The sequence below is a fragment of the Lagenorhynchus albirostris genome, chromosome 20 (assembly GCF_949774975.1).
Source record: "Lagenorhynchus albirostris chromosome 20, mLagAlb1.1, whole genome shotgun sequence".
Lineage (NCBI taxonomy): Eukaryota > Metazoa > Chordata > Mammalia > Artiodactyla > Delphinidae > Lagenorhynchus > Lagenorhynchus albirostris.
In genome coordinates this window covers 39,601,004-39,712,165 of record NC_083114.1, presented here as the reverse complement: position 1 = coordinate 39,712,165, position 111,162 = coordinate 39,601,004, and the positions used below count along the sequence as shown (strand labels likewise).

At 46.3% G+C, this 111,162-nt stretch overlaps 4 protein-coding genes and 1 non-coding gene across 15 annotated transcripts; all 5 read right to left on the bottom strand.

The window, feature by feature from the left end:
- Positions 1-4,918: 4,918 nt before the first annotated feature.
- On the bottom strand, positions 4,919-24,399 carry CDC6 (cell division cycle 6). 2 transcript variants are annotated; one of them, XM_060133511.1, is made up of 12 exons: positions 24,152-24,399; positions 15,797-15,987; positions 14,668-14,949; positions 14,344-14,543; positions 13,917-14,092; positions 13,173-13,279; positions 12,266-12,405; positions 11,318-11,418; positions 10,084-10,148; positions 6,942-7,144; positions 6,132-6,272; positions 4,919-5,827 (listed from the first exon to the last, which is right to left on the bottom strand). In XM_060133511.1, exons 1-12 carry the CDS (start codon positions 24,397-24,399, stop codon positions 5,738-5,740), a joined length of 1,944 nt encoding a protein of 647 aa, XP_059989494.1. In that variant the 3' UTR covers positions 4,919-5,737. The 2 variants fall into 2 exon arrangements, with proteins under 2 accessions (XP_059989494.1, XP_059989495.1); XM_060133512.1 differs by lacking the exon at positions 24,152-24,399 and adding an exon at positions 16,761-16,957.
- Positions 24,356-63,471, bottom strand: WIPF2 (WAS/WASL interacting protein family member 2). 4 transcript variants are annotated; one of them, XM_060133517.1, is made up of 9 exons: positions 63,334-63,471; positions 60,325-60,461; positions 39,941-40,072; positions 35,693-35,825; positions 34,863-34,979; positions 33,854-34,510; positions 26,193-26,402; positions 24,733-24,834; positions 24,356-24,494 (listed from the first exon to the last, which is right to left on the bottom strand). In XM_060133517.1, the coding sequence occupies exons 3-9, from the start codon at positions 40,001-40,003 to the stop codon at positions 24,454-24,456; spliced, it is 1,323 nt and encodes a 440-aa protein (XP_059989500.1). In that variant the 5' UTR covers positions 40,004-40,072; positions 60,325-60,461; positions 63,334-63,471; the 3' UTR covers positions 24,356-24,453. The 4 variants fall into 4 exon arrangements, with proteins under 4 accessions (XP_059989500.1, XP_059989498.1, XP_059989497.1 ...); XM_060133515.1 differs by lacking the exon at positions 60,325-60,461 and adding an exon at positions 45,459-45,572; XM_060133514.1 differs by lacking the exon at positions 60,325-60,461.
- On the bottom strand, positions 53,619-53,691 carry TRNAW-CCA (transfer RNA tryptophan (anticodon CCA)). The gene has a single exon. It is a non-coding gene; the product is annotated as a tRNA-Trp (tRNA).
- Positions 63,472-73,119: 9,648 nt separating the features above from the next.
- RAPGEFL1 (Rap guanine nucleotide exchange factor like 1) lies at positions 73,120-87,082 on the bottom strand. 6 transcript variants are annotated; one of them, XM_060135386.1, is made up of 17 exons: positions 87,062-87,082; positions 85,862-86,762; positions 83,004-83,082; positions 81,940-82,075; positions 81,641-81,738; positions 79,478-79,593; positions 79,072-79,239; positions 78,209-78,306; positions 77,992-78,114; positions 77,269-77,447; positions 77,105-77,195; positions 76,488-76,538; positions 76,057-76,144; positions 75,784-75,848; positions 75,349-75,427; positions 74,975-75,095; positions 73,120-73,377 (listed from the first exon to the last, which is right to left on the bottom strand). In XM_060135386.1, the coding sequence occupies exons 2-17, from the start codon at positions 86,379-86,381 to the stop codon at positions 73,143-73,145; spliced, it is 2,247 nt and encodes a 748-aa protein (XP_059991369.1). In that variant the 5' UTR covers positions 86,382-86,762; positions 87,062-87,082; the 3' UTR covers positions 73,120-73,142. The 6 variants fall into 6 exon arrangements, with proteins under 6 accessions (XP_059991369.1, XP_059991372.1, XP_059991370.1 ...); XM_060135389.1 differs by having other exon boundaries at positions 74,979-75,095; positions 87,062-87,081; XM_060135387.1 differs by having other exon boundaries at positions 79,478-79,590; positions 87,062-87,080.
- On the bottom strand, positions 86,849-110,952 carry CASC3 (CASC3 exon junction complex subunit). Of its 2 annotated transcripts, XR_009537728.1 has the most exons (15): positions 110,658-110,952; positions 110,240-110,267; positions 109,855-109,892; positions 98,340-98,498; positions 98,099-98,250; positions 97,147-97,323; positions 95,744-96,429; positions 94,340-94,404; positions 93,924-94,038; positions 93,584-93,682; positions 93,116-93,330; positions 92,377-92,499; positions 92,129-92,192; positions 91,531-91,656; positions 86,849-87,339 (listed from the first exon to the last, which is right to left on the bottom strand). XR_009537728.1 is itself a non-coding variant. In XM_060135393.1 (14 exons), the coding sequence occupies exons 1-13, from the start codon at positions 110,886-110,888 to the stop codon at positions 92,169-92,171; spliced, it is 2,112 nt and encodes a 703-aa protein (XP_059991376.1). In that variant the 5' UTR covers positions 110,889-110,952; the 3' UTR covers positions 89,939-91,656; positions 92,129-92,168. The 2 variants fall into 2 exon arrangements, 1 of the variants encoding a protein (XP_059991376.1); XM_060135393.1 differs by lacking the exon at positions 86,849-87,339 and having other exon boundaries at positions 89,939-91,656.
- Positions 110,953-111,162: the final 210 nt, after the last annotated feature.

Genomic DNA, 111,162 nt, shown 5'->3' with positions numbered 1-111,162 from the left:
ATTTTAGCTGAGGATATTATGGGACAGGAGAAGAAGACATTTCTTCTGCCTGCCCTGACCAGATGAATTTGGGCTTTGGGACTGAAGCTGGGGTTAAGATCGCTTTCCTAATCACTCCCAAGTAGCTTGGCTATTGAGAATTTGGGGAAGGGGGAGTTCACTTTGGATGGGAGCTCACTTCTACCCTCCCCCTCCTAGACAGAGCACAGTCTCCCCTTCTCTCCCCCACTATTCCTAACTGCCTAGAAGACCACGTCAAGTGGGAAATAAAAGTCCTGATTTCCAGCAAGTAAAAAGAGCAGTATGACTTGGATAGCAGTTGGAAACTGGCAGTTCTATATCCTTAGATCTGGGAGTGTGTGCCGATATACAGAGCCAGGTGAGAGTATAAGCAGGTGGGGCTGGGGGAATTTGGGTTACATCCATTAGCAGAAATGGCAATTGTCAGTGAACGAAGGGGATGCAGAACCTAGGGGTCAACTCGGGCCCCTACCCAGCCCTTAATAGGATCCTGAGACTTTACTAGAATGAATACGTAAAAGAAAGAATATTTTCCCAGGTACGACTTAGGATAAATATAGAGGGGCAGAGGGCCTCTTATGCACAATTAGATCAACTTCAAGGTTACAGACCCCGTTTAGGATAGCCCACCTTCTCCAGAGGGAGAACTCAGGGTTGGTGGGCCAGGTGGGCCAGGGAAAGCTGCAGAGGGCTGGGGGGAGAACATTTTGCAAGGAGAGTTGCACATATCTCCAGCACCAGGGCAGGGAAAATGTCATGGGGTGAAGGGCCAGGGGAAGTCAGGGACAGAGTCGAGGGAAGGGAGAGGGCATGGCTTCTTCCTAGAAGAGGCAGGAACTGGGGAAAGGAGCTGGACGGGAAGTTTGGAGGGCCCCGGGGTGGAGTCCATGGGGTGAGCTCAGGTCAAGCCTTTCACCCTAATCTGCCTCAGTTCTCTCCCAGCTGTTAAACAGGGCTCTCGGTTCTTCCCAGGCAGTTAATGAGTGTTTACAGAAGAGCCCGGAGATATTCAAATCTCAGCTGGGCCACCACTACAGTTATAAAGCTCAATAAGGGCTGAGTGTCATTTGGGGAGGGGAGGAGTAGAGGAAGAGGGAAACAGACTACTCCCTTACAACCTAAGGATAAAGCCACGCTCACAGAGCAGCACAAGCCTCAGCTGCCACAGGATATCCTTGTGCCCACGGATGGAGGTCACACACCTCCATCCCTCCAACCACCACCAAAGGATGGCCTGCAGCTAACTGTGGGCAGAACCCAGGCTACAGCTGGTCTTCATTAACTCCAGCCTTTTTCACCCCCCCCGACCCCATACTGTGAACCCACAGCTTCAACAGGCCCAGGCTGGAGGGGCTGCCCTAGCCCGACCTTGCAGCTGACTCTGGGGTGGGGGGCACTGCACCAAAGGCCAAGCTACCAGCTGAAAATAAGGTTGAAGCAAGACTCCCTTTTTGCCACTGGGAGCGAGCAGGGAGGAAAGAAAGGAGTGTGGGGCTGAGAGGGTGGAGGTGGGGGAATTTAGGGCAAGCAGCAGGCAGTGAAGTCAGCGGGATCGGGGGCCGGAAACCCCTACACCCTGGGGCCAAGTCCTACTCTGGCTTCGCCTTCAGCTTGAGTCTTGGCGGGGCCCCAAACTAGGGAAGGCCCCGGCTGTCCCTTCCCGCCTCCCTCCCCCCACCCTTATTAAATACACATTTTATCTCTCAGCATCTTCATTATCTTAACTGAAGGAGACAAGCAGTGGATGGCGGCAGCAGAGAGCACGAGGGTGGGGGTGGGGGTGTGTGGGGGTGTGTGGAGCAGACGCACCCTTGTTATAAAGTGCTGATCTAGCTCTTTCAGGCAGTGTGGGAAACAGAGGAGGGATCAAAGGGAGCCAGGCTGATTCAGAACTCAATTAGAGCTTTTTTAAAAAAGAGCTGGCTCTCTCCTTTCGCCAGTCTTCAGACAGCCTTCACCCAGGCCCCTTGCACCCACTTAGCTTCTCCTGCCAGCGCCTTGGGCTGGGGTTGAAATCAAGCGGAGGCCAGAGGGCAAGGCTTCTTCCGCTACAGAACCACCTCTTCTGGGAGACGGAGACCTGCTGCTGTTCGTAGCTTAAGACAGAAATGTCTTCGAGGGCACCTGATCTTTTCGGGAGGAACCGGAGATCACATCTTTCCCCAGAAGTTAAAAAGTGGGACATCAGAGGGTTTCCCTGGTGGCGCAGTGGTTGAGAGTCCGCCTGCCGATGCAGAGGACGCGGGTTCGTGCCCCGGTCCGGGAAGATCCCACATGCCACGGAGCGGCTGGGCCCGTGAGCCATGGCCGCTGAGCCTGCGCGTCCGGAGCCTGGGCTCCGCAACGGGAGAGGCCACAACAGTGAGAGGCCCGCGTAGGGCAAAAAAATAAAAGTGGGACATCAGAGGTGGGTTTCTCCCTGATACCTTGCCAACTAGAGGCACAGCTTCTGGCCCATCTCTAGGGACATTAGGGAACATCCAGACAGGCACCCCCTCTTCCCAGCCTGTAGGTGGACTCTCTCCCCAAAGCCAAGGCTTCCTGGGAGCAACATGGAAGTTGCCTCAAGCAAAATACCACATCAGAGGGAGCCACTGGAACGCATCTGTGAGGCTGATAAATGCTGTGCTGACACATGTTGTAGGATGGAGCACCCCTCTTTCACAATGGCCTTCTCCACCTCGGTGCAAAAGCACGAGCAATGTCTGCCTCCAGATTAGAACTGTCCCCAAGATGGAGGGAGAGGCAGCATCTTACTTGGTCATGTATCTGTTCACTCAACAAGTTTATTGAATACCTCCCAGGTCTCAGGCACTGTACTAAGTGCTGGGGACAGATACAAATGTAAATAAAATCTCCATCTCGGCTCTCTCTTTTGGTCTCCCTCAGTAGTCCAGGTAACCTCTCCACAGATATTTTTTAAAAGCCCCAAGTCGTATCTCTTTCCTCCTTCCCAGTTCTTATTGCTGCATCTTAAAAGGACACTGAATAAAGGCAGGGAGCAATGAAGGGGAAGAAAGAGCTCTGCCGACTTTCTGGATCTCTGGATAGCTTGGACCTCACACTGTCTTGCCAGTCATCCAGCCACAGGCAGGTCTTCACTGAGCCAGAAATGTCAGTTGCAGCTCTGGGGTTGAAACTCATGCCAGTTTTATTGTGTCTGTGTGCGTTCCATGGCAATACCCACCAACACTCTATGGAAGCTTCATCTGCTACTGTGAAGAAAAATAAATAAACCAGGATACAGACACACAGCCCACCACCTTCAAGAGGAAGAATGTAGGTCAGCATCTCTGCCACTACTCCCTGTGAAACAGCCTATGCTCCTGGCAAAAAACAAGTAACCACAGGCTCAGCCCAGCCCCTTAAAAATCCCACCACCTTCCCAGAGCTGTCAGCTTCAGTGAGAAAAGGACTTTCTTCCCCCTCAGTCTGCTCCAGCTGTCTGAATCACACTGAAGACCTCGCTGACAAACATGCATCAGGTGTTGCTCCCACAAGGGCAGCGGAAGCCAAGCAGGGACTCTAAGTCAGCTTCACGCATCACTGATAGAACCAACCCTGCTCCAATTGCTGAAGTCTTAAGAGCATCAATGACCTAGAAATTGACAGTGTGGGGAGAATGCAAGGAAAGGAAACTAACAAACTAGTACACAGAAAACCTGATTTCCAAATACCAGGGGAAAGGGAGAGAAAGGAGGTAGAGGGGAAAGAAATTTGGCCCCTTTGAATCTGCAAACGCGATCTTGGCTCAGAGCCATGGAGGATGCATAGCAGCCCCACTGCGAGGCAAGCCATGTTCCTGACTCCAGCCCTGCAGTTAAGAGGAAGGCGCCAAGCCTCCAACACAACGAGGTGGGGAGGCTGCTCCTTTTTGGGCAGGATCCTACTGTGGACACAGAACAGACAGCAGCTGCCCACAGTGTGGAAACAAACTGTAAAGCAGTCACGTCTCTTAAGGCTGCAGCATCCAATAAAATGTAATTTAAATCAAGCCCCGCATCTGTTCTCAATCCCATTCAGTCTCTGCTTTCCATCAGCCTTCGGACAATCTCTGCAATTATGCTGGTTAACCCTTATAGCCCCAGACACTTTCCAAGCTTCTAGGTATAGAACTGTGTCCTCCCCTCACAAATTGCTCTCAGAGGGAATGAATGCTCTAGTAAAGGAGTGTGACGGTGAGACAGTCAGACTCCTGTCTATAGACTATGCGCTGCTACACACACCGGTGGGTAGTGTTCATTTCAGAGGGCTCTCTCTGTGTGCCCTTCTATCCCATACCACCTGCTGTAGACCAGATCACATTGCAAGGATACAGTGGGCAGCATGAACGAAACAGTGGCCAACAGATCATTTGTACACATATCAAGTTCTCAAACCCAAGCCATGTTGGGAAGGCGGGAGGAAGCACAAGAGCTCAGGGAGCAGCAGACTTGGTCACTGGCTCTCAGACCATTCATAGCGCACATGGTTTGCATTCCAAGCATTTGCTCGAGTTATAAAAGTACAGCAACCTCCCAAATGAAGCAAACTTAAGTTTCTCTTTTCCCCTTCTCTCAAAACTACCCCAGCCCTATGCCTGCACTTTCGAGGCAGTCAGTGTTATAATGGTGCCCTCTGGCGTCCCCGTCACAAATTGCCATTTAATGCCACTGGAAACCAAACCCAGAAGAGAGGGGAGACGTGAGTAACCGTATGGATGCATTTACCTAGAAGACTGGGAAAATGAGGTGTCATTGAAAATCCAACCCCAGACGAAGGCATCTTGAAACAAGTGGCTTCATCTGAGGGCAGCCAGGACAGTGGGACAGTTTGGGGAGGATTTTCACAATTTTCACATTGCCTTCTGAAAGTCTGAGCTCTCCTGAAATGTGACTGCTTAAGAAAACAAAGAATGCAACTTGAAAATAAATATATTCACAGCCTGTAGTCACATCCTCCTTACCACCTCCACAAGCTTGGGAGTGCCCAAGACACTCAATGAGTCTTTAACATGTCACAATGTGGGGGCTTCCTGGTGGCGCAGTGGTTGAGAGTCCGCCTGCCGATGCAGGGGACACGGGTTCGTGCCCCGGTCCGGGAGGGTCCCACATGCCGCGGAGCGGCTGGGCCCGTGAGCCATGGCCGCTGACCCTGTGCATCCGGAGCCTGTGCTCCGCAACAGGAGAGGCCACAACAGTGAGAGGCCCGCGTACCGCAAAAAAAAAAAAGTCACAACGTGTAAGTATGTGCAACATGAACACAGTATACTCCAAACAGAAAGACATTCTTTGATCAAAGTGTCCTCCAGATCTCCACGTGGACTTGCTGATTTTCCTGGATCAACCCCTTTTTCATTCTTCTTCCTCTAGTCCAAAAATTCTTTAAAATACACCAATGTTTGAGGAAACAGAGATAAATATATAAACTTTCCACAGCCTAAGTCTGTATACTTGCAAGCATGTTGTTAGAGGCACACTAGAGGTAGAGGCAGTGAATGTAATTAAAAAGGGTCTACTTGGTAGTTTTTAATGCATAAACATAATAAGACCCAAAGATAAATAATTCTGTGCTAATATTCACGAATTTATAGCTTAAATTTTATCAGTTTTAAGTAAAAAAGGTCATGTTTGCTTTCAGACCTAAGTGTATATAAAGTAATAAAATGAAGATTCCATCCCTCTCCAAATGCCAGCCAGATACTTTTAGGCAGAGTATTAGTATAAAAGAAAAGAATTTAAGGCAATCCAGTAGCTAAGATATTTCCAACTAAAGCTTTGTCCTTCAGAGCATGCTCTATTTCCTTCTCTTCAATCTTCAGAGACACCTGCAAAGAGAAAAGCACTTTTCATGGTGGAGAACTCACAAAAGCAGTTTTTATTACACAAACTTCTACCGTATTAAACTTGTCTCACAAGAGGCAAGCAAGTTAAACACTGCTTTTGCAATAGCCCGAAAAAATAAAAAATCTCATTCATACTACAGCCCTATCTTCACACACCTTAAACCCTACCTAACAAAAAAATTGTTTATCTAATTGTGGTCATTTTTGAATCTTTACTTTAGCAAAAGATAAGCTCGCCAAAGCAGGACAGTTAAAAGCAATGTCACAAAGAAGCAGTTCGTTGTACCTTTGCGAAACGCGTTTCCTTGTTTTTCTTTAATCCGAAAATGCCTCTGGCCTCCAAAAGCCCTGAAAGTGACAAACACTCTGACTGGTCCACAGCTGCCACCTGCTGTTTGCGACAGACGTTACTATAGGCTTCATATAACTGAGAGGAAACAAGGGAGAACAAATGTTGCTTAAAGGTCATATCTTTTTTTTTTTTTTTTTTTTTTTTTTGCGGTACGCGGGCCTGTCACTGCTGTGGCCTCTCCGGCCGTGGAGCACAGGCTCCGGACGCGCAGTCCCAGCGGCCATGGCTCACGGGCCCAGCCGCTCCGCGGCGTGTGGGATCTTCCCAGACCAGGGCACAAACCCGTGTCCCCTGCATCGGCAGGCGGACTCTCAACCACTGTGCCACCAGGGAAGCCCAAAAGTCATATCTCTTGTAACCCTGTAATCTTTTAAAAGAATGTGAATCTGGGTTTGCAAAATAGTTATCTGAATACCCTAATTCTCTCCCTTTTCAATGAAATCCTTGAAAAGGCATTTTGGAGATACTGCCAAAAACCTATACTGTAATGCAAGAAAGGGGCTTTATATATTTCATAGGGAGAGGCAGAAATAAAGGGGAGAAGATTAATGGTAAAGTCTCAACCACAACCCAAGGGAAATAAAGTCAGCTGCCTTTTACATGATACCAGTACTTATTCTTACTGTTAAAATCCATTTTTAATTCACATCAGCTGGAGCGTGATAGGCCTTTTGGAAAATATCTGCTCTGCAAAGCAGATTCTCATCTCCACCCCAGCTCCATCTGCTGAGATTCCCAACTAACCTTCCCCAGAGTGACCTCTTTGGTTTTCAGCTGCCTGGTCAAGAGCAGCAAAGAGCAGACCAAGATCTTCTGCTGAAGAGGGAAGGAATCTTGTGCTCCTTCTTGGCTCAAAGTCATTCTGTTTCCATCAACTTCCGAAATGACTTGTGATATGTGAATAACACCAACCTGCTTGGGAACCAGTGACTCAGAGGGTGATTTACCTATAAAGTAAATAAATCAAGCTTAATTAGATTTTTTAAATATTGTGGGTATTGAGACAGATGATATTAAGTTTTAACAGAAGGAAATTCAAGAGCAAAGCAGAAGTTCCAATTCTGTAACTAGAAGCCAAAGGATGAGACAAAATGTGATCCTTAGAAAGATGCCAAAGTGTGACATGACTTGGAAAGTACAGTTATCCTTCTTCTGGGCAGAACAGTGAGCTATTTTATCCTGTAGAGTGCAATTTAATGTCAGAGAGACAAAATCCACCTCATGAAAGAATAAGGACCAGACAGAGAACCAATGTACTCAGCCTTGCTTGGAAGGTTCCTAATATCTCAAAGGCAAAGGATAGAACCTTGAAACAAAGATGGCTGGGCCTGGTCTTTTTTTTTTTTTAATTCATTTATTTAGTTTTGGCTGCGTTGGGTCTTTGTTGCTGCGAGCAGGATTTTTCTCGTTGCGGCGAGCACGGGCTACTCTTTGTTGTGGGGCGGGCGTTTCTCATTGCGGTGGCTTCTCTTGTTGCAGAGCACGGGCTCTAGGCACACCGGTTTCCAGAGTTGTGGCTCGTGGGCTCTAGAGTACAGGCTCAGTAGTTGTGGTGCACAGGCTTAGTTGCTCCGCGGCATGTGGGATCCTTCCCGGGCCAGGACTCGAACCTGTGTCCCCTGCATTGGCAGGCAGATGCTTAACCACTGTGCCACCAGGGAAGTCCCTGGTCATTTTTAAAGGCTCAAAAAATTACCTAATATTTCAAATCAAATGAGTGGCTAGGGGACTTCCCTGGCGGTCCAGTGGTTAAGACTTCACCTTCCAATGCAGGGGGTGCGTGTTCGATCCCTGGTTGGGGAACTAAGATCCCACAGGCCTCACGGCCAAAAAACCAAAACGTAAAACAGAAGCAATATTGTAACAAATTCAATAAAGACTTTAAAAATGGTCCACATCAAAAAAAGAGTGGCTAAACGTGGACAATCCTACCTAAGTCCTCTAGATAGCCTCCCCAAATGACCTCTGAGGTTGGGTTCATTTGCCCAAGCTGATCTCCAGGAGAGCAACACTTGAGAAAATGTCACTGGATATCTTAGCAGATAGCACCATCTCAGAGTCTGGAGGTTGGGAAACTGCCAACAAGCTTCGGAGGATTGTGGCCTCATTGTTTGGACGCAGGAATCGCAAGACAGGGGAGCGATTTGCTCTGTAACAACCTTTGCCTAAAGTTACTTCCTGAGACCAGGTCAGTTGTCTCACAAGAGTTTGCTTCTATTTCATGATCACAAATGGGATGCCACCGAGGACTAATCATCATGGAGAAACTGGAGATCAGCGATCAAACAAGCAGAATCTTAAAGTTGAGAGGAATTTAGAGGTCTAGTCTCGCTCCCTAACAACAGCTGAGTCTCTTCAAAACAATCCCAAAAAGTGGTCACTGGGCTTCCCTGGTGGCGCAGTGGTTGAGAGGCCGCCTGCTCATGCAGGGGACGCGGGTTCATGCCCCGGTCCGGGAAGATCCCACATGCCGCGGAGCAGCTGGGCCCGTGAGCCATGGCCGCTGAGCCTGTGCATCCGGAGCCTGTGCTCCGCAACGGGAGAGGCCACAGCAGTGAGAGGCCCGCGTACAGCAAAAAAAAAAAAAAAAAAAAAAAAAAAAGTGGTCACCTATCCAGCTTGTGTCTGAGTATCTTCAACACTGGTGTACCCACACTGTGTCAAAGCCCAGTTAGTGCTATTTATTGGAGAGTGTTCTCTTATATTTATTTCAAGTCAGTCTCCCTATAGCTTTCTAGAGCCATTAAAAGCTAACCACACCGGGACTTCCCTGGTGGCTCAGTAGTTGAGTCCGCCTGCCGATGCAGGGGACACGGGTTCGTGCCCCGGTCTGGGAGGATCCCGCGTGCCGCGGAGCGGCTGGGCCCATGAGCCATGGCCACTGGGCCTGCGCGTCCGGAGCCTGTAAAAAGCTAACCACACCTACCAGAGGTCAAAAGACAGGAATTAGATTAATAATTTATGACAGGAGTTCACAACCCCTTTTAGTTGTATGTGTGTAGGCGGTGCTCACAGGGTCCACTGATAAGCCTAAATGTTATTGGTAAGGGAAAAAAGGGAATAATGTGAAAAGTTGAAGAGAAACCAGTATCTAGTCTATACATTGGCAAATATTACCTATCAGTCTAAGCACTAGGTTTGGCTAATTCTGAAATACTTTTATTAATTTTCTTTCAACAAGTTAATAAAAAAAAGAGTTTTCTGTGGAACTACGGTGCTAGAAACAATTTTAGTAACACTCAACCAGTGCAGGAGTGAAGGAAGAAACAATCAAATCAGACTGTCCTGTTTCTAAAGATTAAGAGTGGATATTAAACACAAGATATGTAGTTCATGGACATTTTACATCTGCCATAGCTAAGAGAACAAGGTTGAAGGAAAGGAAAATTAATTTTGTCATTTTTGTAAACGGCTGCAGTTTACCATAGCAATACTATCTTTGTACCTCCACCCTCCTAGACTTGTTTAAAGGCTTGTGATATCTCAAGTTGAACACAATTCTTTCCTGTCTGACTCTCTTACTTCCCAGGCTTTGCTTTCACCTATGTTGAGACGTAAAGTGCACTCAACGTAAGTACCCAGAGAGAAGCTGATCCAACCTTACTGTCTAGTTTTCATTCCTAGAGCTTGGAAAGAAAACTGACTCTGTCCCAACCATTCATGTAACACCCTGGAGAACTCATTTCCAGTAACACATGGATTATAGCACTGGCAGGCAAGATGGAAATAAAGTGGATGAAATTGATGAAAAACACGACACCCGTACACAAATGGGTGAGTGTGGATTTAACTGTGGATTTAACTATGCTCATTTCAGCTCTCTCTTTCCTCAGAGAAGTTAAGCTTCCAATTATAAAGGAAGACAAAAAGGAGATAAACTACTCACATTCAGACAGTGGTTTGAGGATAGTCTGGCTTTTGACATCTGACTCTACAATTTCAATAGCTCTCCTGTAAAAAAAAAATTTCTAAAATTAATTTAGGCTGAGCCAAACCAAACACCACACCAAACCACCAAAGCTCAAAAACAGGCACATTAACAAAAAGCAACATGTCTTATAACTTTAAAGCCCCCAGACAAAACTGGGTTATGTCTCAGCTCCAGGGGACTTAATTGCCTTGAAATAATTCATGGACCAGGGAATCTGAGAAACTTCAACACTACATGGTTTCCTATTACAGAGGCCAAGTAAGTCATCGTACACTGAGCCAATGATAACATTTTGAACAAGGAAAACCTGTCATGGATGGGAGAGAGGACACGTAGTGTGGGTGCTTGACTAAGAGAGCCAGTACCGCCCATACACACCAGACCTAAGAGGAGGGTCCTCAGTTATCTCCGCACAGGATATGTGTAGGCTAGAACCACACTGGCCTACTTGACTCTTGCTCATAGTTGCAGTCTTTACCCAAGTAGTTCGCTGACTAGGGGAAACTTTCAAATCCAGGATGACACCATCTAGCAATAGGAAGAGCTTACTCTCCCACTGCTCTCTCCAAAGTACTTTGCCCACAGGAAGCCATAAGCCAGACCTGGATCTTCTGCATCGCAGTAGGGGGAAGTTGGACCAGCGGGCCAACACAGCAAGTATCATTTTAATGGACCAAGCGTCCCTACTGGGAAGGAAGAAATTTCATCAGTCAGCACAGAGGCTTTCCCCAGCAGGAGGGGCCGGGGGATGGGAAGGGAGAGAGAGGTCTGGAGTACAACTGTGGGGGACCACCAACTGGAGGAAGGGGTGCTCACAAAAGCAAAGGAAGGGAAAAAAATGTCTAAAGGCAAAGATGGTTCAGGTCCATAAATAAACCTGCTTGAGACTAGCTAATGGAAAAGTAAACTGGAGTCTTTTTTAATACAAATGTAATTAACCAATCTATAATCACCACAGGGAGTGCCAGCAACACCTCATTTGTTTCTCCCTCTGTAGGTAATGGACTGATAATGTTTCAGACATTAACACGGTGGAAATGCAGAGCTCCCCACTGAGAAACAAGTCCTCCTTTCTGAGCGTAAAAAGTGGCAGAATGGAGCCTCTTAAGCCACACTCACTTGAGTTACATGAGACAATTAACAGCATTTCTTTTTTTTAATAAAAGCAGCCAACAGTGCCATAACTCACCTGCAAACATCTAGCGCTTTGCGAACATCTCCCGAAACAGCAGAGACTTTGCGGGCACAGAACTGAATGGCAGCATTGTCCAGGACCTGATCTTTAGATGCCTTTGAACAAGACATAGAAGATGACAGTTTGAACTATAAGACTTCCCCTCTGCAATTTAGGTCCCAGACTTGATTGACCAACCTTTAGGGTCTAAGACGCCTTTTCTGCTTAGAAGTAAATGGGGATTTCATACATTTAAGCATTTTGTAGGAATGTGGTAGAGATTCACAAAGGGAAAAAAAAGCACTTGAAACTCAAATTAGCAAAACTAAACTAAACTAAAACCTATTTGGTCATTTCCAATAGAGAAAGTGTTTTCATAGGTCCTATTTTATAAATTTATTTATTTATTTAGGGCTGTGTTGGGTCTTCGTTGCTGCGCACGGGCTTTCTCTAGCTGCGGTGAGCGGGGGCTACTCTTCGTCGTGGTGGGCGGGCTTCTCACTGAGGTGGATTCTCTTGTTGTGGAGCACAGGCTCTAGGCACTCAGGCTTCAGTAGTTGTGGCACGCGGGTTCAGTAGTTGTAGCTCGCGGGCTCTAGAGCGCAGGCTCAGTAGTTGTGGCGCTTGGGCTTAGTTGCTCCACAGCATGTGGGATCTTCCCAGACCAGGGCTCGAACCCGTGTTCCCTGCATTGGCAGGCGGATTCTTAACCACTGCGCCACCAGGGAAGTCCCCATGGGTCCTATTTTAAAAGGCCATTAGAGAAGCATTTGGGTGACTCCTCTAACTCTTTTTATTCCAACACTAAGGCATCTAAAATGGAGCCAAGAGTAGAAATTCATATAAAAATGAATGGGCTATAGGAACTCCCTGTTTAGTAATGCAATCAAAGCAAAATATTTTTGAACCACCTTCACAGGTGATACAAGGAACACTCAGCTTGGTACAATGCTTGGCACTCACCTGATTAAGTCGATCCTGCAGGATAGTGGCTATCTGATTTTTGGTATAAGGTGGGAAGTTCAACAGCCGTGGCTTACATTTTTCTCTAGCTTGAAGCCTTGGCAGGATTCTGTCTGTGAGATCCAGGGTATTAGCAATACCTGAGGAGGAGATAAATGACACTAAGCATCATTGGTCAAATCATCGTAAAAGGAAAACCAAACCCTCTGAAAGCTGAATAAGGGACTTCCCTGGTGGTCCAGTGGTTAAGACTCCACGCTCCCAATGCAGGGGCCCGGGTTTGATCCCTGGTCAGGGAACTAGATCCCGCACGCTGCAACTAAGACCCAGTGCAGCCAAATAAATAAATATTAAAAAAACAAAAAAACACCCACCAAAAAACTGAATAAAATTTCCAGTTATAATCCAGCATTCCAACAGTTGCTTCGCACTTTCCCCCACCCCCACCCTCAATACCCATTAGATAAGATGTGTATAATCATCGAAGAATGCTCTTTTTGAGTTACGTTTAGAATTGTTCAATTATAAGCAGGATCAGATACTCCCAAAATCAATTGTCTCTGAAATGCAGCATTATGTCATTTCTATCCAGAGTTAACAAAGTTGACTTGACTTAGATTAAGGTTCCTATTATCTTATAGTAACTTTCTTATTTTGGTAAGAAAGCAGAAAGCTGGTGTAAGATCAAATAATAGTTGATAAGGGAATTCCCTGGTAGTCCAGTGGTTAGGACTCGGCATTTTCACTGCTGGGGCCCAGGTTAAATCCCTCGTCGGGGAACTAAGATCCCGCAAGCTGCATGGCACAGCCAAAAAACAAAACAAAACAAAATATGTGATGAATAAACTGAAGAGATTAGAAAAAGGTCTTTAGAACCACCATGTAACATAAACAACAGAGCACTAACCAATCAGCACCAACCGAGAATTGCTTAGCCATGGCCATTCAAACAGTGTGTACAGTACATCCTGCCCTCTGCTGTCCAGCTGATCCATCTCGTCCAACACCAACACACTACAAAAAAAAGAGAAACAATTAGTATCCATGTTCACCTCAACTCTCCAATCTGTTTGATCTGGGCTGACACTAGGTCACATTCCTACAGCTAAGACCAGTTTGAAGGGCTTCCCTGGTGGCGCAGTGGTTGAGAGTCCGCCTGCCGATGCAGGGGACACAGGTTCGTGCCCCGGTCCGGGAAGATCCCACATGCCGTGGAGCGGCTGGGCCTGTGAGCCATGGCCGCTGAGCCTGCGCGTCGGGAGCCTGTGCTCCGCAACGGGAGAGGCCACAACAGTGAGAGGCCCGCGTACCGCAAAAAAAAAAAAAAAAAAAAAAAAGACCAGTTTGAAGATCATAATCTGTCCACCTCCAGTCACTGTTATGATGATACCCCCCATCATCACCAGAAAGTAACATACAGGTTTTTCAAGTAATTAGTTTAAAAACATTTTCCCCCAATTTAAAATTAGGAGGCTTTTGTTTTTTCTTTTCTTCTTTCCCTTTAAGCTTATGTAACTACCCCTCAGAGAGAAAATATAGGAAATGTTCTTTTTATGAGCAAACTGATACATTCAAGAGACGAGAATGTGAGTTTGTGGGCAATGGATCCTGCAGATTTTCACAGAGCAACATGCAGCAGAGCAATGCTTACATCATGGGGCCCTTCTCCGCAGTCATATGGTTTTCCAGTTTCCTCATTATGTCCTTCCCAGCTGGCCTGGATACTTCTTCCTGACAAATCTCCTGAGCAATGGCTGGGAATACAGCCTGGGCACTCCTCAAGGACATGCAATTCAGCATGATAGTTTTAAAGCTTTTCAGTTCCTTCTAGAAAAATGCAAACATGCGAGTTATTTTGGCCTCAGATAAAGGTTTGATGGAACCTGAAGTGTCTTTGAAGAGTTAACAGCATACAAGAGAATAAGGTCCACTTTCATTTGGAAAGATTTAGACAGAGATATTAAAAATGTCTTATTTTGGGGAGAACTGCAGTGCCCTAAGCACTTCTACTTTTTCTTAACCCTTGATAACCAAGTGTCATTTTGGCAAGAGCATCATAATTCAGACTCTCAATGTACCTTGAGGTCTTGCAGAATTCGGCTTAAGCAGGCAGTTTTTCCAGTTCCAGGAGCACCAGAAAGATAAAGACTTCCAGCTTTCTTCCCACAGATGTGCTCCCTCAGGAAATTCCTGATGACATCCATCTCCTTTTCCCTGGCAGGCAGCTGATCTGGGACAGCTGTAGTCAGGACCTGCTTTGCTTGCTGGTAGCAAGTACCTGTGCCAGACATGAAAGGACAATTAGACACAACAGAGGTGACTGAGAAGACCCACCAGGTTTCACTTGGAATCACCAGCCATGTTTATGAGGCTGCACTAACAGTTGCCATGTAAGAACCAACCTTCTTGCTTGAGAAGTCTCAGGCATGCAGATTCTTTCTCCAGTGGACATCTCTGCTCAGAATTTGTTGCGATGTCTTGACCTTTTGGAACTGAGGAACATATTTTGTTTTGGTGAAGTCTGGCTTGTTCTCTTTTGCTAGGAGACTCCATTGTCAGCTGATTGTCAAATACCAATCTGCGCCCCTTAGATGTACGTGAGCGAGGGGGACCATTTTCTTTCTTGCTTTGCTTTGGTGGAGAACAGGGAGGTAAACGGGGAGTGTTACACAGGTTGTCGTCACCTGAAACATTAAAATCAAAATGTGGTCATTCATAGCAGTAGATAGTAAAAGGACTTGGAAAGATCTCTGCATCCCCCCCAAAAAGGGGGATGAATTTCTATCATGGTCAGAACCACCAAAATAAAATGCCTCTCATCCAGAAGCAAATAGTGGCCACCAGATGGCACCACTGAGTCTTACTATTTGGTAGAGGTTTTAATGGGATGAAATTCTAGGATTGCTCTAAAACAGGGTTTCCCAACCTTGGCACCATTGATATCTTGGACCAAGTAATTTTTCATTGTGGGGGACTGTCCTGTGCACTGTAGAATATTGAGCAGCATTCCCAGCCTTTATTCACTATATCAGTATCACCCCCTCAGTTATGACAACTAAAAATGTCTCCAGATCCTACCAAATCACCCCTCATTAAAAACAGATGATCTAAAACAAGAAAGGAAAAAACAAACAAAAAATAATTTTAAAAAAAAAAGGAAAGAAAAAGAAAGGATTACCAACCACTGCTCTAAAACAAGAATTGTCACCTGTTTTTCTTAATTTCACAACTAACGAGGCAAGTTTCAAAATACTATATAACTAACTGCAAGGTCGTTTAAAACACTGACAGAACCAAGTTCAGTATTACGGAACTGAAGATCAGACCTATTAAGTAGTTCGGAAAGTGATCTCAGTAAGTAGCTTACCTCTGAAGTTCAGTAAGCACTTAGCAACCATTCTGAAAATAACCAAAGGGAACAGAGTGGTCTTAACTGAACTCAGAAAGCTGTTTCAAAGGCATCTTATTATTGAGAAAGACAGGTCGAGAGCTACCAGTCAAAAAGTTGTACTCAGATAATGGATAGCTTACCCAGACGTTTTCTGGGGCTAAGAGGCAGAATATTTGCACAAGGAGAACGGGGTATGACCTGGACATTTGTCAGTTCTAGTTTGGTGTCACTGGAGTTTTTAGCTTTGTCCAATGTCCGAGGCTGTTTCTTTTTTGGAAAACTGATTGTAGCCTGTGACTGGGAGCGGGTTTGAGGCATGACGGCAACACAGCTGCGTACAAAAAAGAGAACAGGACAGCCAGTCAATATGTAAAAGTGAAGAAAAACAACTAACATGTAACTTATACTGAAGATCGAAATTCATTTCATAAGTAGATTATGTTGTAACAATATTTTAGCATTTAATTTTGCTTCATATCCGAATCTATGCAACAATAGCGAACACCACCTACTACGAGTAAAAGGCTGTCATAAACATTTTAGGTATTAACTCCTTTAAGTTTTACAACCACCTTAGAGGTAGGTACTATTATCCTTATCTTAATGATAAAAAAACAGAGGCAGAGAGGCCCAACGTCACGGCAAAGCAGGATATAAGACCAGGCATTCTGGCTCCAGAGCCCCAATTTTTAACCACTCGAGACGTACAATAACAAGTTGATCTTAATTGGCGTCCATAGTACTTCTACCCCCCTGGCTCCAGGCACGGGGTACATCGTTAACACCAGCTTAGCCCAGCAGCCTCCCACATTTACAGGCTTCCTCAAGCCCTCACTCCGCACTCAATCCCCGCTCTACCCAACTCTCGGCCCCACATAGCCCCAGATGCTCGGGGAACGTCTCCCTCCTGCCGCACTCAACACAACTGCCAGAGCACTCCGAGGGCGCACGTCTCCCTTCCCTACCCCGACCTTCTCACCCTCCCGCGATCTGAGCTCTCCTCCTCTTACGGAACCCGCGGTCCTCGCCCTAGCCCCTCACCCAACTCCGCCGCCCCCCAGGACTCGGGCCTCCTCTCCTTTCCACCTCACAGTGCTGCGTCACCTCAGTGCCGGCGCCTTCTCACGTCTCCCACAGAAAACTAAAGGGACTGTCCACGACAGGATCCTGGACAAACACCACACCGTCAGCCGGAAAGCCCAGACGCGCTCGCGCCAAATCTGGACAGCCGCAGCTTTCCCGCCTCCCGCCAAAGCCCGGCCACGTTTCTGATTGGGTGTCGCCAGAGCGCCGCACGCCTTGGCCCCAGCCCCCTCCTTCACAACCAATCAAGCGGGAAGGCGCACAACCAATAAGAGAGCCTCAGGTCTCAGCGCCACCACGAGGCCACGCCCACCGAGCCGTAGGGGCAGTCTACATCCGGGGCCTCGGCGGAAAGATGCGCGCTTGCGCCGGGGCCGACTGAGTGAGGCCCGGCGGGAGCTGTAGTCTTTGCCGCTCGCGACTGTATTCCCACGCCCTTCCTTCAATACCTTCTCACTGCTGCACATACCCATTTTTTCCTTACCCTAATGGACTATATTTTCAGAGAGCTACTACATAATACCTGCCATTATTTGGACGGTTCTGGGTGCGAGGTATGATGCTAGGCGCTTTACATATCTAATGCCCAACACTGCAAGACACAAAGCAAATGTGCCGAGGGTTAGTTAGAGGTCACAGAATTTTGGTGGCCTCGAAGGGCCTAGGTCCATTTCCTGACAACCAAAAGCAATGTTTCTTTGTAAAGTTATACATACATACATAAATACACTGCACTTCATCACAGTATCTCCCTGATTTGTGTTTCAAGGGTGAGAAAAAGGGCCAGGCCTTTGCTTTTATTTTGTTAAAGATAAGAATACGATATTCTGTGCACCTTCCTATCATTAATCCCATTAATCCACACAATGTGGGGAGTGGAGAGGATTATGGCCCCTTAATTTTAAAATATATTTTTTTTATGGCTAAATACAAGGGTTTCAGGGCCAGAGAAGACCACTACAGATGGAGTGGCAATCTGAACTTTTAATGAAAAATATAAATTAAAGCAGTAATTTACAGGCCAGCTTCCAATGCTAACAACCCAGGTTCCACTAAAAACCCAAATCCAATTCTAGGTGATGGTAAGCATGTATCTGTCATCCTTCAATATCAAATGAAATAGAGCAAGCCGAGAAATAGGGAAACAATAATACAATCAACTTAATTGTAGTTCATTCATATAGGAGATAAAAACCAATATTGAGTGCTTGTGTATGCCAGGGGCTGAGCTCTGGTATTTTACCTATATCACCTTATTAATTCTCACAGGCACCCCCATGAAGTTGGAATTATTTCCATTTCACAAATGAGAAGACTGAAATAGAGAGGTTGAGTAAATCTGCCCAAGGTCACACAACTAGTAAGTGGAAGAACTGGCATTCAAACTCAGGAAGTCTAACAGGAATAAAACTCCTGACCACTTAAAACATACCGAGGGGGAATAGACAGATGCAGGTTTTAGAGGGAGAGATGGCGAAGGAGCACATCTGGGGAAGGCTTTCTAGGAGCTGAAAACTACAAGAGTGAAGAGCGTAGGCTGCCACGAATGGAGAAAGCGCTACCACAGAATGGAGACTTTTTTACCAGCTGGTATTTCTGATCTCTTAACAGGGGAACAGAACCTAGAAAGAAGCAACTTTCACTGTTCATATTTATTTTTATAACCTGGACACCTAAAACTTGTCCTTCATAACCAGAAATGGTAGTAACAAGTGCCCAGCCAGCTTTTAAGGGATGGTGGTGAACAACTACCTCAGTTACAGTGGGACAGAGGGGGCAGAGGAAGCCATGAGTACTTAACGTGCATATTGGAGCCTATGAAAGCATTCACCAGGAAATATAGCACCAGTCCAAGAAAAGCCTACAAGAATAAGTGACTATTGTGGAAGCAGGCAGAGAATCACAGAACGTCCAGATTGAAAGTTCTCTAAAAGGTTACCTAGTTGAAGTTTTCTCTTTTCACTACTCCAGTAACATGATGAGCAGACCATCATACTGTTTCTCGCTTCTGTGCCTTGTCCTTGCCGTTTCCTATGTCTGGAATGCCAGTCACCATCCTCCTGCCCTGGCTAATTACCATAAAGCCTTTAATGCCCCGCATAGGTTTCCCTTGGTGGCTGTCCTGAAGTCTTCTGCTAGACTCTGAGCTCCTTGGAGGCAAAGACCATGTCCTATTCATCTTCATATTGTCGGTGCCTGGCACAGAGTAAAATACGCAATCAACGCTTGCTCAATGAATGGAAAGGACATTCCTTCCAAGTGGATATCCATCTTTTGCTTGAACATTTTTTTGTGGTCAGACAGCATACAGTCCTTTAAATCTCACACCCCTAAACCTAGGAGTGGAGAATCAATTCAATTATGTGTAAAAACAATCCAGACTGGGCTCCAGTGATGTCAAAGATGAAGCATTTCCCCATAGTTATCCTCTGGGGTGGTTAGGATCCTGAGGTTGACATTTTAGTTCTCTTACCTCTGTCTGCAGAGTAATAGGAAGTCAGAGACAGGTAGCTTCCTTGCAGTAAGTTGCAGTTAGTGGCTGGGCTGGGCCAGAAAATACTTAAAGAGGCACATTCACCATAAGCGGCTATGTCTTGGTAATAATTAAGGTGGGCAAACTAGTGTCCTTATCACTTGCTAATCCATACACGGTGTCATGGAGGAAGGGACCAAATGACACAGGAAGGACCTGTCCGGCATCCTTATGTGTGTCTGTGTGCGTGCGTGCGTGCACTGGCGGGCACGTGCACACGTACACAGACTAGCAATACCATCCCAATAGGACGGAGAAAGCTTATAGGGTTAGCAAGTTGAGAGTCATCTAGGCAAACTCTATTTGAGGGCTATTCAAAGTCACAGGAGGAACAATTAAATCAATAAATAGGTAGTTTATTAATCATATTAATAACAATGATGGGTCAAAGAATCAGGAATTCAGCCAACCTGGCAAATATGGATGAAAATGAAAGGAGGCCCTTTTTTCCCCTCGCTCCCGCACCCTCATAGGTTTTTATATCAAACTGTGTGAGAGTGCCTCATACACACACCTATTATGAACCAGTACAGGAAATAATTTCAAGACCTTTGCTAGTGATGAAAGTGTAGATTAAGCTCATTAAATCTTAGTGGTGATTATGTCAGCTGACCACAGTAAGCAGAGAATGTCTGGTTCAATTCTGACACCTACAGTCAAAGTTCAAGAAAGCCAGCTAAGATTTCAACTTAAGCAGTGAAGAAAAAAAGGCAACACCCACATAAAAACAGACACAGTCTGCGTGTTCTGCCCTCACCTTTTCTTCACACTTCAGTGTGAGAATCTACCACACACACAGGTGGAAAGAAGCATTAGGGATATAAGGAAAGGACACAAGGCCAGGGGGTCTCCTGAGTTCCCTGGAATCATGGGCAAAGGGGAGTTAGGTGGCAAATATAAATAATGACCAACTCTATCAGAATCACCCAGTCAGCCTGGCTAACTGGAACTGTGACTTTCAAAACACAGCAGGAGGGGAGGAGAGAAAACTCCGAGGAAGCTGCAGATGCTTCTGCCCAAGTTAGTATTTCTACTTTCTCAGAGGATCTGGAGTCAAACCAGTACCCTAACCGGAGGCAACTGATTTTCTCTCTTCTATGCCACCACTTGTGGTGGTATTCCAGACAAGACTACACAGTTTTCAGGTTTTTTGCTTTTGTTTTTAAGCAAGGTTTAATTAAACTGCACGGCATCCAGAAGAAAGAAATGTACCAAAGAATCCAACCTGAGACCGGATTATACACTGTAGAAGGGGGTAAAGAAATCAATGCTAATTGGGAGAGGGAGCCCCGTAATCAGAAACAACTCCAAAATAAATCATACAATAAATTATTTTTTAGAAGAAAAGAAACCAATCCACATGCAGACAAAGATGGACGCACACATACATACATACACTCTTCACGCACGTCACTCTAGTCTTTTATTCAGTGTTGACGATGGCTCCCATGCTGGTCGCCGTGGAAAAGGACAAGGGTTAGACGTGAGAAGAGAAGGCTCGGCCCCGCTGCCACCAGTGGAATGAGATTTAAGACCATTAGAGAGGGAACCCACTAAGTTGTCAGACAAGAGGAGAAAGAAGGAAACAGCAGTTATCAAGGAAGATTTTAATTGCTTCAAAGAGGGAGAGAGGAAGAAAGCACAGAAATCTAACACAAGTAAAGGCACAATGAATGTGGAGTTGAATGGAACCAAACCCTTCCTTTGGTTAAAATTATCCTTTTTTTTTCTGTATGTGTTTTGAAGGTGGTTGTAGTTTTGCTTCACTTTGCTTTTAAGAGACGAGTCTCGAAGGCAGAGTTGTAATGCCTCCCATTCCCTAAAGTAGGGTGGCTCACAGAAAGCCACCCTGACCACGTACAGCCAGGGACTGAGATTCAACAGGGAAAGAAAGACTACAACTGGAATGTGAGGAATCTGATTTGCAGTTGATTGCAGGTTGGGTTTCCAGAACAGACAGCTCAGTGTAGTGCCACCAAAGGGCCTCAGATGCCCTCTACTCCACCCAGAGCTCTGCAGAAGGGAAGGACCCTGGAGTCACACTTCACCCCCACTCCCATAAGCACTCAGCCTACAGATTATTTCAAGTGATCAGGAGAATTAAAACACACCCCAACCCTGAGTTGCTCTGTAGCAAGTCTATTTACAATTTTATCTCACCTCTCCCTGGAGGTAAATTTAGGTTTCAAGAGGGGAAGCTATGGGGTGAGGGGATGCCCCCAGGGCAATGGTCAGTGGCTAGTCTCCTTGCCTTTGCCAGTTCAGAGGGCTGGGATGAAGTTTTGGAGACGGGAGCCTCTTGTCTGTTGGGTGGGATAGCCCCTAAGTGCTCTCACTCTGCGGGCCCAGCTGGGAAAACGCTGGGCCTCTGCAGCTGGAGGAAACCCCCACGATAGAGCAAACCACACCTGGAGCACCACAGTGCTGCGATCCAGGTCTGGGGACCAGAGGAGACGGGGAGAGGGGCATCTAGCTCATTTAAAAACCTGCAGACCACTGGCCTGCTTCCCAGAAAGGGCGGTAAGAAACAACTATGAAGTTTTTCCCACCCGAGAAAAACATCATAAAACCAAACCCACACGAGGGCTTTTAACACAGCTTCTTTGATGCCTAGTTGGGCAATGTCTCTTCCTTCTAGGAAGGGATAAGGGGGTTAATGGGACTGGGCAACAGCCTCAACATGAGACCACCCAATCTTCCACTGAAGAGATGACATTCCCACAAGCAGATAAAAAGAGCAGTTTAAAAGGTGAGAAGTTTTAGTGCTCTTGTAGCCAGCCCACCTCAAACCTATATTACAAGCTTTTTACAGCATACAAAATAGATCAGTAACTATGAGGCTCACATTCCCATTCATCAATAGTAAATATACATGATAATAAATCTGTTATTAACACAGGGACCAAATAGGGTATAAGGCAAAGACATTTAAATAGGTACTGTGTCATCAACATGCTCTGAAGAAGAAAATCCATCTGACTAGATCTAGTCCCAGGCCTTTTTCCATGAGGCCAAGAAAATGAAAATACAGTCAATACCCACGTGACACAGTCCAAATGCTGGGGAATATGAGGGGCAGCAGGTCATACGGGAGGAAGATAGTAGCCCCAGTGAAAAGCTGGGGTTTGGCTTTTACGTGTGATGCTCATTTCGATGCTCTATGTTTGAGGAGTGAGGGGAAAAGAGATACGCTTTGATAACATTGTACAAAAGGCATCAACTCCCATTTCAAAAATAAATGGGAAGACTTCACAGTCCAAGTTCAGTAACTGGGGTCAGCATCTACCCTGGAACTCTGCTGCAGTATCAAGTCTTGTACTTTGTCCTTTTCCCTCCACTAACATCCTCTCTCTAAGCTCCACTGGCTTCAGGATGCTGGGGGGATACTGCTGGGAGGTAACTGCTAACAGATTTGAAAATAAGAATGATAAATAAAGAATGATTAGAAAAACCGTGGTCACAGACCTAATCATGGTTTGCCCCAACAGTCAATATGGTCCAGGGGATGGCAAAGGATCGCAGACCCCAGATAAATAACCCAAGTTGAGAGCTCTCTCATCTAGCACTGGGAGCACTTGGGTTTCACTGGGCACCATGTACAGATCCTTCATCTGTGATCCAACAGATAGGAAAGGTCCCTAGGACAGTTTAAGCCTGTGATGTATCTGATGAAAGCTCCTTTGCTCTCACTTCAAGCTTTGAGCAGCCTCTGCACTTGACAAGAGCTTTAGCAAACCAAACCAGCTGGATGTGGAGCCCAGGAGCTCCATCATGCTGTTGGAGAAGGGGAAGTCCCTGCACCACGATCCAAGCTCAGTTCCTACCTAGACTGGGAACCTTCATTTTCTCTGTGCTCTTTAACTAGGACCTGGAAGACAAAACAACATATTGCTGGCTGCCAGGGAAGATCAACTGGACTGAGGCACACCGCACCAAAGTCCTTGTGCTTTTGGCAGAGGAATCTTTGACTACCCCCATAAGCTTCCTCACCCTTCTCTACTCTGCTGTGCTAACCCCTGCAGTCTTGGGGTTGAGTGGTGCAGAAGGGAACAGGAAGAGCCTGCTCACTCAGATGGGCTATGAACTTCACAACGAGTGGGCCTCAGTTAAAGCCATTCACAGCCCGCAGAGCTGGTCCCTTCCACAAGGTGCTTCACCCTTCCCTTCTTCGTCATCCTGGAGCACCCATCAGGGGCTGAAGTTTCTGAACAGGGATGAAAGGGCCAGTGGCCTTCAGGGCCAAGCAGAGAAGACTGAGGCAGCCTCAAGGTCAAGGTTAAGGCCAAGGCCAAGGTCCTATCTTCCTATCTCTCACTAGAGGTTTTGGGGGTTTCTGAATCCATAATGAATGAATGAAAGGGACTTTTCTCTTGAGGGGATAGGTGGTGAGAGGAGGAAAAACATCCCTCAGCCTCAGCACCTGAAGAAATGGAGCAGGGAGCCCCAGAGGGCTCACATGGCTCCTGGTCCCTGTGACGCAGAGGAACTGACTAGCTCTAAAAGGACCCCCAGTTTACTTCACCCTCTCTTTTTATTAGATGTTTAGTTCAACTGATTAGTATTTAGTGTTTATATCCAACCTATTTCTGGGTATAAGCGTGGGGTGGGGTGAGGGCAAAGCCAAAATACCCCTAAAAATAAAGCAGACCCACTTCCTTGCCCATGCTCTAAACTTGACCTTTAAAACAGATCACTTCTCTGCAAACTCCTTTCCCATTTCACTAAAAATGCCTACCCCCAGAAGTCCTGGCCATGCCAGCCTCCTAAAATGATGAAATATAATATACCCACCAAGCTCCCCCCACAGTGGGTAGGAGAAGGTAGGAGTACCATTCTCCACCCCGCCCCGACAATGAGTTCATTCATCACAACAAGGCACCTTTCCCCAGAGGAAAGCAGGAGACATGGAATCTTTCTCCTCATCTGGCCAGCAGGGCTTGCAAGAGGAGGGATGGATGCAGGGTTTGAGACCCTACTGTCAATATAAAGAGTCCGGTCACCAAGTCCAGAGACGAGATGCATAGATGGAGGTGAGCTGGGTGGACGCTTGGAGTCTCGAGGTTGGTTGCACTGGAGAAACACGTTAGGAGCTGTCATGCAGGTTTCAGGGAGAATGGAAGGGACCATCTGAGAAGAGGAGAGGGTCCATCCTTTTCCTGAGGAACAGGACCAAGCCAGGCTTCACCTGAGAATGGGCGGCAGAGGTGGGGCTCCACGGGCAGCTGAAAAAAATAAATAAAAACCACATACGCAAGGTCACCCACCAGACCCTGAATAACTCAAACATTCCTAAAATGAGAGACAGACAGGCTCTTCAAGCTAACCTTTAAAATCTGGGACAAGGCTTCGTTGTCTAAGAAAATGCAGACAAGGAGAAGCAAATTTTAAGCTAAGAAAAGCACACACCAATTCTACAGCCTATGCAATTATGGAAGACCTTCCATGATTCTCTTCTCTCACCTCGGTTTGTTTTGCTGGGATATATTCTCTGAAAGTGTTTATACTCTTCTGGAGCAGGAAAGTCTTCTACTGGATGGAAAGAATACTTTGACTCAAAATCATCTGCAAAAGGAACAATATTAATTCATATCGCCCTTCCTCGTGCTCCCACACACCTCTCTGACACTTCTGACTCTCCCCATACTAGTCTCCCGGGCTTCCTGATGTACCATGAGCGCCTGCCTTGCCCACTAAAGCAAGGTTCGTGAGGGCAGCAACAGCATTACTCTCTGCACCTCGTACGCACAGTGTGTTCAAAGGCTCTTTACGTTAAGGAATGAGTCTTTGAACTGGTTCTTTAAATCTTTCCACCCCAAACCAGGCACATACCAGGAGAGGAGCCCAGCTGTTTGCCTGGCAGGAGAAGGAAATATAGTTCTGTCTTTCAGTAACATAGTCATGTTAGAGACTATCACCATGGGAAACCAACTGAACTAAATCCACAAATTGGCAGAAATTAATCTAAAATGGGACTATATGCCACCAGCTATGGAACGATCTGACCAGAAAATTCCCTTTTGGCCCAGGCTCCCCTCATTGAGCTCTGCAACACAGTCGGGATGGCCATGTCATGGCTCCCACTCCCACTTTCCATGGCCCCTTTACAAGAAGGCTCAAATGTTCTATGGGTGTGGCTTGATCACATTCCAAAGGGCATATCCTCCAAGCAAAAATACTGGTCCACTTAACAGGAACAGACTAGAGCAGGGCCAGAGAAGAGCCAGCCATTAAAGAATCTACAGTGTTCAGGCTACAAGGGACTGTGCAGATCCTTCCAGACTTCCTCAACAGAGGGTCTAACAATACCTGATGGACAATCTTTACTTGGTGCTCCATCCCAGACCTAATGAATTAGAAATCTCTTAGGTGCAGTCTACGATTCATTTATAACCTTGGAAAAGTTAATCCGATACACTCTTGAGCTAGTCAGTCTCCTTGTTTCATAGATAAGGGAAGTGAGGTCCAAAAAAATGAAGTGACTTCTTCAAAGTAACACAACTAGTCAGTGGCTTTGGATTACTAGATAAAAGTTGTGTACACAGTGTTGTTTTGTTTTCAAAGGTCCAGAAAGGAGCTCTTCTTCCTAGGAGGATACGTAATTCCTGTCTCAATAATCCTGAAGAGGATACAGTCTCTGACCTAAAAGCTAACCACAAATAATGAGCCTTGGGGAGCAAGAGATTGGCTTTAGAGTTAGCACAACACCTGCTGATCTTACTTCCATCTATTCCAAAGGAATCGTGCCTAGAATTTGCCTAAGGAAAGGGATGTCCATGGATGGACCCAGAAGTCTGAGGGAAGGTCAGGAGAGGAACTGCAGTGAACAGAGGACACCAAGTGACCACTCCCACTCTGCAGCGGCCACTGGAATTAGTGAAGTCACCACAGGAACTATGAGACTAAAACAGCTAGCTACTCACCCAAGAAAGATCGGACAGTGGTAATAGAATCTCTGTGGCCATTCCTCAGGGGTGGTGGAGGCGGTGGGGGGGGCCCAGCTGGCGTCCTTGAGGGTGGAGGCGGGGGCCTTCCTCGGCTCAGGGGTTCTGACCCATGCATTCGGTACGGCGGGGGGGGAGGGGGGGCATCCCTGGCACCATTTCGGATCACGGGTGGCGGGGGTGGAGGAGCTGCAATTAAAGTTCAAAGCAGTTAGGTTTGGATGTAGAGACGGCGATGGACGGAGGGATTTGAGAGACATGGGCCAAAAGAGTGCTCGGTGCTTTCCCAAAGAACCAGACCCTGTGAACCACTGGACAGCATGTTAAATATCATATTCACCCTCCCCTCATCCCTATTTCTTTAACAACATCACCATTCTTCTCGATACCAAAGTTCAGAATAAATTTATGACCCTTTTTCATTTCCCAAGACAAGTCAGTCAAGAATTCCACTTATCCTCGATGATTTTTTTCTCTGCTTTCGCATGCCTTCCTCCACAATTCTAAGTCAGGGCTTTCTCATTTTTATCTTGTTCTACTGCAAAAAGCCTCTCAAATGTTTTCCTTGCTTCTAATCTCTTAGCCTTTCAATCCATTCTGCATACCACCAACTCACTAATCTCCCCAAAATACTAGCTCAAACTTTTCCAAGGGCTTTGCATTTCCCATATCATAAAGTTTCAAATCCTTAGCTTCCACACTGCCTGGGTCTCACCCAATCATTTTCCTTTCTTACACAGTAACCCACATCAGTCAGCCTGACTGCACCTTCTTTTCTTCCTTGATCCCTACACTGGATTAGGTACCACTCTTCTGTACTGCTCTGTTGACTCTGTCTCTCTCTACCACTACTATGTTTTTTACATGCGCTTCTTCCCGAGGGTACTGTATATTTCTTAAAGTCAGAGCAGTGTCCATTCATCTGAGTTCCCAAGCTCAGCACATGGTAGGTCTTCAATCAATAAGTGCTAAATAAACCAAATTACATATGCTTTACTCTTGTGACTCCCCCACAATACTCAGAAATACCACCCCTCATCCCTTACTATCAAATCCTACTTTTCTTTAAGGTTCAACTCAAGTCCCATCTTCTCAAGGCTTTTCCAAAGCAATCCACTCTAATCTGATTCCCTCCTTTGCTCTCCCACAGCATTTACAGGCTATGTCACTTATTCTAACACTTAGTAGTACAGACTAAAATGAGTGATTTTCAAATTATGTATAATAATTTCATCTGCAGAAGTTATATATTTCCAATGATAGGCTCATTGCTCAAAAAAAATAGGGAACACCTCTTTTGGAATTGCCTCCAAACTCAGGTTGCCAGACAGATCCATAAATATTATCATATGATGGTCACTTCTCATTTCTGAGGTTGCACCACCAACAAAAAAATTCATACCTACGTCTGACTCTGATTTTTGGCCATTTTCGAAAATCAAATTCACCCTTAAAAGACAAAATTTGCCACCAAGCATAAGGTAATGTCAAAAGCATGTTGGGGGGAATTCCCTGCTGGCGCAGTGGTTAAGAATCTGCCTGCCAATGCAGGGGACACGGGTTCAAGCCCTGGTCCGGGGAGAGATCCCACATGCCGCAGAGCAACTAAGCCCGGGTGCCACAACTATGAGCCTGCGCTCTAGAGCCCGCGAGCCACAACTATGGAGCCTGCGTGCCTAGAGCCTGTGCTCTGCAACAAGAGAAGCCACTGCAATAAAAAGCCCGTGCACTGCAACGAAGAGTAGCCCTCGCTCGCTGCAACTAGAGAAAGCCCACGCACAGCAACGAAGACCCAATGCAACCAAAAATAAAATAAATAAAAAAATAAGAGCATGTTGGGGGACTTCCCTGGTGGCACAGTGGTTAAGAATCCACCTGCCAATGCAGGGGACACAGGTTCAATCCCTGGTCCAGGAAGATTCCACATGCCGCGGAGCAACTAAGCCCATGTGCCACAACTACTGAGCCTGTGCTCTAGAGCCCGCGAGCCACAACTACTGAGCTCACGCACCACAACTACTGAAGTCCGCACGCCTAGAGCCTGTGCTCCACAACAACAGAAGCCACTGTGATGAGAAGCCCAAGCACCGCAACGAAGAGTAGCCGCTGCTCGCCGCAACTAAGAGAAATCCTGCGTGCAGCAATGAAGACCCAATGCAGCCAATAAATAAATAAATAAATAAAAAGCATGCTGGACAACACTGGAATAGGTTCGAATGTGTTTAAGTTAGATTATTTCTATGCTTTGCACTAACAATAATAGCAGCTACCATTTATTTGATATCCATCATGTTCCAAGCACTGTCCTGGGCACTTTCTATGTATTAAATCTTTAAAAATTCTTGTAGCCACCCCTGCACAAGTATGAGGCATTATCCCCATTTCACAAATGAGGAAACTGGGACTCAAGCTGTTTGTCTAAGGTCACAGATCTAACAGACCCAGCATACGTCTGCTCTTCCATAGTAAGAAAACTGCTACACAATGCTTTTCACAACAACCTCAAGTATTAAATATCTCCCGAACAAATGTATAACCCAGTGAGATGGAAATGTGTCTTTTGGAACCTGGGCCATGTTACCAAACAGTACATGGAGACTACTTGGCTTAACAGCCAACACTGTCTTAGTAATAAGAGTGTATATCATTCTTCCTGAATTACTGTTAGAATTTCTATAGAGTAACCATAGTTAAGAATGAAACAGTAATGGGACGATTTTGTTATTGTTTTTGTTTTTTTTAAATATTTATTTGGCTGCACCGGGTCTTTAGTTGCAGCATGAGGGATCTTCGTTGTGGCGTGTGGGATCTTATAGTTGTGGCATGCAGACTCTTAGTTGTGCCATGAGGGATCTATTTCCCTGACCAGGGATAGAGTCTGAGCCCCCTGCACTGGGAGCGTGGAGTCCTAACCGCTGGACTACGAGGGCAGACCCTGGGATGATGCTTATAGACAAGAAGTCTGGCACTGTAGGCCCAGTAAATGTTAGTTTTAGCTTCCCATAAAACACACTCAGAATGTCAACTCTCCCTCACTCTCCAAGGTCTGTATAAGTATGGACGGGGCCATTAGAGGCCATAATTAAAGAGAAATCTCCTTAACTCCTCCCAGCAGATCTCTGAACCCTGTTTTCATTCCAAATCTGCCCAAACTGAAGCTCTTTCAGGTCATCCTCAAAATATTTCCCTAAGACTCAGATTTCTCAGGGCCCTGAGAGTCTGCATCTACTGCGAGAGCGGGGTCAGGGAGAGTAAGGTAGATGGTGGGTCAGGCTCAAAAGGACACCAGCTAGACTCTGAGCAGGAGGCAGTGATGAGGGCCAACCTGGATGGGCAAAACGGAGCAGGACCAAGAGCTACCTGCTTGGCTCCCTCAGCACCCTCCCTCAGGGCCGGTCATCCTGACCAGATTCTGTCATCTCTAAGAAGTTTCTGAGCTCTTTGTCACATCCAGTTTCAAGACTTTCAAGTGACAGAGCCAGACCCCAAGAAATAAGCAGCGTGCAAAAGAAACCCTGGGGTAGGAAGACTGACTTCTGTAATCCAAGATAAACCCGTATTAAAGAAAGCATGACGTTATTTTTTTTTAACTGAAGTATAGTTGATTTACAGTGTTGTGCTACTTTCTGCTATATAGCAAAGTGATTCAGTTATACATATTCTTTTTTTAATATTGTTTTCCATTATGGTTTATCATAAGATACTGAATATAGTTCACTGTGCTATACAGTAGGACCTTGTTGTTTATTCATTCTATATATAATCACTTACATCTGCTAAATCTAACCTCCCACTCCATTCTCGATTCTTTTAAAAAGAAAAAAAATTCCCTTAAAAAAATAGTGTTTTAGGGACTTCCCTGGTGGTCCAGTGGTTAAGACTCCATGCTCCCAATGCAGGGGTACTGGGTTTGATCTCTGGTCAAGGAACTAGATCCCTCATGCCGCAACTAAGACCCGGCACAGCCAAAATAAAATAAATAAATAAATATATACATATTTTTTAAAATAGTGTTTTACTCTGCAAAGGAAAAATTCAGAAAACAAATGCTATGGACAATAAGGGACTTTTTGGTCTCTGAGCACCCCGGGGAGGGTAAAAGACTACATACTCATTCAAATGTAAATAATTCATAAAGAAACAAAAGTAAATTATCCCATGTTATCACACCATATGATTTATTAATAGAGATAAGTCCATGAAAACTGCCTAGAAGTCCTTTGCATAAAACCACTAAATTCGTCAGCACACCACAGTTTATAAAGCACTTTTACACATCCTTTTATTTATAACCATCTCTGAAAAGTACTGTGAACACCATTTTATAGATGAGGAAACAAACTCAGAGAATCAGGGTGATCTGCCCAATGTCACGAAACAAGTGGAGCCAATACTCGAAAGATCTCTGACTAAAATATCTCAATTTCTTTTCAGAGTGTCACTCTTGAGAACTGCTGCTCTGGTTACTGATACAGAAAGCAGGCTGAGGCCTATGTCAGGCCTCGAAGTTGGTGATGGCTAGTAGACAGAAGAACAAGGCTCATAACTTCACATTTTTCTAACGAAATCACAAAAAAAGAACTGAGAAGTGGGAAGCAAGAAGTCTGCAGACATTTAAAACAACTCAGTTCAACCCACAGAAATTACATTTTTCTCTGCTTCTATTCCTGGTTGGCTTCCGAAAGATATGGGCTCTGCTCAGATAAAGGGTCATTTTAAAAAATCCCTAAGTTAAAAAAAAAATTTTCTTTTTAACCTAAACTTTGTAGAGTCAAAGGTCACGTAAGGACTATATCCTTATGGCTGAAGCCAGGGAGATACAGGGTCGGCCATGTACCTGGCTCCTGTGTGACCGCCTGATGCTACTGCCAGCTCCTAGAATACAAGTCTCTGTACTTAATCAAGCAGCAGTACCAGTTAACGGGCCTTTAATACATACTTCCTGATGACACACCTGCTTAATCGATGATCTCATCTATACCTGCAGCGACTGTTTAAAATCAAAGTTCAAAAGCCATTTGTGGAGGCTGCGGCTCAAAGCCCAATGAAACAAGAGAATACAGGAGCCAAAATTCCTAGGTCTGAGAAGGCCCCAGCATGGTCTCGTTCACTCTCTACTTTTCAGTCAGGCTATTTTGTAAGATGACACAACCTCTCCCACCTTTTTGAAGGTTCCTTAATCCCCTCCTTACCCAGTTCAGGACCATGGTCCCTTGTTACAAGCACTTCCTTACACACACCCTTAACTCCCTTGCCCTGCTCTCCATTACAGTCGCACATGCCTAAAAACCACTAACCTGGTTAAATACAACTCTGCTCCAACTCAGTACCTGCAGAGGCACAGCTGAACACACACCGCGCTGATGAATCTCACTTGAAATGTGTGGCCCCTAAGCTCGAGCGGGCCTTCCGTGATGCTGGTCATCCTAGCACACTTCTCTCCTCCACTCATTCTCCTGCATGCCCAGATGGCCATTTTGTGCCCTCTTTCCTCTCTCCTCAAATCTCCCTCTATTTCCTTACCCTCATTCACAGCATATATTCTTGCTTTCAATTTCACCCAGAATATAGAAGCAAAAAAAAAAAAGGGCTTCCCTGGTGGCACAGTTGTTAAGAATCTGCCTGCCAATGCAGGGGACACGAGTTCAAGCCCCAGGCTGGGAAGATTCCACATGCTGCGAAGCAACTAAGCCCATGCGCCACAACTACTGAGCCTGCGCTCTAGAGCCCGCGAGCCACAACTACTGAGCCTGTGTGCCACAACTACTGAAGTCCATGTGCCTAGAGCCCGTGCTCCGCAACAAGAGAAGCCACTGCAATGAGAAGCCCGCGCACCACAAGGAACAGTAGACCCCGCTCCATGCAACTAGAGAAAAGCCCGCGTGCAGCAATGAAGACCCAACGCAGCCATAAATAAATAAATAAATACATTTATTTAAAAAAAGTTTTAGAAGAAACTTTCCACATGCTCCTACCACTACACCCACCTACCTACTTGCTTCTTTGCCTATATGCTCTGCCTTCCCTCCTGTTACCACAAAGAACTGTGTTCTTATCTAAGGCCAGCCCTTGACCTGTGGATCAGGTTCCATTCCTTCTTGCCTCCCCAAGGACACTATCCAGGCAATTTCCTCCTCTCTACTGGATCATTCCATCAGCACACAAACAGATGCTGAACTATCTCCCGTCTTGGGTGGGGTGGGGCGGGGGGAACCAACCCTCAATCTCTCATCCTCCTCCAGCAACCATTCCGCATACCTGTACCCCCCACTCCCCTTTACAGCAAACTCCCTAGAGTTTCTCTATTGCTATCTTCATCAAGTCCTCTCCTATTCCGGTATGCTTGAACCCACCCCGATTAGACTTTCACCCTCACGCTCCCTCCAGCACTCCACTGAAACTACTTAGAAGGGTAGTTTGGGGGTCCCCAAAATGACTCCCACGTTGCTGAGACCAATGTCATTCTCAGTCTTCAACTTACCTGACCCACCTGCAGCACAGGCCACAGCTGCTCACTCACTCTATCCTGGACTTTCTCCATTACTCTCTTGGCATTCCTCCTTTCTTCCTCACTAGAGGCTCTTTCTCAGTTTTCTCTGCTTAGTACTCTTATCACTCTCACCTGTCAATGTAGGAAGGCCTCAGGCCTCGGACCTCTCCTCTTCTCTATACTCACGCCCCAGGTGATCTCACCCCAGCATGTGGTTCTCAATATCCTTCAAATTTCTCTCTCTAGCCCAGACCACTCCCCTGAACTTCAGAGTCTGAGAGTCAATCGACAATTGGTTATTTCCTCTTGGATGTCTAACAGGCACCTCAAACTTGACATCCAAAACTGAACACCCACCTTCCCCCAAACCTGCTGTGATCCTATCCATCTACTCAGATTATTGCACTAGCCCCCTAAGTGGTCTCCTTTGGCCCCTTTGTCCTCCTGCGGTGGGTTCTCAACAACACAGCCAGTTGCCTTTTCAAAAGGTAAATCAAAGCTACTTCTGTGTTCCAAGCCCCCGTGCCGCGCCAGTGGCTCCCCATCTCACACAGAGTAAAACCCAAAGTTTTCACAAAGTCCTCCAGTGTCCTCCCGTGGCATCTGGCTTTCTGACCTCCACATCCTACCGCTCTTCCCCTCACACATCCTGGTCTGCCACAATGGTCTCCTTGCTGTCCCCAGCCTCAGGGTCTTTGCATTTGCTGCCCTCAATGCCTGCGTAGCGTACTCCCTCACTTCCTTCAGGTATCTGCCACACTGTCACTTTATCAGTAAGGCCTTCCCTGACCCCAACTCTACCCTCACCCCTGTAATTTAAAATGTTACCTCATCCCCACTCCAGTATATCCCATTCCCTTTCTCTGCTTTGTATTTTTCTAAAGCATCTATATACTATGTATTTATATATATATATATTTTTTTTTTCTAATTAATTTGTTAACTGTCCAGGAGAACAGGATTTTTTGTCTCTTTTATTTACTGCTGTTTTCCTAACAACAGAGTCTGACACGTAAAGAGGCACTCAATAAACCTGTTGAATGAGTGTTCACTTCAATCACTGAAGGAGAGCTTTGGGGAAAAGCGTGAAGAGGAAGGATAAACTCAATCTCAGTATGGTAGGAAAAATCAGGTGCTTCCAGGCACTTACCTGCTCCCCGACTGGGAGGGTCTCGGGCTGGGGGAGGTGGCCTATTACTCTGTAAAGAAGGGGAGGCTGAGGTGGGTGGAGGAGGCGCTAGGCCTCTGACAGGCCCTGGTGTCTTCCTATGCAAAGAATTGTGTCTCTGTGGCAGCTCAGGGGCTGACTCGTTAGTGGGACTGGAGGGTCCATTGGGGACCCCGGGAGGCTGGCGGTAAGGCGGAGGCGGAGGAGCTGGAGACTGGCCACCTGGTCCTGTTCTGACATTCACAGGGGAAGGAGGCGGCTTGACTGGGGGTGGAGCGGGAGGTCCCTCTCGACCAAGGTGAAGCCGCTGTCCAGGTGTGGGTGGCAGGGGCTTCTCTCTGTTGTAGGCTGCGGCTTTGCTGCTGTGCACAGGCAGAGGCGTAGGGGGGGCGTTGGCACGCCGCCCCGGGGGAGGCGGAGGAGGGGCGGAGGAGCTGTGCTTCATGCCCGTATTGCTGGTGGTATTAGGCCGAGAGAGGTCCGGTAACGAGGGTCTCTGCATCCGGGGCAGTTCTGGGAGTGAGGCTCGGTTGCTGTCTGTATCATCCTGAGGGCGCCCGCTGGCTGTAGACCCCGGAGGCCTTGGGGCAGCAGCTCGAGAACTGGGGACTTGTAGCGCTGGCTTGCCAGCTAGGTTCTCTACAAATACACCAGACAGCACTGGGTCAACAGAGCTGGACCTACGTTGCTGGGTATCTCCACGTCACCCCGCCTCCTTAGTGCAACCTGCATGGCAGCAGGGCAAATACCTGTATGATTCTGGGTTTTAACCTGGTTTCAGGCTCAGGGCCCATTAACAAACACTACTGATGCAAGCTGAACGCATTCTTATTTACCTGCAGCTTTTGCTTTATTCTACTTTATAACCCCTGCCCTGCCCCCACTCCTTCTTCCCATCTCTACCACACTCCTCAACCCCAGAGGGCCCACCTGGGACGAGTCACAAACGAACGTGCTTGGGAAACATCCTAAGAAAGTACTTATCACATACCTGAACCGTCCTTGGCTCCCACAGGGCGGAGCTTGGGCACTCCTCCTTGGAAGAGACCTCCCTTGGGCTGCAGGGCAGCTGCTCCAGAGCCATAACCACCACTGCTTCCTTTGGGTTCTGGAAAGCACACCATTAGGATTTTCATTTCATATGCTCTGAGGCTGGTGACCAAGTCAATCCTGAGGAGAAACCCCTCCTCTACCTGGGCTTTAATTTGCAAACAAACCGATATTGCTTTTGCCTTTCCACTGAAATAGAAAGCTGGGCTTCTCTGCTCCACAGCTTCATGTAGGTGTGGGGATGAAACTCTGTGCTGTGATGAAAGAGAGAAAACAAAAGGAACGAGGAGCCAATCTTCCTTTATTTAGGGCAGAGTGGTAACCAGGATGAGGACCTGTTCAACAGAGTTCTCTAGGCTTTCCTCTCCAAGTCCCAGATGGTGAGGGGGCTTAATGGCTCAGGGACCCAGGTGTGAGAAAACCCCCAGAGGCCTTTCAGAATGAACACCTGTAGCAATTATAAAATCATCGTTGGCTTCAGCTTACAGGTTTTTAGGACTGTGGTGGTCTTCTCAGAGAAAAGCCAAGGATATGCCCTAACAAGCACTAGTTATAGTAGGAGATGGGAGGCTTAAGATCCCGAGAATGCTTCTCAAAGGTCAAAAAGCAATTTCTAAGGTATTCAAATGAACAGATGAGAAGACAGCCAAAGAACATGCCAAGACAAAACTCTCCCACTTACGACCCAACAATAAAAATGACAGCCAAGCCTAGTCCCCGAGTCAATCCTGGGATCCCGGTGGTTCATTAGGAGATGAAGCTTAGACTCACTCTCGAGGAGGGGAGCGCTCCGATCATTAACGTTGGTCACCTTCTTCAGCCTGGTCCCTTTGCAGATGTCCTGTAAGAGAGCACCTCGACCCCGCTGCTCATCTCTACTCAGCTTGGGCAGCTCAGTGTTGGCCTGAAGGAAGAGGGAAACATAAGTTCACCCTCAATATCCCCTTCATCACAAGCTCGGGATAAATGCCTTAAGCCAAACTGGATTCCACGAGATGCCTGTCTAACCTAATAAGATACATGTGCCAAACGACAGTATCAATGTCCATTATCCTCCTCCTTAGAACTTTCTCTCATGCTGTACCTTCTGTGAAGGATATAGGTCTTCCTCCTGTTCAGAAGCTTCTGACAGGAGGCCTGCACCAATACTTACTGAGCACCTATGTGCTAGGCTTGTGTGCCGGACACTTTATTTGTATCATCACCACCAAGGCAAACGTTTATTGAGCCCCCACTATATCCCAGGCATTGTGCTAATAATAAGCACATTACTTTCATTATCTTGTTTAAATCCTGAAGTATTCCTATGACCAACAACAACAGGAGCATAGGGACAGACAGCTAGATAAATGGAACAAAACAGGAAGTCCATAAAGCAGGGCCAGGTCTATATAGAAATAATAAAAATATATTTCTTCAGTGCAGAAAGGATAGATTATTAAATACAAGGTGTTAATAACAAGTGGTTAAGTTTTTTGGCCATGCCAGGCGGCATGTAGGATCTTAGTTCCCCAACCAGGGATCGCACACACACCCCCTGCAGCGGAAGCGTGGAGTCTTAACCACTGGACCACCAGGGAAGTCCGACAAGTGGTTAATTTTTAGAAAAAAATAATAAAGTTAAATACCTACCTTAGCACTTTACTCTCAAATAAATTCTAGCTGAATTATAAAATTTAAGTGTAAAAAAATAAAACCACAGAAGTACTATATGCAAAAATATAGGTAATGGGAAGGACTTTCTAATCAAGACAATCAAAATACAGGAAAAGATCGACAGATTTGCTTATTTCAAATTATTTACTTAGGAATATAAGTAAATAAGCAGATGACACACTGGAAGAAAAATTGTCAGTGACAAATGTTAACATATGATAGAAATAAAGGTAGTGGCCCAAATCTATAGAGCATTAACATATAAAGATGACTTAGAAATCAGTAGGATAATAAGCAAAAGATATGAACCACACTGCATAAAAGAAGTCAAAAGAGCCAACAAATATGGAAAAAAAACAACTATAATAAAAAAAAATGTAGTGTAAAACTATCATTATCTACCTATGATACTGGTAAAGGTTAAAATTACAAAGAGACTGCTAGCTTTGTGAAGGCAAGGACCACTGCCTGTACAGTGCCTGGCACACTGAAGATGTTCAAAACAATGTATAGAATAAAAAGCTGCCCCATGGTGATCTTAAGGATCCAGAAAAACAGGTACTCTTTTCTACTACCTGTGGTAGGATAGATTGGTATGATTTTTCTAGAAAGTAATTTATGTATCAAACACCTCGTAAAAGTCTAGCACAAGAATTCTACTTCCAGAAATTAACTTTAAGAAAATAATTGGAGACATGCACAAAGACGATAATAATAGCAAAAAACAGTTTATAATAGCATAAAGCGGAAGTAATCTAAAAGTTCAACCGAAAAGAACAACAATGGTATAATCATACAGTGGGATGCCAGTTAAGCTCTTAAAGGATGTAGAAGTAAGCATCTTTTCATGGAAATAAATATCTGACACAATCAAGCAAAAAATATTATAGAACAATACATATACATGATTCCAGTTTTCTACAGGAGTCATAATAGGACCTATCTCATAGGGTAGTTTTGAGAATTAAATGATAACACTTTTTAAGAGCTTAGCACAGTGCCTGGTGTATAGTATGAGTTCAATAAGTAGCAGCTAGCTTATATTGTGAAGAATAAAAAGGTACACACATACAGAAAATTTCTAGAAGGATATACACTGATACTAGCAAAAGTTAATCTGGGGTAATAATTATTTATGTTTATCTGTATTTTCTAGTTTTCCTACAATAAACATACAAAATGTTAACAAAGGTTAATTATAGATTAACATTTTCTATGTTTATTGGTGTTCTCTAGTTTTTTCTGGATTTTTAGTAAAGAATTTTTTAATGATATCACTAAACATTTAATGACATGACAAGCCATTCATGATGTATTAATGAGGAAGAAGAGCCAATCAGAAATCAGTATGTATATAAAGAACAGCCTTTTTTTAAAAAAAAGGTAGACGGGCTTCCCTGGTGGCGCAGTGGTCAGGAACCCGCCTGCCAATGCAGGGGTCACGGGTTCGAGTCCTGGTCTGGGAAGATCCCACATGCTGCAGAGCAACTAAGCCCGTGCACCACACTACTGAGACTGCATTCTAGAGCCCGTGAACCACAACTACTGAGCCCACGCGCCACAGTTACTGAAGCCCACGTGCCTAGAGCCCATGCTCCATAACAAGAGAAGCCACCAAAATGAGAAGCCTGCGCACGGCAACGAAGAGTAGCCCCCGCTCACTGCAACTACAGAAAGCCCGTGCGCAGCAACAAAGACCCAATGCAGCCATAAATAAATAAATAAATAAATAAATAAATAAATAAATAATTTTTAAAAAGGTAGACAGATACAAAAGGAAGAAGGAGGGAGGGGAAGTCTAGACACAAAACTGTTATGAATGGTTGGATTACGGGTAACTGCTCCTTTTTGCTTAACCACAGTTCATAAATTTCTTGAACATATTACTTTTGTAAAGAGAAAAATATTACTAAGCATGTCCAAAATTGAGCTCATATCCTCCTCCACAAACCTGTTTCTCTTGTAAATAGCACCAGCATTCAATCAATCCCCCAGGGCTTCCCTGGTGGCACAGTGGTTGAGAGTCCGCCTGCCGATGCAGGGGACACGGGTTCGTGCCCCGGTCCGGGAAGATCCACATGCCGCGGAGCGGCTAGGCCCGTGAGCCATGGCCACTGAGCCTGCGCGTCCGGAGCCTGTGCTCCGCAACGGGAGAGGCCACGACAGTGAGAGGCCCGCGTACCGCAAAAAATAAATAAATAAATAAATAAATAAAAATTAAAAAATCAATCCCCCAACTAGAGTCATTCAAATCTCCTTCCTCTTCTTCACTCTTCCATCTGTCATCAGACTCTTAAGATTTTACTCTGTCATTGTCTCTTGTCTCCACTCTCTATCCTCACTGCTTTAGTCCAGACTCTTATTTTCAATTGCCACAAGCTTCTGTCTCCAGTCTCAACCTCCCTGTCTGTAGTCTCAACTCCCAACCTACCGTCCACACTGTGAAGAGTAACTTTCCTAATATAAACCCAAGCAGGTTCCTCCTGCTGCTGAAGAGACTTCAGCATCTCCCCATCATGACCAAGAGAAAACTCCAACCCCCCACCTACACCTCCAGCCTCAGCTCCCACCACACCCCAAAAATTACAGGAAAAAAACCAGAAGTTGGCAGACCTGAACTGTTGTCCTAGTTCTGAAACAAATTAGCTAGGTTAAGTCACCTTTCCTCTTTCAGGGCACAATTTCTCATCTGTTAAACACCCAACACACCCAACACACCCACACCCACACCCACACCCACACACACCCACACCCACACCCACACCCACACCCACACCCACACCCACACCCACACCCACACACGATGAAGCACCCAGGTTCCTTCCTTCTTTCTCATGTGACTCCAGGTATCACAACTCAGACATTGCTTTTTTTTCTTCCCATTACTGAACCTTTAGTCTTCCCCCTAATTCCATTAACTCCTTTCTTTCTTGATATGGGGCATGGGGGCATTTAGACCTGATGGACTTGACTTTAAAGTGAACTGATTTGGAGTAGAAGAGAAGGAAATGAAATGGCAGCAAGAAACAACAACTAGGAATTGCCATCCCTTTTCTCAAAGATGCAGAAAAAGGACACATTGACCTTTATACTACAATAGTTTTAGGGAAGACACACTAGTTCCTACTCTGATGCCACCTGCCCAAATCTCCATTTAGACTGAACCAGGATAAAAAAACCAAGACAAGCCATTATGGTCCTAAGAGGACTTCTCAGGAATCAGAACGAATTGAGGAAGACAGACTTTACTTATTTATTCTCCATCTTCCTACACCCCATGTCTTTGAGTACACTATGTCTCATACCAGGAAGCCCTAAGTATCCATTCAGGTCTTGAGATAGCCAGGTGGATGGACTACCTACCTGATTAGAAGTGGGAGGTGGAGGAGGACCAGGGGGTGGTGGAGGGGGAGGAGGAATTGGCATCCTTGCCCTGTTTGCAGTTGGCACTGCTCTCTTTCCTTTTTAATCTGCAGCTTTAGGTCACTCATATACCTGCAAGTGAAACAGAAATAAATTCATGAGAACAACTTTGCCATGAAACACACTGAGTACCAGGAGAACCAGAGGACTGAGCATGACACCAGAGAGAAACTAGGCACTCATCTCCTAGTCACACTGTGATCTAGTCCAGGGCTCGGTAAATCTCTTCTGTAAAAGGCCAGATAAAAAAATACTTTAGGCTTTGTAAACCACATATGGTCTCTGTCGCACATTATCCTTCTGTTTTGTTTTGACAACCTTTTAAATTAATAAACTTTATTTCTTAGAGCAGTTTTAGGTTCACAGCAAAACTGAGCAGAAAGTACAGAGTTCCCCTAAAACCCCTGTCCCCCACCACACACACAGAGTCCCCCACTATCTATACCCTGCAGTGATACATTTGTCACAATTGATGAACCTACACTGACACCTCGTTATCACCTGAAATCCATAGTTTACATTAGGGTTCACTCTTGGTGTTGTACGTTCCATGGGTTTGGACAAATGTATAACAACTCTCCACCAATGTCGTATCATACAGAATCGTTTCACTGTCCTAAAAAATCTCTTATGCTGTATCTGTTCATCCCTCCCTGCCCCCCACCCCTGAACCCCTGGCAACCACTGAGTTTTTTTTTTTTGGGGGGGGGTACACGGGCCTCTCACTATTCTGGCCTCTCCCGTTGTGGAGCACAGGCTCCAGACGTGCAGGCTCAGCGGCCATGGCCCAGCCGCTCAGTGGCATGTGGGATCTTCCCGGACCGGGGCACAAACCCGTGTCCCCTGCATCGGCAGGCGGACTCTCAACCACTGTGCCACCAGGGAAGCCCAACCACTGAGCTTTTTAATGTCTTCATAGTTTTGCCTTTTCCAGAATGCTGTATAGTTGGAATCATACAGTACCCCTTTCTGATTGGCTTCTTTCACTTGGTAATATGCATTTAAGTTTCCTCCATGTCTTTTCATGGCTTGATAGCTCATTTCTTTTTAGCACTGAATAACATTCCACTGTCTGGATGTACCACAGTTTGTTTATCCATTCACCTCCTGAAGGACATCTGGGATGCTTCCAAGTTTTAGCAATTATGAATAACGCTGATATAAACATCCTCGTGCAGGTTTTTGTGAGGACATAAGTTTTTGACTCATTTGGGTAAAACATCAAGGAGCATGACTGATGGATCATATGGTAAGAGTATGTTCTGTAATAAACTGCCAAAATACCTTCCGCAATGGCTGTACCAATTCACATTCTCACCAGCAATGAATGAGAGTTCCTATTGCTCCACATCCTCGCCAGCCTTCTGGATTTAGGTCATTCCAATAGGTGTGTAGCAGTATCCCGCTGTTTTAATTTGCAATTCCTAAATGACATATGATGTTGGAATATTTTCATATGCTGACTTGCCATCTATATATTTTCTTTTTTTGAAATTAATTAATTTATTTATTTTGGCTGCACTGAGGCACACAGGCTTAGTTGCGGCATGTGGGATCTTAATTCCCCGAACAGGGATCGAACCCAGGCCCTCTGCATTGGGAGCGCAGAGTCTTAACCACTGGACCACCAGGGATGTCCCTATGTATCTTCTTTGGCGAGGTGCGTGTTCAGGTCTTTTGCCCACTTTTTAATCGGATTGTTTGTTTTCTCACTGTTGAGTTTTAAGAGTTCTTTGTACATTTTAGATAACAGTCCTTTATCAGATGTATCTTTTGCAAATATTTTCTCTTACTCTGTGGCTTGTGTTCTCATTCTCTTGAATTTTACATTTAAAAAATGTAAAAACCGCGGGGCTTCCCTGATGGTACAGTGGTTGAGAGTCCACCTGCCGATGCAGGGGACACGGGTTCGTGCCCTGGTCCAGGAAGATCCCACATGCCGCGGAGCGGCTGGGCCCGTGAGCCATGGCCGCTGAGCCTGTGCGTCCGGAGCCTGTGCTCCACAACAGGAGAGGCCACAACAGTGAGAGGCCCGCATACTGCAAAAAAAAAAAAAAAAAAAAAAAAGTAAAAACTGGGACTTCCCTGGTGGCGCAGTGGTTAAGAATTCGCCCTGTCAATGCAGGGGACACGGGTTCGATCCCTGGTCCAGGAAGATCCCACATGCCACGGAGCAACAAAGCCCATGCACCACAACTACTGAGCCTGTGCTCTAGAGCCCACAAGCCACAACTACTGAGCCCATGCGCCACAACTACTGAAGCCCGTGCACCACAACTACAGAAGCCAGTGTGCCTACAGCCCAAACTCCACAACAAAGCCACCGCAATGAGAAGCCCGCACACCGCAACAAAGAGCAACTCCTGCTCACCACGACTAGAGTAAGCCCATGTGCAGTAACAAAGACCCAATGCAGCCAAAAATAAATAAATAAAATAAAAATAAATAAATAAACTTATTAAGGAAAGTTGTAAAAACCATTCTTAGTCATTGGGCCATACAAAACAGACCATGGACCAGATCTGACTCATGGGCCACAGTTTACTGATCCCTGGTATAGTCACATCACTGGAATCTGGTAAGAGCGTAAATACCACATGAGAATTTATCCAGTTATCAGTGGCTTAATATTTAACACTCAAAAAGTATACAGTTGTCTCCTTATTACAGTCTGTAAGTGATCCTCATTTCACAAATGAGACTAAAGCCAGGGAACTTTAGTCTTCATAAGACATTGAAGTAGGGGGCAAAGATAAAACTAAAACTCAAGAACAATACCCCCCAAAAGTCACCCCAAGGAAATCCTACTTCTTGAACCCTCAAAAGTCAAAGCCAAATAATTGCAGAGGCTTGGTTCTAAACTCTTTACATGGGTGATCAAAATCTCTCTGTGAATAAAGAAGTAACCACTTAAACACTTCTCTCAATGCCCTGAGAATGATAAAAGGGCAAATATTCCAAAGGTTCTATAAAACCAAGAACCTTTGTAGGTAGTAAATTTGATCAAAAACATGACCGTTAACATCTTCAAAATCCCAACTCCTTACAGTGGAATGCCACTCTAGGCTGGCTGCCCAACAGAGCTTTTTGCTCCAATCACAAAGAACTGGACAGTACTTTGGCTAAGTGGTTCCCACAGGGAATGATGTCTGAACTCACTTCAAGGAACAAGCAGCTGACTCCCCTCTAAGGGAAATACCTTCTCATTTCTGGTTTCAAAATTAAGTCTAGTCTTTCTTTGCCAGGAATCTAACATACTAGGCTTGAAAAATTGATCAAAATAGTAAATCCTCATAAGCAGAACATCTATCTCGAGGCGTGGGGGGTGTTAAAGTGAAAGAAACACGTGGAGAAGAAGAAAAAACCTTTCTTCTATTAAATTTTCTGGGTTCACTATGACCATTCCACTCAAGTCCCCATAGCAGTCATAAAGCTAGCAGCCCAAGAATAAGGAAAATAGTAGTTTATTCAGAAACAAACATTTTCAACTAATTCCAGTCACCTCAGTTCCCACCTTTTCTGGGTTTCCAGTTCTACCTACTTTGGCCATTGCCACAGTTGAAATGGTCTCCTAGAATGACCCGGAAAAGAGATTCAGACAAGTCCCTAGTTCTTTCCAGATCCACAGTTGATCCAATCTACATGCTACGGAGTAAGAAATGACCTAAAGGGACAAACTTAAGTCTGACAGTTAGAGTCATTTATTAGGCAAAGCAGTAGTTCTCTAGCAAGGCAAATCTTTTTTTAAAGTCACCCACTGCAGAAGGCCACTAATACATTATGCAGTTAAAGATGCCTTCTTAAAATAGGCTCAGGGGCTTCCCTGGTGGCGCAGTGGTTGAGAGTCCGCCTGCCGATGCAGGGGACACGGGCTCGTGCCCCGGTCCGGGAAGATCCCACATGCCGCGGAGCAGCTGGACCCGTGAGCCACGGCTGTTGGGCCTGCGCATCCGGAGCCTGTGCTCCGCAACGGGAGAGGCCACAGTGGTGAGAGGCCCGGGTACCACAAAGAAAAAAGAAAAAATCACTTTTGGGAGTTCCCTGGTGTCCTAGTGATTAGGATATTCTGGGCTTTCACTGCTGTGGCCCGGGTTCAATCCCTGATCAGGGAACTGAGATCCTGCAAGCCATGCAGCATGGCCAAAAAAAAAAAAAATCACTACCAGCACCATGGTTGACTACCAGCAGTGGCTTTCAACTTTTCTTCTGTCTCCACAAAGACTGCAGGCATGACACCCTCCTACCAGGGACACTGAGCAAACAATGATACACTACAGTAGAGTATTATCACTCCCATTTTACAGGTGAGGACTCTGAAGCTCGAGGAGTGGGGTTACATGTATGCACACTAGGGAGAGAGGCAGACTGACTGAGCTAAGCGCGACCCCCCAGATCACTCAGGAGTAAACTGCAGAGTTAGGACTCAAACTCAGGTCTCCTGATCCCTTTCTATTTCACCAATCACCATGAAAAAAATCTCCACTGCAAGTTGGTTGGGTTTAGCAATTTTCTACTATTTTTCCTAAATGAAAACTTAACCCACTCCAAATTCCTATCTTAGGGATGGAATACAAACAGATCTTTATGTTTTCCAAGAGCAAACCAATTTATATAAATTTTTTTTTTTTTTTTTTTTTTGCGGTACGCGGGTCTCTCACTGTTGTGGCCTCTCCCATTGCAGAGCACAGGCTCTGGACGCGCAGGCCCAGTGGCCATGGCTCATGGGCCCAGCCGTTCCGCGGCATGTGGGATCTTCCCGGACCGGGGCACGAACCCGCGTCCCCTGCATCGGCAGGCGGACTCTCAACCACTGCGCCACCAGGGAAGCCCAATTTATATAAATTTAAATTAACACAACTTTCCTTGCCCTGAAGATTCCCTGAAGAAGCTTTATTCAAACCAATTCAGGATCGACACTACAAGCACTAACCCAATGCAGAGGGTCTGCTTTGAGAACTGCTTTCAGTTAAGAACAAATGAAGTGGGCTTCCTTGGTGGCACAGTAGTTAAGAATCCACCTGCCAATGCAGGGGACACGGGTTCAAGCCCTGGTCTGGGAAGATCCCACATGCTGCAGAGCAACTAAGTCCGTGCGCCACAACTACTGAGCCTGCGCTCTAGAGCCCGCGAGCCACAACTACTGAGCCCATGTGCCACAACTACTGAAGCCCACGCACCTAGAGCCCATACTCTGCAACAAGAGAAGCCACCACAATGAGAAGCCCGCGCACTGCAATGAAGAGTAGCCCCCGATCGCCGCAACTAGAAGCCCATGCACAGCAACGAAGACCCAACACAGCCAAAAATAAAAATAAATAAAATAAATAAATTTATTTAAAAAAAAAAGAATCTAACATTCCTGAAGTTAAACCTGAGATTAAACTAAAAAAAGGAAAAAAGAGGGTTCATCACGGAATTAAGTCTTTCCTTTCTGATCTATTAAATTAGAACTACAAACCTCACCATCTGTGTTCTTCAGAGTCCCTGATTTTCAGAAAAATTCTCATTCCCTTCTTAAGCCTTTCCACTTAAAAACCATGATAGCTTTTCACATCCTCAGGAGTCAGTTTCTCTGAAATAAAGATCAGAGAGCATTATTTCAAGTCTTCTTAATATCAAATTTATCACAGAATTCAGAGGTAAGTCTCCATAAAACTCAAGCACTTTTAAAAAGTGCTTTCTTCTGTTCCTCAGAAGACAAAACCTATTTTTCTATTCAATTTCCAAATATTCGTACACTTTAGGAGCAGGAAACCTCCTGAGGACAAAGACAGAAACTACTTCCTTTTACATTTGATAAATGAAGAATCCAATTTAGTTGTTGCTTTTTATCATATATTTTAAAAGATCTAAGAGGTATTCCAGTTACCACTACAATCTGAGGGCTTTACTCAAATGGTATTCTGCTGTTATAAAACTCAGGTTTCAATACCAAGTTATTTTACAAAGAAAAAAATTTTTATTTTAAATCTAAATCTTAACGACATCCACTTTCATGCTGAGTGACCTCAGGTAACAGCACTCTCCTTTGATCTCAGCTTTGATTACAGAGTAAATTACAGTTTTTGTACCAAAGTACCCAACAAAATCCCACAGGGGAAAAAAAAACAATAAAAACACCTGACCTTGAACATTTTTAAGTAGGCTGTCTCCCTCAGCAAAGTCTCAAGGGCCTTAGTTCTACCTTACAAGACTCAGTCATATGGATAGGAATTTGGGATGTCAACAAGAAAATTATCTCTCCTTTGTTAAATACATGTTCAATTCTTTAATATCCTATTAAACTGCTTTGTAATATAAAGGAACAGAGAGACAGCTAAAAGAGACATTTCAAGATTCTCACTGAAAGACCATTTAGCTCTGTCTACTCTGTCTCCAGATAATCTAAAGAGAAGACAGTTGTGTCTTCAAGAGGAAAAGGTTCCAAATATTCCCCCAGTGCAATTCTTCTGATCCCATAGTTCAAAACAAACAAACAAACAAACAAAACAAAACACCTCTCTAACAGTATGAGAGATGGAACATAAATATTCAGCAGAAAGAGAAAAATCAGTTGCTCTAGGACAAAGAAAAGTCACATAACAGACAATGGGGTTTTTGTTTGGTGTATTTTCATACCAGGTGGATAGAGGTGGCAAGATTTTCCAAGCAAGGACGTTAAAAACTCACTGATGGGACTTCCCTGGTGGTCCAGTGGGTAGGACTCTAAGCTCCCAATCCAAGGAGCCTGGGTTCAATCCCTGGTCGGGGAACTAGATCCCATATGCATGCCGCAACTAGGAGTCCGCATGCTGCAACTCAGAAGTCCGAATGCCACAACTAAAGAAGTCCACATACCGCAACGAAGGTCCCATGTGCTGCAGCTAAGACCCGGCGCAGCCAAAATAAATATAAATAAGTAAATAAATATTTTTTTAAAAAAAAGGTTTTACGGATATTAAAAAAAAAAGAACCATTGATGAATCAGCTGTCAAGACCATTCAATAAAATAACCAACCTTAGAAACATTCCCATCAAACAAGTGCAAAATGAGCAAGCCCACTTTGCATATTTCTCAACCATGTTACTGACAGAATCAATAGCAAGAAACCAAGGGTAACTGCAACAATGAAAATAAGTAGAAAATGATTAGGTAGGTTTTTTTTGGCCACACCATGCGGCATGCAGGATCTTAGTTCCCTGACCAGGGTTCAAAGCTGGGCCCTTGGCAGTGAGAGTGCAGAGTCCTAACCACTGGACCACCAAGAAATTCCCTGAATGGGTAGGTTTTTGTTAAAATTGGATTCCAAATTCAACAGCAAGCACTCCATTCTGATAAGCATTTCATTTAACAACTATTCCTTAAATAACCCTATAATGGCCCTGTACCAGTTTAGACATTACCCTGAACTAAGAAACTTTAGAGGAACATTTCATGTATCTGTGTCCATTTTACCCAATGAGCTCTTAAGCACAGACAGTACCGTATCCTTCTATAGTTCTTTCCTATTATTTTACAGCACAGAGTAGGGGCTCATCTGTCACTTGTTGAACCGAACCAAATTTAAAAGTAGCATTGTCTGAAAGAGCAAGCAAGCCTGAGTTGAGGGAAAAAAGCAGTGAAGGATGGATCAATGTGCCAGAAATGGAAAAGACAAGAAAAGAGGTAAGGAAGAAACACAAGGCTATATACACATGTGTAGTTCAGTGTTCCAAAAAATCTTAACTTGCTTAACTTGCTGAGTTTATTCATTCATTAATCCATCTATCATATGATAAACATTTATTGAGCACCCACTAGGTGCCAAAGCATTGTTCTATAACAATGGTTCCCAAGCGGGGTGATTTTGTCCCCCAGGAGACAGTTGGCAATGTCTGGAGACATTCTGACTGTCATGACTAGGAGGTGCTACCGGCATCTAGGAGGTAGAAAACAAGGATGCTGCTAAACACTCTATAGTGCACAGGGCAACCTCCCACAACAAAGAATTTTCCCGTCCAAAAATGTCAATAATGCTGAGGTTGATAAACCCTGTTCTAGAGGCTGAACTAGACAATTTTTTACAATCTTGGGGCCTATATTCTAGAGGAAAAGATAAACAAGGAAACAAATACAATCTCAACATTTCCATTACTGACAAAAAGAATGAAAAAAAGAGAATCATAAAGGGAGAGTGCAGGAGTCGGGTATAGTGTTCTTTTAGATGAGGAGAGGGGTGGGGGCTGGGGGCTGGCTCTCCAAAGAAGTCTCTCCACGAACAGCCAAGCCCTGGAAACATCTGGGGAAAGAGCATTCCAAAAAGAATTCACAAACATCAAAGGGAAAACCGCCTGAGATAGTAATGAGCTTGATGTGTTAGAGAACTAGTGAAAAAGCCAGAGTAACTAGAACAGGGTGAGGTGAAGAGTGAGAGGAGATGAAATCTGAGGCCTCTGTAGGCCATCCTCCAAATCCAAAAGTAGTATCCTTCTCCATCCAATATGCCTATTATACCAAAGAAGTCTAAACAAACCAACAGCTTCACACCCAAAGTAAACAAGTTCCATCAGTTATCTCGTTCACTAATCTCACAGACTGTACACCTCATCTCTCCTTGGCTTGAGTACAGCTAGGGACCTAGGTACTAACTGAAAGCCTTCCAGGGTTAAAAGTCCCCTGATGGCAGTCTGCCTACCTGTCCACCTGCCCTTCAACCTTGCTCCTGAAAAGCAGTACAGTATGGGGAAGGAGGGGCTCATTACTACAGTGGCGTAATGGCATCCAGTTCCTAAGTCACAGAACCCCACATGGGAGAACAGCCAGGAGCTACTGCCTAAGAGTATTCACATGCCACTGCAGGAGACTAACGAACAGCAGGAGCCAAACAGGTTCCTATAATTACAGAGGAACTGATGTCAACACTGAACTATGAACACGCCTCCACGTGTTCTAGGACAGAATACAGCAGAGAGTTTCCACTAAAGCACTTTTGGTTTCTCTAAAATACAAGGCAACAGACTAGAGTAACATTCTTTTTGTTTGTTTTTTTTTTTTTGGGGGGGTTTTTTTGCAGTACGTGGGCCTCTTACTGCCGTGGCCTCTCCCGTTGCGGAGCATAGGCTCCGGACGCGCAGGCTCAGCGGCCATGGCTCACAGGCCCAGCCGCTCCGCGGCATGTGGGATCTTCCCGGACCGGGGCATGAACCCGCGTCCCCTGCATCGGCAGGCGGACTCTCAACCACTGCGCCACCAGGGAAGCCCCTAGAGTAACATTCTTGTTATTCATATTTTACCACCCTCCCCGCCCAAAAAAGCTTTATGTAGTCTGAAAATAATCTACAGCCCTCGTCTCTCAATGGAAAAGGTGCTCCCTCCCCCTTGAAATTCAATTCAGTCAAACCTGGTGAAACAGATTTCTATCATATGTAGAAATGGAATTAATTAAAATTCCAAGGTTACTCCATGAGGGGAAAAAAATCACTTTTCCAACTGCGTGCATATTTCATCATGGAAATTCAACTCTGCAGCAAATCTGATTGATCCAACAAGTAATTTTTAAAAAAATCACGAAGGGACTTCCCTGGTGGCGCAGTGGTTAAGAATCCGCCTGCCAATGCAGGGGACACGGGTTCGAGCTCTGGTCCGGGAAGATCCCACATGTTGCAGAGCAACTGGACCTGTGAGCCACAACTACTGAGCCTGCGCTCTAGAGCCCACGTGCCACAACTACTGAGCCCTCGTGCCACAACTACTGAAGCCTGCGCGCCTAGAGCCCGTGCTCCACAAGAGAAGCCACCGCAATGAGAAGCCCGCGCACCGCAACAGAGTGGCCCCCACTCGCCACAAGCAGAGAAAGCCCACGCGCAGCAACAAAGACCCAACGTAACCAAAAATAAATAATAAGTAAACTAATTTTTTAAAAAATTACACGCACACCATGATAATTTAAACTGAAAATCCTAGACTTCTGCAACTAAACCTGGATGTTTTACTCTTTACCTCAATGATTTTTCACTGTTACAAGCAGAACACAACCCTAGAAGAGAAAAGGATAGAGGCAAAAGAAAGATATATAACTATATGATGAAATCCTTTCAAATATAATTTTCCTAATAAGAGCATAAGTATACATCCCAAAATGCAGCTTTTCCCCCTCTTTCCTCTTGTCTCAGATTATTTTTCAAAAGCCCGAAAAACATAAACTCAGAAGCCTACATATTCATAGACGACTTGATGTGGTAAATATTAAGTACCACAGGTTATGATTCCCAGTTACAGGGCAACCCAGCAGCCAAGTCCTCTCATCTAAAATGATCACAAATCAATGAGAAGTCTACTCTTGTGTGCAATAAAATAACCACATCTGTGAAAAATTGCTTCAATAAAAAGACGGCTAGAGATAACTAATGCAAGAGCAACTGTAAACATAATACCTGAAAATCGTCCTAAACAGAGATCAGAGAATGACCTCACCAAACATCCCCAGCCCCTACCACACCCCTCAAAGCAAAGAGAAAATCCTACTATCCTGAAAGCACTGAAGTATTGGGAAGGTGGGGGAACATATATAGAAAATAGTCAACTGCAGTAAATCAGTAATAGTTCAAAGTGCTGTAGTGCTTCAAAACATAGCCAGTGATTCATAGTCAATGAGACAATAACACTTTATTTTTATTTTTTGGCCGTGCGGCTTGCAAGATCTCAGTTCCCCGAGCAGGGACTGAACCCAGGCCATGGCAGTGAAAGCCTGGAATCCTAACCACGAGGCCACCAGGTAACTCCCAAGACAATCACACTTTAGATTTAGCACTGTTTTTGTGACTTCATTCAGCAAAACTGTTTCAATGAAACCTGTAAAATTCTACTAGAGCTGTTTTGATAGAGCTGTTCATCTTAGAATGTCAATCTATGTCAGAGCCGACATGGCTTCCTCAGGCTGCATTTTAGCTAATAACAGCAAGACTTCCAACACCTGAGTACTAGGGTACTACACTTGGCCTCTACAATATAGCTAAGACAGGTACTGTTTAGCTCCTGATCGCCAAGAGACTCACAGCAACCAAGGAGCAGCAGCAAACATCTCATTTCCAGGTGTTTTACTACCAACAATAAAAGATAACAACTGTTTTTCCTTCTAAGGCCTAGGGATCTACAACACAAAAAGAAGAGAATGTGCCCTCTCATATTGTCAAAGTTAAAAACAAACTTCAGGGCTTCCCTGGTGGCGCAGTGGTTGAGAGTCCACCTGCCGATGCAGGGGACACGGGTTCATGCCTTGTTCCAGGAGGATCCCCCTCGTGCCGTGGAGCAGCTGGGCCCATGAGCCATGGCTGCTGGGCCTGCGCATCCAGAGCCTGTGCTTTGTGACGGGAGGGGCCACAGCAGTGAGAGGCTCGCATACCGCAAAAAAAAAAAAAAAAAAAAAAACTTCAAATCACAGTGCTTTAACATCTCCAAAAATGATGCTGCATAAATCTAAGGCAGATAATTAGTAAATTTGTTTTTAAAGCCTGAGTCAATTTTCCATTTCAAATACAAAAAATAGATTCCTGGATTTGGACAGTGAAATGATGCAGAGTAGCTCAATGTTCATAACTAATATTTCCTCCCCACCCACACATCCCAGGAACCAGTGGGTTTACAAACGTTGGCGAAAAAAATGGAGTCATACAAGGCCAAAGTTATTACCATTAGCCAGCATTTAACTACAGAAGAGAGGAGTTAATCAGATGAAGGACACACATTCTAATTTAGAAATCCAGACCAAAGCTAGACAGACTAAAACGTAGTCGGAATACAAAAGCAACTTAGGATAGCAATAAATGGTTTAGAAGATCCTTCTAAAACAGAGCTTCCAAACTTGTCTGAAGATAAGACACATCGTAGGGCATCTGTTTAAAAATCAAGCACAAAAGAGATTGCTGGGCCCTAATCCAGACCTACTAAAATCAGAAATTTTGCAGGAGAGAGATCTGGGAATCTGTATTTTCAATGAGCACCTTAAGTATTCTTGGTGTTAGGGAAGTCTGGAACACAGGGTTCTAAAGGAGCATTAGCAATCAACTGCTATCTGAATGGGTTTCAGTAAAGAAAAGGTGATGAATACGCTGGTTAAACATGAATATGTCTGTACATTTATCACACATAAACACCATCAAAATTACAGCAAAGGGATTTTTTAAGGCATAAACTTCAAAAAAGAAAAAAAAACGGGAAAGGAGACAACAACATAAAGAGAGACGTCAACAAAATTTTGGAAGCTGGAAAGCAGATGCACTAGTGATAAATAACTTCACAGAAAGGAAAAAGCGAAATGCTTGCAGCAGTAAGAAGCAAGCAGGTTCCTACCACAGAATCTCAGAAAAGGCTCAGAAATTGGAGGCACCTAATACCTCTGGATAAAGGAGTGTAGGAGGGGCTAAAACAGAATTGGTTGAAAGCCTGTATAAGAAATAAGATTCTTCCATCCTCTCTGCCCCCTCCCCCATGATGCCTGGCAGAAGATGAGAGAAGTTGAACCAGAGGGCCTCTTGAACCAAGGGACCAGTCATAGCTAAGGGCAGCAGAGCCATAATGAAAACAGAGGGATCAAGTGAAAGTCTAACTTGTACTCAACAATGAGACCTCTTCCCCCATCCCCAGCTCTCTTCTCCCACTTGGCTCCAAAAACTCCTGCTGCTGGGCTTATATTCTCCAGGCAGAAGACTGGAGCAGCCCTCTCTGAGGAAAGTGACCAGTGCCAATTCACCCTAAAATGGTGCCCACCACTTGATGAGCCAGGGCTCCACACTCAGCTTTTTAGTGCCTCATCCTTAAAAATGAACAGACATAGCCAAGAATTATCAGACATTTCAAGAAAACCTCTAACATGAAAGACAGGAATCAACGCAAACAAAACACAATTCCTGACAACATGCAAAAATATTTATATATAAAATTCCAAAAAAATTTCCTGGAAATTAAAAAAACTGATAGCAAGGACTTCCCTGGTGGTGCAGTGGTTAAGAATCCACCTGCCAATGCAAGAGACACGGTTTGAGCCCTGGTCCAGGAAGATCCCACATGTTGTGGACCAACTAAGCCCACGCACCACAACTACTAAGCCTGCAAGCCACAACTACTGAGCCCGCGTGCTACAACTACTGAAGCCCGTGCACCTAGAGCCCGTGCTTCACAACAAGAGAAGCCACCACAATGAGAAGCCCGCACACCACAACCAAGAGTAGCCCCCACTCGCCACCGCAACTAGAGAAAGCCCACATGCAGCAACAAAGACCCAACGCAGCCAATAAATAAATAAATTTATTTTTTTTAAATTAATAGCAAAAAAAATTGATAGCAAATATTAAAAATACAATAGAAGAGTTGGAAGAAAAAACTAAGGTTATCTGAAAATTGAATGAGAAAAAAAAAATTCACAAGGGAAAAAAAATTACAGGGCCATTCTAGGAGTTTCACCATCTGGATTCCCCAAAAGGGGTTCCCAGAAAGAGACAAGAGAGAAATAATTATCATAGAGAGAATACATTATAAAAGATGTTAATACAAGAAAACTTCCCAAGACAGATGGAAATAAGCTGCAGACTGAAAACGCCCACTGAAGGTCAGCCATGATGATTTTTTTTTTTTGGCCGCACCACCAGGCTTGTGGGATCTTAGTTCCCTGGCCAGGGATCAAACCTGGGCCCCCAGCAGTGGAAGCATGGAGTCCTAACCACTGGACCACCAGGGAATTCCCAAGCATGATGAATTCCAATAACCATCCCAACGCACATCACTGCATTTAAGAATACCAGGGATAAAGACAAGACCCTAAATGGGACTTCCCTGGCAATCCAGTGATTAAGACTCTGCGCTTCCACTGCAGAGTCTTCCAGGGGGTGCAGGTAAAGACAAGACCCTAAAATCTCTCAGAGGAAAAACAGATCCCACACAAAGAATCTAGAATCGGAATAGCATCAAACTTCACAATATGATTTTTTTAAGTTAGAAAATGACAAAGGCTTAAAATTTCCAAAGAAATATGATCCCCAACATAATATTTTATATCTAATCACACTACCAACCAGCGTGAGGGTAGAAAAGAGATGATTCAGACATGCAAGACCTCAAAAAATGCACCCCCTCCTATAGACCTTTTTTCATAAAGCCTCTGGAAGAGACTCCACTAATGTGTTCGAGTGTACTGAAAAGAGAAACTTTCATCCGAGTTTAGGGATGAATTAATGATTGACACTCAGAAAATCAAGCAAAAAAAAAACAAAAACAAAAGAAAAAAGGCAATTATTATACTTAGGGGAAAAAAGTATGAAGAAGGAAATATAGTACACAGTCAATATACTGGATGCTTTTTTTTTTTCCTTCTTTTGATAACACTCACCTCTACTCCCTTCTGGACTCATGGGAGAGGAGAGAGGCTGGAGGTCTGGGAACTGCTTTTCCTAGAATCCCCTGTCAACGAGGTTGTGGTTTAAATTCCACCGACACAACTCATTCACTCAAGATCTGGAAGATGGAAGGAAGGTAGATGCTACTACTGACCTTCCAGGAGCGATGAGCAGGTATGTGGCCTCCAACAGATGACAGACATGTGGTTTGCAGCAGTTTTCAATATTCTGTAAATTGCCTGCTTTGGTATTTAAGGCAGCCAAGATTATTAATGGTTGCAGTTTCTTACAATCCCCACAAGTGGCTTTCCCTGACCTATGCTCCCCTGGCCTTCCAATGATTTGGTAATCTGTGAAATCTCAAGAATGGTTGGTTTTTCTATTTGAATCCTGATATATAATACAAAATATTGATTTAATCAAGATTGTGATATATCTCTATTAGGCAGATAGCAGGAAGGGTTGAGCGTGAAAAGCAACATTAGAATGCAAAATTCAGTATCCACAGTAGAAACTCAATAGATAATATCTAAGAATTGAAAAACCAAGACATAACAGTGTGAGTATACTATGTAGAAACACGAAGGTAATATACATCAGGAAAAGAATACCAGAAGTATTCAAAGTGATTGAGGACAAATAAGGAGAAATGTAGCAGCTTTTTAAATTGTAAGACGTATAGTACTATTTGACTCCTTAAACGATGTATTCTTACTCTATTGATTTTTTTAATTTAATTACTAAAAATCAAAAAAATCTAACACCATATAAGCAAAACCAAGCTTCAGACTGACCAAAATTTCAAAAAAATGAGGTCAGTACTGGATCTGTTACCAATGCAGTTAAAGAGAGTAGAAAATCCCAAACAAACGAAAATAACCCATGTCTCACTCACTGTAATGGAAGCAGGCTGCCTAATGCAACCCGAATCTCTGGCACAGCCTGGGTGTAACCAAACAATGTTCACCACCCCAGAGCTCACTGCACCACAGGTCAAATATGGGAGGAACTTCCAGGCCACTATGAGAATTCGTGACCAAAATTTAACTGCAAAGGTAAGCACAAAAATAGAGGAATAAATCTTAAAATCAATTACATTAGCCCCCTTTTTAAAAGGTCTTCTCCTCAATTTAATGCAACTAATTGAAAAACAAAAATAACCATCTGTTGTCAAAATATCTTTAGAAGTTCTAAGAAACTGTTAATGAGATTAAAAGACTGTTACCAGGTAGGCTGAAACCTAGTCACCGATGACAAAAAACAGCTCTTCTCACTCTAGGTTGGCCATCTCATAGCACTAGCCCTCGACTTCTGTGTGCCTTCCTTCATTTGCATACCCCAAATATAAAAGTAGAAAGCTTAGACATAGAACAGTCAGAAGTAAGGAAAATCAGTGATGACAGTCTCCGTTAAGAAAAGGCCTGGGCTTCCCTGGTGGCACAGCAGTTAAGAATCCACCTGCCAATTCAGGCGACACGGGTTCGAGCCCTGGTCCGGGAAGATCCCACATGCCGTGGAGCAACTAAGCCCGTGCACCACAACTACTGAGCCTGTGCTCTAGAGCCCGCGAGCCACAACTACTGAGCCCACGTGCCACAACTACTGAGGCCCACGTGCCTAGAGCCTGTGCTCCGCAACAAGAGAAGCCACCATAATGAGAAGCCCGCACACAACAGAGTAGCCCCCGCTCGCCACAACTAGAGAAAGCCCGCATGCAGCAACAAAGACCCAACGCAGCCAAAAATAAATTAATATTTTTTAAAAAAGGCCTGAAAGAAAATTTAAGCAGATGCTCCATAAAATGTTGATCCAGACTCCACATGGAGAGAAGTGTCATGCCTCATTTCAAAGATAATATATTAAGTCCCAACTCACCACAGATAATCTTATAACAAAGCTGTGACTTTCATTGAAGAGTCTCTTTCTCTCACTCTAACACCCTTAAGGCATCAGATACACATACGCTCCTTGCTGAAATGCTAGAAAAATTTGCACATTTTCATTCCTTGATCACTAGTGATGATCTGCTAAACCAAGAGTCTACTTTGAGCTATGAAAACAGGGCAAGCTGATCCAATTACACAAGAAAGGTACTAAATCAAACAGGACCACCTGGGCTTTGGGGACGAGTACTGTGATTCCTGAACAAACGTCAATATAAAATATACAGCAGATATAGCAGATAAAAATGTTTTCATATATTAAGAGTTATAATGGCCCTTGAGCTACTGATTCATTTGCATGTCCAATAAGTCGTAGGCATCATGTTAAGACATATGGCCTAGATGATGGGTATGACAAATTATATTCAGTAGTTCACAATAAGAACATCTGTGTTCTCTCTCCAGCCCCATGAGGCTTACAAAAAAAAACAGTCAATAGTCTCCAGAAGTGAAGAGGTTTTCTGTTTCCTAAATAAGCAGGTCTGGCAAACTAACAATCCCATCATCCCCCATATAAGAATTGCTCCCCAACAATCTCCAAACCAGTTCTCAAGAGCCCAAAACTTTAAGTCCTGATCCAGCCACACAAGTTTAATTTGCAGGACCTAAAAGAAATCAAGATTAAAAGAATAGGCTTTACCCAGGAAAGTTTTTAGAAAACACGTTCCACCGTACAGGCATCATACTCCTTCATGATATTGATGGTTTCAGCATCAACACTGGTCAACTACTACATGTGGAAAGAAGTGGCAGGAAAAAATGTCTATTGTAAAGGTTGAGCTCAAAATTTACTATGCCATTTATCTGTACCTTTGGAGAGCTCACACTCTCTGAAGCCTTGCCTCCTATCTCTCTGCTTCTCACTCCCTAAGCTCCAGACACACTGGAACTTCCTTCAATTCTTCAAAATAGCCAAGTTCTTTCCCTCCTCAGGACCTTCATCTATGCCATTTCCTCCCCTCATCCTCTAGGTTTCAGCCTTAGAAGTCAATTCCTCAGGGACCTTCCCTGAGTGCCTGCCTTCCCAATGAACCAGGATTAGGCTTCTCATTAGCTCTCTCCACAGCACTTATAGCAAGAGTAATTAATTATTTGTTTAATGGATGTTTCCCCCACTAGACCATAATCGCATGAGTGCAAGCTCTGAGTCAGTTTTGTTCACTGCTGTATCTCCAGCACCTACCACAGTGCTTGGCACACAGCAGGAGCTCAAAAATTGTCACATAAGTGAATGACAGGCCCCCAAAAAAGCAGCTTCAGCAATTCTACTTATAATTTACCCTACAGATACAGTCACACATGCACAGGACCAAATATATATAGTTATTCACTGGAGCATAGTTTGTAACAGCAAAAGACTGGAAACATTAAACATCTACCAGTATAGGGCAGGTGCCCACTCTCTTTACTGCTCATGCGGAATGATGGTCAAAATAAGTTTCTTACAAACTGCAGATAGAATTAGCAGTGTGCTACACTCGTTTAAAAAAATGCAAGAAATGTATGTATTTGCTTTACATGTACACAGTATCTCTGCAAAGGATCTCAAGAAACTGATAATATTAGCTGACTCTGGGGAGACGAACTGGAATGAAGAGTAGACAAGGGTGAAGGGCAGACTATTGACTGTAAACCTTTTTTTTTACCTTTCAAATTCTGGGCCACGTGAGTGTATTATCTATTTAAAAGAATGATATTTGTCAGGACTTCCCTGGTGGTCCAGTGGCTAAGACTCCACGCTCCTAATGCAGGGGACCCAGGTTCAATCCCTGGTCAGGGAACTAGATCCAACATTCATGCCGCAACCAACAGTTCGAATGCCGCAACTAAAGAGCCCGCACGCAGCAACGAAGATCCCGTGTGCTGCAATGAAGACCCGGCGCAGCCAAATAAATAAATAAAGTATTTTTTTAAAAATAATATTTGTTAAAGACAGTCCTGTCCTTATAAGACAGTGATAGCAAGAGTTTAAATTAATCTCATACCTGGATCTTTGATGACAAACACCCTGCCTACATCTGAGCACAGGGAAGGTAGAAGTGGAAAGAAGGAAAACTCACTATCTACAAATCTTAGACAGCTTGTCCCACAGTAGACTGTACCACTTTAGAAAATGCCTTTTCTTCTTTTTTAAACAACCAATTGTTCCAATCTGGACTTATGGAGAATGTTTCACAGTCAGAGGGATTATTGGGAGGAAAAAAAAAGGGATTATTGGATTCAGCATTTCTATAAGCACAGAAAGCCGGCTGATGAATTTGTACTGAAGAATTATTATAAATACCAACTAAAAACAAATTACTTTCACTCAGGGGCCTCAGTCTAAATGGAGCTTAATATGAATCCATGAAGTTTAAGAAACTAAAAATTTTTTGAAAACCAATTATTAAAATGGGGAGGACATCTACACACGTTCCTTGGATATACAGATGTGCCAAACTTCAAGACACTCTTCAGGAAAGAAAGACCTGAGACTAGGCTGAACACAACTCCAATAATCATATTTGTTGCCACAATCAAAGCCCTGGACCAGAGTCAAAACCTTTGGATCTGAACCTGCATATCAGGAACAGAATACTCTGGACTAACGATGGCAAGAGAAAGGTGAATCCAGGGCCACCAAGAAGAGGATTTATTTTGGGGTTATCTCCAATGTTACAATGGCCACTGTCACACACTGCAAGAAATGATCTTCATAATCCATTCCAAGACCTAATGGAGACACAGTTATCTTCAAATAATTATCCCCTGAAAAACAAAAGGGTAGGGACTTCCCTGGTGGCGCAGTGGCTAAGACTCCGTGCTCCCAATGCAGGGGGCCCGAGTTCGATCCCTGGCCAGGGAACTAGATCCCACATGCCATGGAGCAACTAATAGTTCACATGCCACAACTAAGGAGCCCACATGCAGCAACTAAGACCCGGAAAAACCAAATAAATAAATAAATATTTTTTTAAAAAGGGGGTATTCGGGCTTCCCTGGTGGCACAGTGGTTGAGAGTCCGCCTGCCGATGCAGGGGACACGGGTTCATGCCCCGGTTCGGGAAGATCCCACATGCCGCGGAGCGGCTGGGCCCGTGAGCCATGGCCGCTGAGCCTGCGCGTCCGGAGCCTGTGCTCCACAACGGGAGAGGCCACAACAGTGAGAGGCCTGCGTACCGCAAAAAAAAAAAAAAGGGGGTATTCACTATGTAGAACACACTGAAAAGGACATTTACCAAGTAGCATTAAGTACTTAGTGTAGGGCTTCTCTGGTGGCGCAGTGGTTGAGAATCTGCCTGCTAATGCAGGGGACATGGGTTCGAGCCCTGGTCTGGAAGGATCCCACATGCCGCAGAGCAACTGGGCCCGTGAGCCATGGCCGCTGAGCCTGCACATCTGAAGCCTGTGCTCCGCAACAAGAGGGGCCGCGATAGTGAGAGGCCTGCGCACCGCAATGAAGAGTGGCCCCCACTTGCCACAACTGGAGAGAGCCCTCGCACAGAAACGAAGACCCAACAGAGCAAAAATTAATTAATTAATTAATAAACTCCTACCCCCAACATCTTCAAAAAATAAATAAATAAAGTATTCAGTGTAGTCATACTAAATTGCTGTAACTTTGCCAAGCCTAAATGGCAAGTTAGAAGCCAATTCCTGGCTCCCTTATTTGATAACCTATTTGCCTCCACAGGCATGGTAAGCCAAAATATTAAAAGATCTAAGACTGACACAGACATTAGCAAATGTATCACCTTCTTTCCCTACTAACATTGTTTTTCTCCATAAAGTTCTATTCAGCATTTTAAAATACCCCTCGATAATAATACCAAGAAGTACGTGTGAGTTTAGCCTGTGGTTCCCCAGGCTCAAAGGCTTGGGAGTGAGAGTGAGGCGAAAAAAAAGTGGGAAACACTCTTTCTCTCTTCCTCAATGCCCTGGACTTTCAAAGCTAGGCAAAGGCAATGATTCTGCATTTAATCACCAGATGAATAAGTAACAGATTTGAATTTAGGAGAAACATAAAGGCGTGTAAGAACATTCAGTAAAGAGTACCGCCTCCATTTCCTTAGAGCAGCTCTCAGGATCTGCCAATGAACCTCACTTTGACATGAAACACCCCATCCACTCTAATCCGGGCCACATCCCTCAAGAGACAGTCAACCGGAACTCTGCCAACTTCTGCTCGGGAGCTGTGTAAAGAACAGTAGCAACAAGAGCCTACTTTGAGAAGGAGATCAACAATCACACTCAAGAAGAAAAGAAGTTATTTGGCAAAGGGAAGCATGTTGCCAAAATGTTAGTCACAGCTTCAAGGTCCTGGTTTGTGTTTCTGCAACTATTCTTTGCTTTGACAGAGTCCATTCTCTGGCCCAGCAAACCCAGCTCAGCTTCTGTCCACCCTCCCCATTTGAAGCAGTCAAAAATCCTTTCAATTTGTTGGTATCAAACTGTGACACAGACAAGATGTCCACCAGAGACTGAAAAGGAGGAAAAAAATGTGCAATTTGCCATTTTCCACTTCGGACTGGCTCCAGTAGAGCAATGGAAACACATGACAGGATAGGAAAAATGGAAAACCATTATGTGAAAGAAGCAGGCTATACCAAAAGTCTGCCCAGAGCTCTGAGCCTCCACAACTTATTTCAATACCTTAAAAACAAACCAAAAAGACACACTGTAGGTTGAAATGACAGCAAAATATTAAGCAAGTTTTTACCCCCAAATAAGTGTACAGATGGGTTACACCCTATCCCTATATGGGATAAACCTATTGTAAGTTGAAAATACTGTTAATTCGAAAAGACATTTAATACGCCTAACCTACTGAACATCATAGCTTAGCCTAGCCTACCTTAAATGCGCTCAGAACACTTACATTAGCCTAGAGTAGGGCAAAATCATCTAACACAAAGCCTATTTTATAATAAAGTGTTGAATATCTCACGTCATTTACTGAATACTGTACTGAAAGTGAAAGACAGAATGGTTGTATGGGCACAGAAAGGTTGTAAGTGTATCAGTTGGTGTGGCTGACTGGGAGCTGCGGCTGTCTGCCTCTGCTCAGCATCACAAGAGTATGGTGCCAAATCAGGGAAAGATCAAAATTAAAAATTAGAAGTACAGCTTCCACTGAATGCATATCACTCACACACCATTATGAAGTTGAAAAATCTTTAATGGAACCACGGTAAGTCAGGGACCACCTGTATACACTTCATACCTGCAGTTCTTCCTGGGGTTGGGTTGCTGAAACAGCCTGAATCAGCAGGCCCACGGTTTTCAAAATTACTTCAAAACAATAAGAACACAGGTTCAAGTCCACCAGGTTACTCTCCCAAAGAGCCCAAGAAGTCAAGAAAGAACATCCGACAATTTTCTCTTCAAAAGAAATAGGACTTGTGCTTTCCCTTCTTAAAAGCCATCAGTAAAACCAGAAAACTGTACAGTTCTCAACACCTTCCACTTTCCTCTACATTTCACCTTTGTGCTGACATCACCTAACTAATCAGTACCAACTAAGGTAAACACTACTCTGATATCAAGTGTGAGTTAGAATCTGCCCCTTCTTAAGCAAATCCACATCAGACTTCAGAAATGCCAAGACCTTCAGGAACACTTCTAAGCTAAACAAATTCACCTAAGGGCAAAGTGTTTATAGAGTATTATGCCCAAAGAAAACGCTAGAACAGTCAAGATGCTAAAGGATTAAGAATAAAGAAGCTAAAATTGTCCACAAGCACACTGCTTCCCCAACAACTGGCAAAAAGGGCCAAAGTGACTGGACCAAAGCAAAAGGCTCAACTGTCTACAACACTATTTTCCAGTGAATTCTCAAAGACAATAAAATAGAAATAAAATATTGCATTCTTCCACATTCTCCATCAACCAACCTTATTTATTCCCAATTCTAACTTCCCCATCTCGGTCTTGATGGCAGCCAATACAATGTAACACAACAATATGAAATTTTTGGCTACTAAAAGTTGACACTGAGAAAAGTTTAAAAATTGGACATGTATCAAATCAAAACCAACTCTTCCCTGGCACAAAAAAAAAAAAATGTGCAAGGCTGAGAGGAAGAAACTGGGAAAGACATGTCTTCTAAATATCAATATCTCAATCCAATTTTCAGGGATCACTTCTTTGCAACCACTTTAAAGATCCCATTTGGTTAACACAATCTTTTAGAAGCAGAGAGGGATCAAACCTACATTTCCAAGGGAAAAAAATGAGACAGTTTAATGATTTGCCTCAAAGTTACTTAGTAAATCCTTAGGAATCCTTGTTCCCTGAGGTTCTGTTCTGGTTTGTAAAAGGAGAAAAAAAGTCACTCAAAACATACCATAAGTCATTCAGAAACAAACATAGGGCAAAAATAACACGATGAAAAGGGAAGTGGATCCTGGAGGTGCCCAGAACTAAGACTTCACATCACTCCAACCTGAACCTTCAATTGCAGGTTGCTCCCATGCGAACCCCAAGGTTTCTCAATCCAACCTTTAACTCAAATCTGATTCCTTCTCAACTAATGTTCTCCAGATTCCCTCTAGAGTAAGCAATTTCCTCAGTTATCCCTTCAACCATTGGTTTTCACTCATCAACTCCCAAAATGTCACGGCGGCCTCCTCACCCGGAGCATCCTGTTAATTACCTGCTCCCAACAGGTCCTCCCTCCCCATCTCCCTTTTTGCGCACGGTTACCTCGTTCCTCACCCTGAGTCGCCGTCTTACCTTACCCAACCCTTCAGGATCCCTTATTTCCCGTCTCTCAATAACCTTCCTCACCTTTTCACAGTCGGCGCTCGCCCCACACCAATTCCCGACCACTCCTCCCTACTTAGATTCCCCACGCCCCCTCTTCTCCAGGTTCTTCAGGCCCAGCCCCCACTCGCCCTCCCCTCAGGTCCCGCCCCCAGGACCCCTCTCTCCCACAGGCCCCTCCTCCAAAGTCCCCCACTCTCCTCAAGCTCCGCCCCAATCGCCCCTCCCCCGGCTCTCCCTCCCATTCAGGTCCTCAGGTCATTTCAGCGACGGACCCACCCTCCCCGGCCTCTTCCCGACCTGGGCACAGCGGCTCCGGGAGCAAATCCTCCGCCACCTCCGCTCCGGCTCCGTCCCGTCTTGCTCGCCCCCCGGCAAGCTCCCTTTCTCGCCGCCGCCCCTTTTGCCAACCCGGAAATGGATCTGCTCCCACCGTCCCCAGCGTCCGCGAACAAAATGGAGGAGGGGGAAAAGGAGGAGGGAGCAGAGCGCGAAGAGAAGCTACACGCATGCGCTCCTGGAAAGCCCTCCCCCTGCCAGGGCACGTAAAGGCGGAAGTGGGCGGGTGGCCGCCATCTGGAGAAGGTCGCAGGAATTTGGTTTAGCAGCTAAAAGCTGGGATCGCAACTTTGGCTGCGATTAGAATCACCTGGTAAGACTTGACTAAATAGTGATACCTGAGTTCCATCCCCAGAGATTCTGATTTAATTGGTCTTGTGTATGGCTAGGCATCGGAACTTTTAAAATTGCGAAAGTGATTCTAACATGTTGCGGAGGTGGAGAATCACTGAGCTGAACATCTTTTTGAATATCTTTTTCATCTTTTTTGCGCGCGCGCGCACACATACACCCCATAAATATCCTTTCCTAATTTCGAGTTAACGAAGAACCCGCCCCAGTCAACCTTGAAAGGGCTCAGTAGTCAAGCTCTGGTTGTCACGGGAACAGAGGCAGGCCTTGTTAACAAGTTATCCTTAACGTCATCTTAGCTGCCTGACTCGAACACCTGTGAACATCCGTCTCCTCTTTACCGGTCCTGGGCTTCCTCAGTTTCCAGAGCTGGGGGTTGGTGCTGCGGACTTCCAGCTGCCTGGATCAGGGAAAGGAATCCTGTGCCCTCCCTGGTGGGGCTGCTGTTAACTCGGTCCCAGCTGACTAGGATCCCTCCCTAGTCCACCCACAAAAATGCTTTTCCGTTGCAGTCAACCCCATTGTCATATATCTTCACAATGTCCTTTGGGTCTCTCCATCATCCTTATTTACGCTGAATCCGAAGTAAGGGGATAGAATTGGGACTTAGTTCTCACTACTTACTGCGTGCCTTTGGGCCGCAGCTACCCTATCTGTAAAATGGGTCTACATAATAGTGCCTGTCCCAACTATTTCATAGGGTTGTTGGAAGGCTCAAATGAGGTGATGAATAGGAAAGCACGTGATAAAGTGCTTTCATCAGGTCCCCAACTCTTAAATGCTTTAATGGAAAATTGAGGAATTTTCAGGGCAAACAAAGTAAGTGAAGGCAGGGGACATAAAGAGAGATAAGTGGAACACTGAAGCAGGCTTTTGCTCTGAGGACACTTGCCTAACTAGATGAATTTGAGCTTTTTCCAGGTCTTGTGGGAAAAGAAAACACCTCAGGACCTCCTCAACAGGGGAGTTTAACAGGACATTCTCCTTCATAAAGATGGGACCCCAAAGGACTACATCCTCATGGTTAGGGTGAACCAGAAGTAAACCTGTCCCCTCCTCCCTTGGATGTAGGGTTAATAGAGATAGATTCTAGGCTCAGATGATAATAGGTTTTTCACACAGAATGTTCAGTAAGACAGTGAAAGTCATGTGGATAATTCTTGGTTGTGCAGAATGGTCCCTTCCATTGCCAAAATATAGCATCCCTAACTCCTGCCTACCAAACGCCAGTAGCACGAACTTATCATTGGGATAAACAAAGAAAACACCACAGGGAATTCCCTGACGGGCCAATGGTTAGGACTCCGTGCTCTCACTGCTGAGGGCCCAGGTTCGATCCCTGGTCACGGAACTAAGATCCCACAAGCCTTGCAGTGGGGCAAAAAACAAAAAAAGCTACCACAAATTTCCAACATGCATCCATGAAGAACCACTGCCCCATGCTACACTGTCAAGTTGCCAGGGGCCAATTTGTGAAGGACTTTATTATCTCTCATGAAAAGTTAGATTTTTATCTCTAGGGCAAGAGGGAAACCACTAGAAAGTTTGAGCCGAGAACTGCCATGACCCACTTTGCCTTCTAGAAAGATCCCTCTGACTGACTGCAGCATAGAGGATGGATTAGAGGGGACCAGGTTAAAGGCAAAAGTGTTGTGGACATCTAAGTGAGAGATGATGGATGCCTGCACTGAGTGGCCGCTGGGTATGACTGGGCACAAAGACTTCGGAGGCAGTGCTGTTGGAAGAGCCCAAGGCCTCGAGTCTTAGTTCTCCCCACTACTGAATAGGGTGAGACTTTGGGCAAGGTACTCAACCTCTACCAGCCTCAGGCTCCCCATCTGCAAAGTGGAGAAAAGACTAAATGGAATGCACCTGAACCGTGTACACACTTGGAAAGCATTCATGAGTCATAGTATATTCACTATGTCACATTTGTTGCTGTCTGCAGGCTCTCTCTAGTTTCGGTGAGTGGGGGCTACTCTTCGTTGCAGTGTGCGGGCTTCTCATTGCGGTGGCTTCTCTTGTTGCAGAGCACGGGCTCTAGGCGCGCGGGCTTCAGTAGTTGTGGCTCACAGGCTCAGTAGTTGTTGCACACAGGCTTAATTGGTCCACGGCATGTGGGATCTTCCTGGACCAGGGCTCGAACTTGTGTCGCCTGCATTGGCAGGCAGATTCTTAACCACTGCGCCACAAGGGAAGTCCTGGACTATACACACTTTAAATAGTGGTTGCAAATTATATCTCCGTAAAACTGCTACTCCCCCTGAATGCAAAACACTATATTGTTTTCAGATATATACATATGTAATGAAAGTTTACAGAAACTCATGGAAATGATACCACACTCAGGAAAGTGGTGGCCTCTGGGGAGAAAGGAAGAGCCTGTGACTGGGGGCAGGTACTAGGAGCCTCAGCTGTAAGTTAAGATTTCATTTAAGCTGAGTGGTGGAGACACGGGTGTTCATTATATTAGTCTTTAAACTTTTTGTATGATTGAAATATTACACAACACATTTAAAAATAACTTTTTAACAAGAGTGAATGGTTAGGATACACAGGATATTTGCCAGATGCAAAAATCACCACATAGTAACTGCAAAGAGAAAAAACAAAGCGTTTTTGCAAAGAGAAAAAACAAAGTGTCTTTTTAATGGAGAAATCTGGCAGTGCCTCCTTAACCACAGAGTCAAACACAGCCACCACTAATATGGGCCAGCCTGACACTGTTCGCCTCCCGGCATAATGCTATTAACAGCAGCACCTATAAAGTATTCTTCCCTAGAATATTTAAGCTCTGGAAAACTACTAGAGCTATATGGTCCAAGCTGGGAGCCGTTAGTCACTTGTAGCTATTGATCAATTAAAATGTCATTATTTAAAAAAATGTCATTATTCTGCACAGACATAAAGAAAGAACAAACTTGTGGTTGCCAAGGGGGTTGGAGGTGGGGGAGGGACGGACCGGGAGTTTGGGGTTAGTAGGTGCAAACTATTGTATAGACAATAGATAAGCAACAAGGTCCTACTGTATAGCACAGGGAACTATATTCGCTCTCCTAGGATAAACCAGAATGGAAAAGAATGTAAAAAAAGAACGTAGGGCTTCCCTGGTGGCATAGTGGTTAAGAGTCCGCCTGCCAATGCAGGGGACACGGGTTCGAGCCCCGGTCCAGGAAGATCCCACATGCCGCGGAGCTACTAAGCCCGTGTGTCACAACTACTGAGCCCACGTGCCACAACTACTGAAGCCCGCGCGCCTAGAGCCCGTGCTCTGCAACAAGAGAAGCCACCGCAATGAGAAGTCCGCGCACCACAACGAAGAGTAACCCCTGCTCGCCGAAACTGGAGAGAGCCCGCGCACAGCAACGAAGACCCAATGCATACAAAAAAGAAAATATATAAATTTATTTTAAAAAAAGAACATATATATGTGTATAACTGAGTTACTTTGCTGCACAGCAGAAATTAACACAACATTGTAAACCAACTTTACTTCAATAAAAAATAAATTTTAAAAAAGGGCTTCCCTGGTAGCGCAGTGGTTGAGAGTCCGCCTGCCGATGCAGGGTACACGGGTTCGTGCCGCGGTCCGGGAAGATCCCACATGTCGCGGAGCAGCTGGGCCCGTGAGCCGTGGCCGCTGAGCCTGCGCGTCCGGAGCCTGTGCTCCACAACAGGAGAAGCCGCAACAGTGAAAGGCCCGCGTACCGCAAAAAAAAAAAAAAGTGATTAGTCTGAATTGACATATGCTGTGGGTATAACATGCATACCAGATTTCAGTGACTTAATACAAAAAAAAAGAATGTAAAATGTCTCAATATTTTTATATTGATTACATGTTGAAATGATATTATTTTGGATATATTGAGTTAAAGTATTAAATTAACTTACTTGTTTCTTCTTACTTCTTTAATGTGACTACTAGAAAAATTTTAATTACAGATATGGCTCACATTATATTTGTATTGGACACTCCTCTCTAGGCAGAACTAATAGCTTATACTCTATAGAGGGGACGGGGATGCAAGTAAACAAGAGCATGGGGAAACAATCAGACAAGTCAAGAATTTACAAGACATCTGTCCTAGACTTTGAAAAGTCAATGTCATCGAAAAGAAAAGAAGCTGTTCTAGATTAAGAGGCTGAAGAGAAATAACAGCCGAATGCAACGCATGGACCTTGATTAGATCCGGATTTTTTTCTCTGTACGTGGGCCTCTCACTGCTGTGGCCTCTCCCGTTGCGGAGCACAGGCTCCGGACGCGCAGGCTCAGCGGCCATGGCTCACGGGCCCAGCCGCTCCGCGGCATGCGGGATCCTCCCGGACCGGGGCACGAACCCGCGTCCCCTGCATTGGCAGGCGGACTCTCAACCACTGCGCCACCAGGGAAGCCCAGATCCGGATTTTTTTAAGTTTTCTTAAAGATTTTTTTGAGACAACCTGGGAAAATTAAATATAGACTGAATATTAGCAGATATCATGGAACAACTGTTGATTTTCTTAGGTGTGATAATGGTGTGGTAGACATGTAAGGGAACGTCCTTATTCTTAGGAGATTTCTGCTGAGGCTTTTAGGAATGAAATGATATTAACGTTTGCAACTTACTTTCAAGTAGGTTGGCAAAAGAAAAAGTGTGTGTGTGTGTGTGTGTGTGTGTGTGTGTGTGTGTGTACAGAGAGAACAAAAGCAAATTTAGCAAAATGTTAATCATAGAGTCTAAAAAGATCTAAGTATTCATTGTACTAATCTTTCAACTCTTCTGTGTTTGAAATCTTTCATGTTGAAAAGTTGGGGGAACAAGGCAAAGTAAAAAAGGAATGAATGGGACATGAGGAGGTAGAGACAACCCTTTCAGGAAGTTTGGCCTAGAACTGGAAGTGAGGGGGTACAGAAGCTAGAGCGTGTATGTCAGGTGAAGGAAAGCATTTGTAGGGAGTTCCCTGGTTGCCTAGTGGTTAGGGTTCCAGGCTTTCACTGCCGTGGCCTGAGTCCAATCCCTGGTCAGGGAACTGAGATCCCACACACACAAAAAAGAGTTTGTAAAAATGGAGAGTTGAGAGGGGTTTAAACGCTTAATGGGAAAGAGCCAGTAGAAAGGCAGAGAATGAAAGATATGGGTTATTCTGGTCAAATTTCTCATGCCTGGAGATAGACCCTCTGAGAGATTCAAGATTCTACCCCGCTCTCCCCATCCCAGGCCTCCTCCCTATTCCCAAGCGGGGTGAGAAGTAATCTTGGTGGCGACACCTAGTGGATGCAAAGGGCACTGCTTAAATTCTTCACTGTGCACCAGATCCAGAGAGCATCTTATTACATCTTATTTATTACACGCTAAATTATTTCCACCATTTTTTCACTGCTAAGCCAGCCTAGGAGGTGAAACATTATTAAGTAAGCTCATCCTCTCCCCATACAGCCCACAGGGCTCTCTGACCACCTCGTGTCATGAGGGGCAGCTCTCAGTGCTGAGCAACGCTCCCATGTCCACACTTTGCCCATCAAACCCTTTGCCTGCTTCAAGGACTGGGCCATCTCTTCCAAGAAGTTTTCTCTCTCTGTTTTGTGTGTGTGTGTGTGTGTGTGTGTGTGTGTGTGTGTGTGTGTGTACTTTTTGGCCACACCCCACAGTATGTGGGATCTTAGTGCCCAGACCAGGGATTGAACCCACACCCCCTGCATTGGAAGCACGGAGTCTTCTTTTATTTTGGTTGCATTGGGTCTTCGTTGCTGTGCACGGGCTTTCTCTAGTTGTGGTGAGCGGGGGTTACTCTTCGTTGCGGTGCGCGGACTTCTCATTGTGGTGGCTTCTCTTGTTGTGGAGCACGGGCTCTAGGCACACAGGCTTCAGTAATTGTGGCTCACGGGCTCTAGAGTGCAGGCTCAGTAGTTGTGGCGCATGGGCTTTGTTGCTTTGCGGCATGTGGGATCTTCCAGGACCAGGGCTCGAACCCATGTCCCCTGCATTGGCTGGCGGATTCTTAACCACTGCACAACCAGGGAAGTCCCTGGAAGCACGGAATCTTAACCACTGGACCGCCAGGGAAGTCCCCCAAGGAGTTTTCTCTTATTGTCCCCCACCCCCCTATCCCCAGACGAGTGGTGAATCTCCTTGGCTTAACTCCAAGAGCATTTATCATCCTGTGTCTTGTCCCCTTCTTACAGCTCCTATTTCAAACAACCTAATTTACTCATTCAGCAAATATGTATCAAGTGTCTTCTTGGTGCCAAGTACTGTTCTAGGTTCTGAAGCGTGAAGAAGAGAAACACATGGAGCTAACATTCTGGGGGCTGGAGGAGCAAATACACAAAGAAGAGTAGATGATGTCAGGTAGCGATGAGAACTTTGAAGAAAACACAGGAGGATTAGGGGAGAGGGAGTGGGGGGTGTGCGGGGGTGGGATCAGCATAGTCAGGAAAGGCTCAGGGAAGAGCAAAGGTAAAATCCCTGAGACAAGAATGAGTGTTATGTGTTTTAGGAGCAGTAAGGCAGTCAATGTGGCTGGAGTGGGATGAGTGAGAGAAGGGAGAGGAGGTGAGGTCAGAGAGAGAGCATTTTGATTTTTCACCTAAGTGTTATCAAAAACAGAGGAGCATTATAATAATCAGAATTGTTTTAGTTGAACTGTAACATTACAGTGAAATGTATAAATCTCAATGGACACACACACACACACACACACACGTGTAACCACATCCAGGTCAAGATACAGAACATTATGTTCATAGCATCACTATTTCCAGTAGCCAAGACATAGAAGCAACCTAAATGTCCATCAGCAGATGAATGGATAAAGAAGATGTGGTCCATATATACAATGGAATATTACTCAGCCATAAAAAAGAATGAAATATTGCCATTTGCAGCAACATGGATGGACCTGAGATTATCATACTAAGTGAAGTAAGTTAGACAGAGAAAGACAAATATCATATGATATCACTTATATGTGGAATCTAAAAAAATGTTACAAAGCAACTTATTTACAAAACAAAAATAGACTCACAGACATAGAAAACAAACTTATGGCTACCAAGGGGGAAAGTGGGGGAGAAATAAAGTAGGAATTTGGGATTAACAGATATACACTACTATATATAAAATAGATAAACAAGGACCTACGGTATAGCACAAGGAACTATATTCAATATCTTTAATAACCTATAATGGAAAAGAATATATATATACACACACATACATATATGTATATGTACATATACATATATGTATAAATGTATGTGTATATACATAACTGAATCACTTTGCTGTACACCTGAAACTAAACACAACATTGTAAATCAACTATACTTCAATGAAAAAAAAAGATACAGAACTTTTTTTAAACCAGGGAATTCCCCCGGGCATATTTTTTTAATTAATTAATTTATTTATTTGGCTGCGTCGGGTCTTAGTTGCAGCACGCGGGCTCTCTAGTTGTGGCACGAGGGCTTAGTTGCCCCGCAGCATATGTGGGATCTTAGTTCCCTCACCAGGGATCGAACCCTCATCCCCTGCATTGGAAGGCGGATTCTTAACCACTGGACCACCAGGGAAGTCCCTGACACAGAACATTATTATCACCACACAGGGTTTCTTCACACCCCTTCAATACTCTCTCCCACCCCATGAGTAACCACTATTTTCACTCCAATCCCCATAATTTTGCCTGTTTTTTAACTTCTCTAAACAGAATTATATAGTGTGTAGTTTATATGTCTGGTTTGCTTACTCAATATTATGTCTATGAGATTCATTTACGCAGGTAGTAGTCATTTGTTCCTTTTATTGCTATGTAATATTCCATTATAAGAATATACTACAATTGATTTGTCCATTCACCTGTTGAAGGATACTTGGGTTTTTTCTAACTTCTTTATCATGAATATACACCTAGGAATGGAAATGCTAGGTCACAGGTACGGTGTACATTTAGTTTTAGTAGATACGACCGAACAGTTTTCCAAACTGGTTGTACCAATTTAGACTCCCGCCAGCAATGTACAGAAGTGCCAGTCGCTCCGCATTCTCACTGACACCTGGTATCGCTGCTCTTTAAGTTTAGCCATACATTATCCGATTCAGGTTTGTAAAAGAGCACCCTGGCTGCAGTGTGGAGACCCAACTGGTGGGGTTAAGAGCAGGTTGGAGAGAGGAAGCCGAGAGCCCAGGTAGGAGGCTAGTGCAGTCGTCCAGGGAAGACGTGAAAGCGTCTGGACTGGGTGGTAATAGAGAAATCGTAGAGAAGTGGACTGATCAGGTTGTGTTCTGGAGTTGTAACCGCCGGGCCGGGCCGATGAGATGAGTGAGGGATGAGGCAAAGAGGCATCGAGGGTGAGTCTTAGATTCTCGCCTGGAAAACTTGGGTGGATAAGAGGACTTTTTTTTTTTTTTTTGGTACGCGGGCCTCTCACTGTTGTGGCGTCTCCCGTTGCAGAGCACAGGCTCCGGACGCGCAGGCTCAGCGGCCATGGCCCATGGGCCCAGCCGCTCCGCGGAATGAGGGATCCTCCCGGACCGGGGAACGAACCCGCGTCCCCCTCATCGGCAGGTGGACTCTCAATCACTGCGCCACCAGGGAAGCCCGAGAGGACCATTTTCTGAGATGCAGAAGACTGAGGGAATAACTGATGCAGGATGAGGGAAGGTCAAGGGCTCACGTGTAGCTGTTTGAGTATATGATGTCTCCTGGAGCTCAGGCTCTCATTAGAGCCTAACACGAGGCTCTAGATTCTCCGCATAGTATAACTGGTAGGTACTGGTTGTGTGCAGAGTGCATGCTGTCTGGGTAGCGGCTAGAGCAGCGGTCCCCAACCTATTTGGCACCCGGGACCGGTTTCGTGGAAGACAATTTTTCCACGGATGGCGGGGGGGATGGTTTAGGCGGTAATGCGAGCAATGGGGAGAGGCAGATGAAGCTTCGCTCGCTCACCCGCCGCTCACCTCCTGCTGTGCGGCCCGGTTCCTAACACGCCACGGACCACTACCGGTCCGCCGCCTGGGGGTTGGGGACCCCTGGGCTAGAGAACGTGCATGCTGTCTATAGCGGACACATCTGGGTTAGGGGCCCCGTTCGGCCCCCTCGCTCGCCCTGTAACTTGGACATTATGCTGGGACTGCCCAGCTTCTAGCTTCCACCTCACAGTGTTAGAATTAAACGCGATCACATATCCATGGCACCTGGAACGTGGAAGAACGAAAACATTCACTCTTGCAAGTCCCAGGCACTAGGTGGCATTTCTCCCAAGGTTAGCGCCTTTTCCTCTCACCCACATTTTCAAAGTCACTCCAGAACAGCCTGGTTGAGGTAGCCCAGAGCCCCAAGAGGTGATTCCCTCTCCCCTCCCTCGGCCTTTCCTTCCCCAGGCTCAAAGAAACAGAATGGAGAACAGCAGACGGGTTGATTCAGAATTTTATCAGCTTTTACTCCACCGGGAGGTTTCTGCAATGACAACCGAGCCTGTACAGTACACACGTTTCACTCTGGAAAAGCTGTGGGGCACAGGAAGGCGTCCGGAGGCCCCTGGGCGGCAGCAGGGCAGGTGTCAAGGCTAGGGGCGGGCAGCAGCAGAGACTGGACCAGTGGGCCCCAGGGTTTGGGGAGGATGATGAGAGCTGGAGTGACAAGGCTGCTAAGAGGGGTCGGGAGGAAGGGCGGCTGCAGGGAGAGAAGGGCACAGCAGCAGTAGCAGGGAGGAGTAGATAGACAGAGGTCCCTGTCTGTGAGGGATGGAGGGGGTGGGACACAGCGCCTGTGAATGTGCTGGGGGTGGGGAGTCTATAGACATTTTTGGGGGGGGGCAGGAGCAAGACAGACCACTGTATAAAAGGGACTGTACAACATAACCTATGATACACTGTTTACATATGATACAAGGCTCTTTCCCTCTTTGAGTTTTAAAAAATAAATTTACAATTCCCGAGCTTTTGGTAAAAAATATATACACTCTCAGAATAGGAACGGCAGCTGCTTTGGCTGCTGCCTCTTCGGAAGGGAAAGAGGTGGTGCCAGAAAGGAGGGTGAGGCTGCACCAGGAAACCTCACACCGTAGCTGCCGGGAGCCCTGCACCCCTCAGCCCTGGAGGCCCGTGATGGGAGACAGAGGGGAGACAGACAGGTAATAAAGGCATCGCCAGAGCCCAGTTTTGCCTTTCCAGTCTCTGCCGTTTCGTTCCCCACCTCGGGGGGCTGCCTGCCCCAGGTACAGGGGTCCACCCCACCCCAGCTCTGATGGGAAGGACCAAGGGGGAGTCAAGACAGGGAGGAGGATGAGACCATGTGTTGGTATCCCACAGAAGAGCCAGAAGGGAGGTGACAACTCCCTGCTTAGCAGTGAGACACCCGAACAGCATGAGTATGGACAGCGGGCACCCCAACCCGGCCCTGCCACACCTCACCCCACTGCAATGCAGACGGAGGGTCCAATAGGCAGCTTAGGCCAGTGTTTCCCTGAGCATCTTTCACCCTCTCATGGGAGCCCACCCAGGGACCTTTGGGAGGCCTGAGGGGGGAAATCCTAAGGGCTGATGGGTAACCCTCCCGTCTGCTGCTTCTCCTTGCCCTCCCGAGCAGCTTCACCCACAGGCCTGGACATACAGGGCATCAGAGGAGCTGGGCAGGGAGTGGTGGGGCGGCGAAAGCTCCCCACACCGTCCCAGCGGCAGAGTAGACAAGGGTAGCACCAAACAGAAGGACCCCCTCCCCGGCACACACAACACCCTCCCTCAACTACCAGACGCACTCCTGCTCCTTCAAAGGGGGCGCACACACCCACACACCCACGCACGCACACACCCACACGGACACAAGGTAAATATAATATTCGGGGGTCCATCTAGGGGTCCCAGCGTGACCGTGGAGAAGCCTGGCAGGCGGTGGAGAGGAAGGACGCCAATCCCTCCCGTAACTCCGCTCTGCGAGATGGGAAGGGGGCAGCTTTCCTGCCTGCTTGGGAAGAGGAGGCTGGGAACTGCACCTCCGGAATAGACCTCTATGAGAGGGGCTGGGGAAGGAGCTCTCTGCCCACGTTCCCTGGGAGGGCAGGCACCAGCAGAGTGTGGTTTGGGCTTGAAGGAGCAAGGCGGAGAGGACTTCAGCAGGACAAACAGCCTTGTGAGTCCAGGGCTAAGTCCACCCAACTCTTTCCTGCTCCCGGGGACAGAGGTCAGACGTGGGTTGGGACGTCGTGCAAAGTGCTTGAGTGCCAGGCGCCCAAGGACCCTGGTGAAGGGCCAGCCAGAAGCTCCGTTCTCACTGACTATTGGCCTCCAGCTTGTAGGAGAGCTCGAAAAGGAGGTTCTGGTTGTCGATGACCTGGAACTGGCGCACGTAGGCCTTGGTCTGCAGGTGATGTGGGGAGGCCTCCATATCAAGGCCTGGGGGTGTGAAGACAGGGAGGTAGTCAGGGTGCTGGCCACCCTTCTTCCCCTACACACATACCAGCCAGAGGAGAAGGGTGTGGATTGGGACAGATGTTGGGCAGGAGGGCCCCCCAGGCAGGCCAAGGAGAGAATGGAGAAATGACACATTTTAGGAAATAAACATTTAACTGGGGACCTCTCCCAGGAACCCCCCCTGCTCAGTCAAAGCTCTATCTGCAACGCTCTCAAAACGCTGTGGGTTACTCACAAAGGGGCCGGCTCCGGTATTTGCGGACGGTCCTCACTTTTTCAGCCACTGAATGCTGGGAGATGACAAGGAATGAGTCCTGAAAAGGGCACAGAAAGATGCCCCCCCTTCTAATGCTCTCCCTCCTCCAATCTCCAACTCTCTTGGTTTAACTCCCTCCAGTCCCCAGCTCTGGAGGGTCTCTAAAGGACCAAAGAAGGGGTGCAATAGGGTGCCAGGGGAGGGGGAGGCAGAGTTGCCCCCCCACCCTGAGCTGCCTGTCAGTTTTGCCACCCGTGGGCAGGTTGTCACAGTGACACCTCCAGGAAGACAGGAGTCTGTCAGGCAAGCTGGGTGCCATGAGGAAGGCTGGCACCTTTAGGGGGGATGCTAGGAGAGGACGAGGATGCCAGCCCTCCCCCACTCAATGGGAGTGAGGTTGGCAGTGCCACTCACCAGCTTCTCAATGTTCACCAAACCATCTACAAGGGTCTTACTCCCCTCGTGCAGGAAAGTCAGGTCTAGGGATGGGGAGAGAAGCAAATGGGTAAGAGAGGAGGTCCAAAGGGCCCTTCCCCTCCCCCCGACCGCACTCAATCTGGGGGGAACTCCTCTCTAGGTGGGTTCAGAGAGAGCTGAACACACAGAGCTGAGTTCAGAGGGGACGGAGGGTCAGAATGGGGCATGGAGAGCGTGGAGAGAAGAATGTAGCTTGGAAGTGACTCTCACCTTTGAGGATCAGAGGCACGAAAGGAATCACAGGGGGTTTCATCTTGGAGATCACTTCTCGGTAGCTTTTGTGGTTCCTGCAGGGGTCCTAGCATTCCACAGAAGAGGGATAAAGGGACAGACAGGCCCAGTGTACCCCAAAGTCATCCCCCACTCCCTCCCTCAGCCCCTGCCCTAGAAATATCTTCAGTCAGATAGGGGTGTGTTTGGGTGTCTTGCTTGGGGCTCAACTGCTCTCCCCTCTCCTCCAGGGATAACGAAGCAGCAATCCTCCCATCTTCCCTCCCAGCGTGGTGGGCAAGGGCGGGCAGGGGTGGGGGGACCCAGGCACTAAAAACCTTGAAAGGGAAGCTTGAGGTAAAAGGTTTATGGGCACAGACATTCTCTGGGGTGCCAGTCCAGGGCCAGATAATAGAGCCAAACCCACTCACTGTCAGGTTCTCAAATTTGCGGAACAAGTTCTTGAATTTCCCTGGCAGCTTCTGCAGTTTGAAGGAAGAAGAGATGTCAGAGTCTGGAGCTCCTTGGGTTTCACGGGATCTCCTGACTAATCCCCAGGTGTTAGAGGGGGAAAGGGTCTGAGTGTCTCCCAGGGGGCTGGGAAGCTGGCCGGCGGGGAAGTAGAACCAGCCCTGGGCTAGGTCTGGGGAGCTTGAAGCGGCCCAGAGGAACGAGTTATTCTGGGGAAATGGAGGCCTCTGCAGATGCACGTGCCATGTACAAGGCCTCACTGGGTGCTGTCTGAAAGCCAAGAGCTAAGGCTGCGATCTGGCCGGGACTGCCCCCTCCCACCCCACCCCCAGGGGAATCCGCCTCTACTAATCTGCCCTGGGACCGGGTCCCTCAGCCCTGCTGTGTGCCCCGGGGCTGTATTTGCCAGAAGAGGGCGCCTCCTTCCAATCGGCACAAAAGCTCCCCAGAGGCGAGCAGCGGTCCCGGGAGGCCGCTTTGGGGTGAGCCCGAGATGTCTAGGCTGAGGGTGGAGGCCAAGACCCCCGAGGTGGGCCAGCACAGGTGGGAGGAGAGGAAAGGAAAGAGGTCTCATCACCTCCCAGGTGAGCCTCAGGCGGCTGACCGCGGCGTTGTCCAGCCCCATGACCACGGCGAAGAAGGACAGCAGGTCCTGGTTCTGCTTGCAGCTGCGGGGGCGGGAGGCGGGGTCAGCGGGGGGCGGCTGGCCATGGCCTCCCCCTCCGCGGCCGCCGCACTCACATGGCCGCGATCTTGATGAACTTCTTGAGCAGCTGCGCGCGCTTGCCCGGGGCCTCGCAGAGCAGCACCTCTGTGGCCACCCAGTGCGTGACCTCGCTGCAGCGCTGCAGCAGCAGCTCCAGGTTGGCCGTTTCCCGGCGGCCGCGCTCCCCGTGGAACACGTAGTCCACGAACTCCAGCTGCACCCGCGGTGGCAGGAGGGGCCGCCAGGGCGTGGGGAGTGCGGGTGGGAAGAGGTCAGTGCGAGGCGGTGAGCAGGGTAAGGCAGGAGGACGGGGGCGGGAGGGGTGGAAAATAGAAGAAAACCGGGACAGGACAGGATGCAACAGAGAGGGGGGAGAAAAGACAACCAACATTAATAATGCTCTACCATCTACTGAACACTTACCTGGTGCCAGGCGCTTGAACCGTCTGATTGACATTATTGTCCTTGCCTTATTTTCTTTAATAGTGAATATTTTACGAATTCTAACCGTGGGTCAGGTTCTGTGTAAGCAGCAATTGCATCCTGAACCACCCAGGGAGGGGGGCGGGTAAGGCGAGGTGTTTCCTCTCTCTTTGCTTTTTTTTTTTTTTTAAGATAAAGGGAACAAAGGCTTAGAGAGAGAGGTTCTGGCGGCACACTGCCCCAGGGCACGCTGCCAGGGAGCTCCTAACCAGAACTTTCAGCCCAGACGCTGCCTCCCTCCAGGCCCCCAGCCCAGCTCCAGCCTCAATCCCCACCTCGTGCACACAGCGGAACAGCTCCCAGTGGAAGGCAGTAAGGTGGTTGGCGACGTCCTCAGGCTCCCCTCGGTGGATCTCTGTGTCTCCAGGGGAGACCTGGATCTCCTCGGGGAGGGGCACCTGGTGGCAGGCAGGGACATGGGCTGGGCTTCTGAATTTCTGCTCCCGGTCCCTCTCAGCCTTCCCTGTCAGCCCAGGCTTGTGAAGTTCTTACCAGGGCCTCATAGCTGTCTCGGGTACAGGCAAACAGGTGACTGTTGATGCCCAGCGTGGTGAAGACACAGTCTTCGGTCGGCTGGAGAAGGACCTTCTCTGCAGGAGAACGAGCTGCCCTGCCTCAGCCCCGGCCCCTGTACCCTCACACACCCCAGCCACCACCGCCGTCCCCTCCAGAAACTCCTAATCCCGCCCAGACATGTTCTAGACTAACAGGACTCATATCATCACCAGTTTATGCCATATTTATCTGACATTTTTCAAAAAATGAGTTCTCTTGCATTTATAACCTCCTTTTGGCTCCCAACCTTCTTTATAGCTCTTCTCTTAGTCTATCATCCCTGTGACACTGGGAAAGCAGGAATTTTTTTTTCTGAATTAGAGGAAAATAAGGCTATGACTACACTGCAGGGTTTTTGCCTTCCTACCGGGATTGGAGGCCCACCTGTGCCTTTGGCCTCAAAAACGTAGCATCCTTAGATGCTCGTGGAAGTTAAAGGACAAGATTCCAATGTAAGAGGCAAAGCACCCAGCGCAGCATGCAAGTGTCCTGGACCACTGCTCCCCAACTTTAACGTGCACAAGAATCACCCGGGGATCTTGTTAAAACGCACATTCTGATTCTGCAGGTCTGGAGTGGGGTCTGAGATACTGCATTTTTAGCAAGCTCCCAGGTGATGCTCATGTGTCTGGTCCCAGGACCGCACTTGGAGTAGCAGCCAGGGCCTAGAATTCAGTCTTTACTCCTGCCCCAAGGCACTGGGCTTGTGAGTTTCTTTTCTTGTGCCCCCCCACGCCCCCCCCGCGCCCCCCCCGCGCCCCCCCCCCCCGCTCCCCAGCCCAGCTCCTTCTGACCCTCACCTCCTGAGGAGGCCACAGCTACCAGGATGAGGGAATCCTCACGCCCCGCAGGCTCCTCTGAGTACTGCAATTTCTCCGTCACAGAGCCCAGAATGTCCTGCACAGATGCTGAGAGGCGGCTGCGTATGGTCACGTAGGAATGGTCAGGCATATAGACCCGGCAGAAGACTGGATAGAGACCGGGAGGTGGTTTTTCACCAGTGGGCAGAACGGCAGCATCAGCACAGTTCCCCCCTGGGCACCTCTGTTCCCCACCCCACCCCAACCTGAAATTGGTTGGCCTCTGAAAAATATGCTGTGAAAAGGACTGGTTCTATGAAACAGGGAGACTCCACAGAGGGTGCCCGAGATCCGGAGCCCCCGGAGCCACTAAGGAATCGCTGCCCCTCCTACGGTCCGCACTCACTCTCATCGGAACCCCGGAAGGCCACGCGGGTCTGCAGACAGGAGTCTATCCGACGGAAGTGGCGGAAGAGTGGCTTCACCTGCTTGCTGGGCAGCTGGCTCTCGTCCGGGATCCTGCTGTGGACACAGCTGGGCATCAGGAAGTCCTGCCAGGCATACTGCATGCAAGGCAGGCAACATCAATCAGGGATATCAGAACTGGTCAAGGATGCCCCGGCATCAGGTTCAGAGAGTGGTGAAGGGGGTAAGAAGAGAGGACAATGGCCAGCAGGGGACAACTGTCTGAATGACCCAAATCAAATGCCACCTCTTCCGTGAATTCTTCTCTATCCATCCCACCCACCAGGAGAGGTCACCATTTTGTCTTAATAGCTGTAGGACATTGGGCTAATATTTGTTTATGTTCATGTCTTATCTCTTTTACAAGATTGAGAGCTGACTGAATTTTATTTTCATCCTACAGGTCTAGCACACTGCCTGGCACATGGTAGGTGTAGGTCATCAGCTGTCTGCTGAATTTTGCCAACAAGAACTTCACAGTCTGGGGGACTTGCCCAGTGGTGCAGTGGTTAAGAATCCGCCTGCCAGTGCAGGGGACACGGTTCAAGCCCTGGTCCGGGAAGATCTCACATGCCGCAGAGCAGCTAAGCCTGTGCTCCACAACTACTGAGGCTGCGCTCTAGAGCCTACGAGCCACAACTACTGAGCCCGTGTGCCACAACTACTGAAGCCCGCGCGCCTAGAGCTTACGCTCCGCAACAAGAGAAGCCACTGCAATGAGAGGCCCGCGCACCGCAATGAAGAGCAGCCCCCGCTCACTGCAACTAGAGAAAGCCCGCACGCAGCAACGAAGACCCAACGCAGCCAAAAATAAAATAAACTAAAAAAAAAAAAAGAACTTCACAGTCTGGGAGGGAGGGAGACATGCATACAGCTACATCTAACACGAGGCAGGAGGTGTTAGGTGATATAATAAAGGTATGAGAAGAGTTACGTTGGTATGGGGGAGGGACAGCTACTACTAAAAGATGCCTTCACTGGGAGGATGGCATTTGACCTGGACCTTGAAGGACAACAGGAAGAGAAGGGAGTGGGAGGAGGGCACGCTGGGGTGAACCACATAAGTGACAGCAGGAAGTTGGGAACACAAAGGTGTTCGTGGAATGGTGGGGTGTATAGGGAGTGTCACGGGTGAAGGGGGATGTGGGAGATGAGATAGGAAGAATGACCAGAGGCAGAAAGAGAGAGTCTCGGATGTTGCAACTTTATCTTGTAGGCAATGGGGGGCCGTGGATATTCTTGGAACAGAAGCACAATGTTGTCAAGTTTGAAAGATCTCTCTGGGGTCAGCATAAGAAAGACACAAAACCATAAGCTGAAGCCCTGGATGGGAGGCTGTGGCGACAATCCAGGTGAGAGATAATGACGCCTAAATGAGGGTTATGATGGTGGGATGGAGCAGGGAGAAACTGAAAGGGCTGAAAAGATGGAGGGATGGATGCGGTAGTGTCCTGAAGCCAGCTCACATTGGTTCATGAAAGCAGATTGTTAAATTTTGGGGAGTTCTGCCAACTGGTTTTTAAACATAGCCATTCAAAAATTAATTATACATATATATGTAAACTTACATATATATAAAACATATAATTATATATAAACATATATATATATGTTTTATAAACTTACAGCCAAATTATTACCCAAAAAGTAGTTTCCTGATTGTTTCACTACCTTTTACTCTTATCTATGCTCTTCAGGTTAAGTTACGTCTGTTGGATTTATATGGTGAAGATAGTACCTAATGGCCTGCTACTGCACATCTCTTCCCAACTTCACATTCAGTAATGTCATATTGGTAGCTTGGAATCAACCACAGTGAGAGAATTTACACCATGGGAATCAGCAAAAGCTATAAACCAGGGCTCTTTTTCCTGAAGTGCTGATCGTTCAATATTTATCAGTATACCATTGGACTGACAAATAAATGGATGGGAGAATGGACCCCAAAAATGACTGGAGACAGTGCTTTGTGCTACTCTCCAGTAAGAGAAAGGGAATGAAAATAAAAGCATCTTGGAGCCCAAAGGCCACAGGCACCCAGCCCTGTAATAGAGGAACAAGGGGGATTTCTTTCCTGTCCCCTCCCCCAGCCTATTCCCCTCACTTTAGCTCCACTGTTTCCACAAGCTGGTGCAGCCTCAGTGTGTCCTCTCGCAGGTCCTGGTAAAGGGACTCATCCTTCATAATCAGGAGGTACAGATCCTGCAGAGATGAGAAGAGAGCATCACCCTCTGCAAGGGCGGGGCAGGGTCTCCATGCCTGCGAGCACAGAAGAACCGTACATGCTAAGGCTCACTGGCATCATTTCCTTCCAGGTACCCAGCTTGAGAAGTATGGTTCCTTCAAAGGGGTCCCCTTCCAGAGCAAACAGCCTGCTCACCCACCTTCTCATCCCAGGCCCACCTTGATGATGCGGCCAGCCCCCTCTTCCTCCTGCAGCAGCCCTTGGTAGGTGTCCAAGAAATGAAGGAGCATGGCTAGACAGGCCTGCTTCCGGCCAAGCCCCTCGGGGCCCTCCATGCCTCCTGCCCAAACAAAGCTGACCCCTAAGTTAAGAAAAAGTCCTGGGCAGGCAGACCTGAGGACACCGGGAAGGGGTATGGGAGGCAATGGGAGGCAAGGCTACCCCTAAAAATTCTCTAGGTTTGGGGCCATGGAGAAAGGGGCTCCAGGGGCCCTTGGAACCAAGACCACCTCATGCCCCAGCCCAGGTTTTTGCCAGAGTAGGTAGGGATGACACCCACTAGACCACATCCAGCTCCTGCCCCTGCCTGTTTGAATTTCACCTGAGAAAATTCACTAGAAGCTACTCTGCCTGGACCCACCCAACCCCTGATCAGCCCACAGCCTGGAGCTTACAGCAGGCTGATAAAGGCCAATGGTGCTAACCACAAGCCTGACAAGACTTCAGTGTAAGGCCTGGTGTTTCTAAGAGAGCCTATGATATTCTACTCACTGGCCTGACGTTTATAATTAGGTCCTAGAATAACCTGGTGAGAGGCCCTGTGAATAGCCCAGCCAGTGGCTTGTCTCTAGTAGACCCCGCTGAAGCACAGCCACGACCTGATGTTTACATCAGACCCTGTAATAACTCACTGGGCAACCAGATGTTCAGAGCAATAATTCAGTGGGGAGAGAGGCACTCTTAATAGAGTAATAACCCCTTACATCTATACAGGGCTCTGCAGTCTCCAGAGCACTCCCACATCTGCTGTCAGAATGGTCTCCACAGCAGCCCCATAGAGAGGCAGGGCAGGTGCTATTTACCCCCGTTTTACAGAAGAGGAAACTGAGGCCCCAGGAGGTTAGGTGAGCTGCCCAAGGTCACACAGCTGGTGAGTGAAAAACCTGGAATTGAAACCCAGGTGTGTTTTCTAGGGAAGAGCTTAGACCCTCACATCACATGTGGGGTGAGGGGGGGTGGCTCCCTCCTGACCTCCCCTTTTGCAAGCTCCCCAAAAGGATATTACTGGTGTAGCTCCTGCAGAAACTTCTCCGTGGGAAGGAAGAGAGAATGCGTGAGGACGATGTCATCCAGCAGGATATCTGTAGAGAGCAATTGTCACCACTGATGTCGGGAGGGCACTTCCAGGACCCAATTTGACACTCACCACCCCCTCTCTTGCCTCCGAGGGCAAATTCTCTTTGGCCAGGCTGGAGCCCCAGCCACCTGCCCAGTCACGCTCTGCACACACACACGCGCACACACACACATGTGAAGGTTCTGGGCAGCCGCTGCGGGGGTGGGGTTGGCAGCTGCAGAGGCGGCTGGAGAGAAGGAGGGGGCGCGCTTGCATGGCCACGCCCACTTCTCTCCAATGTGTGTGGGAAGCTGGTCAGTTAATACACCAAGCTTGAGATCTGCCTGAAAAAAAGAGGAAGAGGTAGCCCCCAGAAGTGTCTCTAGACAAAGAGAACTTTTAAGCACAGAGGTTAGGGTCAACGTGTGTGTGTGTGTGTGTGTGTGTGTGTGTGTGTGTGTGTCCCTCCGCCCTTCTTCACTCCCTACCTAACAAATTTGAGTTCCAACTAGGCAGGTGAGAACCAGCCCCATTCAAAGGGAGAGGGAGCGACTGCCATCTCTTTGATCCCAAAGCCTTTAAATAGAAAGCCTGTGTCCTCCGGACGCCCAGGGATGAAAGAGTTAATGATGGAAGGGTGGAGGGGAGTGGTTCCTCACACCACCCTTTCTCCCTCCACACCCCCATCTGGGCCTGGCTCAGCCCGTCAGCCAGGTACAAGGTCGCCCTGACTTGCAGCCAGACCTGGGGTGGGGCAGGGCAGCCTGGCACACACAGACAGGCAGGGTTTGGGGAGGGAGCCAGGTGTCCTCACCAGGACAGGTTAGGGCCAGGTCCCCAGGTACTGCCCCAGGGCAAAACCAAGGCTTCTGATGGCCCCCGGGTCACCGTCCCCTGGCCTCCAATTCCAGCCATGAAGGTGGAGCGGAGAATCAACACCAGATCCTCTACTTCAACTACTTCATTTCACAAATGAGAAACTGAGGCCCAGAGCTGTGGGAGGGACTTGCCTGGAGCTGGAGTAAGAACCCAGACTCCTGAGGCCAGCAGAGCGTCAGAGTACAGTGGGCAGGTGGGGCTGCTTAGACGTTTGAGAGCCTTTGGTTAGTTTGGGGTACCTTCTGTAAGTCCCCTCCTCCCACACGCCCTGGGAGGGAACCGAGATGGCTTAAGAACATTGGTTATATTGGAGAATATCAGAGTGGCAGGTTACGCTGATTCTCATTCACTCTGGGACTGGTTTGGGGTTCCCCAAAGCAGTTACTCTGGGGATCCAGCCTGCCAGTCCAGATAATACGGTGACAGTCAGTTCAAGAGTCCTTCCCCAGGGAAGACTGAGCAGCGCCTGTGGCACCAGGCCCCTGCCCCTGCGGAAGGGGAAAGACAGTTTCTCCCTTTTCCTCTCTGCCAAGTTTTTAAAGTGAGTCTGAGCCCCCCAGCCCTGACCCTCAGCTCCAGGTATGGGGATGAGGAATAGGGATGCCCAAAATCTTTCCTCTACTCTTTATCTCACAGGAGAGCTAAACAGAGCAAAGGAAGAGGAACATGGGGGCAGAGTGGGGGAGATGCTGCTATGGGGGCTACAGTTTGGCGTCTGTCTCTTCCAAGGCAGGCTCTGGTCCAATGTACAGCCTCCCCAGGGAATGTGTCATAGAGACATAGGGTGTGTGGTGTAGGCGGGAAGTTATGGTTAAGAGAGCTGTGTGTGTCTGATATTTTTCTAATTAAATCCAAAAGGTGTCAGCTCCCCAGGGCAACTACAACCTGAGCCAAGGAGAGTACCTGGGTGTTGAGAAAAATCTAGGGGAGTGGAGCCCCATTCCACACACCTGGGTTAGGACTCCCTGCAAAGGTCTGGGAGCAAAGCATGAAACCCCATCTTTAGGCCCTCAACCAGGGCTCCCAATCCTCAGACCCCGCTGGGCTTGGTGAAATGCCGAGAGCTTAGCCCTAAAGACCCTCCGGTCTTCTACCTCAGCCACTAACCAGCAATCTGAGGCCTCAGTTTCCTCAGAATCCCCTTAGTACGGGTGCTGGTGGGGAGTGGCAAAATAGCATCATCATTCAGGGAATAAGCCTCTCAGGGTGCGGTTATTTTTTAAAGAGGCCATGTGCTGAGGCCTGCCACCGGAAGGGTGGGAGTCGGAGAGGTTCAGACCCCCCGGGATGCTGCAGGGCCCTGATGTCTGCCCAGCTGCCTCTCCCCCAACAAATATCTTCTGAGTCAGCCCCCAACTAGAATACCTCCCTCCCCCCAAGTGCTAAGGACAATGCATCCCTTTGCCGGAGCCCAAAAGGCAGCTTGGGCCGCGTGCCTGTCTGGCACTGCCCCACTGAGTGGGCCAGCCCTCTGCTCTGGGTCTTCTAAACGGAATCGGGGACTCCTGGAAGGTCTTGTGGGGCTTGGCCACCTCTAGGGGGCTGCACTGACTGGTCTGGGCAGCTTCCATCTTAGTGTGTCAGGCCTTAATTTTGGGCCACAGAAGGAGGTAGTCAGCATCAGGGACCCATGAGGGTCTAGATGAAACGTCCAGGTGAGAGGAAGGGTGGCTTAAGGAGAGAAAGGGGTTCAGCTTCTTCTGCAGCCATCGGTGAGGCTGCTACAGGGAGGAAGGTGGCACTGCCACTTCTCTGCTGCAGAAAGGTCTGTTCCTCCCATAGGCCCCCAGCTGACCACTCAACCCTCCCCCGCCCCCACGCCGAGGCTCGGCATAGGGCAACCCCCACCCACCGTCCAAGGGCAAAGGAAGAGGAACCAGGTGGCAACCCCCTACTCCGGGATGGATGAGCCAGCCACCCCTTACCTGAGGCGGCGCTGTCCTTGGTGGCCCCTCCGGCCAGCCGCTCCAGAACCCGGTTCAGAAGATGCTCCGGCCGCTCGGGGGCGCCCAGGGGGGCCCAGGGTGGGGAAGTCAGAGGCTCGCCCGGGGACAGCTCGTCTGAGGAGTATGAGGAAGGGGAGCGCAGGGGACCCCCTCCCCCGAGAGGCCCGGGCCCCGGCACCTCCTCCAGCTGCAGCCAGCAGGGCCCCCCGCTGCCGAGATCCTCCGCGACCCCCGCCGGCTCTCCACCGTCCTCCTCTGGGGGCGGCTCCAGACCCGGCTCGGCGAGGGGCTCCCGGAGGAAAGCTGGGAGCAGCAGACGAGACACGCTCTGACGCCGCTGCAGCGGCCGCGGTCCCCCGGCTAGACCGCCGCCCCCGCCAGGTCCCCCACCCCCTCCAGGCCCGCCGCAGCTCCCCGGACCCCCGCCGGGACCTCCCGCCACCGTTCGCCCCGCCAGCTGCGACGTCTGCTTCTTCAGAAATTTCTCCAGCGGCTTCATGCTCCCCCCCGCCCCTTTGCTCGGGGCCGCCGGGGGACCCAGGTGTCCCAGGCACAGGCGGGGGGGGGTGGGGACACGGTGCTCAGATCTGGAGGGTCACAGCGGAGGGCCGTGCCAGGCGCCGGACTGGGGGCCAGAGGTGCCCGAGGTGCGCCGGCCGGAGTCCAGTGGCCAGGGACCGGGGGAGGTGCCAGAGGGAAGGAGTGCCCGCTCTTAGTGGCCCCCCATGCCGGCTGCAGCGCACGCGGCCCGAAGGGTGGTTAGGCTGCGGGGCCGGTGCCCAAGGCTCTGCGCTCCTGGGCCGGGCTGCGGCGGCAGAGCCAGCGGGCGGAGCGCAAGGCTGAGAGGACGCAGCGGCGGCGGCGGCGGCGGCGGTGGCGGCTGCGCTCCCGGCCCGGAGGAAGGTGGCAGAACTGAGACCGCGCCCCCTCCTCCAGTCCCCGCCCAGTCCCCTCCCCTCCCCTAAATGGACCCGCCCCCTGGGCCGCGCCAGGCTTCAACTTGGGGCTGACCGCGAGGGAAACAGTAAGGGCTGACCGGCATTGGGTTCAGAGCAGACGCAGACATTAAGGACAAGGGTGAGGGAGTAATTTACCAATGGAGAGGGGGTTCCTGGCTCGAGGCTTACGAGGACTCTTGGTATCATTGCAAAGAACCAGGCTGAACCTTGACTCACCTACCTGTATTCAGGTGAGGCCTACAAAAATTGCTGATTGGGTGTCCATCACTCTCGATCTCGGTTGTGTGCTCTGTTGCCATACTCACTGGAATATGTGGTCTTTATCTTGCTTCTGTAAGAAGGGATGGGAAGGCCTCCGGTGCATTGGCATTGGAACTGGGGGCGGTACCCATCTGCCCTTTCTGGTAGGGCACCATAGGTGGTGAGGGCCTGGCCTGTGGGAGGCAGGTACTGGCAGGCAGGTAGGAGCCAGGTAGGGAGCAGCAGGTTGTGGCAGGTCTAATTAGGGTGAAGAGAAGAGACAGTAGGCAGGTGGAGGAGGAGACCAGGGGCACAAGGGCACCTGAGCCTACTGGCAGCAGGAGGAAGCAGAACCCTGGAGATGGGTGACAAGCTCTAGAACTGCCAACCAACACCATCAGGCATAGAGAGCCCCTCCAGAGGTGACATAACCATGGAGTGGGCAAAGTGGTACCGAATTTGCACTCCAAATAATCCTTAATCCTGATCCTATGCCCAGATCATCCTGTCCCTAAGGGTACACTGTCCCAGGAGGAGGGGTGTATAGAGACACGCGCAGTGTAAGCACATCAAGGTTAAGGTAACAAGGTGGGAGAGTAGCACCAGGCAACAGACGGGTCGAGGCTCCTTGGACAATGCCCCACCTCTGTTTACCGTGCACGGACCAGGCAGGGACAGGAATGCTAAAGGCTGGGAGTGGTGGTAGAACTGAATAGGGTGTGTATTACACATGTGTCACTGTGTGTGCTTATCTGGTCCTACGTGTACAAGAGCATGTGTTCACAGAAATAAAGCTTTGTACACCCATCTGTTTGTGGATTTGCAAAAAGGAACAGTAAAAAAAAAAGAGCACAATTTTGGTTAAGAAGCTAGAATAAATATCAAAGTATCAGTTTCCTGGACCCACTTTATTGGATACCCTAATATCCCTGGGGTTAAGAAGGGAAACTGGCTGGAGTGGCTTGGAGCTCCCCAGGCATTTTATGAACCAAGTAAGAAGAGGGGAGGGCTCCACTCCCAGCACATGCCACAGTTACCAGATTAAACTGGTTGCCTTGGTAACGTCCTCTCTGGGCAGGATCTGGGATTGTCGGCTAGGAAGGGGGAAGAATTGGGCAGTGTGGAGGGTGTAGGGGCTGCAAATAAAAGGGTCAAAGAGACTTCTGGAAACCGGAGTGTGGGGAAACAGGACCTCAGCACACTCCAACTACTCAAGGATGTCAGGCATAGACTAAGTTCAAGACCTTGAATCAGAGAAAGCCAGCATCGAGTTATGGTCCTATAACAGCAGTGGTTCTCACACCAATTGCACACTGTAATCCAGGGAACTTTTCAAAAATACTGTTCCCCAGGCCACACCTCAAATCAATTAAATCAGATCTCTGAGGTAGGGCCAAGGTTTATGGTATTTTTTAAAAGATCCCCAAGTGATTCATATAGCGAGGGTTGAAAATCACTGCCCTAGAGGGACAACCCAACCTAAGTGGGCTGCAGATGCTGGGAGACAACTTGGGGATTCTAGGTCCTTGGCTCTTCTGAGTCTCCCATAAGGCCTGTGCGCCGACCTTGTGGGGAGGATTGTTGGCAGGGCATCTACACTCCATGAAGAAATAGAGGGAGAGAGGGTGGTATGATTAATACCTGTGAGGAGACGGAGGCAAAAAACTGTGAGAGCCCAGCCCATGGACTTCTGGAAGGGGATAGGGCAGGGCTACCTAAGGCTGATCCGTCTGCCCCTTAACACTCTCGCCTTCTTTCTGCCCACTGAGAGGCAGGCCGGGAGGGCAGAGAACCTGGGGGCTTTGCTGAGCTTGAGTTTCTTCTTGCTGAGCTGGTTACCAGGGCAACAGAGAGAGCAATGGGATCTAACTGCAGGACTGGAGAATCAAGAGGCAGGGGTGAGGGGGAAATATCATGCTCATTCCTCCTGCCAGCAACGCACCCCCAAGGCTGGCTGGCATCCTTTGGATGACCCCAAGAGATCAGGCCCATAGTTACCCATCACTCTGCAGAGGAGAAGGTAAGTAAACTGACATGAGTCAAAGAGGAATTAGGGCTGAGGGTCAGAAGAGTCAATGGTTCTCTGGCTGTGGCAGCAGCACCAAAGGGTACAGGAGGGAGTCCCAACTGTCATTTTAAGACGCACCATGATGCCCATGCCCCCAGTGTACAAAGACTTGTGGGACCCAAGGACAGATGCTGCCAGCTCCACACTGAATTCAACTGCTTCCCCACATCAGGGATAGCCTTTGTAGTAAACTTCCATACCACCCAGGATCTGGAGGATCTGCAGGAGGAAACAGTCAACTCAAAGCTAGCTACCAAGTGGCCTAGGTAACTGGGAGTGTGAGCCAGAGCTGGTCTTTCAATTGCCCCTCTTCTTTACTTGTACTGATAGGAGCCTCTCTCTACACTGTGGTCCTTGATACTTCAGTGCCAGCGCAAATTTTCCTCTTCAAGAGGACAGCTAGCTATTTGCACCTTCCCCTCATCCAAGACCTGGTACAGTTGTATTGATATGTGGGGCATCACCCTGGGAAACTTACTTGCCAAGCACAAAGGAAGGCATGAGGGTAACTAGCTGTTCATGTAGGTAAGCAACATCTCACTAGATTTTCTGTCCCTTGCACTTCCAATCTAAGAGACTGCATATCCTGGTGTCTATGTGGCAATGGGGTTAAGAAAATTAATAGGGAGTACAGTCATTTGTGGCCTCATAGTGGGGGGTCTTCACCTCTCTGGGCTTCCATTTCACAATTCTGAGTTGGCTCAAGCTGGGACTGCGACTCTAGGGAATCAGGGGGTCCCCTTCCCTCCCTCCCAAATCAAGACCCATGCAAAACACTGGCAAAGGAGCCAAGTTTACATGTCTAAATTTTATTTTCTCCAAGTCACAATGCCAATCACATATGTGCACCCTTTAAAACAGTAACAAACAAGAACAATACACATGGAGAAACTCTTGCAACAAAACACAGTGGACCAACAGAGACAACTGTCACAGTGTCTTAAGGTCTGGGAATCTGGGCATGTGGCCCACTGGCTTGAGGAGACATCTTCAGGTTTAAGGCAAAGGGAACAGCCTACAAAAGGCACAACCATCAGCCACCCCTGGAACAATCTCTTAGTTGTTTCCTCCTTGGGGGTTACAGCTTGAGTGCCTCTTTCCCCTCCCACCCCTGTGACTCAGAGTGGTTAAGCCAGCTGCTGAAGAGAAGGAACAGAATTAGTGACATTACTTGGGGAGAGACACAGCTGCCACCTTCTCCCTCAGGTTCTGTAGAAGGACAGGGACAATGGCCAAGTTACCCCTGGCAGTCACAAGTGCTGCAATAACAGGAATCTCTTCCAAAGAGGCAGCAGGGGAGTGGTTCAGCGCCATAGATAAGAAGGAAAGGAGGGAGGAGCCCTTGCCCTGAAAAGTGACTGGCGTCCTTAGGCTTTAGGCCCAGGTGTGGTACCCTCTGTCTGCAAGGACAGGAGTAATAAAACTTAGGGAAAACAAGGTAGTAACATCTAAAACACTTGTAGCAGGAAAGACACGGAGAAGAGCAATTGCAAAGGACAGGGAAGACCGCTGGCTGGGTAATATCTGCCTCTAGAGAGATGCATTGGTCCAGAGCAACTGGAAGGGGTGTGGTAGAAAGGATGTAAAGAAAAGCAGAGCCCTCTAATTCCACTTACCTCAAAGACTGAGCCCTGAGGACTGTGTGAATACACACCCCTAAGGTGCAAAGGGTCTCACTCCACCCTCCCTTTCTCACTAAAGCATCTAGTTTGCCATCTCTCTCCACTGTTGAGACTTTGCCCTTAGTAGAGAAGTGAAGTCTACCAGAGTAGAGACTGATGAAGGCCCAGAATTCTAAAAACCGAAGTCAAGAAGAAGGACTCCTACCACACACTTTGAGATCTTCTCCATAACGGGACACTCTGTGCAGACAGCTGTGTTTCCATAGAGTTAGAAGAGTTAAGAGAGTCCAAGTATACAATAACAAAGGCCAACCAAAAATGAAAGGCCAGCTCTTTGTAGACTTGGTGGGGGAAGACTGGCTGGTAAGGTCTCAATTATCTGGGATGCAGGGAAGAGCCAAAAGGGAACCCAGAGAAGCTAGCAAACCAGAGAATGAACTTGTTTCATTTAAAGGCAGAGAGAGAGAAGGGGGCGGGGGTGTGTGTGTGTGTGTTAAAGGAATATTAATTTAAGAATAGCAAGCCAGGCTTTAAAAACGAACATCTTAGAAAACAAAACAGGATGGAGCTTCCCTGGGAGCAGCAGATGCTTGAATTTCCCAGGAGAAAGTGAAGAAGAGCAAAAGATGTGGGCTCCTAGATGTAGACTCAGAAGCCTGGGCTGTCTGGATCTCTGCTCCTCTGAGCACAGCCAAGTCAAAGAAAGACTGAAAACGGGAGGAAGTCCACTTGCTTCTCCCTTTCTCCAACAGAGCCTACCCTCAGAGGAAGGCAGGGGTTCCCCCCATTCAGCTGCTTGCTGGTAGGAGCCATCCTATATCTTCGAAGCCCTCCTGGTAGTAAACAGCCAGTTGTTTTCTATCCTGGGTTCTCACCTCTGCTGTCCTGACAGGGGTGAGAAAAAGGGAAGAACCACCAAAGTGTTAGTGGACCTTTTGGGTATTTATAAGCTATTTCCAAAAAGCCACATTTCTAAATAATGTATATTAAAGTAATATCCCTAAAACAAAACAAAACAATAAAACCCCCATGGTCTTTCTCCTCCATGACCTTTAGAATTAGCTCTGCTGTAACACCTCAAATTTAGATTTCCCCTTTCCTTAATAAGGAATGCCCTCCTGCATTTTTTCCTTCCAGCTTCCCAAATAAAATGCTACCAAATTAACAGTGGTTTTTACTCAACCCTGCTCAGTGCATTCATAAAACAAAGAAACTGGCAAATTCTGGGACTCCTCTAAGCCTCTCCCTGAGATATCCCATGATTACAACTTGGAGCACTAATTAGGTGACTGTTCAGCAAGTAAGCATAAGCATTAGTTCTAAGAATGTTTTGAGTCATATTAAGTTGTACACTTACTTTTATACGATGTTAGATTTAAAATATTCAGAAATTCATATTAACTGGAACCCCTGCTTACAACCTGAAATAAAGTTGGAATTTGTTATCAGGTCATTATTATTAAAAAAAAAAAAAAAAGAAAAGACCATTTTCCATAGAAACACACCCAGAAAAGGAAAGAAATCTGAAGAAAAGGAAAGCCCACTGAGGTCGGATGTGCCCTAAACATCCCTTGTTTAGAGCTGCTTCCCTAGGAGCTCTCATACCTCAGGTGGTGGGGGCTTGATGGTGACTGGCTGGGGAGTCCTCCGGGGTGGGGAGGGCTTTGGCTGCACCTGCTGCTGGGCGGGGTTATAGTAGGTCACTCCTCCATATACCTGTGATGGGGCCTGGGACCCCAATAAGCAAGGAGAAGAAAAAGGAATTAATTCATCCAAACTATGATAAACAGGAAACATTATTCAGGCACAAAAATAAGAGCATTGAGGAATTTATAATTTTTTAAATCTCTAAGCTGCCCCCCTTTAAAATAATTATTCATTTCTGCCTTAATATGTCCTAATAGGGTTCTTACTTCTTCAAAGTACTACCCAGCTTTCTCTAATTCCTACCATCAGCTGACAAATGGAAGAAACTGAGCTCAGTGGTGACACTCCAGATACCACATGGTGTCAACCTTCTGGGAGTTAAACAGTACAGGGAGGGGTAGGGCTGGTAAGTAGAATACAACTTCATTATGCAGTTGAATAAACAGCAGACATGCGCACCTAAGACATACTAAAATACTTGAATGAAACACCATTAAAGAAACGGAAGAGAATAAACAGATGATGGGCATCACATAAGCTGCATTTCTAGCTCCTGACCACCAAGAGGCGTCCTGACACCACATGCAAATCAGTGGCATTGAAATGTTCTCTCCAATTCCTTGAGCATTCTCCTCATACTATATTCCTGTCTGATTTAAAGGATGTGTACTTAGGAAAATCTCATTAGCCATCTCACCTGTGTGTTAGGATATAGATGAGGCGGTGGGGGGGGAGGCAGTGCCCCTGGAGCATAAGGGTAACTGGGATTACCAAAGTTCATGACGCCTGGAGCAGAAAAGTAGGTAGGAGCAAGCAACTGCTGAGGTGGTGGCTGTCCTGGAGCCATGGACACTGGTGGGGGATAGAGGCCTGGATTGGGCAGAGGTGCCGGTGTCTGGTGGGGATGTAAACCTGGACAATAAGAAAACAAAAACTGAAATAAAAGGTAACACCATTTCCATGGGATGACCTGGCTGAACTGCTCACCACAAACTGCTCAGGATGGAAGTCCTCAGGATGGACCCAAGAGGAGTTTGTTGCCCAAGCAGCCGAAGTGGCCAGCTTCATTAGCAAGCAGCACAGAGCTCAAGAGGATGGGGTTTGTGAAGCCCCCAACACATATCCTCACGTACTGGAAGCATACAAGCAGAGGCGCAAAGCTTACCTGGGTGGGGAAGGTGCATTTCTGGCTGCACAATCATGCCCTGAGGAGGCAGTGGGGCAGGGCTGTCACCATGGGTATAGATTGGTCCCTGGAACTGCACTGTAAGATATCACATTGGGACTCTCATAAACCCTCACTCTTCACATCACATGGACAAGTCTCCTTGACCCCCAAGCCCTTTGAAAAGATGTTCTCATTTCCATGTGAAGAAAACAGCAACCAGAGAATGTTTGTTAACCACAAGGAGAGGTCAGAAGGGAAATTCAGGAGGCAGGAGGCTGGTCTCTTAGTTCACTTCACCCTGCCAAGAAAGATACTCCAACAATAAAAATAAACTCACATGGATCATAGTAATGTCCCTCCATGATACTGATGTGCACAGGAGGGGCAGGGGGCTCCGGCACAGGTCTTTGCCGTTGAGATGAATAGCGTTTGGCTCGCCCACCCTGGACACCCTGAAATAAAGAAAGAGGTCTGAGCAAGAAGACTTCCAAAAGGCTGACTCTTGTATCATGTCCCACCCTCCTTTAGGTACTGCAAAACACTTACTTGGTACATGGCAGTGTTAAAAAAAAGTATTTGCAAAAAGAATTGAAAAACCAATGAAAAAAGCATCAAGATCTAAACCCAAACCCTGTACCCTACATTTCGGGAGACCCAAATTAAAAGGGAAACATGCGAAAACTGACTTAGTTTAAACAGTGAATGAGCTGTGACATGCAACCCCCTGCATGTGCCCCTTTCCCCCTTCTGTACCATTTCTTCCATCCGGTTAAACTGAGGTGGAGGTCCTGCTCCCATGTGTATGTGGTTGGGCATACCTGTAATACACCAAAAAAGTCACTGCTGCAGAGCAGACAGATGTGAATGGGACTCAAGATACCATCAAGAAAGTGACAGGCTGAAGAATCCCAACATGGGGAATGGCTTTCTTCCTTTAAACTAACAAAATTCCTTTTAAACTATCTCTGCTTCCTGTCAACTCCAGCATTTGGAAATTTGCCCCCATTGCCTGCCACCTTAATACAGCAATAAAACCTCTGAACATGAAAAAAAAATTACTTCAGTAATGCAATTCAGAAAATGCAAGTTCAAAATTTTCCCATCAAGTATTTCCCTGAACAGAATCCCTGGGAGGTTATAATTAGCATATTACATTATCAAACATCTTGAAAAATCTCAGCCCTGAAGTCTCTGAGCAACAACTAGAGAGGGGAGGATGTTCTAAATCTACCTGATTATTCCTGGCCACAGAGGTCTGGGCTAGAAGTATAGGAAGAGATTCCCCTCTGGCTGAAGATGACTCAAGACAAAAGGGAATGTTCTAGAGACTGTCTTCCAATGGTAATAAGGCATTGGTAGGAGAGTGTACTCCTCTATCCAAAGATCAACTCCAGGTCCAGTTTAGGCTACCCTGGTTTTCGGTGTTCAAAAATTACGCACACCAGATAAGAATGCAGAAATTGCCAGTCCAAATGAGGATTTCCAATCTTTGAGTTCGATTTAGATTTCAGAAACTAAGGAAAAGATCCTCTAAACTATCTGACTGGAGGAAGAAAAAAAGGATTGGGGAGAGGGGTGGTAGATAGGTCCTAGTCACTAGCACTATGTTGTCCAACAGGATATCCACTAGCCACATGTGGTTATTTAAATTTCAATTAATTAAAATTAAAACTTCAGTTTCTCAGTCACTCTGGCCATATTACAAGTATTCAAAAGCACCATCAGTACAGAAAGTTCTACTGGGCAGCCTGGCTCTAGAAGACTGAGGAAATTAGAGAGGCTTTCCTTTCAAAAAGATTAGGAGATACTCATCCAAATTCAAATGCAGTTTCTGCCTTGAAACATTTAACCATTAGTTCAAATAATAAGAACACTGCCTTCTTCCACTTTTTCTACATCGACTGGTAACGGATTCTGTACTCAGGAGCTCAGTACTGATGACTGATCAGTTAATAGTAAGCAAAGTAGTGGGGTAGTCTTGTGCAATAGATAAAACTGCTCTGAGGTTTTTGAATGAATATACCTATGAATCCATCTGTTTCTTGCAGTTAATGAAGATATTGTCAGACACCACACCTCTGAGAGACATAAGTCCCATGCCCCTAAGTCCAATGATACAAAGGGGAAAAAGCGAGTCACTATCCCTAAGGTACCTACTCCGAAGCTCACGTGATTGCAGGAATGAAGGCTGCCCTGGGCTCCAATTCTGTTCTGTTATATTTAGTTGTGCCACATCTTGTTCAAGTCCACCTGTAGTAGAATCCACTGGAGCCTCCCAGTTCCCAGTCTTAGCAGGTGGAGGAGGCGTAGTTTCTGGTACTGGAGGTGCTGGGGTCAGCCCTTCAGGTGGAGGGGGCACCTCCTCTGCAACCTTGACTGCATCTCCAGCTTTGACCCTGGTTCTTCTTGCCCGGGAATAGGATTTCTTCTCAATAGGCCTGTCAGGAGCTGGTGGTGCAGTGTCAGGAGCAGGATTTGGTATCTCTGGGGCTGCCTCTTCCTTCTCAGGACTACCAAGCACTTGAGCATCTGCTTCTGGAGATGGATCCCTTACTGGAGTCTGCTCCAGGCGCCGTGACCGGTAACTAGTCTCATGTTTAACAGTCTCACCAGACCTGCCAGCATGCTGCCCGCCAGCTTCCATAGGCCTAAAACCAGCACAACCTTCCTTGAAGCCTCCAGATCGAGAGTAATTCCTGGCAGCAGACATGCGGCCAGTACCTACAGCATTCCTGTTGATAAATGTCCTTGGTGGTAAGGTGCCCCCAGGACCCTGGTGGCGATGGGACTTATTTGGCCGCTCCCCAATCCAGTTTGGATCTCTTTGTGGAGGACTCCCAAACCTGAACAAATGGAACAGAGAAATAACAAAAGGGACCACTAGAGACATAAACTGAGGGTCAGGGAGACTTCCTATATTCCTCACCCAATTACGGGCCAGAATAGCATTTTTTTTTTTTTTTAATAATAGTGTTTATTTATTTTTACTTGTTGACAGTTTGCTTTATTTATGGCTGTGTCGGGTCCTCGTTTCTGTGCGAGGGCTTTCTCTAGTTGTGGCAAGCGGGGGCCACTCTTCATCGCGGGGCGCGTGCCTCTCACTATCGTGGCCCCTCTTATTGCAGAGCACAGGCTCAGTAACTGTTGCTCACGGGCCCAGTTGCTCCGCGGCATGTGGGATCTTCCCAGACCAGGGCTGCGAACCCGTGTCCCCTGCATTGGCAGGCAGATTCTCAACCACTGCGCCACCAGGGAAGCCCCCAGAATAGCATTTTAAAAAGCAGAGACCTGGGCTTCCCTGGTGGCGCAGCGGTTGAGAGTCTGCCTGCCGATGCAGGGGACACAAGTTCGTGCCCCAGTCCGGGAAGATCCCACATGCCGCGAAACGGCTGGGCCTGTGAGCCATGGCCGCTGAGCCTGCGCTTCCGGAGCGTGTGCTCCGCAATGGGAGAGGCCACAACAGTGAGAGGCCCGCGTACCGCAAAAAAAAAAAAGCAAGAAAAAAAAGCAGAGATTTTCTCCTGTAAATATCAATAGTGTAGGCTCCAAAATTTCCTCACCTGGGTTTCCGAATTCTTCGGGGTTTGATGTCATCAGGATTGTGAGCTGAGCGGATATCATAGCCATAAAGAGCAATGAGCTCCTGCCGGGACTTTGGAGCCTGTTCATCTTCCCGAAACTTGTCATGCTCCCAGCGACCCTCATCCTTCCACAGCTTTCGTTGACGTCCCTTGGGTCTGGTTGAAACCAGGGAAAAGTGTCTTAGGTTGGCAGATTCTGCCAAGTAAAGATGTTCATGGGGCTTCCCTGGTGGCACAGCGGGTGAGAGTCTGCCTGCCGATGCAGGGGACACGGGTTCGTGCCCTGGTCCGGGAAGATCCCACATACCGCGGAGCGGCTGGGCCCGTGAGCCATGGCCGCTGAGCCTCACGTCCGGAGCCTGCGCTCCGCAACGGGAGAGGCCACAACAGTGACAGGCCCGTATACCGCAAAAAAAAAAAAAAAAAGATGTTCATGAAATAAACAGGGTTGGGCAGGGAAACAGTAGGAACTCAGGTATTCTCTCCATCTTTCCCAACAGGCTATACAAAACAGGCCTTCCAAAAGCAAGAGTGAATCACAGCACCTCAGGGCCTGCTGGGCTCAAATGTAACAGGAATAGAAATGAGGAGAGACTTCACTTCAAACTACTCAGCACTCTGGAAACATCTCTCTCCTATAAGGCCACCTATGCAAGTATTTCAAATCCCAGAGGTTTTGAGCCTCAGATTAAAGAAGGCAGTGGAAGTGTGGCTCTGGATCCCAGCTCCTCCACCAAGAGTTACTAAATATTCTAAGCCTTACTTTCCTCATTTGTACAAGAGGGATAATCACAGTACTTACCTTAAAATGTTGTGAACAGTAAATGAGATAATACAAGTAAAATACTCAGCAAAGTGCCTGGCATATATTTCAATAGTAAGCACTAAATACATACTAACATACTACAGAGCAGTGGCAAGTGGCTGTTACCTGACTTCCTCCTCCTGAGTCTGCCCTCGAAGATCATGCTCAAAAAAGAGCCCTTTCCGGGGTATGTATGCTGGGTTCTTCCGATCTTCATCATCATCCAAATGCTTAGGGCCATTTTTACCAACTTTGTTCTCCACAGGCTCTGTGCTCTCCTATCGGACAGATAAAGGACTCCTTACTCACTCCAAAGTTAAGAGTTCCTATTCCAGAACCCAAATGGAGGCCTTTGGTGGGTACTAACCTGTCCATCCCCACTTTGCCTCTCTCCAGTCACAGTGCCTTTGGTATCAGGCTTTTCTTCCCCCTTCTCGTCTTTTGCTGAAGAATTAGCAGCATCATTGGCTTCTGATTTCAGCTCCACTTTGGAGTTTTCCTCTTCACTGTACTCGCCTTCATCACCCTGAAAAAAGTTTCCCTGTCAGCTGTGGAGATAAGATCTGAATGGTGTATTTAAAAATTTTCCATTTTTTAAAAAAATTTTCCATTCTTTAGGAAAACATTTTCTAACGAATTAAAAGCAAACACATCAATATTCTTACTAAAATTTCTAGAGAACAGAAACATTGTTAAAAAAATTAAAAGCACATTAAAAAAATATATATACAGGGAATTCCCCGGCGGTCCAGTGGTTAGGACTCCATGCTCATGCTTTCACTGCCAAGGGCCTGGGTTCAATCCCTGGTCAGGGAACTGAGATCCCACAAGCCGTGCAGTGTGGCCAATATATATATGTATGTTTATATAGATTCCTGTAAGTTTTCCAGGAAGAAATGCAAGGGTCTGTTAACAGCAGCAGCCTCTTTCATTCACTAAGCTTATTGTGATAATCATTCATGATGTCAAATCATGCTGTACACCTTCAACTTACACAGTGCTATATGTCAATTATACCTTAATAAAACTGGGAGAAAAAAAACCCAAAAACAGTGGCAGCCTCTGGGGAAGAAGCCCAGGGGATATGGATGGGAGGCTTTAAGTGTCTAGCATACAGAAGGAGCTTTATCTTTGTTGATAATTTCTCTCCCTCTCAATGAATCGTCTCTTTAAACATGCAGTGCCTAATAACTACACTCTAACTCAAGCTGTTAATTCTCTCATCTCAAAATGGCTTAGAACAGAGATTCCCAACCTTTTAGATTATATGAACCCCTTTTTAGGATCTAAAATTTTCATGGATCCCCATGAGACAATAGCTTAGTATAGAATCCACAAATTGAGAAAACATGTAATGACAAACAACTGCTATACATTCAATAATACTTTTAAATACATTTATATTTTATTAATTCATATATATATTCAATAATAGTAGTACATAAAGGTGGGAGATGTCGATTTGGTCTACAGATAATGAGAACACAGCTAGTGAATTTGCAACCCTTTATAATAACTCCATGATTTCCCAAGGCACTATTACTCTCAAGTTGGGAAATAGTGGCTTACATTTTTTATGTCTATGATATAAATACTAAATTTTCTGTAGCGTGAGAGCCCCTTAGCAACAACTCTGTCCAGAATAAAATTATAAAATTATGACTTGGAAAACATTAGAAGGACTTGTACAATCACTGCACCTGAGAAATGAAAAAAATTAAAGCCCAAATGCTCTCTCTCCTCTCCACTTTCTTCCCTCTCTTAGCACAGCAAGATTGGATAATCCAATCAATTATACTTCAATTAAAAAAACAAACAAACAGGGGCTTCCCTGGTGGCGCAGTGGTTGAGAGTCCGCCTGCCGATGCAGGGGACACGGGTTCGTGCCCCGGTCCGGGAAGATCCCACATGCTGCGGAGCGGCTGGGCCCATGAGCCATGGCCGCTGAGCCATGTGGCTGGGAGAGGCCGCAACAGTGAGAGGCCCGCATACCGCAAAAAACAAAAAAACAAAAAAACAACTGGATAATCCTGCTTGTGACATAGAAGTGTTAGGTCTGCCCATACAAAGAGGGGTCCCTTAGGCCATCCTTTAAATAGGGGCCACTAGAAAGGGTTAGGCGATAGAGGTGTAGCTAGTTCTAGTTAGGTAAAGGGAGCAGCTAAGGCTCCTGCTAAGGGGGCTGGCTTTAGACTAAAGTTACTCTCATATCCTTGTCATTCCAAGATTTGGACCTAAGGAGGCAGGGCTATAGGCCAGGGGAGGTAGGTTTAGAGACCTATGAGGACACAAAGAAATGGATTCAAGGGAAGGTAGTTTAGTCCCCACTGCTGGGTTAACATGTAAGGGTATCAATATACCTCTGCCCCTCTGGTATATTCATGTACACTGGTCTCTTATTCTCCTACTGGGTCTGACACTCAATCTGTACCAGACCCTCTCCTGACTCCAGGTCCAGGATGGCCTCAGGAATCTGATCAAAGATACTCACTGAGACTCCTGATGAAACAAGAAGCTCTCAAGTTCTAAGTTTTTGACCTTTTTTCAAATAGGGCTAAGATTGCTGACTGGCCCAGACTAGTCAGTTAATTCCCCTTCCCCTTTATTCCCTGCTCAGCATCAGGGCGTTTCTGCCTCTAAGTGTTTTGGGTTAGGAGTCCCAGGAAGGTGACACTGCTATGAAACCACAGAGTTCAGGGAGACTGCTTGACCACACCCACACTATGAGAACCACACCTTTACCTACAGCTTTTTAACAACCGAGTACCCTTGATTCTTCCCATTTCTCCTCAATCACAAGAAGTTTTCTCTCCTCTTGAGCTGGGAATAGGTGGGTGGTAATCATTCAGTTCTTTCCTTGGTCCTATGTTCCCTGCAGGTTCTGTAGCAGAAATTGCAAGAATCTTGCTTGGGGGACCTCCCTGGTGGTCTAGTGGCTAAGACTCCACATTCCCAATGCAGGGGGCCCAGGTTCGAATCCTGGTCAGGGAACTAGATCCCACATGCCACAACTAAGACCTGGTGCAGCAAATAAATAAATATTAAAATAATAATAATAATAAAGATTTCATCTTTAAAAAAAAAATGTCTTCCTTGGTGTGTATGTGACCTTAATTCACTACTCCCCCCCCCCCGCCCCAACACTGACTGAATTCAAACACCTTAAAATAGTATCAGCATGATTAATGAGAGAACTTTGTTTTACGCTCTATCCCCTCTTAGTCTGTGGTGGAATGCCAAATGAGGCAACTTTTTTATTCCAAATGAGAAACTAATTTTGTTTCCAGGGCAGGACAGAAAGATACAAATAGCACAGTGCTGAGGAGACTCCAAATTAGCATCAAAGTCTGGTGTAATGGAAGCCAAGGTGCTACCCTAGAGTCAAGCTTCTTCAGCTATGGGCTGACATCAAAACCCTTTACCCTACTGCTGACTCTCCCATTCAGTGAACACCCTTCCCAACCCTAAAGCCTAGCTTTCTACTGAAGCAAATGCTTCCCTGGCAGAATTCTCATGCAAAGGTTTTAGCTCATTTTTTCATTCCCCACATATTTCAGAGTAAGAGGTCGACCTGGTATCTTCCTCATTCTCAATGTCTCTTCCAGATCTAACTCCTCTGCCTCATTTAAAAATTTTTATTGTTTTTAATTTATTACTTATTGAAGAATAGTTGAATTATAATGTGCTAATTACTGCTGCACAGCAAAGTGACTCAGTTATACATATATAAACATTCTTTTTCCTATCCTTTTCCATTGTGGTTTATCACAGGATACTGAATATAGTTCCCTGTGCTATACAGTAAGATCTTGTTGTTTATCCATTCTATATATACCAGTTTGTATGTGCTAATCCCAACTCCACCTCATTTTAAACTGCTGTTTCTCTGAGGCTCCCATCACCTAGCTATACCCTGCTTCTCGAAGGTTAGGATTACACCACTTCACTTTTATGAAAGACCTACAGTAGCACTTGTTTTCACAAACTGAAAGAAACTTGAAGATAATTTTTGTTTTAAGAAAAAAGGCAAAAGTGAAAATTGTACTCAGTGTTTTGTTTTGCAGTGAGCTGTCATACTGGCAGCTCCACACCCCAAGCAGAAATAGTGGCACCACCAAGCTCCTGCCCTGGGAACTACACTCAGCCTCTCAGCATCAAGCTACCACAGCTTTGAACTGTGTCTGTGAGCATCCGTGCTTTATGTCGATTTATTCTGTGCATCCCTTGGCAAGATGTGTCCTAAGGTAATTGCTTCTTTGCTTTAAGCCATTTCAGCTCACAGGGACGCTCTATCAGACCAAGGGGGAAACCTGTACCTCTATGCCTCTGCCTGGGTCCACCTTGTCATTAATTTGAAGACTATGGCAAGGAGCTCACAGTTTTCACCTCCACTTTGGTCATCCACTTCCACGTACACACTTCAGTCTTACCTGGAACTGCTATATACATTTTCTTTTTTTTAAGTAAACCTGATCTACTTTTAAAAATCTTAAATTTAAACACCTCAGACTTTGATCAAAACTGCCACATGGGGGACTTCCTTGGTGGCGCGGTGGTTAAGCATCTGCCTGCCAATGCAGGGGGCACGGGTTCGAGCCCTGGTCTGGGAAGATCCCACATGCCCTGGAGCAACTAAGCCCGTGTGCCACAACTACTGAGCCTGCACTCTAGAGCCCACAAGCCACAACCACTGAGCCCACGAGCCACAACTACTGAAGCCCATGCGCCTAGAGCCCGTGCTCCGCAACAAGAGAAGCCACCACAATGAGAAGCCCGCGCACCGCAACAAAGAGCAGCCTGCACTCCCCGCAACTAGAGAAAGCCCGCGGGCAGCAACAAACACCCAACGCAGCCAAATATATATATATATAAATAAATAAATTTATTAAAAAAAAAGCCACATGGAAAAGAATGAAGTTAGACTCTTACCTCACCCCTTATACAAAAATTAATTCAAAATGGATCAAAGAGCTAAAATATAAGAGCCAAAACTATAAAATTCTTAGAAGAAATCATGACTTTGCATTTGGCATGGATTCAGCAAAAGCTTCTTTGATATGACACCAAACACACAAGCAGCAAAAGAAAAAACAGATATACTGGACTTCTTCAACACTGAAACCTTACACCATTAAGAAAGTGAAAAGACAACACACAGAATGGGAAAAAGTATTTGTAAATCATATATCTGATAAGAAACTTATATCTAGAATATATAAAGAACTTTACAACTCAATGATAAAAAAACACCCAATTAAAAAAAGGACAAGGTATCTGAATAGCCACTTCTTCTAGGAAGATACACGAATAGCCAATAAACACAAGAAAAAATGCTCAACATCATTACTCATCAGGGAAATACAAATCAAAATGAGATACCGTTTCATACCTACTAGGATGGCTGGAATCAAAAAATCAAGACAATAATAAGTGCTGTTAAGAATGTGGAGAAACTGGAATTCCCATACATTGCTGCTGAGAATGTAAAATGGTGCAGCTGCTTTCGAAAACAGTTTTGACAATTCCTCAAACAATTAAACAGTTACCACATGACTCAGCAACTCCACTCCTAGGTACACAACCAAGAGAAATGCAAACATACAACCACACAAAAACTTGTACACTAATATTTACAGCAGCATTATTCATAATAACAAAAAAACAGAAACTCAAGTGTCCATCAATGGATGAATGGATAAACAAAATGTGGTATATGCATACAACGTAGTATTATTCAGCCATAAAAAGAAATGAAGTACAGGGGACTTCCCTGGTGGTCCAGTGGTAAAAAATCTGCCTTCTAATGCAGGGGACATGGGTTTGATTCCTGGTCAGGGAACTAAGATCCCACATACCACAGGGCAACTAAGCCGGCGCGCCACAACTACTGAGCTCACGCGCCTCAACAAGAGTGCCTGTGTGCCACAAACTACGGAGCCCACATGCCCCACCTAGAGAGAAAATCTGCACACCACAACTAGAGAGAAGCCCGCACACTGCAAAGAAAAATCCCACATGCCTCAACGGAGACCCTGCATGCCGCAACTAACAGCTTGGATGAAAACCTTGGAAACATTATGCTAAGTGAAAGAAGCCAGTATATTATATTATGTTGCCATATAATATACGATTCCATTCATATAGAAGGCCAGAATAGGGAAATCTCTAGACACAGAAAGTATATTTGTGGTTGCTCAGGGCTGGAGCGAATAAGGTTGGAGGAACTGTGGGGGGCAAGTGACAGCTAAAGGGTACAGAATTTCTTTTTTTCTTTTTAAGATTTTTTTGATGTGGACCATATATGTATATTTTAAATTAATTTATTTTTTGTCTGAGTTGGGTCTTTGTTGCTGCACGTGGGCTTTCTCTGTGGCAAGCAGGGGCTACTCTTCATTGCAGTGTGCAGGCTTCTCATTGTGGTGGCTTCTCTTGGTCAGCACAGGCTCTAGGTGCATGGGCTTCAGTAGTTGAGGCACGCAGGCTCAGTAGTTGTGGCTCGCAGGCTCTAGAGCGCAGGCTCAGTAGTTGTGGCACACGGGCTTAGCTGGTCCGTGGCATGTGGGATCTTCCCGGACCAGGGATCAAACCCACGTCCCCTGCATTGGTAGACGGATTCTTAACCACTGCACCACTAGGGAAGTCCCCAGAATTTCCTTTTTAAGTGATGAAAATGTTCTGAAACTGACGGCGGTAATGGTCACGCATACCTGTATATACTAAAAACTGTAGAACTGTACACTTTAAAGGGGTAAGTTGAATGGCACATAAATTGTATTTCAATAAAGCTGTTAAAAAAAAAAACGAAAACCCGCCTGTTATTCCTGTTCTTCCCCAGTTACTCCTTTACTCTCTAGTCTCCAATTTCTTACGTCATCCACTCCCTTGACATTTCTACCTTTTCCCTACCGATCAGTCCTTTCCCACATTCACTTTCCTCTCTCAACTCTGTGACCCCTTCATTTCAATCACTACTAGTAATTCCCTCAAGTCCCCTACTCCCATGTGCCCAAGACTGGATCAACTATCTTTTTCTAAGCTTACCACCAGACTTCTGATCATCACTAAAGGGAGTTAAAAAAAAAAAAAAATCATACAACTTCACCCATCAGTGCCACCTCCAACCTCAACTACTCAAACTTCCTTTAGTCTCACAATTCCTACACTGCCCTTCCACCAACAACCATTCTTTATGTTTTTCCTTCTACTTCACAAGGAAAACAAAACAAAGGGCACACCAGCTTCCTCCCCATATACCTTTGCTTCCCACTTCTCTATAATTACAATGGAAGATGTTTCCTATTGTTGTTGTCTGTTTCCTATTTCTTCTCATGTACTCAGTCAAGGACACCAATACACGCATTACCTATCCCCTCCCTTTTCTCTCCCTTTCTACTGATTTCTTCAACCTTTAGCCATACTTTATTCTCCAACTTAAAAAATAACACCAAACCCTCTCTTGACGTTACAGCCTTCTTTCCAGCTACCAGCTCTCTAGCCTCCCCTTCATAGGCTAATTTCTTTAAAAAATTTTCTTGGAAAAAAAAAAAAAATTTTCTTGGAGGATTCTGCGAAAATGGCAGCAGCATAGTTTTTGATCTCTTCAAATCTCCACATGAAATGGGAGCAAGATCAAAACCCTCTGGATAACATTTACAACAAAACTAGGTTACAAGCTATCCCCCAGGACCCAAAATATAAGCACATAAGAGCAAAGCATCAACAGCCACAAGACATGCATCAGATTGGTATCAGTGCTGGAAAAAGCAGAGAGCACTAAATGGACCTGAAAACAGAAGAACCCTGAACTAGTCAATAGAAAGCAAAACTGAGAATAACAGTTGAAACCAGAAGGGGTTTTACTGTCTCCAATAGAATGTGTGTTTAAGGGTCCTGCAGTAAGAAGGTCTGAAAGGGTTAGAGCAGTCTAACCCTTCTGAAATCTTAAAACCAATCTAGCTGCCAGGGCTCCCCTCTAGGAGAGTAACACACTGAAGATAAAACTGTTGAGAAGGGAATCAAATTCAGCAGAAGAGGGATAAAAGGAATGAAGGAAAGAGAAGGTCCAAAACAAGTTAGAGAAGGGAACAAAAGCAGAAAATCTGAGAAAGTAAGCCATCATATATATATTTTTTAACACTACAGAAAAACAACTGAAGAGGGAGCTCTGTGAAGTTAGAAAAAGTTACTCTGAGCCGTACTTCCTTCGAAAAGATCAGGAAAACTAATTTTTAAAATCAACAAAGGAAAAATACAGAGATCAAATCCCACATAAACTTGCTATGAGAAAAAAAAAACGTAGAATAGCATTCCTACAATGAAAGCATGCCAAAAAGACATGCATATCATATCAAAATTGTAACTTCTATTTCAAAATGAGCAAAAAAGACATTAATATTATATAAGGCATGAAAGAACATCAGTCAGAATTAGAAAAATCCAAAAATGAAATGAAAGAACTCATTCATTCAAAGGGAGATATTAGAAATTAAAAAAAAAAATTCATTTCAAATACAAAGTCTAAAACTAAAAGGAACACAAACAACACAAACACAACAATAATGCCTTATGAGAAATTAAAAGTGAAAAGGAAGAAAATATTTAAAAATCAACAGAAAATGAAGAAACAGATATAAAGGATTACAGAAGAAGGGTCAAACACTGAAGACAGGAAAAGAATATTGGGATAGAAGTTCCATGACATACTGTAGAGCACATCTCATACCTATGAACACTGATCCAGAATGACCAACTCCAGGACAAATTCTAATAAATTTATTGGACTTAAAGAAAACATACTGGGAATATGTAGACAAAAATAGCAAGTGACTTATAAGGGAAAGAAAATCAGGTGTTCACCAGTCAGTCCGGTGCAAGATAAAAGCTCTGGGTCACACTGGTATTTTTCCAAGGGTATCATGGAAAGACAATTTGCAAGAAATACGAAGGACAGAGAGAGCATGCTGAGTTGTACTATGAATGAGTGACCATCAAAATCTTTTCAATGGATACACTGTAAAGAAAAGAAAGGGATGAAAAACTAAACTGCAGACTAAGAGATAGATCAAAATTTTAAAAATAGGCAAGACTAAAGTGTAGCATCTAGGTATATACAGTTAGTAATCAACAAGAAATTCAAGCAAGTAACATTACAATGAAAGGCAAGATATCAAGTCTACTTCTCTAATCTAGACAAGTGCTGTCCAACAGATCTTTCTGGGATGATGGAAATGTTTTTATTTATGCACATGTGGCTACTTAAAATGTAGCTACTGCAACTGAGGAGCTGAACTTTTCAGTTTAATTAATTTAAATAGCCACATTTGGCTGGTGACTACCCTATCAGACACAACAGAACTACACCTCTCTCTTAAATTTCAGACAATATATACTACATATTGCCACATCAAAGTCCCACATGTTCCTCAATCTCAAAACAACCAAAACTTAACCCAACACTGTCCTTCCTGAAATCTCCTCCCACTGTGGTCTGTTTCTTAGTGAATAACACCATTCATCAACCTGGGAATCCCTTTGACTCCTCCTTAATTCAGGCTCCACATTCAATCAATCAAGAAGTTCTGTTAGTATCACCAAAATATCTCTCAAATCTATGTCTTGCTAGTGCCACTGCCATGTCCCTTCTTTAGGGCACCATCATGCTCCTTGGACTATCCTAATAACCTTTTAACAGCTCTGTCTCCAGTCTTGCCTCATCCACAATGCATCCTCCACACTTAAGCCTCCAACAGCCTTTCTTTCTTTGCTGTTAGAGTAACATCCAAACTCATTTATACACAGAATGGTAAACTCCTATAAAGTCACAAGCACCAAACCTCACTGAACACTCCATACTGCCTGGCAGTCTTTCTGATGTTTCTGTTCTCTAGTGACAACTGCAAACATTCCTCACTCCAAAACCTCTTATCTCCTTTTTACTCTTTGCAGATAACTTTACCATTGACTTCAAAAATAAATCATCTCATCAATCACCACATTCTGTCAATTCCATAGCCTAAATAACTGTCAGTGCTGTCCACTTCTATTTTCACTGCCACCACTCCACTCCATGCCACACTTACTACTTTCCTAGACTTCCACAGTAGCTTTCTTAACTAGCTTTGCTGTCTCTAGTCTTGCTCCCTTCAGATCAACTCTCCCCACTGCACACAAAATAATGGTTATAAAAATAATAATTTTAAATATTACTGTGCCTCAACCTGGGATCTTGTTAACATACAAATGTCTGAGTCTTCCCTCCCTCTGCAAGATTGTTTCAGTAGGATTTTTTCATGTAGGTGTTCCCTGGATCTGACAAACACTGCTTTAAAATTTAAGTCTAATTCATAACCTGTATCACACTCTTGTTTAAAACCCTGGTACACTTTTTTACTTCCTTAGAATAAAATCCAAATAGTTTTCAACCTGGCTTATAAAGTACTTTAAAATTTGGACTGAGATTCATCCTTACCACCAGTCATACTAAACCTTTCATATCCTCCAACTCACCATGGAGTCCATCCCTTCTAGACCTTCTTTCCACACTGTTCCCTCTGCTTAGAAAATTCTACCTGGCTAACTCCTACTCACCCTTCAGGTCTCTATTTGAACATTCGCTCCTGTAAACATTTCCAAACACCCTAAACCCAGTTAGTTGTTCCTGCTATGTGCTCCCAAAGCACCATATGCTTCCAATAACATGGCATTTACCAAACATTATTGTAATTACTTAGTTAACTGTCTATATTTTCCCCCTCTGACCTGGAATGTACTGCTAAGTTCCATGAGGGCAGAACCATGCCTGTCTTTTATTCCAGTGCCTAGTACAGCTCCTGGCTCTGAGCACACACTTAATAAAGAGAAGGAACAAGTAATCCCTGCATGATCTGGCCTCTACTCACTAATATGCCCTTATTTCTTGTATCCATCCTGTCCCGACAATGTTCCAGCCACACCAAACTACTTTCAAGTTTCCAAATATTTAATCTTCTCTCCCGTCTCTGGGCTTTTGTAGCGGTTGTTCCCTCCGCCTAGAACGTGGCTTGCTTGGCTAACTCCATTCATTCTCCTCTGACAGCCTAAGATGGACTCAGTACCCGGCCATTAACACCCTACTTAACCCTATCCCCTAGCAGTTGTCACCAAGTCCTACGATTGCCTCACTGTTTGTCTGACTTCCTTATTAAGTTGTAGGATTCCTAAAGATAGGAACTTTGTTATATCTGTTGCATCTCCCGGGCTTAATGGAAAGTCTAATATGTAGCAACAGTTCTATAAAATTTATAGAATAAACCTTTGATCCACAATCCAATTCCTCCTTATATCTCAGGGCTCTGTTCAACAACTCCAGTAAACAAATAGCCATTCTGATAGCGTCTCTAGTAGTTTATCCAATCAAAACAAGTAAGTTCACAAACGTTTGGCTTAGGGAAGCTTTCTGCTAAAGACAGAAAACCTTATCCATAAACTGAGAAATGTTTCTGACACAAACCACTCAGAATCCTACCCTTTTAAGGTCTTCAGATATACTCAGAAAAAATATCCAACTGGCTGGCTTCACTACCTAGGCATCATGAAATGGAGTGTCAAACAACCTGTAAAAGGCTTCAAAATGTTCTCATTCTCTCATTTAGAACCTTATTTCCTTTAGATAGGGTGAAAAGCCAGCTATTAACAGTATAACACATGTGGCCTGAAGAAGCTTACACCAAGCTTCCCTCCCTATAACTGAACAAGACCCTTTATAATAGTTTTCAGAAGCACAAATGAAGAATGCACAAGAGGAGTAACAAGTAGGTGATGGTACTTTTGAACCACAGGTGCGTACAGTTTTTAAAATACACTTTCCAACCTACACCATAGGAAAAAGAAACTATCACACTCACTTCTGAGTCTTCTGCACTTTCATAATCCGAGAGAACAGCTGAAAGGAAACAGAAACATGTAAAGAAAAAAAATTCAACACAAGTTATTATAATTACATCTCCCGACTGCCTGTTGCGGATCAAGCTAAAGCTCTCATTTAATTCTGACTTCAACCTATGAGGGAGATAAAATTACAGTCCCCATATCCAGACTGAAAACAGGTTCAAAGAGTGACTTTGACTTTCCCAAGATCATACTGCTAAAACGTACGCTTTTAAGCTCTATGCTACAAAGAGCCACTTTGCGGCACCCTCCCCCAAATCCTGACAGTCTGAGAGGATGTCAATTGCTGGAAACAGCTGACCTGAGTTTATGGGCAAACAACTCTGTCAGGATGCTACTCACCATCGCCCTCGATGCCATCTTCACTCTCCTAAAAGAAAGGAAAAGACATGGGTTAGTTCTGTGATTTCCAGAGGGTGAGAGCTGAAAACTGAACACAAAATGGTTGGAAAGGGGCACGAGAAAAGGTACATCTTTAACAAGCAGCATCCGAGGGAGGTCCCGTCTATTCACCTCCAGTCCCAATTTCTGAATAAACATCCACTACCCATCCGCAGAAGCTCTGCCCTCCCCCCACAAACCGCTCCTCCTCGCTTGGGGCTCCGGAGGCAAACCGCACTGGGATAGCTCTCTTCTCGAACACGTTACGCCTCAGCATCTACCGTCAACTCCCAGCCTCCCATCTTCACCTACACCCCGCCCGCCCGCCGGCCCGCCCCGCCCGCCCGCCCGCCGGCCCGCCCCGCCCGCGCGCACTCACACACTCCGACTCCTCAGCGCTCTTGGCGCCCCCGCTCTCCAACCGCCGCAGATGAAGGGCCCCGGCTCGGCCTCCGCGCTGGGAAAGCAGAGAGCCACTGCCGCCGCCTCCAGCGCTACCACTACAGCTCCCGCCGCCCCGCGCCGGGGAACCGCCGCTGTCTGAGCCGGAAGCACCAGATTCTTCGTCCTCGGTGTCCTGCGAAGCGCGCTGCCGCCGCCGGTCCGCCATCTTACGGAGAACAGCCGCCGCCGGCCAGCTCCTGACGTACCCCGCCCATCGCAGGGGCTGCCGGGAAGCTCGAGACCTGGTCCCAGCATGCTTCACTTGCGGCGCTGATCGCCTGGCTCTTCAGAGGGAGGGGCTGGGGGCGGAGCTGGCGCGCTGCGACAAGTTTGCCGGCGAGCGGGATTGCGTAAGTCGGTGACGTGAGGGGGCGTGACGCGGCCCCTGACTTCCCCCGGTAGGGCACCGGGCAAGGGGGGAGTTGCACTCGGGCAGCCTC

Coding starts and splice junctions, on each gene's coding strand:
- CDC6 (XM_060133511.1), bottom strand. CDS start 24,399: ATGGTCCCTTCCATTCTCCCTGAAACCTGCATGACAGCTCCTAACGTG. Junction 11,419..12,265: donor TGCAGGATCGACTTAATCAG/GTGAGTGCCAAG, acceptor TCTTGTTCAAAG/GCATCTAAAGATCAGGTCCT. Junction 6,273..6,941: donor AAGAGGTCACTCTGGGGAAG/GTTAGTTGGGAA, acceptor GTTTCCTCTCAG/TTATATGAAGCCTATAGTAA.
- WIPF2 (XM_060133513.1), bottom strand. CDS start 38,657: ATGTGGATCTTCCCGGACCGGGGCACGAACCCGTGTCCCCTGCATCGG. Junction 35,826..38,528: donor GCTATTTACAAGAGAAACAG/GTTTGTGGAGGA, acceptor CTCTTCCTTCAG/GCCAACACTGAGCTGCCCAA. Junction 34,511..34,862: donor GGGAGCCAAGGACGGTTCAG/GTATGTGATAAG, acceptor GTGTATTTGTAG/AGAACCTAGCTGGCAAGCCA.
- RAPGEFL1 (XM_060135386.1), bottom strand. CDS start 86,381: ATGAAGCCGCTGGAGAAATTTCTGAAGAAGCAGACGTCGCAGCTGGCG. Junction 81,739..81,939: donor GGGCTGGCCGCATCATCAAG/GTGGGCCTGGGA, acceptor TCATCTCTGCAG/GATCTGTACCTCCTGATTAT. Junction 79,240..79,477: donor CTTCCGGGGTTCCGATGAGA/GTGAGTGCGGAC, acceptor GTCTCTATCCAG/TCTTCTGCCGGGTCTATATG.
- CASC3 (XM_060135393.1), bottom strand. CDS start 110,888: ATGGCGGACCGGCGGCGGCAGCGCGCTTCGCAGGACACCGAGGACGAA. Junction 110,268..110,657: donor GCGCTGAGGAGTCGGAGTGT/GTGAGTGCGCGC, acceptor CCTTTCTTTTAG/GAGAGTGAAGATGGCATCGA. Junction 97,324..98,098: donor ACTCAGGAGGAGGAAGTCAG/GTAACAGCCACT, acceptor GGTTTCAACCAG/ACCCAAGGGACGTCAACGAA.